Raw genomic sequence first — 144,179 nt, forward strand, 5'->3', positions numbered from 1 at the left:
GCCTCAAGGATCACATGACTAGAAGTCCCTAACCTAGTGGCAAGCACACTGGGGTGGCTGGTGGTGCCATAGGTGCCCTATGGAAGACCAGCAAGTTCTCATAAGGGTTAGCTGTGGGCAGTTCCATTGTATATTGTGAAAATCTCTATTCCTAAGTGGACATTGTTATTTTGGGGAGATCAGAAAAGCTGAATAAATGCACACTCCTTAGCACACAGTACTCATCATGATCTCTCCCCTATGGATCATGTGCCCATCTCTCCCGAACTACTCACTGCTCCTGAAGTCTCGTCTATGCCGCCCTGCTTTTGCATGTGCTGTATATTCTACCAGATTACCCTTTTCAAACTGCTTTGAGGATGTTTCAAAACTCAGAGATAAATCAGCTAATCCTTCCTGTAGCCTGGGTTAGACAACCTTCATCTAGCAGGTACCTACCTCAGTCACAGGACTTACTCTGCTGGATTGTAATAATATCGTTCCTTGTCTTGTTTTCACCCTTGACTGTAAGCTTCTTGAAGAGCAGGTACTGAATGTTTAGGTGCCTGGTTCCTAGCATAGTATCTAGTATAAGGGAACACCTGGAATTTGAGGCAGGAGGCAGCAGTAGCATCTGTATATTGGAAAGGCATAGAATTCATGCCCAGGTGAGAGATGAGAGGTTTTGGTAACTGATTTTACCTGTTTCACCCATTTGCTAAAGAGCAATGTCAAGAGGAATCAGAAATGCTTCCAGTACTCCTCAGTTGCTGGAAGATCTTGGATTAGTCATGCTTTCTGCAAAAGATTAGCTATCTTCTCACTGGAACCAAACTAAACCATTTAGTGAGAAGCATCTGGCTTAGTGGTTAAGACTTAGGTTTTGCAGGAAGTGAGAGAGGAGTTGGAATCCTGGCTTTTCCACTTAGTAGCTGTGGCCCTCAAGTGAGCCAGCTTTGCTGATCTTCCATTACATCTGCTTTCAAGTGGAGAAGCTAATCTACACATCGTTTTAGAATTACACGAGGTTGTACACTTGTTAAACACATAACACAGTACTTACATTGTTATAACTGCTCAAAAATTAGTAGCCATTTTAACTTTTTGACATTGCTATAGGCCGAATATTTGTATCCCCCTAAAATTATGTTGAAATCTAATCCCCAATGTGATGGTAGTTAGAGGTGGAACCACTGGCAAAAAGTTAGGTGGTGAGGGCGGTGCCCTCATTAAGGAATTAATGTCCTCATGAAAGAGGGCTCAGAGAGCTTTCTTGTCCCTTCTGCCAAGTGAGGACACAGAAAGAATATGGCTGTCTATGAACCAGGAAGCAGGCCCTCACCAAACACTGAATTTGCTGGTACCTTGATCCTGAACTTCCCAGCCTCCAGAACGATAAGAAATAACATTTCTATTGTTTATAAGCCACCCAGTCTGTGGCATTCTGTTATAACAGCCTATAATAAAAACACATATGAAATACAGACTCCCTGGAGATCGCTAAAATTATATATTTCTTCAAAAAGATTACTGAATATTTATCACCTGTCATAATAAACACAAGAAATACAGACAGAATTATCCAGGCACCATTCTCAACAGAAGATACCAATATCCTTTTGGCTTTTTCTGTTTCTCAGCTTTTGTCCTTTTGAGAGACAGAACCACAAACAAGCCCCTCTCCTCCTGTGTGTTGGGGTGAGCTTGGGTCCTGGAAGGTGAAAGGCCAGCCCAGAGCTCATCAAGCAACTTTGGTCTCTCAGAGCCAGAGCTGCTGACGATGTAATACAATCTGGCTGCAGAGAATGTGACTAAACGAAACCCCATCTGCTGCGAGGTTTCCCTGGGTTCCCAGGAGGGACCTGAGCAGGATATGAGGCGGCGGTGGTGGTGAGGTGAGGAGTCTGCAAGGAAATGGTGCGATCCCCCACGTGTAATGTGTCTCACCACAGGCCAGCGTGGGTCTCCCCCAGCATGACATCATCTTGGAGCTCACCCGGGCTCCGGTCTGCTGGCTGCTATAAACCAGGGTTTCTCAATCTCAGCACTATTGACAATTTTCAGCTGCATAATTCTTTGTTGAGAAGTGTGGAGGGAACTGCCGTGTGCATTGTAGGAGGTACACAGCATCCCTGACCTCCATTCACTAGTTGTCAATAGCATCTCCACCCAGCCTAGTTGTGACACCCCAAAATGTCTCCAGTCATTTCCAAACAATGGGGAACAAAACGGCCCCAGTTGAGAACCACTGTCACAGAAAAAGTGGAACAAATCAGACTCCCTTTCTATTAAAAGCAAGGGGAAAAAATCCAGAAAAAATAGAATACAGTAAGTTTCCAACTCCTTAAGTAGTTTTAGAAATGAATTAAAAGTTGAGCAGCTAGCTTTGATGGTTCAGGTGAGAGGCTTCAAATAAAGAGGAAAACCTAGAAGTAATAATAAGTACCATCGACTTAGTGCTTTCTGTGTCCTAGGCATGGTGCTAAGCACTTTAACTCACTGACCCCTCGAAAGAGCACTGAAGGTAGGTGTGTGATCTCCGTTTCATATGTAAGGACTCTGAGGCTCAGGGGTGTGAAAGTCTTGCCTAGAAGCATATAGCTAGTAAGGACTGAGCTGGGATTTGAACACAGCTCTGCATGATTTTAAAGAAACTCAGAGCCATTTGGTTCTCTTAGTTCATTACTTTGGAGTCTGTATCCAACACCATAAAAATTTCAAAGTCTATGCTTTAAACCAGGGAGTATTTAATAGGAACTTCAGCCTAGACAGAAGGTAGGTGGATTTGAGTGGGAGAATCAGACTTTCCATGTCCTTACTTAAACAAGACTAATCCGCATTTATAAATCAACATGAGATAGTATATAATTAACCCCTATATGGGTGGTAGATGTTAAAGGAATGTAAAGTAAATAATAGGCTGAATAGAAAGAATGCATTTTAACAAGCATGCTTCTAATAAATTAGTGAAACTGTCACTGAATGGGGTGGCTCATATCTCATGAGGCTCCCTTATGAGGACTTGGAGTGAAGTACATGGGCTTGGCATTGGACAATTCTGGCTTCTAATCCCAGCTCCAAAACTTACCAGCTGGGTGGCTCTTGGCAAAACACTTTACAACTGAAAGCCTCAGTAAACTCCTTAGCAAAATACAGATAAAAATACTTACTTTTCAGGATTGATGGGATTAACTAAATCCAGGAAGTGGAAACTAATGTAGAGTGTCTCACAGGCAATTGACTTTTCTTTCATCACTCTTTGGAATTACATGTTTGTTTGTCTATTTGTGTGTTTAATGGTTGCCTCCTTTATTCTCTGCCTCTCCAGAATCTCCCATAGTGCCTGGCATGTAGTAAGTACTTACTTAAAATATGCTCAATGCATAGGAAACATTAGTGCACTTTCTTTTTAGTTCCTTCCATGACAATGAGTTTTCAGACATTAAAAATACTCAAGCAATGGAAATACAAGATTCTCTATCCCTTTGTGTCCCAATCTTAGCCTCTTATGGTGACTTGTACCACAGCACTTATGACATTGTTTTGCAATGACTGTTTCTTCGGTTATAAACTCCTTCAGGGCTGGGTGGATGAACTTTCAATTCTTATGACATGGTCCCATTACTTGCACCCAAGGTGTAATACATGTTTGAATCTAATAAGTATTCGTAAAATAAAGATATTGATGCCTTAGGGGGCATCAGTCCACTGAATGGGAGCTCCAACAAAATTACGGTTCCAGGCTTTGGCAACTCTACTGCCAATTCTGCTCATACAACATCTAATGACCAAGAACAAAAGGTTGGGGCTGTTATTTTTATTGTTCCAGGAAAATGTAGATAATTAATAACTCTGTATTGAATTTAATTGGCTTCTTTTGCAAGGAAAATTGTGAGCCAGATTTTCCATATCCAAGCTAGCACCTCAAAGGTGATTAGATTCAGCGATTAATTCTTATAACAAATATTTATAGAGTGCTTACTATGAGCCAGCCACTGTTCAAGGTACCAGTTAAATCTTGGATATTTTAAGTCTTGGGGAATGATTTTGACATTGAGCATTCTTCTCAGTTACCCAAAGGAAACCAGCTGTTTCTATTGGATTGCTTGAGACAGACAGCAATAAGGGGCTCAGAGGTCTTGGATACAAATTCTTAAGCCTCTGGTCTCAGTATCCTGGTCCTTGGAGAAGGGAACATCTAATACACAAAGGAAACAGTTAATAAGCCAAGCCGTATATACTTCCTAACTAGAGGTTAGCATCCAAAACAGAATGCTTAGGCATTGGAAAGTTTATCATACCCATGGGTCTCATCTCCCCATCATGCAACTTTCATAAAAAACAGGGAAAGCTATTACTTCAACTGCAATTGTTGTCTTTTGAAAGAAAGAAAAAAAAAACCATTTTCCGTGACTGGCCAGAAGCTGGGAGATATATATATATATATCTCCCCATAGTGGGTACATTACAATACTTGAGGGTAAGATATATCTCATTTCTTTATTTCTTTCAACCATGCCACACTCCTCTGAGTTCTCATACAAGTGACTGTTAGAAAATTCAGTGTCAGCTGTGTTGAGTGTTGCTTCTCTTGTCCACTGGTTTATTCAAAAATCTAGAGGTCTTACATGGCCTAGAACATTTAGGAACCAGTTGCATGCCCCTTTCCTCTCTGGCCATAGCAGATATCCTCAGTTTTGGGGTCTGTACCCTTAGAAGTGAGTAGTTCTGCTTCTTCCATCTCCTACTATGATATTAGGATCCTGGAGACTCACTCGGGACACAGCCTCTCTGAATGCACTCCGTGGCATGACCAGTTCAAGTCTTCTCACTTCCTAAGACACTGCATTAGAAGAGAGTGTTTATCCCACTCATGAAACCTATGTCTCTCACACACTATCCCACTGCATGTCTATTGGGTTAGTTCTGCCCAAGGTCATAAATGTTAAAGTGATTCTAGGGTCCAAATTCAGGTCTTTTCAATCTCTATGTTGGACATTTGTCACGATTCTACATCCTACATCTTCACTAGATCAGCATTATTCCAACAGCACTATTGACATTTTGGGACAAAGAATTATTTGTTGTGGGAGACCATCCTCTGCATTGCAGACTTTTAGCAGAATCTCTGGCCTCTGCCCACTTGATGCCAGTAGCAAACCTCCAAATTCTGACAGCCAAAATGCCTGCAGATATTACCAAATATCCCCTAGAGAGCAAACCATCCCTGGTTGAGAAACATTGCCCTAGAAGGTAAGCCCAAGAGGAAAGTGACTGCATCTGTTGTGTTTGTAGCTATATTGCCAACAGTAATTAGCACAGGACCTGTGTATCCCATCAATCTAAGTGCAATGAAGAAATGGTTGGAAGAATTAGTCAACAAAATAAATAGAAATAAATATTACCATGCCCTTTCCTTGCTTCCTCCTCTTTTTCTTTATTTCAACAAGGAAAGTAAAGCAGTAAAACATTGATATGGTTTGACTGTGTCCCCACCCAAATCTCATCTCAAATTGTAGCTCCCATAATTCCCATGTGTCATGGGAGAGACTGGTGGGAGGTAATTGAACCATGGGGGTGGGTCTTCCCCATGCTGTTCTCGTGGTAGTGAATAAGTCTCATGAGACCTGATGGTTTTAAAAAGAGGAGTTCCCAGGCCAGGCGCGGTGGCTCATGCCTGTAATCTCAGCACTTTGGGAGGCCGAGGCGGACAGATCACAAGGTCAGGTGATGGAGACCATCCTGCCTAACACGGTGAAATACTGTCTCTACTAAAAATACAAAAAATTAGCCGGGCGTGGTGGCATGTGCCTGTAGTCCCAGCTACTTGGGAGGCTGAGGCAGGAGAATCACTTGAACCTGGGAGACGGAGGTTACAGTGAGCCGAGATCACGCCACTGCACTCCAACCTGGGCGACAGAGCAAGACTCTGTCTCAAAACAAAACAAACAAACAAAAAAAAGTGGTAGGGGAGTTCTCCTGCACATGCTTTCTCTTGTCTGCCACCATGTAAGATAAGACTACTTTGCTCCTCCTTTGCCTCCCACCATGATTGTGAGGCCTCCCCAGTGTGAAACTGTGAGTCAATTAAACCTCTTTCCTTTATAAATGATCCAGTCTCTGGTATGTCTTTATTAGCAGCATGAGAATGGATTAATATAAACATCCTCTGCAGGAAAACATAGTGAAGAGGATCCTGTGCAAGATGAAAAGAGTTTTGGGTCCTACTCCCATATCCAACACCAGCTATTTATTATTGATCAAGTAACTTCCTCTTGCCCATGCCTTCATTTGGGACTAATAATAGTATCTATGCATATAAATGTTATGAAGATTAAATGAAATTAATGTATGCAAAGTTCTAAAAATGGTATCCAGCACATAATAAATGCTCAATAAAAATTAACAATCACTATTTACAGAAGATCCCCTGTGTCATAGAAGTGATAGAGTAAAACTCCATTCCCTTCCAAGGGGCTCATTAGAAAGCAACTATCCATTCACACGTTTGCCCAGGTGTAGTCTCAAGAACACTATGCCTTTTACCCCTGCTATCTGGTTGTCTCCATGGCTCTCTAAGGGCCTAAACCTGAACTCTGATATGCAATATCAGCTTGTGACGTCTCTTCTATTGGGGGTCTTCCTGCTCTACCCAGGTTCTACACATGGTGTTGATATCCACACAGTACAGTATCCACAAATGGGAGAAAAAAATCATCTGCCAACCATGGCTGTCAGAACTGCAAGTACGGGTCTACCTCACTGTCCTTCACAAATACCCTGCCCCACACCAACTTGGCCTGTCTTTCCATTGCAAGAGTGACAGTGGGCAAAACCTTTTTAAATTTAGCCAAGGTCTAGTTTGGAATTTATCTTTGTCACAGATTTGGTGATAGGGCTTATACTGCATTAGGTTTAATCATATTAAAGTATCATTTTTATAGGTCAAATATGGTTGAACACGAGCAATTTCATATGAATTACTTCTTAGATTAACTGAGCAAACAACATTGCAGCTTGCTAAAAGCCAAAGTACTTCCACTTCCTTCAAAAGCAACCACTTGTGACTGATTTCCGCTCATTAAGCCAGACTCTCAGAAGATCTCTCCTTGGCATACTTGACTAGTTTGAAGGAGCCACTGGCAGAATATACTTCAAAGTCAGCTTCCCTGGATTGGTCTTCCACAATGCAGCTGTCTCACTGATTCATCCTGGCCCCCGCCCACTACTGTCCATGGGGATTATCAAGGCTTCACCATAATTTCCTTATAAAGTATTTCCACGAGAGAAATCTATCATCTGCCTCAAATGATGAGTCATCTATCTATATTCACTCAAGAGCACTCCTCATATACCATTCATCTGCAAGTTGAGTCCAATGTGGGCCTGGGCAGGTGTTCCAAAGAATTTAGAAAGTCTTTTTGAAGTTCCCCTACAGAGGCTGCTTTCTGATACAGTGTCTGAAAAACTTGCCTGACATCTCACTAAGGGGCTCCTTTGGCCCCCTGATGCCACAGCCACATCGATAAGAGCACCACGTGCATCCAAAACCGGAGAAAAGCGGGAGAGAAAGAAGGGACATCGTACTGCTGATGGAAGCTCAGAGGGAGTAGAGAGCCTGGTGTGTGTTCACCTACTCCTCTCAGTCCCCTTTATATGTCCTTTCTAAGCAAAGAAGCCCAATCCATGTAAAGGATTTTTAAGCAATAAATTCCTTTGGTTTTGGCTGGTCTTACACTAATCTAGGCAAGCATTTTCCTCCACATGGAACGTAGTTTCACAGATGAGCAGACCTGGGTTTTAGCTCAGAGTGGGCAAGACACAACTGCTTTGGGCCCCATTTTCTTATCTCTAAGTTGAGCAGGATTGTCTCATAGCTCTTTTCACACTTGTCAAAGTGTGCTCTGGGTGAATCCTCTGAATTATGGTTGAGCAGTGACCCAGATAAGCCTGCCACTTGCTGGGTTCAGACTGACCTGGGAATGATAGGAATGTCGTGTATAAGTCTAGATTTACTCCTCACTGTGGGCTAAACCACTCAACACTGCAAAGTTCCCATGTCAACAGGCCACTTCAAAACTATCAGGCTAATGATGGAGGTTGCAACTCCCTCCAACTTCCCTTTCCTTCTCTGTCTTTCAGCCTACAGCTAAAATGTCATGTTAAAGGAGCTGTGCCAAAAAAAAAAAAAAAAAAAACAACTACTTGAAAATCTAGTGATGTGCATTTACATCATAGAACTACATCTCTAAGGAAAAGCATTCCAGTTTCAAGGTAAGTTAATGCCATTTCTCCCAGAAAAATAATCTCTTGGACGAATACTAACCATTACCATTTTTAAAAATTCATTAATTTTTGTTGGTACATAGTAGGTGTATATATTTACAGGGTACATGAGAGGTTTTGTTTAATAATCATGTCATGTAAAATGCGGTATCCATCACCTCAAGCATTTATGCTTTGTGTTACAAATAATCCAATTATACTCTTTTAGTTATTTTTAAATGTACATTTAAGTTATTATTGACTATAGTCACCCTGTTGTGCTATCAAATACTAGATCTTATTCACTCTTTTTAATTATTTTTTCTTCCTATTAACCATGCTCACCCCCTATTCCCCCTCCCACTACCCTTCCCAGACTCTGGTAACCATCCTTATGCTCGCTATCTCCATGCGTTCAAGTTAAACATTACTGTTTTTAAGGCCCTGTTATGCACAAGGCAAAGATACTTTCCCATTTATTTCTTGTATTAGTTTTATATTGCTACTCTAACAAATTACCACAAACTTAACGACTTAATAAAACAGAAATGTATTCTCTTAAAATTATGGAGACCAGAGGCCTGAAGTGAGTTTTAGTAAGCTAAAATCCAGTTGTCAACAGACCTGGCCTTTCTGGGGGCTCCAGGGGATAATCCATTCTTTGCCTCTTTCAGTTTCTGGTGTCTGCTGGCATTCCTTGGCTTGAGGCCACACCACTCCAGTCTCTGTTCCCTGGTCACACTGCCTTCTCCTCCTCTGTAGTCAAATCTCTCTCTGCCTTCCTCTTATAAGGACATTTTTAAGTATATGCAAAATAAACTCCCCACCTCAAGATCCTTAACTTAGTCACAGCTCCAAAGTCCCTTTTGCCATACATGATAATATTCACAGATTCCATGGATTCGAACACACATCTTGGGAATCCTTATTCAGTTTCCCATGACCCTTCCTTTATCCCTGTGAAGTAAGTATTCTCCTCTTTTACAGACTCAGATACAAGATGGGGTCACGTAAGTGAAGGAAATTGAAAAAGGTCAAACACCAATAAATGGCAGAGCTAAGATTGATCCCATCTGTCTAGTGTCAGATCATGAGTTTCTTCTTTATACCACTATACCCCATCAAACTGATAAAATAATACTCTTTATAGATGGTTCTGCAATGGAAACCTGAAGAGCCCAGTAGCCCAGTAATTTTCATGTGTGGACCTTCTGTGAGACCACATACCAGCTGTGTGACTTTCAGCAAGTCTCTTGATCTCTCCTCACCTCAGTTTTCTCACTTGTAATAGGGGAATGGTCTGGTGTGAGGACTGAGATAATGCCAACGCCTTGTCATGTTATTAGCAAATACAAGTGGGTGTATTTGTTACCACCCCTACCATTGGAAGGCTATGGGGCAAGGAAGTAGTCAAGGTTAGGACTTCCCAGTATGTGCTCACTAAAATAAGGAGGGTCAATTTACTCTCCGCCTTAGGAAGGGCAAGGGACAAAGGGCCAGCCCAGAGTACTTTCTAAGGAGGAGAGGGACACAAATACCTATGTGATGCCAGTCCATCAATCTCTAGACCCTGCCGAGGGAGCTTCTGGCTCTGAGGCCAGTGAAACCACCCAGCTGACTCTGAATCAGGGAAATTTTTCCACCTGAGAAACAGAATGTACAAGGCTTGAAAGACAATTAAAAATAATAATACCTTCTATTGACTGGATGGGCAAATGTCATTCTACTTTTCAAAGGAAGTTCAAACTATTTCTCTCTCAGAGCAATACTAAACATCCTTTCAGGAAAATACTCATTTCAATGAACTCTCTCTCTCTCTCTCTCTCTCTCTCTCTCTCTCTCTCTCTCTCTGTGTGTGTGTGTGTGTGTGTGTGTGTGTGTGTTGCATGTGTGTAGCAAGATGGAGGGGAAATTTATGAAGAACATTAGAGCACACAGGGTGACTAGTACAGTTCAGTTAACCTGAAAATCTTATGTCCCATGATGAAAAGAGCTGTATATTTTTATTTGCATGTACCTTTGTTTTATTAACCCTTCTTATTTTAGTGAGCACATTTATGAAGCATACCTCTGACATTATCTTTTCCATCATTTTACAGATGAGAAAGTAAAGGCTCAGAGTAGAATAAGTGACTTATCTACAATAGCCAAAGGCCACCATTTTGAGATTACTTACAATGTGGCAAGCAACAGCATAAACTTTTGACTAAGTATTGTTCTTTTAATCCTGACGCTAGCTCCAAGGAGTACCCGTTTTACAGATGGAGAACCTATAAGAAAAGTGTTAAGTAATTTACCCAAGGCCCTACTCCTTTTTGAAGCTACTATTGGTTCAATTAAGGTTTGAAACCAAGTCCATGCTAGGTAATCCCAAAACTCCAAGATTAGCACAAATAGGGACAAAGCAAAATAACCAAAATCTTGCCTCATCAGATCTTTATGCACAAGCTCCAAATCACTCAATCTGGTTCACGAATCGAAGAATGTAATCTTTGCCTTTGGGCAATTGTTACATTAAATACATAAGAAAGCACTGACAATAATAGAAAATTGGGAGCTGGAGTCCTCTTGGTGGGTTTGAATCCTCTTGCTACTATTTATTACCCATGCACCTTAGTCGTTTCTCTAACCTCTCCATGTCTCACACCCCCCATCTGCAAAACGGGTACAATGATAGGACTAACCCAATAGGCTCATTGTAAAGATTAAATAATTTAATACATCCAAACTGCTTCAACAGTGCCTAGATCACAGGAAATACTCAATCAGCGTTAGCCACTGTTATTCTTTGTGGTCCACAAAATAAATCTTAAGAAACCTAAGAGAGAAGGAAAAGAAGCAAATTATACTTCCTCACAAGTATCCAACCCAGCTGTGGAAAATCAAAGAAAGAAATTCAATTTGCATTGATTTCAAAGCTATATATTCCCTCTGTGACCTGTATTAAGCCCAAGATGGTTTGACCCATTTGTATTCATCACCACAGCCTGAGCTCAGACCGGCAAACATGATCAAAACTGCCTCCCCATCCCTCTGTTGGAAATATACAACTCCAGATCTTCTAATTTAGCTTGGGCAATGCTAGTTTTTTAAATTCTCCCTCTTTCCCTTCAACCTCCAAAGAGGCAGTCTTTAGAATGTTTTAACAAGACAGCATCAGGTGGCTTCAACTCCCCTCTTCCTGCTGCTAGTCCCTGTAAAGCCCAGAAGCCTTTCAGATAGAAGTGGGGTTTCCATGCTTTCATAAGCACAATACAGCTATGGAGAGATTGAGCTATCTTTTGGGATTTGGTGGTTGTGGGGCGGGGAAGGGAACCACATCATTTAGCATCAAAAAACTCTACATAGGGCATCCCAGTTTGCTAAGCACTTTGCTTATACCCTCTTTCTTGGTCTTCATACCAATTTTGAAAGGTACTCAAGGTACAGATTTTTATCTCAGTTTTATAAAACAGGAAACCAGATGGATCCCAAGAAGAAGAGGAGCTTAAGAGAGGGGACGTGCTTTTCTCAAGGTAATTCACATTGAAAGCAGTTGGGCCAAATAGAACACAAAACTGTGTGGTAATATCATATATTTTCCACTATGCAGCCAATTAGTTGATCAGTCAATCATTTCAAGGGAACATTAATAGACCTCCAAGTGTTTTGGGTCTGTACAGGCGAAAAGCACAGTCCTTGCCCTCAAGGAGTCCTCACAGACCAGCTGGGCAAATGAATGAGTAAATCGATGATCACAGTTAAGGTTTCTAATCATTTCATAAAAGTCACTTCAAGAATGTTTTTATTGCTTACCTCCAAAATCTGCGACAGGTCATATGCTATTCTAAAAACTATGATATGCAGGAACAATATTCAAAATAATTAACAAATAATATGGCATAGGCAGCAGCCATCAACAGATGCTGGCAACAAACAGAACTGCTGACAAACAGACGGAAAGGCACAGTGCCTATCCTCAGGTGTCCGTGATCTAGCAGGGTAAACAGGCAATGGAAATAAAATGTGCAATATGCCAAAAGTTAAAAAAATGGTGGTGTGGATGAGCATGAAGGAGAGACCCTTCTCTCTGGATGTGAAGGTCATTAAAAACTTTATTAGAAGAGTATGAAGGAACTCTTGAAAAAAAAAATAATAAGGAATTTGTCATGGCAATAAGGCAGTGTTCTTCCTAGGGAAGTGAATGTGCAAAGGCTTGGAGACTTCTAAATTATTTCTTTAAAGATTTTACTTGAGAGTTTTGAGTTTCTATAATCCCTGGGAATTCCCCACTTGGTAACCAGGACCCCGGGGGTCAGCAGGGAAAGGGATTTTCCCAAAGTCACACAGCGAATTGATGCAGCATCAAGACTTGGACACTTAACCAACGCTCTCCACTCTGCTCTGCTGACCAGGCATGGCTTCTTGGTTGATGGTGCAACTAAATTGCCATAGTCCATCCATCAGGGACACTCTCATATGTCTTGCCACACACTCCATGTGGTGTTTGACCTTGATTTTGTCCTTTGTTTTCTAAGGAAAAGTGAGAACAGATGAAAAGAAGACCACTCAACCATGATCTGTAAGCAAGTTGGGAAACCTTGACTCTAACGAAATGCATTTAATTAAATGACTGGCCCACTGTGTGGGATCAGAGATCCATCCTGGCTTTGGAAAAGATTTCTGGTGATTATGGAGTTACATGAGACTTTTGGACCGGCGTTAGCACACCAGATGAGATGAATCCTGAGAAGAGGAGGAGGAGGTTGGGAACAGTGAAGGAGTACGTAATCAGAGTAGGAAGCAGGGGATTCCATGGGGAAGGGGACACTCAGCTTCCTCAGCACTAGTCCTGGCCAAAATTCCACTCATTGGCTGTTCTGTCTGGAAGAAAAAGTATTACATTTAACAGACCTTTAAGGAAATGAGAATGATCTCACCTGAGGCAAACCCCGACATTCCTCTGGCCTCCAAACCACAGCCTCCACCAACAAGTCCTGAATGAAAATTGCAAACAAGCAACAATGAAATCAGTCTTTGGCAGGAAGCTCTGTGCAGAGGTGGTGTTTACACGCATTCATTCTACCCTCTCAAGTGGAAAAAAAGTGCTTATGCTTCTGAGAAGGATGCAACCATGAGGGATCAGATGCCAAGAGGTATGGCCTCTGCCAAACAGGAGGATAAATGGTTCTTCATTTCCATACACTTCCTCTGCTGTAATGTCTAGTGTGGCTTGGTTACTCAGTTCTGACTGTGACAGTTTTCTTCCTGGAAAGCAGGCATAGTGGCTTCAGACAAGTCATTTTTCCTCTCAGTGCCCCATTTTCTGATCTGTGCGATGGAAGCATTGTACACAATAATCCAGGTTCTATGGTTGTAAAAGGAAGAATTTAATTATAAAGCACAACATGTCAAACATTTATTTGTTCCTCCATTACTTCATTCATTCTATAAACATTTACTGAGCTTCTCTGATACCCAAGGCTCTATGCCAGGTACAGAAAAAGCAAGTGTGATCACCAACCTCAGGAAGCCTAGAGTCTAGAAGGAAAATCTAGACATGCACATGTTTAATTATACCACGTTGATGCAATGGATGTCCTAATGGAGTTATAAATGCCATAGTGCATAGAAGCATTTCTTCCTAGATGGATTTCTTCTACTTAGGAAGCTCCATAGTGAAGTCAGATCAGAAATGGATGATAAATAGATGTGAGGACATGGAGGTGAGGAGCCTAGGGCATCATCCTAGCATGAAAAAAGGTTGGGGGTATTGTAGAGTACATGGTGCATATGGACCCATCTACCAGAAACAGACGCTGTGAACAGTACAGGGATGGAAAACACGTCCTTGTCTGGGCCCTCCTTACTCAAATGCCAAAAAGCTATATAGCTTAAGATGCCACATACCTTTTGGAGAAAATACCTTTTACAAGTAGCCTCTCCTAAAAATGCATAAATCATCTCTTCTCTATGTTATCAGAATATACTTATATGATAGCTGTTAACTTAATCCACAATAGTATTCCTGTTTGTCACCTCCACTAGCCTTTTCCTGCTTTGAGGGACAGCCTGGTCATATTTGGCTTTAGTTTCCCTGTGATTGGCCATGCCACTTGTGGTAGACACTAATCAATAATTGTAGAATCTTAAGAGAACTGGGGAGAGGAGTTCGAGTTTGAGACATTCCCCAAAAAAGCCATATCTATCATCTAGTTTTCTAGCATGCGCTCTTGTCTTATTTAAAAACTCACATAGAATTATAAATATATTGATTATATGTTATATACAAATATAGTTTATATACCATAGGAAATATATTGTACACTATTCTAATATTTTACTCCCTAACCCAAGAGATTAACTCAGTAGCCTTAGGAAAGCCAGGAGGCATGGAACCACTCACTGCTGGTTGAGACACAGCTTCATGCTACTGAAATATCCTTTGGCTAAAGCACAGAATGTAAAACTTCCCAAACAACCAACATTTGAATCAGCCAAAATGGATCAAAAGTTCAAATGAGCAGTTTTATGACATGACTATTTATGGGCTTTCTGGCTCTCTGGGAGGGGTCACTTTAGCAGAGAATCCTAAAGTACTACAGCCAAAGCACCGTAGGATGACCTAATCATGTCTTTTTTTTTTTTCAGAGAAACTGAGGCCCACAGCAACAATAATAACTGTGGGGATGATATCATTTAATATTGAAAATAAGTGAATAATTGACACCTCCATTATTAGTAGCTATTTTTTAAAAAATCAAAGGTCTCTCCTAATTAGCTTTACGGAGCAAAGAAATGTATTTTCCATATTCAAATATGGCTGTGATTTCTACACAAATCGTGTTAACAATCTAATACAGCATAAAACATTGCTTAAATATCCTCATACCCTATTCCTAAATAGTAACGTGTAATAGAACTCTGGAGCCCAGTGTTGTAATAGAAACACTTCCCAGGTGTATTTCCTTGGTGAAGTTTCATTGCTTCTCTAAACCTCAGTTTTCTTCTGTGAAAAAGAGACACTTGTGCCTATCCTACTTACTGGCTGCAAGGATATGATAAAAATCGTGAACAAAAATAGTGTTCATAAAGTACCCTGCACAGCACCTTATTAAAGACTTAATAAGGGAGGGCTCAATGGTAGTTGCATTTTGAATTACATTCGATGTTTCATTTTCCTCCACGGTCACAAACTACAATGCTCTGTGACAGGCTCAGAAGTCTCTAGGCGCAGATGAAGTGCTACTTCTCCACTCCCTTAAATGCCCCTGTATGCCCTGCGGATACTCAGCGCATGCTAACCACCAAATGAACGAATGACTCAGAGCTTGGAGGAAATCCACGGCAGGCTGGAAAGCAAAGGCGCAGCTTATGGCTCAAGGATTAGGTTGTTACCTTTTTAAATTATTGCTTTTCTTTAAAGAAAAGGCTGTGGGGGACGCCTTTCAGCACTAAGAGAAAACCTCAGAAACCGTTCCCCCTGGAGACCCAAGCTGAGAAGACCACACCAGGCACAGGGCATGAACAATGTCAAAAAGCTACTGCCCTGTAGGACACTGGGGCTAGAACAAAGATGCCTCCCAGCAGCTGGGCAAGGCTGGCTGCCACATAAGAAAAGCAGGGCTGATATGAGCCTCCCGCACGGTCCCCACCTGCTGAGACCTAATCCTGGGCTATCTCTCCGCTGGCCCAGAGAAACCTGAAACGCCCCAGGCTTTTGAAGGGCTTTATCTCCTCTTTCCAGGAACTGGGCTCAGTCCCTGTACTCACTCCGAGTTGCCACTGAGCAGCTGCTGCCCAGAGCCTAGGCGAGCCCTGGTCCCATTTCCAGCTTGACCAAGTACAGGAGGGGAGCCAGGGCTGCGGATCCTGCTCCCTCTTGCTCCCCGGGGCATCCGTCTCACAATTAGAAAACCCGTGTGGGGAGCAAAGCAAAAATCACATTTCACTAACAACTACTCGGGTCGGGGGCGGGGAGGCGGGAGGGGAAGCGGGAATTCCTACTTTCTCCATAAATTGTATGCAAATGGGTTCCTTCCCTGGCCGAGAGCCAGGAGTGAGTGCGTCTTTCATGAGCTAACCCTGTTCCGCTGGGAGGGCTGTTCCTTTAATTCGCCAACTGAAAAAGTGGGAAAGGATGTCTGGAGGCGAGGCGTCCCATTACAGAGGAAGGAGCTCGCTATATAAGCCAGCCAAAGTTGGCTGCACCGGCCACAGCCTGCCTACTGTCACCCGCCTCTCCCGCGCGCAGACACACGCCCCCGCCTCCGTGGGCACAAAGGCGGCGCGGCTGGGGGACTCGGGACCGCGCACGTGGGAACCGCCGCTGCTTCCCACTCCAGGTACTTCTTCCAAGGATCTAGGTCTCTCCCCCATCAGAGAGGTAAGTCTGTTTTTCCCTCATCACTAGAGATCCTTATGATGTACGGATTGCATTCCTGGTACCAAATAAGTTGTGGTTTTATATTATAATTATAAAACGTTTGGGTGGTTTTTTTTTTTGTTTGTTTTTTTCCACTGCTGGAAAAAAAAAAATGAGTGTGTATTGGTTGTGATCAGATGCACCTTGACTGTTCTGGTTTTGTAATTTTGTTTGTTTTAACTTTATGAATAGTCAGACTTGGAAGGAACTTTTCGTAAAGTTGTTATCTTCAGCTGTTCTGCAGAGGAAAAGTAAGAATTTTCTCTTAAACTTCCCCCCTACTTCTAGCCTGACTGATTCACCTGTATGTATATTTCATCTTGAGGGTTAGGGAAGTAGAGTTTTAAGGTAGAGTTTGCTCATAGCCTGCCCCTGGGATGGGTTAGAAGGACTTTGATAGAGGAGTGCAGGGAGAATACAAAAGTTTACATCTAAACAGACCTTACATAAAGTTTACAAACAGTTTTGTACCCATTCCCTCATTTGGTCCTCAAAATATTCACCCTGGAGAGGAGAGTTGGGGGACAGAAGAGAGGAGGTGGCTCCTGGGCCAGATGAGTAACTGACAGGCAGCTAGAAAGTGGTGGAGAGCAGCTTTATTGGGGTGCCTAGAGCCAGCAGCATCCCACATGTCTCTAGAATCACCTTCTCCTCCTCACTTCTCATCACAGAAAGATCTGAGCAACAACTTCCCCCAGGTATGGGAACCCTACTGCCCCTGGTGTACTTTGGAAAGAATGCAGGGTTTCTTCTCACCCATCAGTGTTGTAAGAGGAATAAGAGCTTATGTTTGAAGCCAGAGGTGTTTGGTATTCTCCCCACCACCATGCATACGACCCTGAGAAAGATACATTGCCTCCTTAGTCCTCAGTTTTCCCATCTCTAAAATGGGGACAATAGCGTCTGCTGTCGTTTTGAGGAGAAAATGAGGTATAGAAAGATCAGCAGTGACTGCTCAATAACTGGAAGTTTGGATAATCATTGTCATTGCCAAAAACTGCCATCACTCTGGAAGTTAAAAGAGGCACTTAGCCAGTGTTGGATCGTTTCTTGTGTATTGTTCCTCAGCCCACTCCCAACCCCCACTTTTTATCTCACAGTGTCTCACCAGGCTGGCAGGTCTGAGACTTGGCTATATTTTACAAGCAGGAGGTTGTGTTGGCACAGGTTGGAGAAAAGGTAGCAGCCCGGGGCTGGGTGTTAATGTCAAATACTGATTCCAGAATGTCAGGAGGTTATGAGTTTAGGCATCTGCAGATTCTAAAGCTGACAGCTATGAAGTACGATGCTGTTGGAAACTCTTTGGAAAGCTTTCTGTCTGGAGGGAGAGCAGGACAGGGAGCCCCACTTGAAGAATGAATGCCTCTTTTTCATGTTTTTGTAGACTTTTTTCCCCATTTTTACAGAGCTTTCCCATATGTGCTTTAGAAAGGAAAACTACTACCCACCCCAGCCAGGCAAGCCCGATTCAGGACTGAAGATTTATTCAGTCCTAGATAACCCAGTGAAGAGTTTCTGGCATTGTGCACATACAAGCCATTTGCAGGATATGTAAGTTAGCGTGCTTTGGCCCTTGCATTTCATGAAGGTGACTGCTTCGGGGGGAAAAAAAGGTGCACAATATGAGTATTCTCTGGTTTGCTCAAACAGAGTAAATTGGACAAGGATTGAAAGGGATGTTGCCAAGCTCTACAGTCATTAAATATTTTTTCCTCTATGCTTTGTTTTAAAAACCTAGTTTCTCTATTTTATCTCCCACTAACCTCCTCCTTCCCCACTCTAAGAAGTTACTAACCTTTCAGCCATCAGCTTTGTCATTCATATAATGGAGATGACAAACTATGTCTCACAGGGCTCTTGCAACATTCAAATGACGTAATATATGGCAAACTCTTGGCATAGTACCTGCCACATATTAAGGGTTCAATAAATGGAAACTTTTCTCTGTTTATCATTTTGCAAGGAGTTGTCCAAGATTAATGTTCTAATATCATGATTTTTAAACTTATTTTTAAAGATGGAAATATTCATTACATGAATTTATGGCAAAACCCCAGTATATGACAGGTAAATGCAGGGCTGCTTTGGTTGAAGTGAGGTCACAGGGTCTAAAACTTATACCTTTGCTCTTAGCCTCTGTGACATTGCCACAGAATGTCCAATGACAAAAAAACACAGTTACAAATCATGAAACCAGGCTGCGTGCATTCTGGTTGCCCTTCTACCCTTCAACAAGGATTTTTGCACCTCTGAATCACCATCTGTAACAGAAGTAAAAGCAAGTCCACAAATAGTGCAATAGACAGGAAAATATATGAGAAATTTAAAAGGTTTAACAGTCTATTTTAATTAATTCTAATGACAATGATAGCCAAAATATACGATGAGCCTACTTTCTAAACTGTAGCCCTTAGTGGGATCATGCACAGCATGTCTCTGAGGTGTGGACTGTATCTGTTGGACAAAGAGATGGCTTCAAGAACAGGGAGACTGAATAAATTTACTAAGGTCCCAGAACTTGAAGTGATAGAACCAGGTTTCACACCCAGGTCCCCGTGATCACCAAGTCAGAGGTACATTCTGCCATGTTCCTTCTGAATGCTTCTCTGCTTCTTGCCTGCCTTTAGAAGGAAAACACTTCCTTTCTGACTAAATATGCCCCTCCAGGCAGACTGTGGCCACCCATAAATACAGCAGTAGCGTGATCATATAACCAGAATGGAATTTGGAAAGAGAATTCAAGATGACAGGATGAAAAACATATCCCCCTTAATCCTACCCTTTCTAATGCTTATAATAAATTAAGAGCACATATTCTCTTCTTTCTCTGTAGATTTCTATAGACACCTAGCTGTGCTTTCTTACAAGAAAAAACATCCACTGGACCAAAGTGCAACCCTCTTCATGCTGAAGCCACTTCAGTTTGAAATGTAAAAAGTCTAGGTTGCAAACGTTTAGTTGGTTCAAAATAGACGTCCTTTTGTGATGGTAAAACATGCAAACACAAAGTTGATAGTGAGGGCTATGTGTGGCATATGTAATAGGAGGGTTTGCCAATAGTTTTTCATTTAATTCTCACTCTAACACTACAAATTATAAATTACTAGCTCAATTTTATGGCTAAAGAAATCAACACTCAAGGAAGTTAGGTGACTCATCTGAGGTCTTTCTGTAATTGAGGGGCAGAGCTGGCTTTGACCCAAGCTTTCTAACTAATACCCTACTGTTCTTTCTGCTGTGCTACATTGCCTTCTGAAGTCAGGCTGTGCTGACCAAGTTTAGAACCTTTAATGGTGTCTTTCAGTGAATGATCAAGATCGTGGAGAAGACCCCAGCTGTCATTGGTGCCTATTGATTTTACAGAATAGCCCTGCATGTATCATTTTTCATGGTTCTCAGCAAAGGTCAGCTCTCAGTGGTGCAACTCTCTGCCTGGAAACAGGAAAGTTCAAATTTCAGCCCCTGGAAGAGAGAAGAATGAAACTAGAGGTAGCAGTCAGGTCACTCCTGCTGATTTTTCATCTCAGAAAAGTAGGCACACAGGTGAGCCAAACATCTGGTTTTAAAAGGGCTGATTGGTAGGTAAAGTGAAATCGGCCTTGGGGCCACAAATCCCAGGACAATTTGGAAATGGTTGTAGGCTCCAAGCCACAAATTGAGCTACAAATTCAGGGGAAGCCTGGGAGAGGAAGATTATGATTCAAATACTTCTCACTCTGAGAAGATTGTAGGGAATCCCCTTGAATCTTATCCTGGTCCAGTCTGAACACCTTCAACATGTGGGAAACATTAGATGAAGGCTCCTTTCCAAGAGGAAAACCCCCCTCAAAGTGTGATGTAACCAGCCACCTACAAACCCCAGGCCATAATTCTATTCAATGTAAAAGACAGAGATGGTGAACTTACCTACCTTCGGGGGCTATACATGCTTTGTGACTTCTCTGTAAAGGAGAAAAGTCTGTGTACCAACCTGATTCTAATCCTAGTGGCCAGACTTTTTTCAGTTATGCCCCTAAGCCTAAACTCCATTCCCTCCACCTTGTCTCACATTTCCAGCTTCTCCTCCACTTTAGAAACAACTCTATCACCATCATTACTCTCTTTGACCCTTCACCATAGAATAAAAGCAAAATGTCCAAGTCAAAAGCAGATCATGAATGGAAAATCCCTTCCATGTGCATTTTCAGTCTATCTGTGAATGGAGATTTTAACAATATATATTTCATGCCATGTTGTCTCAGAATTTTGAAATTTCCTGAAGTTCATAAGTCCTTCATGATATAGCCATGGCAACTAAAATAGCTTTGTTTGGTCCTTTAACCTTCCCCAAATACCCTACACCAAGAGCCAGAGATATATCATGAGCTCTGAACATAGATAGCTTTGTTTCAGAATTAACCATTGTTCACCTCTAACCCTAAAGCTGGCTACTGCTAACTTCGACAAGAATGTGTCTGAAATGTTGTCCTAGGAGAGTCCTAGGGGATAATCATAATAGCTAATATTTACTGAGAACTCTACAGGCATCATGCCATTTAGTCAACCATAGCTTCTAGTAAGTCTTAACACCCACCCCATTCAAATATGCACAATGTGAGGCTGAAAACGTTTAAGTAGCTTACCCAATACCATGCAGGAAGTACTTGGTGGAGTCAAAAATCAAACCCGGTTCCCAGTCCTGAGAGGGTGGTTATAACCATTTCAGTAAGGAAGTCATGCTCAGCACCCTAATTCTATTCATCTTCTGATGAGAGAGGACTAGACACAGCAAAGCTAAGAAAGAGACAAAAGCTTGTCTTTTGGGTCCTTGTGTTCTTTGACAGACTGGTTAATTTTGCTATCTCCAGCTTGCTCCTTCAGGCTTCACCTCTTGAAAAAACTGTAATTAAATGATTAGCATGTGACCCATAAATGTAATATATTTTCTCTACTAGACTTTATGCTGCATGAGAGCAAAGCCCGATCCACATCACATCCCCGCAACCAGCCCGAGACCTGAAGCACAGACACACATAAGCAAGTGCTGCCCAAGGAAAGCCATGAATGCCCTGCAGGCTGCCTGGAATCCCCCTGCTCCAGGTTCCCACTGAACTCTACCCGTCCCCCACTGTGTGTGTCATAATTACCCCTATGATTGCCTTCCCTGCCACACTGGACTGTACACCACTAAGGTCAAGAACGTTAGGGAGGCAGGAGCTTTGTCTGCTGGAGTTCATTTTCCCCAAAAAAAAGGCCAACCATGGGCAGATGCACCATTACCACAGTCCCCAAAGGAGATACCCAGGATTGTGGAATGGTCTTGTGAAGGTCGATGCACAGATATTGCAGAGGAGTGCTTTAACTTCTAGGTAGGTTACTATTTTCTTAAATCTCCTTAGGGAACATAGAATTTTCAAACTGTAAGGGCTCACGGGCAGCCTCTAAGCCAGAATCTTTCAGACTGGATTTTAAAAAGAACCTCAGAGGAGATTTGGGGGCTGCTGTGAAGAGACAGGGAGGTCAAGCAGGGGATTCTCCTCAACTTATATCAATGAAAGCCCCTCCACTTATCTGTTTTGTACACTGAGCCTCCTCATGAAATTTCATTTGATGAAAGGGTTCTGTGGGGAAAAAATAGAATGTTTTTGTAAATTGCTGCCCTAAGTTAGCACACCTCATTTTAAAGAGGGTGAAACTGAGACATAGAGAAGGGAAAGATCTTTCTAAGATCTTCCGCCAGTTGGCAACAGGGTCAGTGTGGAATCCCAGGTCTTCTGACTCTTGCTCTTGGAAGCCAGGGACAATATTAAAAGTTTCAGAATTAAGACATTCTTTTAGAAAAGAAAAATGAACAGAGTCTTATTTTCTCAACAGCCTTAACTCATATGGACTGAGCCAAGGATGACTAGTATCTCTGTATCTATTAATGCATACCAAATTACTTTAAATCAACACTCATTTATTATCTCATGGTTTTTAGAGGTCTAAGCACAGCTTAGCTGGATTGTCTGCCTCATGATCTCTCATGAGGTTATTGTCTGTGTTGGACAGGGTTGATGTCCCATCTAAAGGCTGAACTGGGGGATGATTAGCTTCCAAGCTTGTTGATGTGGTTGTTGGCTGGACTCCATTTCTTGAGAGATATTGAACTGAGGGCCTTAGTTCCTTGATGGCTGTTGGTCCAAGGCCACCCTCAGTTCCTTGCCACATGGCCTTCTCCAACAAGGCTATTTACATTAACAAAGCCAATGAGAAAGAGAGTTGCCAGGCATGGTGGCTCACACCTATTGTTAATCCTAGCACTTTGGAAGGCCGAGGCAGGTGGATCACTTGAGGTCAGGAGTTTGAGACCAGCCTGGCCAATAAGGTGAAACCCTGTCTCTACTAAAAATACAAAAAAATTAGCCTGGCATAGTGGTGGGCACCTGTAATCCCAGCTACTCGGGAGGCTGAAGCAGGAGAATCGCTTGAACTTGGGAGTCGTAAGTTGCAGTGAGCCGAGATCAAGCCATTGCACTCCAGCCTGGATAACAAGAGTGAGATTACATCTCAAAAAAAAAAAAAAAGAGAGAGAGAGAGAGAGAGAGAATCTATAAGCAAGAGGCACATCACAATCCTGTGTAATCTAATCATGGAAGGGATATTCCATCACCTTAGTCATATTCTGTGTGTTAGAGGAAAGTCGCTGGGCCATCCCACACTCAAGGGGAGGTAATTGCACATGTATGAAAATGCCATGAGGCAGTATCAATGGGGTCACCTTAGAGTCTGCCTGCCACAGCCTCCAACACTCCAGTGTCACCAATTTCTGGCAACTTCTTATCAATGACAAGTTCACTCAACCCATCTGTACTCTCCCTGATGAGTAATAAAAAATTATGGCAGCCACTAAAGTGGACTAGTTTCTGTTTAGCATCCTCCCATGTATATAGTGGAGTCAAGTGTTTTGATTAGCTGTCTTAACTCATTGGGTAGCCATAATTTCTCCTGAATTTCACCCCAGGGAGGGGTCTTTCAAGGTAATGATTCCAAATTTATTTTATTCTAATAATTTTATTTATTAGTCAATGTGACCAAAACTAAAACTCGTCCATTGTCCCCCTTCTCAATCTATTCCTCTCAGCAGATATAATAATAAATAGTAACATCTTCGATTAATTCTTTTTTCCTTACTATCCCCACATACAAAATATTGTAGTCTCTACTGCCTTGACAAGCAAATCTGTTCACTGCCTCCCCACTTTCTCCATCATCATCCCCTGCCCCACCTCCATTACCCCTGTAGTTCAGGTCTTGGCACCTCACAGATGGGCCACTGCAACAGCTTTCCCACTGGCCCCCAGCAACCCAGCCCTCCCCTTCTTCAACCTGAGACATAGAGGTTAACATTCCTAGGCCTCAAGATTCCAAATGCTTCTCCTCTGCCTGCAAAAAACAAACAAACAAACAAACAAACAACAACAACAACAAAAAAAACAGATATTCTGACATTCAAGATTCTCCATGATCTTGCTTCTGGTCTCTAAACAGATCCTGTACTTCAGCTGTAATTCATACTCTTCACATCAACCCTTTTATTCCTTTTATGTCCTTATAAATGCCATTCCCTCATGTCTAGATATCCTTTTTTATGTTTTTCACCTATTCATATTTTTCTCTCAAAATTCAGTTCAGGCACCACTTCTTCCAGGTAAATTAGATGCCCCTTTACTGTCATCTCATTCTACCTATGTTTCTTTTTTTAAATCTGTCATCTCCTTTATCATCCTGGAATGGACTGTCTGCCCCTCTTGACAGTATAGTTCTTAAAAGAAAAAATTGTATCTGGTTTATCTGAAACCTAGCACAACCAGAATAAAGTTAATCTTTAGCAATTAATAGGAGTCTTTGCTGTGTCCCAGATTTGGACATCCTCTTCCTTAGCAGTTTGCTCAGAAAGCCCAGAACTTGAAGTTGTTTTCACGCTTCACCCACTGGCTTGCAAATGTGCAGTGTGGTGACACAACATGTGACAGGAGGAAACCATCCCAGCCCTAGGACAGGAAACTGTCTCAGAACACAGACCTCAAGGAATGTGTTTGCTTTCAGAGGTGGCCTTCAGGATAAAACACAAATTGCTTTGGATTTGGAAAAACCAGTACCAAGGACAGAGGAGTCCTGTCTGGGGATTTTAGGCTGAGTCACAAGAGATAGCTGAAAATCTGCAGGTTAAAACAAAGATCAGTCAACAACTAATAGGAAGAAAGAACAGGCTCAAGGGAGGGATGGAGACAAAGAGCTGTCTATCTTGGACATGGAGAAGCTCACATCCCATGAGAAGAAATGAATAATGGTTAAGAGTATGACTTTGGCATCAGAATCCTCTGGGTCCGAGAGGTATTTGCTTGCTATGTGATCTTGGCCAAGTTATTTAGCTTCTTTAAGCTAATTTTTTCTTATCCATATTAAAAGCAAAGTAGTAGCACCTAGTTTAAAAGTTTATTGTGATGATTAAATGATGTAGTTCATGAGCATTGCTTAACACAGAAACTGGCATTCAATATAAATGTTTTGTTGTCATTGTTTTGTTACTTGTTGATCAAATAGTTCTTGATGATAAGATCCCACTAGAGAAGCAGTTCCCAAAAGTGTGTCATGTGGAAAAGCATTCTCATGGAAATCACCCAAAAAAGGATTTTGTGGCCAAATGAGTTTGGGGAACACTTGATACCCTTCTGTTCTTGGAAATGCACAGCTCATGTGTCCATTCAATGCATAATTTTAGGGCTGGTGATACAATAGAAACTAATACAGTCAAGATCCCTTTATTCATGGTGTTTACATTATGGTGGGGTATCTTAGTTTGTACAAGTTGTTACAACAAAATACCATAAACTGAGTGACTTACAAACAACAGAAATTACTTTCTGGGCACCTTCTATGTCCTCACATGGCGGAAGACATAAGACAGCTCTCTGGGGTCTCTTTTATAAGGGCACAAATTCTATTTATGAAGGCTCTGCCTTCATGATCTAAGTACCTCCCAAAGACTCTGCCAACTAATATTATCACACTGGTGATTACGTTCCGATGTGTGGATTTTGAGGGAACACAAACATTCAGACCATAGCAGGGGGAAGGCAGACAATAAAAAGGAATCACATAAATTTATAGCACAATTTCAGGTAGTGATATTTGCTGAGAAGAAAGACAAAACAAGGTAAGGGGATAAACAATGACTGGTGGGGAGAGGGGTGCTCTTTTAGATGAGGTGAGAGGTGAATGTGCCATTGTGCAGACATCTGAATGAAAGGAGAGAAGGAGCTCTGTAGGCAATGACTAGGAGTTTGAATTTTATTCTGAGTGTGGTTAGAAGCCAATGGATGGTTCAGGGAAGTAGAGTGCATCATCTGAGAAATCTTGCTGTAATTAATCTATTCAACTTTCATTAGCCCAGTATCTCCAAACATACCTGACCATAGGACGTCTACCTAAAAACATCTTGCAGCGTAGTCTGGGAAATTCTTCACTGGAGTACAGGGCTTCGTAGATTTTAAAGAGACTGCAAATTTGCTCTTTTTCATCTAGATCTGCAGTAAAAATCCAAACATACTGCTTGGGACATGATAGGTATGCCCAGGAAGGAAAACCTAGCTCTAGAGGTAAAGACAAGCAGGATGTCATCCTAATTAGCAGCTCTTTTTGGCCAAGACAATCGATGAGCGCAGCCAGGCCTCAGCAGATTCTGGAAGCCCATTTGATGCCAACGGAAACTTGCCAATATCTACCCAAGGCTAATAAGTGTTTGCAAACAGTACACCTTGGCTTAAGTATTCTCCAAAAAGGAAGTGCATAAAACTTGAGATCCAGCAGAGGTTCTGGGAGAAAAACAAAGGTCAAATATTTTGGTGCTTACATGTGCACAGCCACCAAAGAGCTGCTGAAGGTCTGGGAAATGGAAAGTCAAGGTATCCACTTGAATGCTGATCTCTTTCTTTATGGAACAGTAAAAATTTAAGTTTTTACCTTATCTGAACTGAAGAAAATTCCTTTAGGAGTCAGCCCAGTGTAGCTCAATGTAGTTGAAAGCACACATTTTAGAGCCACAAATAAATCAGGATTCAAAAGCTAGCTCTGCCTCTCAAGCCAGTCATGGAAACTCCCTGAGTCTCAAATTAATTTTCAAATAAACATAATAATACCTAACTCACCAGGTTGTCATGACAAATGACAAGATAAATGATAGCATGAATAAAAAGCATTTAGTATAAGATTTGTCATAAAAATGTATATAATAGCCACTCAAAAAAATGTTAGTTTCCTTACTGTTTAATTCAATCTGTATTTAGTTTCATAATAGAAGCTGTCATTTATTGAATAACTACTATATTCCAGCAGAGGTTAGCAAACCACAGGGTGGCAGCCTATTTTTGTAAATGAAGTTTTATTGGAACACTGCTATGCTCATTTGTTTATGTATTATCTATAGCTGCTGCCTCTACGATAGCAGAGTCGAATAGTTGTGACTGAAATCATCTAACTGCAAAGCTCAATGTATTTTCTATCTGTTCACTTAAGGAAAAGTTTACTGACCCCTTCCAGTCAACCTACTAAATTTTTATACTTACTTTCCAGTCACCTTAACCTAACAAGGTGGATATTATCATACCTATGCATATAAAGAGATTGAAGCAGAAAAAAAAATCAACTAGTAAGTTCCCCTCCAAAAACATAATGTTAAACTCTATACCTAAAAGAAGTTCAGAATAATGATTAAAAGTTATTCGTTTGTATGATTCATCTTCATTTGCCTCTGCCTTCCTCTGACTTGTATTTCTTTCTGACTAAATTTCTTGAATTTCCTGCCATATGCTGAATTAAATGATCCTATTTAGAAGGAATTTTCCCTCCTTTCCTTACTTATACAAATAGGTTGTTTGTTCATAGAAGTCCATGCTTTCAAAACTGAAAGTGGTAATTTCCAGTCCCTCTGAAATGCTCTCCTGCCTTGACTGATTTCTTGGAAACCACGCTTTTTTTAGATAGTACATAGTGTGAAGCCCAGTTTTCCAGAAATGATAGATTTTTAGCTCCCCCATCTGCTACTTCTCACTGTATCTTCCTCTCACTTATTAACCTTCTCTCCAGGTCAGACTCAAGGAGAGCAGGCTTTTCTCCAGGGGCTTTAAAGATTTGCCTAAGACATAGATGTTATAGTCCGCCTGGCCTATGCTGTCCCCTCAAGTTCACGACTATAAATAAAATAGTTATGTGAATCCCAATTCCCAAACACCATCCTACCTTGTTCCATTTTGCAAATCCAACAACTCTATTCATATTAATTATGTTGAGTTTCTCTCTGATAGATAGTAGATAAATATTAATTCTTTAACTTGAACAATGAATCTTACTTCAAAGGTAACTTGATATAGCAGAAAGAGCATAGACTTTGAATTATAAGACTGTTCTTAATTCTGATTCAAATAAATGCTGACTGGGCCACTTACATAACCTTCTTAAGCCGTCGGTTCTCTTACCAGTAAAATACAAACAATGCTCCCTAATTCCCACAGTTGGTAACATGATTAAACAGCATTTGTAAAGTGCCAGGCACAGTATAAATATTGACTTACTTGCCTCATAGTTTAAATTGCTCAAGATTCTCTAACACAGGACTTCACATTTTATCCCAGACAGGTCATAGGTATATCGCTGCTTCCTTCTAATACAGGAGGAAATGAAAGGAGAAAGGGTCTAGGATTTGTTCTCTATCAGTTCTTCCCCTATCGTGTGCCATCAAACCTAATCCTAATCCTGTGACTCACTTCAAACAGAATAATCAAGTAGATTTGGGAAACACTCTATAAACTGTCCCCTTCTTGGAGATTTCCAACCTGCATGAACCTATTAAACATCCTGGAAAATCCTGAAGTAAAGAAAGTTGTGTAATTTGTTTGGCTTAAAATCATATATGGTTTAAAATAACATTTTCCAAACATGTTTAATTACGAAATCTTTTTCCCTCACATTAGTACCTATCAACATGTTGTAGATTACACTTCAGAAAATGCTGTTTAGAGTTACACAGCTAAGTTAAAGCCAAGTCAAGGAGGTTAGACATATCTCTATTTTTCAGGTTCTTCTGCAGTTTTTCCTGTCCTGCCTGTAGATCATAAAGATGTTTCATTGCCAGTAGCTTCTCTGGACCCCGACCTTAGTTATGCAAACCATCCTTTAACATAATTAAAACAAGTGAATCAGTTCACCTGATTTAAATTTCTGTTCCCCCTTTCGAGCTATGTGATCTTGAGCTGTGTGAGCCTCAGTCTTCTCATCTATAAACTGTGAAAAATAAAGACAACTACCTCAGAGGTCTTGGGGAGGATTCACTGAGATAATCCGCAGAAGACACAAGAAGCAGTGTCTGGCACAGATGGCATATGCAATCAATGTTCGTTATTATTGTAGCATTTAGATGGTCCCATTTTGGAAAAGTGAAAATAGACAATGAAAGTATGTTTGCTTTGCCTGGAGTAACACAAATTTATTACTGGAGTAGTCTTAGTTTTCCCTGAGAGTCTGGTTTCCTGCTTCCAGTCCTAGAGACATATTTTTGTTTCACGAGTCATATTCTATCAAAATGTATCAGACTTTATTGAACTTGATTTAAACAGGATTTTGTAATTGTCAGTGGCTCCATCTGGCTCCTTCTGATGCAAACCCCACTCAAGCAGGATTCCATTCATTTGAATATTAGCACATTGGATCGGAAAAGATTTCCAAAGCTGTCTGTTTTGCTATGCCAAATATTTGGTGTACGCATCAACACCCCCCACTCCTGTCCCCATGGTTGATATTGCTAATCCATCACAGCACCTTTTCCCGAAAGCCTAGTCATAGCCACAGAATCTTTCTCAAAGCAGTTCCAGGTAGTTATGTCAGCTCTTTGAGTTGAAACGTAATTGATCCCAAACCAATTCCACTTCTTAACCAGTGCCTGAACCACCTCTACGCTATTACTCTTTTATTTTTTAATATGCCCAATGTCATGGAGCTCCTTCATAAAGGGAAACACGAAGGAAAAGGAAAGAAAAGGAGAAGATATACTAACATTTGGGTAACGTTTATTATTAATATGTCAGGCACTTACAGCTTTGTTGTCCCATTCACTGTCTCAAACATCCCTGGAGAGATTTTATAGTTGAATAAGCCACAATTCAGAAGGTATAGAACGTTGTCCAAGGCTCCCCAGCAGATAAGTAGAATTTGATCTCAAGTCTTCCTAACTCTAAAGGCAATGCTCCTGTCTCTCCCATTGCAATGCCTTCTTAAAATTTTTCAGGGTCTTTCAGGACTGTATTTCTGACATTGGGTGGCTGATAACAGTTTCACAAAGGCCACCATATCACAGAGCCCTATTCAGAAGTTCTCTTACTTAGGGTTGTGTTAGTCTGTCTGTACTTTGTCGTAATCAGTTCTTCCTAGATAAATCTCTTCCATTTCTTAACCTTGGCTCAAGACTTTGAGAACTGCTTTCCAATGCTTGTGAAAGAGTCAACTAGATTTCTTAAAATTCTGGATGAAGACCAAAATAGAAGAGGTCATTGTTCCATTGGGAAATGAATTCAAATCTATTTCTGAAACAATTTTCCAGAATTTTACAGGAATCTATATTGTTGCCACTTGGTCAGAATCACTTTTTATTTTCTTTTCTGTCTAGGCAAGAAATAGAAGAGAGAAAGCAAGTGCTCTGCAGTTTTATTTCAAAAATTGAAACCAGACCACACCAGGGCAGATTGTGGTCTGAATGTATCAATGGATCTAGTCATATTTCATCTGAGCATTTCTTAGGTATACTAAACCACAAATATGAATCTCATTATTGTGTCTGGATGGAAATATTTTATGGATTAAGATTTGTGGATTTAATTTGGTTGGTAATGGAACTTCTGTTCAAGGGGCAGGATGGAGGAAGTCGTGAGGCACCACCAATGCTTAAGCCAAACTATGGAAAGAAACAGTATTTAGAGGGTTTTGTATTTAATGTTGGCCATTTGACTTGGGTCTAAAGTGAAATTCAAAATAAAGTTCGACAAAAATATTGTGAAATTAGCAATGGACCACAGATCACTAGAACCAAAGGGATGTTAGAATTGGGAACTATACACGGTTGCTCATTTTACATGAGAAACTGAGGCCTCAAGAGTGGATGTGACTTGCCCAAGGTCACACAATGACCCTGTTGGTCAGACCTGCTTGGCAGAAGTGGAGCTCAGAGCTTCTCCTCCAGATCTTCAATTTATTGCACTTCCTGTTATATGGCCTCATAAAAGGCCAAGTATCTGGGAACTTAAAAAAAAGTAATGAAGGTAAAAATTTTAAATGAGGAAGGGAGACCTAGATTTAACAACAGTACAACAAAATGACAAATACTGCAATGAAATTGAAAGTGCTACTAACTAATAACCCAGGATGCTTTCTTCACACCAAAACCAAATTTTCATGCTGAGTGCATCTTAGGCCTGGCCAAACTTTATGACCAAGTTTATTTGGTCATAAAGAAATCTTGTTTCAAAGTAGAAAGCACTGAGCTCTTAAAAGCCCTTGGGTTGATGTCTAGAATCTCATGGGAAGGAGCTAGGTCTGTCTTTGTCACTTTTGTACCCTCTGCACTTAGTGTAGTGTCTGGAACATAGTAAGTACTCACTGAATAACTGAATGAACAAAAACAAACTAATTCAGAACTGAGACTGTGATAAATTCCTTGATACATCTTACCAAGAAATACATTCAGCTTCATTTTATTTAATATAAATATATTGTGCATTTACTATGTTCTAGATAAAATGTTTTGTGTTGGGCATTCAGAGATGAATGTCTCAGATATATCCCTGCCCTCATAGAGCTTATAGTCTACATACAATCTAACTGCATGCAGAATAACTGTATGCAAACCAACTGTTTATAGACTAATACAAATATAAGCTAGAATTAGCTAATTTCCTAAGAGATGGAATTATGCACGCGTAATAAAGCCATTCCAAATCTTTTTTTAAATGATAAATGAAATAATATCATATCAATTCCCCAGACAATTCAGAAGAGAGAAAGATAAATTTAGGCCAAAGTTACCTGATAAAACTTTCAATAGTAGATTTTTTTAAGCAGCATCTTGAAGGACTGACAGATTTATTCTCGCAGAGATGGCAAAAAGGCTTCTAGAAGCCTTCAAGGCATCTGGAACCCTCGCTCAATGATCACTGAGAAATGGCAGCATCCCAAAGGTATCTGTTAGCTTGCTTCATCTCCATAGCAGTCACAGGCTGTCTAGCATCTTAATGGTCTACTTCTCGGGGATTGATTGTATACTGCTTTGAGCCAGGTGTTGGGAAGCTATATAGTCAGAGGTTGGGGCTGGTCTTGACTCACAGCTCCTTTGCTTGGCCCTCCAGCACAAAAGGCTGTATAAAATCATGGTTCAGAGCCCTGACTTTGGACTCAGATGGGCTTTGGTTCAAATCCTGACTCCATAACTTAATAATGTCTGAACCTGCACAAACCATGTAAAGACTCTATGCCTCAGTTTTATCAGCTGCAGAATGAGGGTGCAAATACTATCTCATAATTTTATGTGAATTTGAAATTGGAAATTTAAAATGCTAACTAAGCACAGGCTCTGGCAAAATCAACACTTAATAAATTATAGTTAATGATATCTGTATTACTTATGATGGTGATGATAACGATGTCAACTTCCTGATTATTATTATTATTATGTTAACTTCTTAATGATCTTCCAAGGCCTCTTCAACCAATATTTGGTGATTGTAAGTCTTTGCTTTTCTAGGAAGCCCTCCATGAACTTCCCAGTGCAAACTGACACACAATTATCTCATTCAGGCTGGCATTAATACCAGACCTTGCTTGTATATGATCTTCTAATTTCTGAGATCTCTAGGAACAAAAAATAACTGCTTACTTGGCCTATTTTTCAAAGTACCCAGCACATTGGGAGGTCCATAGTAAGTGAATAGCAATTCGCTCTTGAAAGAATGTTAACATTTATACTCTTGCTATTGGCTTGGGAGTGTTCACCATGTTCTCAACCTGCAGTGGCACTTAAGAATATCACAAATACTAAATCAGCTATACATGAAGTTAAAATCAATTGCAGCTGGGTGCAGTGGCTCATGCCTGTAACCCTAGCATTTGGGGAGGCAGAGGCGGGCAGATCACCTGAGGTCAGGAGTTCGAGACCAGCCTGGTCAACATGATGAAACTCCGACTCTACTAAAAATACAAAAAGTTAGCTGGGCATGGTGGTGGGCACCTGTAATCCCAGCTACTCAGGAGGCTGAGACAAGAGAATCGCTTGAACCTGGGAGGTGGAAGTTGCAATGAGCCGAGATCGTACCACTGCACTCCAGCCCGAGCAACAGAGTGAGACTTCATCTCAAAAAATAAATAACTAAATAAATAGCATTTTGTGACTCTTTGGGAGGAAATTATGAGCTTTGTGATTATACGGAACACATTTATCTTCTTCAGTGTCGTATTGTTCATACTTACCTCAGGGCTTGGCACGTATGTACTGAAAAAGTAGATAGTTGGATGAAAGGATGGATAGAGAGACAGAAAAGCAAAAACCTCAACAGGGCCAAGAAGTCTAGAAATACTTTAACACAAATGCACTCCAGGATCCCACCACCTATATTTCTCTCTGGAGATCATTACAATAACCTCAGACTAAGAATTACTGAATGACTTTCGTATGCACTTTTTTTAAGTTTTTTTCTGCCAGCTTTATTGAGGTATAATTGACAAATTAAAATTTTATACATTTAAAGTATACAATGTGGTGATTTAATATATGTATACATTGTGATATGATTACCAGATTCAAGCTAATTAATACATCCATCCCTTTACATAGTTACCTCTGTGTGTCAATGATAAAGACACTTAAGATCTACTACTATCTTAGCAAATTTGAAGTATACAATATGTTATTATTAACTGTAGTCACCATGTCATACATATACACTCCTTTTTGAAGGCCTCCCGGTGGTCTAGAGGAAAAGATCAATCTCAGTTGAACTCCTTGACCCAAAGGCAAAATCTCTGGATTTTAATATCAGCTTTAATAGTTAATTAGTAAAAGTCACCACTGATTACCTACTGACTCTCTGTGGGTGTTTCAATTCAGTTATTCTCTTAAATAACTAGGTAGTATGGCAAATAAGTTTCATGTGATATACCTACCTCTATTTATATACTACTTAATTGGCTGCCTGAAGTGATGATTCAGAATGATTCTTAAGTAGGGTTCCTCAGAAGTGTGTTGTTATTGATTAGCTGTGCCTGCCCCATGCACTAGAATGAAGTGTTTTGTGCCACAGACTTGCCATGCCTGTACCAGTGCTTCTAAGTCCTGTACAGTTGCTTCTAAGTCCTGCTCAAGCATGATTTTGATTCTATAATTTGATGTCTGTCTGTGTCTTTGGAAAGTACTGAGAAGCTGGGCCAAATATTTCCCGTTAGGAACACAGTCTTGAAAGACTAAACCACAGGCAGTCTATTCTGTAGAAAGCCCTGGCTCAGCAGCATGGACAGCCATCCCAAAGGCAGCACTGCCCCTGAGAAACCTTGGCCAGGGTCCTGACCTCCCAGAAAAGAGCCCCACCCCAGGCTAATTCGTTTGCTTTTCTTGCTACTGAGTTAAAAGAGGTAGGATAGGAGGAAACCCAGGGTTGTAGCCACAGCCTCCTCACTTTCCTAAAAATTTTAGAGTGTCTCTGCTACTTGACAAATTGAAACACTAAGATGTACACATTTCCATGGAAAAAGCAACAGCAGGAAAGAGAGGGCTTCCCAGATTTGTCTTATATATCTTATCCTTCAGAGACTAGCCTTCTGTTAGAAATGCCGTCTCCAAGCAAAAGACAGAATAATCATATAATACCAAAACACACCAGTTGCTAAGGTCTCCCTCTTTTTAAGTGTTAGCTACTGAATGTTTTGCCTGTATTATCTCATTTTTCTCACTTTCAGTTGAAAGAACTTTATTGTGCAGTTGATATTAGTGTTCCCATTTTACAGATGTGAAAATTAAGGCCCAGACAGGCAATGTTACACAACCAAGACAGCTACTGGATGGAACCCTGTGGATTTTGCTACTACCCAACCATTTCTGACCTAAAACAGTGGTGATTCCCACTTGGACACAGGAGGGGGAACATCACACACCGGGGCGTGTTGTGGGGAGGGGGGAAGGGGAAGGGATAGCATTGGGAGATATACCTAATGTAGTTGGCGAGTTGATGGGTGCAGCACCCCTGCATGGCACGTGTATACATATGTAACAAGGCTGCACGTTGTGCACATGTACCCTAGAACTTAAAGTATAATAAAAAAAAGAAAGAAAAGAGTGGTGATTCCATGTGTTTCAAATTAATAGCAAGTGGCAGAGTAAGGATCTAGCAGTGTTTGACTGATGCGAGAGCAGATATCCTCAAACATTGCACAGATGTTTCTTTGATATTTGTCAATGTTAGTATTTATCATTCTTCACAACAGGTATCTGTTTACATGTCTGCTTTCTATACCAAACTGTGAGCTCATTAAGGGCAAGACCATCATTGGCTTCTGAAACACCCCCCCACCACTAGGCTATCCCATAGCCTGTTCTTACATTTGTTCAACACATCTCTGTTGAATGCAAGAATAAATCATTTAAAAAATAATTCTCAGTCCTCTCGGATAATCGCTGGCTCCCCCAACATCTTAACCGGGCATCAGTTAAGCCACTGTTCTGCCTAAATGGATAACCACTTCTCAGTTCTGGAATTCTTCAAACACCTAGGGTTAGGAGGGTCTTTACTTTGGCAGTTAGAGTTTTCTCAGTTCTCTTATGACACAGGTTGTGCTGGACTCACTCAACTATGGAGATCAGATGTCCTCAGGGAAAAAAAAAATCCACACTTAAGGCTGTTTCCTGGCTCCTCTCTCTTCCTGACACATTCCAAAAAGGAATTTATGGATGTTGGGAAGGACAAAGGGTGAGGAATTTCTAGGACATTTAAGAACGCCCATGTAAGCAACTCTACGCTTGACAGGCCATGCACAATAAAACCCTTTTGCCTGTAAGTGAGAAGAAAAATTTGGTATAAGCTGCCTCATGGGTTGCCAAAATGATGTGGAAACAAATTCATCTGCATTTCTAAACGACAGGAATTCTCCTTGTCCTCCCAAACCTAGAATATTTCATGTACGTGCTGAAGTCAACAAGATAAATATATTCCATGAGGTAATAAAAATGAAGTCATAGGCAACTAATTCTGAAACATGATTCTAGCCAGTTGGAAGTTTTATCTTTATCTAAAAATGAAATTGTTTATTCTCCAGCTGTGATCAGGGAAAAATTCAGATTGTTGATTTCTTCATCTAGCAATGGTCTTTGTCCTGCAGTGAGGTGCCCAAAAATAACTGTTAGTCTATTCCCTGCTGCTTCCAAAAGGTTAGCTACCAAACAGCTCTACTAGTAAAAGAGAAAAAAAGAAGGATTTGACAGCAAGCCAATAGGCATCTTAATGTGTAAAATTATGTGCTAAAAAGCCATTAAGATGGGCATGACACTGGCCTTGGTTTCTCAACCTTATAAATAAATTGTTATCTCACAGTAACGCTCTGAATAAAAGTCTGTAATGCCAAAATCCGAAGAAATGATTCAACACTGATAACATTTAATACCAAGGCAACTGAAATAAGATTAAAGCTTAACATTTAACCCCTCTCTTACCCCACACTCCCCCCAAAAGCTTTCAGGACCATTGTTTTCATCTTCTTATTTTTTGTAGGGCGCTTGGGCCATAAATGTACTAGGTATTTGGATAATGGGGGACTAAATATTAAAGCCTATATTCTACCCAGCCTTCTCAACAGATGACTAACTGTAAGCAGTTAGGCACCTAGCCTTACAGAGGTGCCACACAGCTTACTGAGTTAAGTACCAGCTTTTCATGTTGATCTTTTATATCCTTCCTAATATGGCTTCTGCCAACACCATGTAGTCTCTGCCTCTCCACTTTCCTAGGCATTATTTCATACCCTAGTAGAATGAGACCTCTCCATATTCCCTGCATACTACACCACCTTAGCATGTGTCTGGCACCCACAAGGATAAGCCACTATTATTACAGCCATCTTCTTAATTCTCCTCACCACCCATGCATTCCAACTTCTTTGCCTTTTCTCATGGTGTTTCTTTTTTCTAGGATGCTGTAGGCTTCTGTTTGAACCCACCTACTGGAGTTATATCCAACCATTTTTCAGAATCTTGCCCGTCTTTCTAGTACATCTCAAATGCCACTTTTTTGAGATGTCTTTCTTGGGACCCTCAATGGGTATGAGTTGGCCAGTCTCTTTTGTTACTTGTTATAGTCATGAATGTATCTCCCTGATTCCCCCATCCCTTCTGAAGACAAGGTTTTCTTTCTGATCTATTCTGTATTTGATCAGTGTTGTCATTACTGTTGCTGTTATCATTAGCTGTCACATATTAAGCACACCTTAATGTGTGCCAGACACTGTGCCAGTAGCTGAACATGTGTCTTCTCATTTCATCCCACTCTCCTGCAACACTATGAGATAGGCATATGTATCCCCGGGGAGAGGAGGCAGGGAAAGTGAGGTTCAGAGAGGAAAGGGATTGGCCATAGGGAGCAGCTGCTAAAGTGATAGAACTGTATCTGAACACAGGTTTATTTTACTCCAAAGACCAGACTCTTTCCCCGATACCCAGCTGCTTCATTAACAGAAATGTTTAGATGGCTGAAGGGTATGGACTGAGTGCTCTCAAAACTGGAGCACAGCAGTGCAGGGACAGCAGAGGAACGGGAGTCATAAGTTGTCTTTGACAAGTTCCTCCAGCTTCTAAGGAGAGGCTGAAGCAGACAGAAAGAGACATCAGACTTGGCCAGAGTGGTTCCTGGAGCAATTTGGTTTTAGTTTGACGTGGGGAGAAGATTCTCACGGGACTCTAAGGTGTGCAGAGGGAGGCAGAAAACTATATTTCTTAACTCAAGGACAAGGTTGGGGGAAAGGATGCTGATCTGACACAGGGTAGTTATCTTTTCAGATCTGCAAAGAACAATAGCCTTGAGGATTGTTTCTCACTTGTACCAGGATATGTTCAAACATGTAAGGTATGGAAACTACAATGCACATACATGCTTGCTATAGTTAATTGAGTTGGTTGCTAAAAAGAAGCCATTTTTTCTCTCTAATCCCCAGGCACTTGTATCTGAGGTACTCACCCATTTTCATTAGTCAAGAAACTTAACAACATTGAAACTTTCTTGTAGATTCTTCTCGACCTCTTTAAGTCTCAGTCTCCTCATTTTGTACCATGGGCTTAGTAAAAACAAGCAATCCTCTAAACCAGTGCTGCTCAATAAAACTTCTTTGGATGACAGAGATGTTCTTCATCTGCACTGTCTCATATTGTGACCACAAGCCCCATGGGCTCTTAGGTGCTTGAAATGTGAGTGATCACCTGAGGAATGAGATTTTTAATTGCATTTAATTTTAATTAATTTTAATAATCACAGGCGGCATATTGGACAGAGCAGCTCAAGACCAATGAATTCAAAGTGTTTTACCTCTTTTTAAATTTTCTATCTCATGGGGAAGTTTTTATTGTGGATTTTTTTCACCAGATTAATTAGTTTGTGAGACATTGACAGGGATGGAGATACATAGAAAATCTCACAAAAACAATTTCATAATTCACAGGTATTTATTTGACTCTAAAAATTAATTTTGGTAAAGAAAGAAAGACACATGTGTCTTCTTTTGCATTAGATACATAAGCTGAGGCAGAGCAAAGGCAGCACAACACGCTTAGCTTGGAAATAGCTTTGTCCTGGGTATGTGACTCCAAAAATCTGTATTTTGCACCAATGCAAAGGCTATGTCTCTTCCTGATGCCCTTCTTTGCAATCATTGACTTACCAGATCCTTAAATATCACCATGAAAGATATACACACACTTACATATATAACATAATATGTAATATATTATCTATATTATATTATCTTTCATTGTTTTATAATATTTAATATGTTACATCACATATTATAATAATATATAATATAATTGGAACAACTATAATATTATATATGGTGAGATATATATATATATATATATATATATATATATATATATCAGGGCATGCATATTTTCTGGGATCATTGAGAGAGGAAAAGTTCTCACTTTGCTGCAGAACTCTTGTCTTTTCTTAAAAACAGACATATGCCAAAGTAGGGCTTTCAAAGTTTAGGAGAAAGAAAATCCTAGAAAAAAAACACATTCATTAAAGTCCATATTTTTCGTTACAAATGTTTCCCTTTATTAAGCTCTTACTGCTACCGAAGACTGTGTGCCATTTCTTTTACACACATTATCTTATGCACTATGAGGACTCCCTTAACACATTTATTGATGACAAGACTCTAGCTTATGGTCACAGATGATATCTTGCACAAGGAACAGGAAGTGATCAAACAGTAATTCAAACCTAAGACAATTTGCCTATAAAACTTGTGCCCTTCAACACCATTCTATTTACATTCTGGTGCTTTGGAACCTGCTACATTCCCAAAGAAGCCCTTTCTATTGGGTGCCAATTCCAACTAGAAAAGCCTTTCTCCTGTTGTGCTGAAATTTGTCTTCTCATAACCAACCCTCCCTCCCTGCCCCATCCCCAGCATGTAAACACACACACACACACAGGCACTTGTTCTGTCCTTAAGGGCTACAAGAGGCAAGCCAGTGCCTGCTTTGCCAGGATTTATACATAGTAACCCTGACTCACTCAACCTTGGTTCTCTCAACTACAAAATACACATGCCCAGGTCTGTAGTCCTTCCTCCTACAAGATATTTTCCAGACCTTTTACTGCTGATCGATTTTCTATAAAGATTAGAATCTGTTTGTGTTTTCTAAAGAGTCTCTGTAGAATAAGTTGCTCATTCTGAAATTAAAAAAGTCCTACTATCAGAACACGATTCTTCATGTCTAACCTAAATACCTCCAACTGCAATCTCAAGTAATTTTCCCTGGGTTCATCCACAAAGGAGACTTAAAACAGCCAGTTGTCTGCATGAGAATATTTCACATTCTTAAAGGTCATTATTTGCTCCCTATTTTTTCCCTCTCTCATATAAATATTTCTAGTTCTAGTAAATTTATCTCCTCGCCCACCAGTGATTTCTGCAGCTCTTCTTTGATCTACATCCAAGTTGCTGCTGAGTTTAGGACTGTATTCAACTAGGAGGTCAAGCTCAGGCTTAAGTAAAAGGAGGCTATTGGCATGGACTCTTGTTAGGTTTTGTTCCCAGGGGTGCAACAAAATAGGATCTACTGTTTAATGAGTGCCTACTACGGGCTTGACACCATGCTGGGTACTTTATGTACAGGTCTCTAATCCTTAATTTTCTCTGGAAAGGTTTTGACTCCTGTGTTATAAATGAGGTCATGGTTTAGAGAGGATAAGTAGCTTGCCAAAGTTACAGGGCTGATGAGTGACATTTGAACCCAGGTGTGTCTAATTCCAAAGCCTAATCATTTTCTACAATACTGAAAATATAATGGATTTTTCCCAAAGTACAAAAACACCCGCCTTCCCTCAGACCACCATGAGCCAATAGGAAATACACAATGTTCAAGAATAACATACTCTTTCCCCCAACGATGCAACATTTGGTGGTACCGGTGCACATCTCTTAAACACACAGTGAGAAATCCTCACACTACTCACACTCTGGTCATTATTACTCTAAACTCATTGCCTTGGAGTCTCAATCAGCAACTATAATGGCTTTTTAGATGGAAATTTAAGTCATTTAGCAACACACACAAAAGTGTCAGGGAGAAGTCCAAAAACATTTCAAGCTTGGCCCGTGGCCCTTTCTAAAAAAAAAAAAAACAAACCTAAGAATTGATGGGAAAGGAGTAGGAAAGTAGAACTTTGTGAAGGTGAAGAGAGTTAGAGCAGCTATTCTAGTAGACTGTGCAACCAATAAATATTTGTCCAGTAAACACGTAAGATGGCCAAATTGGTTTGAAAGGAGAGAACATGCCAAGTCTCCTTTTTTATAATAATCTTCATTCAGTGGCCTTACCTACATTACAGACCCACATATTGTTAGTTAAGGAGCTAATTTCAATGAGAAAGCATGCTCAAAAGAAGGTTGGGTGTTTTTTGTTTCTTTGTTTTTTGGGTTTTTTTTTTTTATTTTTGTTTGTTTTGTTTTTTGGGGGGGGGTTTTGTTTGTTTGTTTGTTTGTTTTTGGTCTAACTAGGAGAAGATGCCCTAAATATATATTACAGGAATGGTTGGTAAAGTGTCAATAAGAATATAATTAGAATGTGGTGGGTATGTGGATAGGACCTTCTTGGTTAAATGCACTATGCTTTCTCAGTCTTTAGGCCCCTGATCAGTCATATAGAAATGTTTCCCAGTTCAATTTTCTTTGCCGCAATTCCTCTCTAAGTTTTGCAAAGGCTTTCTGTCATGAAGAAGGAGATGGTCAGTTGGGATCATGTTGATGCATTCTATCATTAGGATAAAATCTTTCCAGAAAAACGTTAGAAACCTTCTTATAGGCTGAGCAATCCAAGCACCACCACTAATTAACATAAACAACTAACTTACAATGTGCAAATATAAGAACATCATGGGCATAGGGAAGTGTCAATTTCTAAATGACATGTTAAAAAACAAATATTAGCCGGGCACGGTGGCTCATGACTGTAATCCTAGCAATGTGGGAGGTCAAAGCAGGTGGATTACCTGAACTCAGGAGTTTGGGACGAGCCTGGGGAACACGGAGAAACACTATCTCTACTAAAAAAAAAAAAAAAATACAAAAAATTAGCTGGGCATGGCAGCATGCACCTGTAATCCCAGCTACTTGGGAGGCTAAGGCAGGAGGATCGCTTGAACCTGGGGGATGGAGGTTACAGTGAGCCGAGATCACGTCCTTGCACCCCAGCCTGGACAACAGAGCAAGACTCCTTCTCAGAAAATAAATAAGTAAATAAATAAATAAATAAATAAATAAATAGCTCTTCAATTATCATTTGAACTTTACTCAGGTGCATTCCCTAATTAAAGAAAACCATGAATGACTTCATATCATGTGTAGATCACTTTCACATGCCTCCATGGCATTGTTTTAGTGAATATTATAACTGCCATTTCTTCCTGTCTTTATTTAGTTTCTCAACTGCCTCTGACAAGTCCCCTTTTCTCCGCTGCCTGATTGCCCCTACCGGTGAATAGCTCTGAGACAGATGAATAAGATAACTTGGCAAAGTGAGAACTGCTTCATGGTAGCATATTCTCCTCCATATTCTGTTCCCATCTAATTCTTCTCACTATTTAAGTCTCAGTTTAAATTTTACTCTCCCTTTCCCATAAGCTATGCCCCACCTTTCTCTTGACCATTCCTTTTTATTTTCAAACCCCATAGGCAGTTATACACTATACCACAAAACAAATCCTATACATTCTTTCTTGCTTTGCTCCTTAAGTACTGAATGGATTATTCCATTTTCTTCTTAATTCTATTGTTAACTGCCCTGATGGTATATATACACTTGGTCTTATATTTATTTCTCCCACCCTCAGACCTCTGTAAAAATGCTCTAAGTACTTGTTGATTGGAGAAGACATCAGAGGCTCTTGGACATCCTTTCTGAGCTGTGAATTTCAGTTTAGACAACTGGTTCAGGAATATTCTGTCAGGCTCTTCTAAAAACTGGACTTTTGAAGGTTTTGGAAATAAATCAGGGAGCAGGGAAACTGAGGTGCAGAGGAGTAGACTGAATGCTATGCTGACAGTCACATAACTAGTAAGAAACTCGACTGGAATTAAAACTCAGTTTGCCTCCTAGAGTCATCCTTTATATTAACCTCTACCTCTCATGACAGAAGAGAACCAGCAGATGGTGTGAAAATCAGTTTTGAAGATCAATAATAAGAGGCAAGAGTTACTGAACATCTACCGGGACTAGGGCCTTTATAACACTGTAATAATTCATTCAGAGGACTTTGTAAATACTGAAGGAATTGCTGAATACACAAATAACTTCTACATCATTCTTTTAACCCTGTCATTAGCAATTATGATCTTCACTATACAGAAAGTGAAATAAGGCAAAGAAAAGTTACATAACTTATCCAAGGGACCAGAGCTACAGCCAAGATACTAACCTGTGTCTATTTCATTTCAATATTTTACCTTTTTCTCTCTATTTTTCTGTCTCCTTAAATTTCCAGAAGTTGAATGGCGAGTGAAATCATTCCTTCAAGTGACAAAGTTCTTCTAGAGACCATTTTATGTTTTTACAAGGGTATGTAATGAAAGATTATCAGGAGAGCTTCAAATACAGGGATATAAAATCAAAATTCACTTGGAATTACAGATATTCAATATATTCAATAGTAGATACTCATAATTTTTTTCTTCATCTTTCCTTCTAGAAAATAATTCTTTCGAGAAGATCAGGGACAACGGATTTGAAGTCTACTTTGTGCTTCTAAATTCCCAATTCTGCTGAGAGTGAGACACCCCAGAACCGTAGAACCCCAGCAGCACCCAGCCAAACCCACCTCCACCATGGGGGCCATGACTCGGCTGTCGGCAGGTGTCCTTCTTGCTTTGCTTGCCCTCCTTACCGAAGGTGGGGTCCTCAAGAAAGTCATCCGGCACAAGCGACAGAGTGGGGTGAACATCACCCTGCCAGAGGAGAACCAGCCAGTGGTGTTTAACCACGTCTACAACATCAAGCTGCCAGTGGGATCCCAGTGTTCAGTGGATCTGGAGTCAGCCAGTGGGGAGAAAGACCTGGCCCCACCTTCAGAGCCCAGCGAAAGCTTCCAGGAGCACACAGTGGATGGGGAAAACCAGATTGTGTTCACGCATCGCATCAACATCCCCCGCCGGGCCTGTGGCTGTGCGGCAGCGCCTGATGTTAAGGAGCTGCTGAGCAGACTGGAGGAGCTGGAGAACCTGGTGTCTTCCCTGAGGGAGCAATGTGCTGCAGGAGCAGGCTGCTGTCTCCAGTCTGCCATAGGTATGAGCTGGCGACCGGCCCAGTCCCACACTGTGCAAATACGGAGAAATGAAGAGCATAGCAGCATCCATCACTTGCTTCCAAAGTGGGCTCACTAGAAAACTAGCTTCCCAGAGTGTTCATTACAAAGAGATTTTATGTTCAAATAAATGTGGAGACTGCAGCCATCTCTCTCCTGCTTGGAGGAGTCATGGCGACAACTGCTTCTCAGAGGAATTTTCAGGCTTCTGATAAACCCTGCTTTGAAAAACCCTATTTCACCTTAATTACAAGTTTCTAAAACGTATTTGACCATGAAATCTACCCACTTTCTACCCCAAAACCTATGAGTATGCCATGAAATTTCTCCCCAGAGAGCACTCTCTGATAGGTATTGGTGTGGCCCCATCACCTCATTGTACAAATAGAGAAACTGAGGCCTGGAAGGAGGATGGGATTCCTGAAGGTCCTCCAATAAGGAGTTAAGTTCCTCACATTTCAGTATTCTTACAAATGCACAGTGCTGCCTGTGATAGTGCTGAGTCTATAAGAATTAGAAAAAAAGTTCCAATTTAATAGCAATTATAATGATTACAATCATATAAGCTACCTCTGTGTAACAGGCACTGTTGTATTATCTCATTTAATCCTCCCAACAGCCCTTTAATAAGGTTAGATAAGGGGAAGATAAGTCCTCTTCTGCAGATCAAAGAAATGAGACTCAAAGGGATTAACCCACTGGCACAAGATGACCCACTGGCACAAGATGACACAAAGAGCAATAAGAGATAGGGGCTTTGACCGAGTGCAGTGGCTCACACCTGTAATCCCAGCACTTTGGGAGGCTGAGGTGGGCGGATAACCTGAGGTCAGGAGTTCAAGACCAGCCTGGCCTACATGGTGAAACCCCATCTCTACTAAAAATACAAAATTAGTCGGCTGTGGTGGTACATGCCTGTAATTCCAGCTACTCAGGAGGCTGAGGCAGAAGAATCACTTGAAACCAAGAGGCAGAAGTTGCAGTGAGCTGAGATCATGCCATTGCACTCTAGCTTAGGTGACAAGAGCGAAACACCATCCAAAAAAAAGAGAGAGAGAGAGGGAGAGAGACAGAGAGAGAGATAGGGACTTTGCATGTGCCTGTGTGTCTCCAGAGCTCATACTCTCCCATGGATGCCCTGTTTCCACATGCATCTTATTTCAAGGAATTTTGCTGCTTTGGAATTATGTCTTTGTCTCCAATAACTAAAGTTGATAAAGCTATGAGTTTCAACAACTTCAAATCAGAGCTGAAAATCTGTGTCCGCCACTCAGAAAAAATGTTCTTCAACAATTATTTCAAGAGTAAACCTGGCTGGCCACAGTGGCTCACGCCTGTGATCCCAGCACTTTGGGAGGCCGAGGGGGGCGGATCACCTGAGGTCAGGAGTTCAAGACTAGCCTGGCCACGGTGAAACCCTGTCTCTACTAAAAGTACAAAAATTAGCCGGGCATGGTGGTGCACGCCTGTAATCCCAGCTACTCGGGAGGCTGCGGCAGGAGAATCGCTTAAACCCATTTGAAAACATTTTCTTTAGGCATAAGTTAGTTTATCTTCCACTTCTGCCAACTCCCTGGAAAAATGCAGATGAGAATACACAGCAGGAGTCATGCTAACTAGTCAGTTAAAACGATTATTTAGAGCAGTGCTCTCTAATGAAAATATGAGTCATACATGTAATCTTAAATTTTCTAGCAGTCATGTGAAAGGAGAAAGAAACAGGTAAACATAATTTTAATCATCTCTTATTTAATTCAATGTAGCCAAAATATCAGTTTTTCAGCCTGAAATCAATATACAAATTATTAATGGATATTTTTCAGTCTATTATTTCATACTATTTGGAATCTGATGTGTATTTTACATCTCAATTTAGACTAGCCACGTTTCAATGCCTAATAACCACGTGTGGCCAAGGGCCACCATACTAGACAGTACAGACTTAGACTCTCACATTACAAATCAGTTTTAAAAAAATTCTTACTTCCTGCCGTCAAGAAGGAGATAAAATATATTAATACAAGCTGTTTCTAGGTACGGAGAATATAGAGTGAATATATTCCAGTGCAGATTATTTAGAAGTGGGTTTTGTTTCTTCTCCTTAAGCTCCATGGAGATCAGACCAGTGACTTCTGCAAACTGAGCTAAGGCAATATTTAGGCCTCAAGGAGCTCGAGTAATGTCAACCTTGACCCCACATTCTCCAGGTTGACCTCCACTTAGCCTTCAGGATAGAAATAAATAAAAGATAAAGGCACGATACTTTTCTGGTGACAGAGCCAAACTGAAAGGTGTCCTTATAGAATTAGAAAGCCATTGGCTACCTCATTTTAGTTGTGGAAAGTTAGAATGTTTTGGTTATATAAACCCACATACCAACTTGAGCCAACCTTCCACCAAAAACTTTGGAAAAGAAAACAGAAAAAAATAACAAGGACACAAGAGTGAGCTCTTAAGGGGTTCACTTAACTCGGATATTCCTCAGGGAAGTGGGCTATTGGCCCAACTTCATCTATAAGAAAACTAAGCTCCAGATAGTCTAAATCCCTTGCCAAATCTGGCATAGATATTGAATCAAAAAGTTAGAATTACATTCAGCTCAACAACTATTTCTTGGGAATCTTTTATGTGCCCGGCCTTGACCACACACTAAAGAAATAGTAACATAGTGGCCAGGCATGGTGGCTCACGCCTGTAATCCCAGCACTTTGGGAGGCCAAGGCGGGCAGATAACAAGGTCAGGAGATCGAGACCAGCCTGGCTAACACGGTGAAACACCGTCTCTACTAAAAACACAAAAAAATTGGCCCGGCGTGGTGATGGCCTCCTGTAGTCCCAGTTACTCAGGAGGCTGAGGCAGGAGAATGGCATGAACCAGGGAGGCAGAGCTTGCAGTGAGCAGAGATGGTGCCACTGCACTCCAGCCTGGGTGACAGAGCGAGACTCCGTCTCAAAAAAAAAAAAAAAAAAAATATATATATATATATAGTAACACAGCCCAGCCTAATGTATGACTCATAATCATCATAGAAATAGTAAGACTTCTTGAAAATGTGACAAAAACTATGAATACACTCCCCAGGGGTGGAAATACACACACACACTCACACACACACACCCCTATGCATAATCACACACTGTTTTGGCATACAAGCCTATAATTTTGGGGAGTTCAGGTTATGAATTCCTACCTGGTATAACTGGATGTGAGTCTCATCTGATTTCACACACTACAATAAATGGTTCTCAAGCCAGATGGAGCCTGAGGATGCAACCATCCTTCAGCTGAATTTGAATCTGGGTGCCCTGGGTAGATGCCGAGAAATGTGGCTGCTTAAGCCTGGCTGAGAACTTCTGTTTCTTTTGTTGCAGGCCGTGTGGACACCAGGCCCTTCTGCAGCGGTCGGGGCAACTTCAGCACTGAAGGATGTGGCTGTGTCTGCGAACCTGGCTGGAAAGGCCCCAACTGCTCTGAGCCCGAATGTCCAGGCAACTGTAACCTTCGAGGCCAGTGCATTGATGGGCAGTGCATCTGTGACGAGGGCATCACGGGCGAGGACTGCAGCCAGCTTGCTTGCCCTGGCGACTGCAATGACCAGGGCAAGTGCGTGAATGGAGTCTGCATCTGTTTCGAAGGCTACGCCGGGGCTGACTGCAGCCAGGAAATCTGCCCGGTGCCCTGCAGTGAGGAGCACGGCACGTGTGTAGATGGCTTGTGTGTTTGCCACGATGGCTTTGCAGGCGATGACTGCAACAAGCCTCTGTGTCTCAACAATTGCTACAACCGTGGGCGATGCGTGGAGAATGAGTGCGTGTGTGATGAGGGTTTCACGGGTGAAGACTGCAGTGAGCTCATCTGCCCCAATGACTGCTTCGACCGGGGCCGCTGCATCAATGGCACCTGCTACTGCGAAGAAGGCTTCACAGGTGAAGACTGCGGGAAACTCACCTGCCCGCATGCCTGCCATGGCCAGGGCCGGTGCGAGGAGGGGCAGTGCGTATGCGATGAGGGCTTTGCCGGTGTGGATTGCAGCGAGAAGAGGTGTCCTGCTGACTGTCACAATCGTGGCCGCTGTGTAGACGGGCAGTGTGAGTGTGATGATGGTTTCACGGGAGCTGACTGTGGGGAGCTCAAGTGTCCCAATGGCTGCAGTGGCCATGGCCGCTGTGTCAATGGGCAGTGTGTGTGTGATGAGGGCTATACTGGGGAAGACTGCAGCCAGCTACGGTGCCCCAATGACTGTCACAGTCGGGGCCGCTGTGTCCAGGGCAAATGTGTATGTGAGCAAGGATTCAAGGGCTATGACTGCAGTGACATGAGCTGCCCCAATGACTGTCACCAGCACGGCCGCTGTGTGAATGGCATGTGTGTTTGTGATGACGGCTACACAGGTGAAGACTGCCGGGATCGCCAGTGCCCCCGGGACTGCAGCAACAGGGGCCGCTGTGTGGACGGACAGTGCGTCTGTGAGGACGGCTTCACCGGCCCTGACTGCGCAGAACTCTCCTGTCCAAATGACTGCCATGGCCGGGGTCGCTGTGTGAATGGGCAGTGCGTGTGCCATGAAGGATTCATGGGCAAAGATTGCAAGGAGCAAAGATGTCCCAGTGACTGTCATGGCCAGGGCCGCTGCATGGACGGCCAATGCATCTGCCACGAGGGCTTCACAGGCCTGGACTGTGGCCAGCGCTCCTGCCCCAGTGACTGCAGCAACTTAGGACAATGCGTCTCAGGCCGCTGCATCTGCAACGAGGGCTACGCCGGAGAAGACTGCTCAGAGGGTGAGTCCCAGGGTGCAGACCAGCGTGATGGCTGTGATGGAGTGGACTCCTAGTATGGGTTGGAAAACTATGTTTATATTTATAAACATACATACACACTGATTCTTTGCACATATTAATATACCCATTTAGACACACACCCATAATGACTCTTTAAGGGGGCCCTGTCATTCAGTTGTTACAAGGTGACCTATTTAAGGGCTGAAGGGCTCAGAGAGGTTATATAATTGTCCCAGGGACACATAGCTGACACATCACAGAGCTGCTATTTGAGTGTACCTAACTCATCTACATAGAGTTTAACATGTAGTGTTCAAGATGAGGTAGATAAAGGGATAACCTCTCTTGCTAAATATCAACTTTATTTCCTACTCTCCACTGACATCAAACCAACAGTAAAAAAGTCTCTCTATTTGGATGGACGTAAAAATTCAGCCAAATTGAATATGCAGTGAGATTACATAAAAACAACTGTTTCAAATGCATACTCGGCTAAAGACTAAATGCCTATTATCTGCAAGATTGACCTGTCTTTTAATTGTCTTTTGTAACTGGTTTTGTTTTTTTGTTTGTTGCGTTTTTTTAATCCTAAAGACTGTAAGCTCCTATCCTTAAAAGGGCACTATTTCTGGCAGTTAGTAAGGGTCCTGGTATATAGTAAGTGCTGAGGAAACCCTGGTTAAATGAAAACACAGGAGAGAAATATAATGTTCATGTTTAATGAGTGTCTTCTTTGTGCTTCTCTCATCCTCCCATATTATAATTGTCATAATGGAGAATCTTTGCCTTTACTAAAGTTATTGGAATCTAGACATAAATAAATGGCTTTGTGTTCAGTGCGGCCCAAGCAGGGGAGCCTGGTTGGAAAGAACACCAGGCTGGCAGGGAGGAGATATAAGTTCTAAACTTGATGAGGTAAGCAAGCTTGGTCAAGTCATTCTGCCTTACCTCTGTAAAATAAGGAATTAGACCAGATGAACCCAAAATACCCTTCCAGTGCTAGGGACATGTAACTCGAAGTTCAGAGCAGGGAGTCAGGCTCAGACTGCACTTTCCCATGCCAACAGCCTACATCTGAACTAAGACTCAGGGAGCAGAGAAAGTTGGAGAGGCCAAAACACCAAAGGGACTCCAGCCTGAAGGAAATGGACTAAGGAACAGCCACCACAGGTCTTAAGATGGATCACAGCAGGGGGTCCTTGATACTGTCTGCATTTTAGAGGCAATGGAAGATCTTCAGACCTCTGTGGCTGACAGTGGAAGAGACAGGTCAAGAGAAACAAACCTAGAGAGATTTTATAGGGCATATTGTTGACACCAGATGTCCTTTCTTATTCCTGCCAGTGTCTCCTCCCAAAGACCTCATCGTGACAGAAGTGACGGAAGAGACGGTCAACCTGGCCTGGGACAATGAGATGCGGGTCACGGAGTACCTTGTTGTGTACACGCCCACCCACGAGGGCGGCCTGGAAATGCAGTTCCGTGTGCCTGGGGACCAGACGTCTACCATCATCCGGGAGCTGGAGCCTGGTGTGGAGTACTTTATCCGTGTATTTGCCATCCTGGAGAACAAGAAGAGCATTCCTGTCAGTGCCAGGGTGGCCACGTGTGAGTGAGCATAACTCTTTAGGGTAGCCTCACCTGGCCTCAGCCCACCCAGTATATAACCCTCCCTTGCCACGGCCCCCTACAATCCTATAGTTGTTGTTTATAGTTATACCAAATAAGAGCCTAGAATTAAGTCCATAGAATCATTTCTTAAAGAAATCCCTCGTTTTCCATGGAATCTTTCTCCTTGCTCTCCTGTATACTTCCTGCCAGAGAAAATCATTACAAGTAACATTTAGGAAGTGTTTACTGTGTATCAGACTTTGTTGTAAGCAGTCTACATACTAGCACAAGAATGGTCATTTGGCCGGGCAGGCGTGGTGGCTCATGCCTGTAATCCTAGCACTTTGGGAGGCCAAAGCAAGTGGATCACCTGAGGTCACAAGTTCAAGACCAGCCTGGCCAACATGGTGAAACCCCATATCTACTAAAAATACAAAAATTAGCCAGGCGTGTTGGTGCATGCCTGTAATCCCAGCTACTCGGGAGACTGAGGTGGAGAATAACTTGAAACCAGGAGGCAGAAGTTGCAGTGAGCTGAGATCATGCCACTGCACTCCAGCCTGGGCGACAGAATGAGACTTTGTCTCAAGAAAAAAAAAAAAAAAAGAGTCCTCATTATATGAGTTAGTATATGTATGAAATAGGATCTATTGTTAACTCCATTTTACAGATGAGGAAACTGAGACTGCATGGTTAAGCATCTTATCCCAAATCATGCGGTTAACAAGGAGTAGAGGCAAAACTTTAACCCTGGCAGTCCTGGCAGGTTTATGTTCTTAACCACTCTATTACTTTTCAGTGGAGCTCACTGACTATTTTTTTTTAGTGGAAACATTCTGGTTTATGAGTTTAGCATCAGTATAATTATCTTCATATCTGAAAAGCAAGCTCTGGCTAGAAATCGACCCTTTCTTGCTTAATAATAACATTGGCTGCCATTTATTCAACTTGCTCTGTGTGCCACGAACCAGGCCCAGCAGTCTACACACTGGAGTGGAGTATATCACTCACTCCTCAATGCATTCCCAAGAAGTAGACATATTTACCTTCTTTTTCCAGGTGAAGAAACTCAGACTTAGAGCATTGTGTGCAATTTGCTCAAGTTCACATTAATAGTAGAGCTTAGATTCTAACCCCAAGTCTGTCTGATTCCAAAGCCTGCGTTCATTTTAGATTTAACCATATGAAATTGCCAAAATTAATCATGCCGTTTATCCTAATAATAATTTTTATACAACCTCATAGTAGACCTCATCCCAGAAGAAGCTTTAAAAGGACACCTGCTCTGGTTGTCAGCCCCTGACTGTTGCAGACATCCAGTCTGGTTTAGTGGAATCGTGGCTGTGTTGCCCAACCACACACCTGCCCTATCCTTATGTTCTATTTGTGTTGTTACTTACAGACTTGCCTGCACCTGAAGGCCTGAAATTCAAGTCCATCAAGGAGACATCTGTGGAAGTGGAGTGGGATCCTCTAGATATCGCTTTTGAAACCTGGGAGATCATCTTCCGGAATATGGTAAGGAGTACAAAAGAGCAGATCCATTTGATCTCAAGAATTTGAAAGATGACCAAAGGGTTCTGAAGACTTCTGTATCAACTCATTTTCCTTAGTTTTTCGTGGAGGACAAGGCTCTAATTAGCATGTTTTGTGTTTGCATCTATATTTTAAGGGATGTTGGTTTTCCACTGATTTTAGTAAGTCAGTAAGTTTAGCACTTAGGGCTGATACCCTAGACAAAGAGAAGTTGTCACCTCAAGGTTCCAATTGTCCTCATCACCTTGGGAATCTCTACTCAGATGCAAAGAAGAGAAGAAATGGTCTCTCCCTCAAACTACAGTACATCTCAGATTTAAGCAACCCTTCTCTCCAGACCCAAATGTACATGTGAGGGAGGGAACTTGTTCTCTGAATTTAAGCCCAGGCTCTGCCACCAACTAGCTGTGTGACTTTGCAACAATCACCCTGCTTCTCTGATGCTGGCCTCAGTCTACCAAAGGAGGGATTGAGCTTGTGCCTTCAGAATTCCTTTGGCTCTCACATTCTGTCATTTGACTTGCATGACAAAGGGGTAAATGTTTACAAGAGGGAGAAACAAACTAGAGAAATGTCTTTATCATCTCTGTATCCTCTGTAGCTCACATACTGATCTGATGCATAGTAAGTGCCTAATGAATAGATGAAAGAATAAAAGAGGAATGAATGAATGCAGAGTGAATGAGTCACATAAATTAAGAGACTGACACCTCCCCTAAGTCTTACTAAGCTGCCTCTATCTCTCAGAATAAAGAAGATGAGGGAGAGATCACCAAAAGCCTGAGGAGGCCAGAGACCTCTTACCGGCAAACTGGCCTGGCTCCTGGGCAAGAGTATGAGATATCTCTGCACATAGTGAAAAACAATACCCGGGGCCCTGGCCTGAAGAGGGTGACCACCACACGTGAGTATCACCTTTAATACTTATAGAATGATAAGGCTGATTGTACCTCATAGCGCCTCCTGGTTGAGAAAGTGCCTTCTCATATAGCATCTGTATCATTTAACTTTTTCTACATTTTTAAAAGTCCAGATACAGTGGTTTAAAATAACAATTCTTCGCATGTTGGTGATTTGGGTTTGGGCTCAGCTGAGCAGTTTATCTGTTCTTGGCTGCACTCCTCATATATCTGTGTGCTTTAGGGGTGGATTGGCCTAGGATGACCTTAGCCAAGATGGTGTCTTTTTGTTTCGCAGGATCTCTCATTCTCCAGGATGCTGGTCCTGTTCACACAGTTATTGAACTGGTTCAAAATTGGCATTATATCACTTCTATCAAAGCACATCCCATGGCCAGTTTATATTTAAGGAATAGAGAAACAGATCCATTTCTTGATGAAAGGAATTTCAAAATCGCCTTTCAAAGGGGCGTGACTACCTGAAGATAATTAAGCCCATTGCTAACAATCTACCATATCGCTAGTTTAATATTAGCACCCAGTTCTAGGACAGAGGAAGGGAAAATATTAATGTTAAGGCTTAAAGAAGCTCAATGACTTTAACATCATATAGGTAACACTATCAGGGGCATAACTTTAAGCCAGGGTAAGTTTTATAACTTTAACCCCATTTCCACTAACATTGACTAGGCTCTGGTTTATGCAGAATGTTGATTCCATCTCTTCAATGGGAACCTAAATAAAATTTCATTCAGTACTAATGATGTCAGAACTTCTTGGGAGTAGAATAGGATTTAGCAGTACTAGATCATTTGGTGAGAAAAAGACCTGAATTTGGAGTTGCTCCAACAGGAAGCGACTTTTTTTTTCTTTTTTTTCTGTCACCCAGGCTGGGGTGCAGTGGTGCAATCTCAGCTCACTGCAACCTCTGCCTCCTGGATTCAAGTGGTTCTTCTGTCTTAGTCTCCCAGTTAGCTGGGATTACAGGCTCCCGCCACCACACCTGGCTAATTTTTTTGTATTTTAGTAGAGAGGGGGTTTCAGCATGTTGGCCAGGCTGGTTTCCAACCCCTGACCTCAAGTGATCCACCCACCTCAGCCTCTTAAAGTGCTAGGATTACAGATGTGAGCCACCGTGCCAGGCCGCAATGTTTTAAAAAGAAAAACGTACATAATTTTGCACTTCCATATAGGAAAACCTCTTTATTTTCTTCAAGATAACATATACGCCAACTCTTTAAGTAATTGACTCTTCTTGGCAGGGGTTGTTGGAAAAATTAAATCAGTTGCTAATGACAAGAAAGAACATCTTGCGTTTAAATATTTGCACATTTTGCCTAGCTCAGAGCCAATTCAAAGAATTTTCTCTTCCATAAGCAAGTGTTTTCCATCATCCTGACAACATCTCTCTGTGGTAGGTAGAAAAGCAGGTACCAACAGGAAAAAAAAAATCATTAGATCACCAGAAAGACAAAGAAAAGACAAAGCAAATGCTTAGTTGCTATGGAGGAGGTACACTGACAATACAAAAGACTTTTTTTTTCACTGCTCTTTTCTTTTTTATCTAAATTTGGGAATTGTCTGCTTTATTTCTTCTTATTTTAGAACAAACATTCCAACATTTGAAGTTGCATAATCATATAAATTTCAACATAGGGGGACAGATATTTACCTGTTTATTTTGTATTTTTAGTACAGACAGGATTTCACCATGTTGGCCAGGCTGGTTTTGAACTCCTGACCTCAAGTGATCCACCCACCTCGGCCTCCTAAGGTGCTGGGATTACAGGCGTGAGCCACTGTGGCCGGCCGCAATTTACCACATATACCTGAAACCTTTGAACCTTTAACCTTTTTTCCAGATTTAAAGGGCCTTAAATTTCCAGTTCAAAACACATTTGGCTCCTTCTGTCTGGCATCTATATCAAGGTGGTATTATATTTACTTTTGAGGTCGATATTTTTGAAAGGTGTTGTCATGTAAAGGGGGAAAAGGAGGGGCTTTGGATTCAATGAGTTCTGAGTTTGAATTTCATCTTTACCATTCACCATCACCTTGGAAAAATCTATTTGTTTAAGCTCCAGATCCAACAGCTGAAAAATGGGTTTACAGTATCCTCCTTGTGAGGTTGTCATAAGACTCAAGACATAAATAACAAAGCACCATGTTTGCACCTGATAAGTACAGAGCATTGTTAGTTTCTGCTATTCAAGGGCCCCAAATCTAGGGGGACATCAGTGTCCTTGACCGAATCTCCACTTCTTTAATGTAAGGGGACTAAGGAAGGCAGTAGGTACGGTTTGAGTGCTTGCTAGCACCTATAATGACATAGAGCAGGCAGCTTCTGTCCATTTTTGTGGCATCATTTTCGTTGTGCATTTTATATCATCTGTGAGCTGAGACTGATGTATCAACACCTAGACTTCAAAAACAGACTCTGCAGTTTTCTCACAATCAGCTGTGAATTATTCTTCCTTTTCATTCGCCATATAAAGCCAATTTCCTGTCACTTGTTATTGTTTACTGAACAAATGCTGAAAACACAAACATGAAGAAGAAGGAGACGACGACGACGAGGAAGGAGGAGGGGAAGGAGAGGGAGAGGGGAAGGGGAAGGGGAAGGAGAAGGAGAAGGAGAGGGAGGGGAAGGAGAAGCAGAAGGGGAAGAAGAAGGGTAAAAAGAAGAAGAAGAGGAGGAAGAAGAGGAAGAAGAAGAGGAGGAAGAAGAGGAAGAAGAAGAGGAGGTGAAGGAGGAGGAAGAGGAAGAGGAAGGAGAAGGAGAGGAAGAGGAAGAAGAAGAAGAAAAAAGGAGAAGGAGAAGGAGAAGGAGGAGGAGAAGAAAAGAAGAAGAAGAAGATTCACTGAATACCCAGAATGTGCCTGTCTCTATACTGGGAATTTAAAAAGACTCACTCTCTGAATGAATGAATAACCCCACCTAAATTGACTCAAACTGTACAGAAATCTGTTATGAAACAATGAGACAGATGTGATATTAGAATGCTCTTTAAGGACAGTAGCAGCCACAGGGAGGGAATACATGTTTACCTTACTGAAGCGGGGTTTAAGAAAGGCTTCTCATTAGGAGACAACATTTAAGTGGGATTTTGAAGGATGCATAGGAGATTTTTACAGGGAAGTGTGATCTTAGAAAGAAGAGAGAACAGCATGTACAGAGACCAGGTGGTGCCCAATAGCATAATGTGCTTCCAGAGCTCTGAGCATCTGTCAGAGTACAACAGATAGTGGGTGGGGCAGAAAAGGTCAAGAAGAGCATGCAAAGATAGGCACGGCTTGAAATAGCAATGACTTTCTTGCGTGAATTCCTTTTCATCAAAAATAACTTTTCATACACTGTCAAGACAGTCCACTGCCTCACTTTTCTGCTTTGTAATTCTGTTGGAAAAGTTTTCAACCATCCAGGAAGTTTTGCCTAATTAAAAATTTAAAGAGACCAAGTTCATTTTTGCAAATAAAGTATCCCCAAAGCATGTTTCCTCAACTTATGAGAACAGTAATAATAGCAATAATGATAATAACAAAAGAACAACCTTTTTTTTTTTTTCGTTTTCATGTGACTCCGTGGGCCAGGCTTTGTGCTAGATGCTTTGCAAGCTTTATCTCTGTTAAGATTTGAAAAACAAAAAACAAAAACAAAAAACACTAGAGGTAACTGCTATTATCCCTACTTATAGTTTATCAAACCAAAAACTGAGGTTCAGAAAGGTAAAATAAAGTCAAGCCGTTAGTATCTATCTAAGCATTCACCCACAGATCTGGAGAATTACAAAGTCCTCTCTGCTCAGCCTCAGGCACTGGCCCTAACCTCTGAAACCTCTCTGTCCTATGCCCATCATAGGCTTGGATGCCCCTAGCCAGATGGAGGTGAAAGATGTCACAGACACCACTGCTTTGATCACCTGGTTCAAGCCCCTGGCTGAGATCGACGGCATTGAGCTGACCTACGGCATCAAAGACGTGCCAGGCGACCGTACCACCATCGATCTCACAGAGGACGAGAATCAGTACTCCATCGGGAACCTGAAGCCCGACACTGAGTACGAGGTGTCCCTCATCTCCCGCAGAGGCGACATGTCAAGCAACCCAGCCAAAGAGACCTTCACAACAGGTAAAAGGCCTCCGCCTGTTAACAGATACAGTAAAGGAAAGATTGAAAGATTTCCATCCCACTCCATGTTGGGGTATCTTCCAGGCTCATTTTACAGTTAAAAAAAAAGGAGTATTTCTACTCATGTAAATTTTAAAATATTGTAGCAATTTATTAATTAATTTTTCAAAAAAAAATTCCAAATAACCTTCCAAAGCACTTTTGGGGCTGGGGGGCCTATATAGAAGATGCTGGTCAGATATTCTCAGACAAAAGTTCTGATTAAAATAAAGTTCAAATAAATATTTTTAAAGTAAAATACAGTATATGGAAAACATATATGACAAATGAGCCTCCTAACACCTTAGCCTATGGCATTATTTTAAAAGTTCGAAAGTGTCAATTTTTCATTCAGTAAATATTTTTTCGGAGCTCAGTAAGTACTTTGTGAATTATTAGAAATATGATGAGGAGGCTGGGTGCGGTGGCTCATGCCTGTAATCCCAGCACTCTGGCAGGCTGATGCAGGCAGATCACGAGGTCAAGAGATCAAGACCATCCTGGTCAACATGGCAAAACCCTGTCTCTACTAAAAATACAAAAATTGGGGTCGGGTGCAGTGGCTCACACCTGTAATCCCAGCACTCTGGGAGGCCGAGGCGGGCGGATCATGAGATCAGGAGATTGAGACCATACTGGCTAACACAGTGAAATCCCATCTCCACTAAAAATAAAAAAAATAAAAAATTGCCAGGCATGGTGGTGGGTGCCTGTAGTCCCAGCTACAGGCTGAGAGAGGAGAATGGCATGAACCCGGGAGGCAGAGCTTGCAGTGAGCCGAGACCGCGCCACTGCACTCCAACCTGGGTGACAGAGCGAGACTCCGTCTCAAAAATAAAAACAAAAATAAAAATAAATAAATTTTAAAAAATAACCAGGCATGGTGGCGTGCTCCTGTAATCCCAGCTACTCAGGAGGCTGAGGCAGGAGAATCACTTGAACCCGGGAAGCAGGGGTTGCAGTGAGCCGAGATCATGCCACTACACTCCAGCCTGGTGACAGAGGGAGACTCTGTCTCAAAAAAATAAAGAAAGAAAGAAATATGATGAGAAAATGCAAAAGACCAGCTTTTACACGCATGAACTTATTTTTAAGTCTTTGCATTGTTCTTTAACCACAAAGTCTGAGAAAAACACAAATGACTAAAGTGTCGCACTCATCTATAATAGGGAAAGGTGCCAAATCTGTAGCACTTGTTTAGATTTGCACATCAACTATGGGGACAGATGAATGTGCTGAGATTTTGTAATTTATCTCCAGTTCCAGGCACATTTCATATGTCAGCTTGGGCTATCAAAGACTCTTGCTCTCTTGTGACTGATATGTTCAATGCAAATGTTCCTTCTTCTCTCAAACAGGCCTCGATGCTCCCAGGAACCTTCGACGTGTTTCCCAGACAGATAACAGCATCACCCTGGAATGGAGGAATGGCAAAGCAGCTATTGACAGTTACAGAATTAAGTATGCTCCCATCTCTGGAGGGGACCACGCCGAGGTTGATGTTCCAAAGAGCCAACAAGCCACAACCAAAACCACACTCACAGGTGAGCTCTGCATCTCTGCAAGCCTGAGCCAGCCAGCCCTAGAGGGCCCTTAAAGGATGGGCACCTGCTCCCATGTGTCCCCATTTGCAATCCTCAGAAATAAGTCCAATTTCCAGAAATACTGCTTACTTGGATTGCAGCGAGTTCTTTTGTAAAACATTCTGAACATTGGTCGTCGCCTCCAGAGACCAACTCAAAGCCATTTTTATCATCCTCTGAAAGTCTTTCTGATTTCAGGATGAATCTCAACTTGCACATTCTCTCCTTAGGTCTGAGGCCGGGGACTGAATATGGGATTGGAGTTTCTGCTGTGAAGGAAGACAAGGAGAGCAATCCAGCGACCATCAACGCAGCCACAGGTGAGGCACACCTGGGATTCCCATCCCACTGAGCAGGTGCTGGGCAGATGAGACAGGGCCCATGTGGCCAAAACCTATTCAAAGAGAAAAAGTAGAAGCCCGGAGGAGAAAGGGCCCTGTAGTATCACCTAGCCCCAATGTCAAAATTCAAAAGGAACATAAGTGTGGTCCATCTGTGTGATGCCAACATCATCCCCTGTACGGAAAGGGAGACTGGGGATTTTTGTTGTTGTTGTTGTTGTTGTTGTTGCTGCTGTTGTTATTGTTGTTGTTTTTGAGATGGAGTCTCACTCTGTCACCAAGCTGGAGTGCAGAGGCATGATCTCAGCTCACTGCAACCTCCACCTCCTGGGTTCAAGAGATTCTCCTGCCTCAGCCTACCAAGTAGCTGAGACTACAGGTGTGCGCCACCATGCCCAGCTAATTTTTGTATTTTTAGTAGAGACTGGGTTTCGCCGTGTTGGCCAGGATGGTCTCAATCTCTTGACCACATGATCTGCCCGCCTCGGCCTCCCAAAGTGCTGGGATTGGATTCGTGAGCCACTATGCCTAGCCGGGATTTTTTAAAAGAAAAATTGGAACCAGGCTTTATAAGAAATTCACGAACATTTTTAAGTTGGTAATCAATTGCATCTTTTAAATAAACCATTGTCTAGTCCAAACACATCTGTGGGGTTTTCTCTGAGAAAACACCTAACTTTTATACCCCTGTCAAGCAGATTATAAGTAACGGGATTGTAGTTTAAGTCCAGGCTCTGCACTTACCTGTCATATCCTGTAGCCACAGCCTGCAGGTGAAGATGCTGAAGGGTTACCTGATTTGAGGTCATTGATTCTTCCCTCAAGATTTTTTTTCCATTTTTCTAATAAGTATGCACTGCAAAAAGAAAACTCCTCCTCTGCCTCTCCCCCAGCCCCCAGCCCCCAGCCCCCAGCCCCCAGCTTACCTCCCCGCAGACACTATGAGGAAGAGGGAGGCTGGTGTGTAAAGAGGAGATGGAGCATCGTTGAGCTTCTACATTATGCAGGATGCAAGGCTGGGCATTTACATGACAATTCTTTTTCTTTTAATCTTTTGATTTTGAGATAATTGCAGATTCATATGCAATTTTGAGAAATTATACAGAGAGATTCCCTGTGCCCATCACCCAGGTTCCCCCAAGGGTAGCATCTTGCATAAATGTAGACGAATATAACAACTGAGAAATTGACATTGGTGTAATCTGTCAACTCTATATTTCACCAGTTTTGCATACACTCATTCATGTGTGTGTATATACTTAGTTCTATGCAATTTTATCGCACATGTAGATTTGTGAATGCACCACTAGATTCAAGATACAGAACAGTCTTACTACAAGAATCCCATGTGCTACCCTTTGCAGCCACAGCCACCTCCCTCCCTTTGCCCCTCTGCCTAACCCTGGGCATTCATTTATCTGTTCTTCATCTCTATGATTTTGCCATTTCAAGAATGCTGCATAAATGGGATCCTACACATATTAATCCATTTGTGTTACTGTAACAAGAATATCTTAGACCAAGTAACTTATAAACAGAAGGAATTTATTTCTCACAGTTCTGAAGGCTGCAGAGTCCAAGATCAAGATGCCAGCAGATTTGGTGTCTGATGAGGGCCTGCTTTCTGGCTGACAGCGGGCCATCTTTCTACTGTTCCCTCACAGGACAGAAGGGGCAAGGTCTCCTTTATAAGGGCACTACTCCCATTCATGAGGCCTCCCAAAAGTCCCTAGATCCAAATACCTTCACTCTGGGGATTAGGTTTCAACATAAGAACTTTAGGGAGGCACAGACATTCAGTGCATAGCGATACAGCATGTAACCTTTTGAAACTGGCTTTTTTTCCTTCAGCATAATTCTCTCGAGATTCATCTAAATTGCTTCTTTTATCAATAGTTGGTTCCTTTTAACCGCTTTAAATTTGACTAGCATTTCACGGAATGGATATTCCATGACATTTTTAATCTTCTCAGACTCCAATGGAGTCATGTGGATAATGTATAATTAGACCTATTTTACAAAAGTAAAAAGAGAGACCCAGAGAGATGACTCTCCTGTGGTCCCTCAGCTCCTCTGTGGCAAACCTAGGATTCCAGCCCAGAGGCAGTTGACTTTCAACCCCAGAAGCAGCCCTGCCTTGCAGCCTGAAGAGCATTCATCTCTCTGTTCTCCTCCCAGAGTTGGACACACCCAAGGACCTTCGGGTTTCTGAAACTACAGAGACCAGCCTGACCCTGTTCTGGAAGACCCCGTTGGCCAAGTTTGACCGCTACCGCCTCAATTACAGCCTCCCCACAGGCCAGTGGGTGGGAGTGCAGCTTCCAAGAAACACCACTTCCTATGTCTTGAGAGGCCTGGAACCGGGACAGGAGTACAATGTCCTCCTGACAGCCGAGAAAGGCAGGCACAAAAGCAAGCCCGCACGCGTGAAGGCATCCACTGGTGAGTCTGCCCTGAGCTTCCTCCAAACTCTAGGTTGATTCTGAGGTTAGCAGATCTGCTCAGTCAGGGTGTCCTTACATGAGAAAGCCAAATGCAAAAGCAAGCCACTTTGTCCATCCCTGAAGTCCCTAAACACCACTTTGAAAGCACTGCTTATTCGTCTTTCCTGCCTCCTGTCAATTGATACAGCAAAGTTCCCCCACTGGGAAATAGGGGTTTTAAAATAAAATATTTCTTCCTAGGAGAACTTAAAACCTCAGGGTTTGTGTTTCAATTTACCTATGATTTTTGTTTTCTTTTTTTAACTGTGTGTGCATCATAAAATCTTTTAAGTTGTTTCTTGTTTATTTCCTCCTTTTAGCCTAACAATTAACTTACCTTTCATTTTACTTCATTTAAAGATGGCCAAGATGTTGGTAATAATATTTTTTTGGTTATTTTACACAAACTGTTTTTATTCCAGGTCTTTTGCTTTCTGCCAAGGTTACCCCTGAAGAGTGGCACATGGCCATTTGAGACTTCCACGGTGCCCTCTCATTTTCTCTTTTCTCTTAGTCATTAAGACATTAACCTAGTTTGTCTATGATGACAGCTGAATCCTGACATTGTGGCCCATGCAACCTGTGTCCATTCTGGCCCATGCAACCTGTTCGCTGAACCTGCTGCCATGCTTACTTGGTGGCTAAACTGAAGAGACAACCAGGATTTTAAAATATTTCCTCCTTTATGAAAAATAAGCCTATTCAATTTTGGCCACCAAATATTCAAAAAGTATAGGTGGAAAATGTTACTTCTCCAGGGTTTGGCAAGTAACAGTCTTTACTTCCAATTTAATTAGTAAGCATGTTTTGAGTACCTACTGCATACATTGTACAGTACTGATATTTGAGGAAAAGTAGTTCCCAAAGTCAGCATTGTTATGTGGACTAATTTGTGCCTGCTCATAGTGCTTGGGGAAGACTAGATACTCAGAATGCTAGACAGAACTCAAGAAAAAGAGTGATCCAAGGAAATCAGGAGAGCTGACAAAGGTGTTACGGCAAGAGATGTTATTCCAGTTGAAGCTTGATATGCAAGAAAAGGGTTAGAAGCATGGATATATTTGGAAATGGCTTGAAGAGTCTTTCTCACAGTATCTTCAGTCTCAAATCACAGTCACTTACACAAGATAGAAGTTGGTTTTCTTTCTTATAAAATGAATCTGGAGCTGGGAGGTACAGGGATAACAGTAGTTTCAAATTGTCAGGCACCAAGGCTGCTTCTGTCTTTCTTTTCCACCATTTTTAGTCCTTGGCTTCCATTCTCAGAGTCATCTCAGTGTCACAACATGGCTGCTGTAGTACATCCATTACATCTGTGTTCTAGGCAGCAAAAGGGAGGGAGAACCAAAACTCCCAAAGAGGAGCACCTTCTAGGTGAGTCTTTCTGGAAATTCCACCAATCACTTCTCCTCATAGTTCATTGCCACTCTTAGATGTAAGGGAGACAGGGAAAGGTAGTCTTCTGTCTGAACATGTTGCTTCCATATAAAATTGAGGTTATTTGTAAGAGAGAAATTTGGCAGACAATGAGCAGTCCCTGCCAGAGTCTGAAATGAGTTTACATGGTCAATTCTGTTGACTCTGCATTGACTGCTTCCCACCCAACTATAAGATTATTATCAAGGATGCTCTGAAAGAGTAATTTAATCAAAAATAAGGGGGGGGGGGATAGAATCAAGAAAAAATAAATCTATAGTAGAGATTTAATTTCAGCTTTATAAACATGAGCTTGTTATAAAGTGTCAAGGGGCAACAAATGAATCAGAAATACACAAAAGATGAAATCCCTCTCTTTCTTTCTCTCTTTCTCTCTCTTTCTTCCCTCTTCCCTCCCTCCTCCTCTTCTTCCTCCTCCTCCTTCCTCTGCCCATCTGTCTTAGCTTTCCCTTAAGTTTGATAAATGCTGTATCTAAAAGAGATTCCTATTGCCCCTCAGTCATTCCACCTTCTGGTGATGGCCACATTGCCTCCTTCCTCCAGTGAGAAAGCCCCACACCTCCACAGTCACTGAAGAGGTTTTATCTCCCTAAGATCCTGGGGTATGGGGCTTCTCCACTAGAGAAAGGAGGTAATGTGGCTATAACCAGGAGATTTACTAGCTAGAATTATTCTGTGTCTGAATGAGAGCCCAATATTGGTATTCCAAAGCCTTAGCAGTTGCATTTCCCCACCATGCCTCCTTAATGCCATTTCAAAGATATCATGTTTCATATTTAAAGACATTCTTCAGTGTGGGAAAAATGTGCAAAGTTCTTTTTATTGGTTCTTCTCCACTGTCCACAGAATATTTCCCCCATCCCTTTTTCCACAGAAAAAAAAAATATATGTTTCATTTAAGGTGAAGCAAACATTTCTTTCCCTCTCTTGAATTCTAACTTGTAAAGTCAATAAAATATATCACCATGCTCTGTGCTAAGTTATGGGGTTAATAGGGCAAAGAAAATGGGTATCTAATTCCAAGGAACTCACTGTGTAGCAAACAGACAATGAGACAACATTCTGCTCACTATGATCGAGGGTACAGAGGGTGCAGCCAGTGCGCAGGAGACACTGGATCTAACTTCAGAGAATCAGCAAAGGCTTACAGTGGGAAGATGCTTTTGGACAGACAGGGCAAACATATAAAGGGCAAACATAGATGTGTTAAACTGAATAGGTAAAGAAGTAGAAGCCCAGGCACCTGGCCTTGGTAAGCATATAGGAAGAAAGAAAACAGGAAAAGTGAGAGCTCTTGGGTGAAGGAACCACGTGGCTATAAGTCCTGAAATGTTGCAGAGTTTTAGGTTCAACCCTCAGAAGCAAGAACCTTCCAGCTCTGTATCACTGGATTCTTATCAACAGAAGCCTGCAAGGCGCCACTCAATGTCTGTGGGGCTTACAGAAAAAAATGGAGAATCAGTGGCCCTGAGGAATTTTTCCCAGGGAATTCCAGGGTTTTAGTGATGGATTGGGCCATAATGTAAGCCTTTTTCTTGATGTGGCACCATACTAAAAGTCTGCACAACCTGGCCACCTATTGCACCTCTCACCCAAAGACCCAGCCATGGGTTACAGGGCCCTACAGAATCTGGCATGGCCAGCCCATCCTCTGACCTCAGTCCTGCTACTCATGCCCTTGCTCACTTCACCGTGGCCTCTTCAGCCTTTGCACTGTTTCTTAAGCTTGCTGAGCCTGCTCCCCTCCTCGGGCCTTAGCGTGTGCTGCTCCCACTGCTTAGATATCACTCTTCTCCCAGCATTTCATAGAGCAGCTCAGGTGTGACCCAGAACAGAGGTCTTCTCTGACCACCAGCCTAAAAAGGCACTCCCATCCTGATCTACCCCTTCAAGCTGCTCTAGAGTTCCTTGTGACACTTACCTGCCTTGATATTATACAAGTAGTGGTTTACTATAATACCTATGGCCTGCCTCCCCATCAGTGAGCAGAATGTAAGGACCAACTCCGTTATCCACTGCTGCATCCCATCCCAGTGCCCTGAAGGCAGACAAGTTTGTGGTATGAGCTTCATGAGTGTTTGGGGACCCTGGCTACCCCCGAGTCAACATTTCCATGGAATCTTCTGATTCTTCCTTTCCACTTCTGCATTAACACCCCAATTCTTTCCTTAAGGAGTAGGGGAAGGGAAGGGAAATCATTCCCTTGGAAAGTCTTCAGTTCAGCTTAATCTGGATAGGAGGGAGGGAAGGAAGGAAGGAAAGAAGGAAGGAAAGAAGGAAGGAAGGAAGGAAGGAAGGAAGGAAGGAAGGAAGGAAGGAAGGAAGGAAGGAAGGAAGGAAGGAAGGAAGGAAGGCAAAAGGAGGAAAGAAGGGAGGCAGGGAATAAAGAAAGGTACTTGGTCTGTTGGCATTTAAAAAAAATGAGCATGTACCAGGCATCCTTCCCTCTCCACCTCTCCCATTCCTTCCCTTCTCTTTCCCTCTCCTCCACGCTATTCTCCTCCTCTCTCCTTCCTCCCTTCTCCTCTCTTCTCTCTCTTCTCCTCTCCTTCCTCCCTTTTCCTCTCTTCTCTCTCCTCTCCTCTCTCTCCCTTTTCTCTCTGCTTTTGTACTTTCATAAACCCAACTAAACCCTGCTTAAGGTCAAAGCCATGAATTTGCTGCATGCCGTAAGAGACAGGAGGCAGGGTTGATAGGTAGAAAGCCAGCAAAGCATCTTTTCATGGCAACATAAGCCTTGACAGTGACACCCCAGTAGCTCTCAGGAATTTTGGAAGAAGAGAGGTGGAATTTTGTTTTTAGCCACAGCTACCAGTAATAGAGAACATTCTGCTCTGATTTGCTATTTTGGTTTTCTCACAGACCAAACTGAAATTTATTCAAATATTTATTCATCCAACAAATATTTATTTCATACCTACTGTGGGTCAGGTGATGCCGGTGTATAGAACAGAAAGAAACAGCTCCTCTCAAGAAATGGTGCACATTGCTATAAGAGAGAGAACCAAAACCAAAATTATAATGCTGGAGCTTATCTGTTTTAGAGGGATTTGTGGGAGGCTGCAGGAGCATAGAGACAGGAGCATCGCAGACCTAAGCAAAATGAATGAAGAGCATTGGAGTAGGCTTTTTGGAAGAAGTGATGTTTGGTTGAGTTCTGAAAAAGAAAAGGGGTTGGGCAAGTGGAGAAAGAGTAACGACATTTCCAGCAGGGGGAATAGCATCCAAAAAGCTGAAAGGCATGAGAAACTTTACCTCAGTGAATTGCAAGCTATACAGTCCTACTACATGATAGAGTGGGAAAACAGTAGGGTAGGAGGCTAGAGGCATCATCAGGGGCACCTGCAAAGGGGCAGTTACAAAGAAATCACTGAATGTTTTAAGGCAGCCAAGGCTTCTCATTTCAATTGTCTTATCTCTGTGAGATGAGAGTAAAGCCACTGAATATATCCTTTGGGGTTGTCAGGCTTGGACATGACCATGCCTCTGCTGTGGGAGAATCAGTCTTTCTCCCGTAAGTGGTCACTGAAATGGGTTCCTCATCAAGCCAGCACTTGGTCATCACTATCTAGAAGATGGTAACAATCTACAGATTTTAAGTTGGCACTGTCAGAAATTCCTCCAGACCAGCTGCTCAACCCACCAGGACTACAGCAGTGGGGTTTCAAAATTCTGATTTCCCAAGCCCACTGACATTGTCTAGAGGGTAGATTCCAGTGCACAGCTGTAAGAAAAAGACAACAGCCTTTTCATAAAGAAATGCCAAGAAATTCAGTGTGGAATCTATAATGGAAACACTTGGCTTCTAGGGCAGTAACTTCACAGTATGTCATTTGTGGTTGAAATGTGGAGCCAGCATTTATGTGAAGCCTCTTGGTCCTCACCTTAACTATTCTCTACTGTATTTTTTATTCATAATATTCCCCCTTCTTTCATAATTCTGACCCCTCTCTCTTTAATTTAGGCACTGATTTTATTTGTGGAAGTTTGGCCACATACTGCCTCTCTGAGTTATAAACCAATGCTCTTTCTTGATTTGCCTACCAAAAAAAAAAGGTAGAGAAATAGCCAAAAGTGTTAGCAGAAGTACCAACACCATCACTATTACTATTTACTGAACAACATGACGTTATATAAAAAAATCACTCTATTGACTATATGAACAGATAAAACAGGATGTGGAGACCATTAGATGAAAGTATCAGTGGCATATTAAAAATCTGATTCAAAGAGATAAGATGATTCTCATCAGGAAGAGACATTTTCCAACGTGCATCTTTTCTCTCCATCCATCTCTTGCCACAGCTTAATGGGCAATCCACAATCACATTACCCCACCCCCCGTAAGGTAACTTTCCCAATATTTCTTGCAAGGGGGCATTTAAAATTTCTTTCATAGCAAAAAAAATATGTTTTATGTAACAATTAGAGATAAGGATTAAAAGACAGACACCCGCAGAAGAAAGAAAGTAACTTAATTCACATGAAGGGGTATGCTGTCAATGACAGATTAGTTCCTGACAAGTGGACAGCAGAGGAACAAAAACAGGAAAGTGGGATAAGAAGGAGAGCTAAGAAGACATAGGACTGATTTAATTTTCACTTAGCTGTGTTTTGTCCTATACCTCTTTCTGCATCAGAACTGCTGGAGTATTTGAGAAGGACATGCTCTTGAGTGTATTTGTGTTTAAATCCCAAGGTCAAGGGTACAATCACTATATCAGGGCACTGTTTCTGGCCTCACAAGGCCCAGCAGGATTAAATTACTATATCAGATACTGTTTCTGGCCTCACAATGCCCAGCAGGATTAAAGGTAGTTGACACCTCCTTTCTTTTCCTAAATCTAGATACATCACTTGCAGTTTGGGGTCCTTCCTTTCTCATAAAGACCATGTTTAGGTGGTTAAGAACTGCTTTGGAGCCTCGGGGGTAAGCTTCAGGACATGAGTCGGGGTTAAAGAGGAGTCTGTAGACTGTCATTCAAGATCAACCATTGCAAACATTTTCTGTAAAGGGCCAGGTGGTAAATATTTTAGACTTTACAGGCCAGGCAGTTTACATCACAATTATTCAACTGCACATTTCGTAACACAAAAGCAGCCATCAACAATGTAAGTGAACAATCATGGCTATGCTCCAATAAAACTTTATCTGTGACACCAGAACTGGAATTTTATATGACTTGCATGCACCGTCAAATAATATTCTTCTTTGGATTTATTTCCCGACCATGTAAAAAAGTTAAAAAAACTGTTGTTAGCTTGCTGACTACCAAAATAGCAGGCCAGACGTGGGCCTTGGGTAACAGTTTGTGGACCTCTGTTCTCGATCAAACAAAATTTGAAGAAGTGTATGCTCTGACAATGTGAAACAAGTAGGAAGAATGTTCCCCAGAACTTGGAAACGTCTGAGTTAAATCAATTCTAGAAAAGAAATATTTTCTCCTCTGAAAGGATATCCTCAATCAAATTCCAAGCTAAGATTTTCAAGTTAGTAGCCGGCTCTAATGGACACATAAGACTCATTTGAAATTAGCAGCAATGTGAAGTATAAATAGAAAAAAACAATTTGTTCTTTTAAATGATTTAAAGGCAGTTTCTACTCTCTAGTTTATAGGATCCATTCCCAGAGAAATACTTTCCTTCCTAAACTATGCAAAGTCCACTTAAGCTCAGCCCTGGGCAAGTTATCTCCCTTAAGTCAGGTTGAGACCAGTGAGTTTTTATGGAATTTTGTGCATTAAGGAGATGAATGAAGAGGGTGCGTTCAGTTTTACTTGCGCTTCATAAGATCTGCTTCTGCCAGGACCTCTTTCTTTTTTCTAATAAGGAACAGTTTTTCAAAGCGTCATCACTTTCCTCAGCTCAGGCTTAGTAATACTGTGTCAATGTGTCTCTGATCTTTACTAATATGATCTATGTAAATGATTTGAACCCTAGAAACTGATGAAATCCCAATATAAACTATAAAGCAGACCTCCCATAGGATATTGAGGCAGCACAAAAAAGAAGAGGATTCTTTTTTTTTTTTTTTGAGATGGAGTCTCAGTCTGTCACCCAGGCTAGAGTGCAGTGACTCAATCTTGGCTCACTGCAATCTCAACCTCCCGGGCTCAAGCGATTCTCCTAACTCAGCCTCCCAAGTAGCCGGGATTACAGGCTCATGCCACCACACCCAGCTAATTTTTGTATTTTTAGCAGAGATGGGGTTTCGCCATGTTATCCAGGCTGGTCTTGAACTCCCGACCTCAGGTGATCTGCCCACCTTGGCCTCTCAAAAAAGAAGGGAATCTAAGAGGAGCCAATTGTCTCAAAATACAGAAGGTTGGACAGCTCAAATCAAGACCCCCAGAATAACTGAGGGCCACCCCCTTATGATGCAAGACATGTTCCGAAATGAAAACTGAAGCTCAGAGCATTGCTAACAAAAACGTATAGTTTTCTAAATCTGCAGGACACTGATCAATAGGAAAATACCATTTCCAAGAGAAAAACCCAAATATGCGTAAGGCAAAATAAATTTTTTTTTTTTTTTTTTTTTTTTTTTGGAGACAGAGTCTCACTTTATCCCCCAGACTGGAGTGCAAGGCGCTCACTGCAAACTCTGCCTTATGGGTTCAAGCGATTCTCCTGCCTCAACCTCCTGAGTAGCTGGGATTACAGGCTCCCACCACCACGCCTGGCTAATTTTTGTATTTTTCGTAGAGACAGTGTTTCACCATGTTGGCCAGGCTGGTCTCGAACTCCTGACCTCACATGATCCGCCCACCTCGGCCTCTCAAAGTGCTGGGATTACAGGCGTAAGCCACTGTGGCTGGCCGCAATAGAAATATTACATTGTTGTCCTGCTGTGTTTTAATAGGGACAGCACCAGTAGGGGATGCAGTGAACAAAGTATGGCACTCGGACTGCAATGGCCTGTAGATGTGGCACTGGGCTTGCCATTCCCAGGTTCTCAGAAGCAAAACTTTCTGAGGAATACTTTAACTGACCCCATCTCTGTCATTATTCAGAACAAGCCCCTGAACTGGAAAACCTCACCGTGACTGAGGTTGGCTGGGATGGCCTCAGACTCAACTGGACCGCAGCTGACCAGGCCTATGAGCACTTTGTCATTCAAGTGCAAGAGGCCAACAAGGTGGAGGCAGCTCAGAACCTCACCGTGCCTGGCAGCCTCCGGGCTGTGGACATCCCGGGCCTCAAGGCTGCCACGCCTTATACAGTCTCCATCTATGGGGTGATCCAGGGCTATAGAACACCAGTGCTCTCTGCTGAGGCCTCCACAGGTATCTCTTTCCTTTCTATTTATAGCTTCTGTTTTTCCCAGCAGGAAACTGCCCGTGAATAATCAGACACGACTAGCTTTGGAATGGACTTGTTCTGCCACTAGTTATGTCTATGGGGTCTAACTGTGACACCAGGCCATTATACTACAGAACCCCAAGGCAACTTTTAATGCTTCACTCCACATGAATGACACCCTTGGGAGTTGTACAGAGCTCAACCTGAGGGACTAAACACACAGCTCCCATGGAGAGGGTCTTTAGCTCCATAAACAGCCTCCCTCCTGTTAAAGGATGTTCAGGCTCTGTATATGAAAGGGAAAGAAAATCACAAAATTCTCTCATCTACTGAGGGTTAAGGCAATTCTTTAAGATTTAAAAAACAAACAAAATGTTTTCCAACACTTCCCTCTCTTTGCTCCATTTCTAAAATTTAAAGAGTTGCATGATGCATGTTTATCTAAAGAAAATCACATTTTTTCAGTAATATTATTATTCAGCTTATTCTTGCATTAAAGATTCCCTGGATCTTGTTGTGTGATTTGATGACTAAACTAGTTCTTTGTCCTTCTCCAGGGGAAACTCCCAATTTGGGAGAGGTCATGGTGGCCGAGGTGGGCTGGGATGCCCTCAAACTCAACTGGACTGTTCCTGAAGGGGCCTATGAGTACTTTTTCATTCAGGTGCAGGAGGCTGACACAGTAGAGGCAGCCCAGAACCACACGGTCCCAGGAGGACTGAGGTCCACGGACCTGCCTGGGCTCAAAGCAGCCACTCGTTATACCATCACCATCCGCGGGGTCACTCAGGACTTCAGCACAACCCCCCTCTCTGTTGAAGTCTTGACAGGTATTCTAGATGAATTCACTAATTCACTTCCTCCCCTTTGTCTCCACTCAGGAGGAATCAAAGCACTTTCTTGCTTTAAACTGGGATCAGCTCCTACCACCTTGGGGAAATACCAGTGAATCATCTCTGCTTCTTCCTAAATGTCACATCCCTTATTTGGCTAAGTCCTAGTTGTAGCCCAGTTCTATCGAAAATTCCACCTACTCTTCTTTTAAAAAAGTGAGAGGTGACTTTTCTTTCAAAGTAAGTTTCAGTCACAATATCTAAAAAGTTGGAAAGCCCAACCTGTAAATGAAGAAAAAATAGCTCTGAGCTCATGAGCTCATTTTAAGAACACCAAAGGACTCCCCATAGCCCTATTTGTATGTCAAGAATAGAAATTGTGAACAATTCCTAAAACTACTTTTCATTCCCAAAAGCTGAATAGAAAAACCCTGGCTTTAGTGCCAACAATTTGAGTGTGCTCAACACCTGCTGTAAATCATGTGTCTATAATCAACACTAACCAGACAACTCATCCCAACCTTAGCCAAAATGCCATCTCACCTGAATCTCAGAGTGCAATTGCCTTTTTAAGTAACTCAGCAACTCTGTGTCCTTATGCAGAGGAGGTTCCAGATATGGGAAACCTCACAGTGACCGAGGTTAGCTGGGATGCTCTCAGACTGAACTGGACCACGCCAGATGGAACCTATGACCAGTTTACCATTCAGGTCCAGGAGGCTGACCAGGTGGAAGAGGCTCACAATCTCACCGTTCCTGGCAGCCTGCGCTCCGTGGAAATCCCAGGCCTCAGGGCTGGCACTCCTTATACAATCACCCTGCATGGCGAGGTCAGGGGCCACAGCACTCGACCCCTTGCTTTAGAGGTCATCACAGGTATATGACCCTCCTCCCAGACTGGAGATGTGATAGGAGCCAGCATGTCATTGAAATAGAGAAAATTCCCCTGTGAGGCAGAATCCTACCTCAGTGTTGTTGACAGACAGAATGAATCTCTAACTCAGGAAGGTCTGTGTTGGAATTCTACCTCACTGACTAAATATTCTTGGAAATATATGTATGTATCTATATAGATACACATACATACACACCCACAAATATATACTTATATATATAGTGTGTGTATATATATACTTATATATATAGTGTGTGTGTATATATATATACTTATATGTCTAGTATATATATAATTTTTTTTTGAGTCAGGGTCTCATTCTTTTGCCCAGGCTAGAATGCAGTGGTGTGACCATGGCTCACCATAGCCTCAAACTCCTAGACTCAAGTGATTCTCCTGCCTCAGCCTGCACAGTAGCTGGGACCACAGGTGTGAGTCCCCACACTCAGCTGAGTTTTTTGTATTTTTTGTAGAAATGGAGTTTCACCGTGTTGCCCAGGCTGGTCTCGAACTCCTGGGCTCAAGCAGTCTTCTCACTTTGGCCTCCCAATGTGCTGGGATTACAGGCATGAGCTAGCGTACCCTGCCTCTATTCTCGGGTATATTTCTTGACATCCCTGAGCCTCCTTTTTGTATCTTTAAATCAGCAATGACCCCTACTTCAGGAAACTGTCATGAGCAATAAATAAGCTAATGAATGTCAGTGCTTAGCAAAGTGCCCATCATGTAGTAAATATTGAATATCAAATAGCTAAATTTATCATATAGCAACAGAGTCATGATTTTTAAAATAGCACAAACATTAGGGCTGTGGCACAAAAATAAGATCAGAACTTTCTAGAAAAACCTTATCACTAGCCTCAGAGCCACCAACTAACACCCAACTGATAGGCAGATCTCTACATAATAACCTTTAGAAATGATGCAGTTAGCTTCTGCTAAAACTATCTAAGACTCTCTCCTCAACAGATACAAAAAGTAGGGACATTTCCAAGAAAGGACAGCCACCTTTGACTTCAATGCTTTTCATTCAATTTGGGAAGTAAAAACAATTCCTCTCAATTTTCCACCAAAAATGTGCTGCTTGCTGGGTGCGGTGGCTCGTGCCTGTAATCCCAGCACTTTGGAAGGCTGAGATGGGTGGATCACGAGGTCAGGAGATTGAGACCATCCTGGCTAACATGGTGAAACCCCGTCTCTACTAAAAATATAAAAACTTAGCCGGGCATGGTGGCGGGCGCCTGTAGTCCCAGCTGCTTGGGAGGTTGAGGCAGGAGAATGGCATGAACCCTGGAGGCGGAGGTTGCAGTGAGCCGAGATCGTGCCACCGCACTGTAGCCTGGGTGACAGAGCAAGACTCCATCTCAAAAAAAAAAAAAAAAAAGGAAAAAAAATATGCTGCTCCATCTGTTATAGAAAACTGTGCTGTACATGAGGTATCTAGAAATAGCTTCAAAAAGGGCTATGGGAAAAAGGGCCAACGTTTTGGTAATATGGTTTCTGTGCTGACCCCTAAGCCCATGCCCCACTCTACATATGCTGCCTTTTGATAATGCAACCCAAATCACCCAATTCAAAAAAATTGTTTTCCTTGCTCTTATATAACAAATTAAACTTGGTGGTTGCTAGAAACTACACAAAATTCCAAAAATAAGGGGGCCAGGTTGTATTCCTGTGTTTCCTGGAATATCTTCAGATCAAATAAGAGCAAAAAGGGCCTTTGAGTCAGGTGTGTCCTGTGTGCAAGATGCTCATGATCTTCCTCTGTAGTCTGCAAACTTTTGTTTTTAGCAGTACAACTCCTTTTGCAAATGAAATCTTCCAAGGAACCCTACTATTTGACAGATACGTGAACAGCTGTTCTTGGTGAGCCTGGAAGTAAGAGGGAGATACCACCACCCATGTTCTCAACACAGTTCTTCTAGAAAAGCCCCAGATCTATGTGGATCACAGTTTGAAAATAACCCTTCTTAAAAGGAAGAGGTTGCTCAGACTCTCACAGTGCATTGAATCCTTGGACACCCAAGAACAAGTACCTATATCTTTCACCTTTTTTTGGTTGAAATGCCTGCAGATATTCTCCTCCCTAACTTCTAACCTGTGGCCACTTCAGCCTTCAAAACAGTGGCTGAGAGATTGCATTTAACCCTCAGAAGCATCCCACAAAGCAATGGGATTTTCCATATCCTAAATCCAAACTTCCTAAATCACCAATAACAACTATGTTAAATTTCCTTTCTACATTTGTAGAAGTACTAATAGTGAGTTCTGTTCTGCACCATTTACTGCGAAAAACATCCTCTCTTTTAATTAAAAGTAGGCACACTCATTTCACACAAACAGCTTTGCTCCGTGATACAGCCATTCTTCATTTAGACATAAAGTACAAGCAGTAAAAGGTGGAAGAAGAAACAAGCTGGGAACCCAGGACACAACTTTTGATCCCTGAAAGCTGATAAAAGACCAAAGAAAAAACATCATACTTGTTCACACCTCAGATAGCATACACTTTATCAACCCAGGCAGGCAGTCAGTGGCTAGTGATGAGATTATCTTTCTAATTACAAATAATGAAATAAAGCAGACATTTCTCCCCGACATGAGTAAGAAATTCCAAGGGAAAACACTCAAACAATAATTTATTTATTAAGCTGGCCACTCGCCATGTATCAGGTATGATACTAAGAAGTTGATAAATATTACCATTTAATCATCACACAATCCCATGAAACAGTACCATCAGCTCCATTTAAAGGTAAAGAGAGGGTGGTTCAGAGAGAAGCTGAGTGATATGCCCAAGATTACGCAGCCAGCAAACACTAGTGTTGGGATTCCAATCAAGGACCACCTGCCTCCAAAGTCTGAACTTATAGCTATTCCCATATCTCTTACCCTAACCCACAATCCTACTTTTCCATGTGAACTTAAGCTGCTGGTAATACACGCTCCCTGTGGGTTGTGCATTGGTGCAGATGTCTTTGCCATCTCGAGGATAAACCATGCAGATATTCCCCTTTCTGGCCATTTTCAACACCTGAAAACTACTGTGGCCAGAGAACCACAGTTCAAATTGCAAATGCTTAGAGACCAAGAATTTAAAAAAAAAAAAAAAATTATCTTTCCCCTTTCTCTCTTTCCTAGAGTCAGGCTGTGGGATGTTTGGTTTCCTAATTTTTGGTTTACAGAACTGACAAATACCTTTCTATCCTTCTTCAGAGGAGCTCCCACAGCTGGGAGATTTAGCCGTGTCTGAGGTTGGCTGGGATGGCCTCAGACTCAACTGGACCGCAGCTGACCAGGCCTATGAGCACTTTGTCATTCAGGTGCAGGAGGTCAACAAAGTGGAGGCAGCCCAGAACCTCACGGTGCCTGGCAGCCTCCGGGCTGTGGACATCCCGGGCCTCAAGGCTGCCACGCCTTATACAGTCTCCATCTATGGGGTGATCCGGGGCTATAGAACACCAGTACTCTCTGCTGAGGCTTCCACAGGTACTTCCTCTCCCTGTCAATGCTTTCTCCCCAAGGTTCTTTGCTTCCTCTCCAAGAGATCATGCGCGGAGTCAGCATCTCGCCATAACTGAATCCTTTCCATGTGCCTTTCAGTGGCCGGCTGTGCATGCTCAGAGACCTCCCTGTGGGCTATGCCTTTGTCCTCATGCCTTTGCCATGTGGATGGCGAATGATACAGGTGTTGCCGTTTCTGATCTCCAGCCCCTCAGCCTTTCATACTTTACCTGACTGATTCTACATCTTTTTTGAATGATGAATTTTTGTTTCAGGAATCAGCCTGATGGTTTTAATTCACTTATCCAGTGCTTGGATATAACTAAAAGCCTCCCTCCCTATATATGAGTTCTGGTGGAACACAGATTATTTACTTTAGAGAGTCTTTTACTAGTTGGAAACGGTGCTTTTCTATCTCTAAATCCCTCAAGGATATGGGTACTGTGGTTCTTGCATTTAAGAAATGTTTCTTTAAAACGTAGCCAGTATAATAAGAGAACTGAATTACCCTCCTCCGGGCAATTCTCTCAGATACTGAGTCATTGTTAGAACATCAAATTAGCAAATAGCTAGACCAGAAGGAAAAAAAAGAAATTACACAATTATGACTGGAGACTGTACCAAAGAGAAAGCCATTCATTAGCACAAGTACACACACCAGCTTTTGGAACAAGGAATGTCCTGGGCTATGAATGTCAAAGAACTGATACCCTTTTTGCTGTTTTAATCAAGAGTTTCTCTCTGGAGTGTTGGCCTTTGGATGGCAAACTCCCAGCCCCAGACCCAGGAGGGTGCGTTATAGTTTACTCGTCACTCTACCCCTGTTACAAGGCTTCAGTGTTTCCCGGGAGCCTGCTAAAGTCAGCAGTCTTCCCCCAACACAGTTTTCCATTGCTCATCTTTATTATGTGACACCATGGGTTTGAAGTTCAGTAGAGACTATTGCTTCATTTTGCATATGACTGCCCCCCTTTTAAAATAATTATTAATGCATACCTGTACGTCCCAGTTGAATCTAGCAAGAGCATAGCTCTGCATTTTAACCTCAGTCATTTCACTAATTTTCACTGAGATAAAGAAATATAAAGCACAGGCAACCACTGCCAGGACAGTGACCCTGAAATGCCTAGAATTTGCAGCCGAGGCTACTCTGAAGGCACCCGGGCCTCCTTTTTCTGAGACCCATAAACCATCCCTTCCCAGAAGGCAAAGTAATCACCCACCACTTCTGATCTTTTCTGCAGATCTTGTGGCTTGGGTGTCCTCGGCATTTTTATGTGTGTGTGTTTTTCTTCTTAACAATAGCAACATTCTTGCCACTGATGAATTGGCCTATGCGCAGGAAGGTCCATCATCCCATCTGAACTGTATCTCAACAAATCTATTAGAAGGATCTCAGAGACCAGGAGCCTTCTTTCTTGCTAAAGAGACAGTACTAGCTTTTCAAACCCTGCTCCTACCTGCCCTCTGCATGTTTTATTCTTATGGCTGGGGAAAGCACTGGCAGGACCATCTTCAAACAAAATGTTATTTCTTCGCTGAAAGGGATGGCCTAAACTGCCTTGCCTTGGCTTAGCCCTCTTGGTTGGCAATGCAATACTAGCCTTTTTGGCCTGCATAGCAGCAGTTAAGAGAGGACAAGTTATTTTAACAGAATAGGAGAATGGTTGGCTGGTCCTTGTCTAAAGCATGAAAAAAAATACCAAGAATTACACTGAGAAATTGGTAATTCCCATTAAGTCGCAAAATCAGAAGCCTCAAGTTACCACCTTGGGAGCGTAATGGCATCAGAATTATTTAGCTCTCATTTGAATAGATGGGAGCTCCTTCAAAGCAAAGAATGTTTGTGGGGGGCATCGAGTAATCTTGGTTTCCTTAATGCAATTCAAGAGACTGGAAGCTGTCAGGACTCATATCTTTTGACCAGTGGCCAGCAACCCTGAGGGAGGGCTCCCAGAGGCATATGTGACTAAGATGCAACAGTTCCTGATAAGATCATTCAGCACATCTTCTTGGCCAGGGCCTGATTATATGTGGCAACTGCATGTAGAGAAATCTAATTGCCATACCTTCCTTTCTCTAATTTTTCTTTTAACAAAACTGCTTTTTCTCTCTCTTTGGCACTAATTGGTAACATTGCTTCCTTCCATCATAGCCGTGAACTATCAGATCTCTCTACCCAGCAATGATTCCATTAACAACCTCAATCTTAAAACACAGCCACATAATTAACCCAAATTTATTTGTTTCTTCTCCCCTACCCCTTCCTTTTTCAGCCAAAGAACCTGAAATCGGAAACTTAAATGTTTCTGACATAACTCCCGAGAGCTTCAGTCTCTCCTGGACAGCTACCGATGGGATCTTCGAGACCTTTACCATTGAAATTATTGATTCTAATAGGTTGCTGGAGATTGTGGAATATAATATCTCTGGTGCTGAACGAACTGCCCATATCTCAGGGCTACCCCCTAGTACTGATTTTATTGTCTACCTCTCTGGACTTGCTCCCAGCATCCGGACCAAAACCATCAGTGCCACAGCCACAACAGGTATATGTGCATTCTCCCATTTCTAACACAGTTTTTCCACAGTCTTCTTTGCAGGGTGAAGCCTCTCCTTCTCCTCGCCCATAGATGTACAAGCCACGGGGCACTAACTCTTCCATGGTGCTAGGCTGAAGTGCTGTTTAATATAACTCTTTTCCAACAGCAGCCCAAATAATGGATTGCCATAAAGCCATGTGCCTGATTTATTGCTGACCAGGATGTTTACAGCATAAAATGTAGTTCAGTCTAGTTTGCCGTATGGAATCTAGAGAAAAGAATTCTAACCTCTGATAACTAAAAAGCTATATAATAAGAGCTGTTCTTGACTTTGAAAGATGTCTACCTCAGTCGAAGAGGTCTTATAAATTTTCTTTCGTATTATCTTAGTGTCTTTGTCTTCCTAGTCTCTTGGACCTCGCAATACCCAAATATACCAGTGATTTAATAATCATGTTGATGGTGTTCAGTATTTTTTTCCAATTGGGAAAGTAAAGAGAAACAGCAAAGATTGCTTATCAGATGAGTGCAGGAGGCAGCCATGCCATTCAGATCACCCCAGTTCCAACACCACCTCTAGAAGACCAGACCATGATGTCTTGCCCTCAGAATAGTGAATGATAAATGGCAAAAATAAAAGTAGAATAGTTGTGTTCAAACAAGGGACTTAGTTTAAAAAACAAAAGAATGAACTGCTCTCACTTTAAATTTGTGGTGTCTGTGAGATGTGCACTAAGTCAGATGCTCTTTGCCATGCAGTAAAAGAGAACCCTATGTGAATTTAGAAAGGGGAACCCCATACATTCAAAATAGCATTCTTAGCACAATTTAGACAGTGCCCTTTGTTGGGAGGTAAATGAAGAAATCACAAACTAGAAAAAAAAAAGAAGAAACAATATGTACAGAACAAACACAGGATAATTTTTCCTTATAGTTTACAAAAAGGGGACTCATAGTCTGGGAAATCCAAGAAAAGGATTGACATTGTAGCATCAAAACTGCCTGTCATTTAGGTCTCACCCATGGTTGAGAGAGCGTCTGTCCTCATTCTACATGAGGCTACAAATTATCATCAGGGTGGTCCACAGATAAGGCAGAGAGTCAACATTATCCAGTTCCTATCTCAGCCAGGTTCAAGTATAAAAAATCTTAGAGGAGAAAATTAGACAAACATATATGTTTGTTTCTCATGGCTCAAACTGATTTTCAACAAGGGACAAATTATTTTACCATTAACAAAGGGTAAAGTCTAAAAGTTTATGGATTTAGTCTTAAGTGTTTTGATTTTGACTTTATAATGGTGTTTTAAATTGACACACTTTCTTTTTTTTTTTTTCTTGCTTTAGTAGCCGAACCACTTCTTAGCCACCTCACTGTCTCAAACATGACCTGGGGCAGTGTGTCCATCTCGTGGGAAGCTCAGGAGTCTGCCTTTGATAGCTTTCTTATAGAAGTTAGTAATTCCGATCACCCCCAGGAGACCATAGTGCTCTCTGTGCCTGGGGTGTCTCGCAGCTCTGTCATCACCAACCTCAAAGCTTCTTCTAATTACACTGCCCACCTTCATGGGCTGATTGGTGGGCAGCATGCTCAGACCCTGATGGTCCAAGCAACCACAGGTATTTCCTATTATGGCTTCTTCACTCTTCATTGAATTTCCTCTGAATAGCATTCCAAAAATCACCCGCTACCCACTTTTCATCCTCCTAGTTGCTCCCAATCCTTCTCAAATTTGATAGAGCCATCCAAATCAAAGGTTTAAGGCTTTAAAATAACTCTCATCCCAAATTAAAGAATTTCAGTGTCAAACCTCTTTTTCCTAAATATCCATTCACATCTGGAGTTGTTCTGTTTGTTTGTATAAAGTTAACCTGACTTGCTTTGGTTGAATTTCTAAACCATCCTTTCATCTGATCTTGAATAATCTTTTTCAATCCCACCCATTATCATCTGCTTGTGGTCTTTCTAATCAAAGTTTGCCTATGTCATGTTCAAAGAGGTATGTGCATGCCATTTCTGGTGCCTTGGTCAGAAAGATCTACACTCTCTTTCTCTCTAGCAGGATTTTAAAAAATAAGAGTGCCTTGAGCATGCTGAGAATAGACTCTGAATCACAACCCAAGAACTGCATGAGAGGACCCAGTGGTCTTATCTTGCTCTCAAGATTTTTGTCTGAAGACTACTCTTTTTTGACATGTACTTTGTCAAGCATGTTTTGCCACCCACTGATAGCTGTCACAAAGTCTCAGGCTCTTCTTTCAAGCCATCATCTTGTCTAAATCTTGGTGCATGTGATGAATATTCAGAGCATTAAATTTTGAAAATGTTTCTTTTTCCTGGAAGCAGCTAGCATGGCAATGAATCATTTCAGAAAGTTAAAAGTGGTGGGAGAAAAATGCCCCTCGTTTTGCGTGGAACACTGACCATACCCTAATTACCACTATCTTTCTCTGTTTTTTCTTGCATCTCATTTCTCAGCTTGGTTGCACCCGTTGAGAGACAGCTGAGGTAAAGCTGACCTCAAGAACCAGAGTCTTATTCTGCATGGTGAATCTGTTGGCATTGACAGTCTGTCTGGTAGCATGAGAAGAATTCCAGCATGCATCCTTAATTTGGGAGATGGTTTCTACAGCAAAATATAGGGAAATAACAGAGTTCCACTTGGAAGATTTTAGTCTTTTGTGTGGTTGAGGGAATTTGTCAAAGCTATAGCTGAAAATGATTGCATTGTTACCTTCTGAAACTAATTGATAAGGAGGAAATCCCATGTCAATGCTAATGGCTATATTCTGCTTCTGAACCAAATCCTTTTTGTTCTTAGAGATTTTATGACATCGAGTTATGCTGTACAATTGTGCAGTTAAAGTTTATCCAAATGAGCCCCTTCTTTCCTCCAAATTTTGGAGCTGAAGCAAAATAACTCCCAAGTCCTTGGAAGAAATATTGTGCCGTTTCCCAACCCTAAATCCTGATCTTAATATCTGAATCCTCCGGTACTGTTGCCTCTCTCTAAAATACAATCTGGGCCACACTTACTTTAAAATTAGTTGTATTTGATAAATGAACATTTAGGAAGCCAGCCCCATGAACATCTAGCCATATAGGCCCCTTAGCATTAAATGAGTTGCTCTCAAAAATGAATGTCTAGACTTTAACAGAAAAGAGATATCTAACCTCAGAGAAACCATCTATCTGTCCAAATTATCCAATAAGTGAGTTTCCTGAACAGAAAATTCAATGCCTAACTTCAAGTTTTTCTTTCATCTTTGCATTCACCAGGAATTTTTAATGGAAGCCATCTTCACCTTTACAGTATTAAATGGTGAAATATAGATTTCCTACAGTGCATATTAAGTACTGTAAAAATTTATCTTGTATGGATATTAGCCTTTAATTTGTGCAACCAATAGATACTAAAAAAGAATACTGAATAAGGAAACTCAAAGAAGCATTTTCTAAAACATGTTCAATGGAATACCAGCTCCTTGAGATGTTCAAAGAATATTCCTCAGTTAGGGTATGCATTGATCAATAAGTTTATAAAATATGGGCTAAACAAAATTAAATAGGTTTATTGACAGAACCAGCCTGTCAGAGCCTTCAAAATGCAAACTCACCTTGTGAATCTCTATGGTAAGACATAATATTCAGTGTTTGCCATGCATACTTAATCATAAAGCTGTCTTTTCTTGGAACATCTTACAGGGCTTGTGTCCCCATTACAAACTTTAGAAAATGTAGCCTTAATACCCTTCACATTATTCCAATCTACCACCCTAATGGCTTGTCTACTCTTCCTCATACATGACTAGCAAATGGTAGTGTCTATGCTTTAAAAGAACACAGATCTAAAAAATAAAATAAAAATAAAAATAAGAAAAGAACACAAATCTATGCCTGCAGAGAAAGCAATATATTTTCTATCATCATATTCAATGCAGGTGTAGACACAGCCTAACATACTGTCTCTTCTGCATGTATTTGGAGATATTGATGCTTTCATGTTCTATGGCTACATTCTGGAAAAATCCACTGCTTCCTCTAATAATGTCTCTCTCTTTCTCTCTGCCTGTGTTCCTTCTTTAGAACCAGAGCTACAGTTGGGCACGCTAATCCTTAGCAATATTACTCCAAACAGCTTCAACATGTCGTGGACCACTCAAGCTGGGCTTTTTGCAAAGATTGTTATCAATGTGAGTGACACTCACTCACTGCATGAGTCCCAGCAATTCACAGTCTCAGGAGATGCAAAGCAAGCTCACGTCACAGGCTTGGTGGAGAACACTGGCTATGACGTCAGTGTGGCAGGGACCACCTGGGCTGGGGATCCCACCAGACCCCTCACTGCCTTTGTCATTACAGGTACTCAATCAGAGGTTCTCACTTGTCTAACACAGAGAGAAAAGGAGATAAGTCATCTTAAAGGAAAATTCAACAAAAATACAATCTTCACTCCAAATGTATACTCTTTTATTTTTAATTGACAAATAGTAATTGTATATATTTATGAAGAATAGTGTGTTGTTTTGATATACATATACATTGTGGATTGGTTAAATCAACCTAATTAATATATCAATCACCTCACCTACTTATTTATTTATTTATTGTGCTGTGAGAACATTTAAAATCTACTCTTTTAGGAATTTTGAAGTGTTCAATGCGTTATTATTAACTATGGCCAGTCACCATGCTGTGCAGTAGATCACTAAAACTTATTCCTTCTGTCTAACTGAACTTTGCACTTATTGACCAACATCTCCCCTTTCTTCATCTCCCCAACCCCAGTCACTGGTAACCACCATTCTTCTCTGTGCTTCTATATGTTCAGTTTTCTTAGATTACACATATGAGATCATGCAGTATTTGTCTTTCTGTGCCTGGATTATTTCACTCTGTATAGTGTCCTCCGGGTTCATCCATGTTGTTGAAAATGACAGAATTTTCCTCTTTTTTTAAGGTTATAAAGTATTCCATTATATACACACACACACACACACACACACGGAATGTATATATGTATATATAAATGTGATATATCTATATTACACATTTTCTTTATCCTTTCATCCATTGACAGACACAGGTTACATTACTCATGAGAGCCAAGATAATATATGTAAACTTCTAAGTAAAGAGAAAGCAGATACTATTATAAAGGAGAGGACTTTCACAGCTGCTCTTAGGAAGTGGAGACAACGTTCTCAAGAGTTGTATAAAGCTTTTAGGGTTTTTTGTGCCCAGTTTTATTGTCTGTTTTATCCATAGTTTAGAGATTCTGCCTAAAAAGTGACTCCTAAATTAGTAAAGGCCTGAGATTGAAATTCTGTTCATAAATCATGCTAGGTAAGGCAGTTCATATATGTGCCTCAAAAGTATAATCATCTTTTTCTTTAGAAAATAATTATTCTTAAAATTGACAATACAATAGATTGATTAAGGTTCAACTTCAGATGACAGATAAATTTCAAGTTTAATTAAGCCCTACCCATTCATTCAACTTGACTTCTTGAACATTTGCCAGTGTTCAATTTGGCAAATGCTTCCAAATGGTGGCAGCACAAACTTCAGTGGCAAAGTCTGCACATGGTGTCAGTTTACTAAGTCTCTAGCCCAAAAAGCCTCAGAAAATATTTAGAAGTCTCTTCCTTTTTCATTAGTGATAATTTTCAGAAGATGGACTTTGCTGTCTGATTTTCACATTAAACTAGGTCTCTCCCAGGGTCTAAATTGTCATAACTAAGACATGTTAATTACTACAATTAAATATTTAATTAGAGGCAGCATGGTGTCCTGGAAGAGTCAGGATTTTGAGATCAAGCTTGCATGGTTTCTAAACCTCTCCCACAGTTTTTTAGCTACATAACTTTAGGAAGTTCTTAACTTGTTTGAACCCTAATTTCCTTATGCATGGAGAGAGGACACCACAGGTATTTCTGGGAGCCTTGTCTCAGAGATTAAATAGAGTTGATGAAATTTAACTGCCTAGCATCCAGTAGGAATTTTACAGATGCTAGGTTCTTTCTGCTGTCTCCCAACATAATTAGGAAAGCGGCTTTCTTTAAAATAACCAATAAGCCTAGATAGAACAATAGACCTATGCAATCATGAACTCCCTCTCCTTTTTAAGAGAATATTGGATGCGTTTTAATGTAAGATTAAAAAGTGATTATTTTTTCCTATCCAGTTACCTAATGTGAATTAAATCATTCAGATAAGTCTTCAAATGCAGAACATGGTAATTTCTTAAGGGACTGAGACAAGGAGGTATGAGATGAGATTCTCACTGCTCAGGAGAGGAGAAATGGTCACAGATCCCATCAGGCCATTGCTTGTAGCTGCTTGCAGGACCTCCCACATAACAGAAGAAAGGGAAGCTGAGAGAGCCAGTCTTGGGAATCCTAGATCCCGTTACAGCATTGCCTCAGCTAATCCATGATGTGAAAAGATTGTGTTTTAAAAGAAGCATATTAAAAAAGAAAAAAACAAAACAGGAGGGACTCTTAAATAACAAGCCCTCGATTGACTAATTATCCTGAATGCCCTCACTTTCATTGGAATTCACTGCTTTGTTGGTGTGGAGGTGCAAAGAGGCCAACTATCAAAGGAAGACGCCACTTATCTAAACAAAATCCAGGAACAGAATTTGAGACCCTTGTTTCTCAGACCAAGATTGTTTTCTCAGTATAAGATATTTCATCTTCGCTTTTGATAGAATTATGATTCTTGGGAAATTTTTACATGGAAAAAATGCCTCAGAATAAACACCAAGTGTTTCAAAATAAGTACAGGAAGTCCAAGCCACGACAAAATTTAAATCTCTATTTATAAGATGAAGGTATTAATTCCCTTATTCATTCAGTCACCAAACACTTCTTTTTTAAACATTTTTCTTTATGTGTCATGGATCAGACCCTAGGCATTAGTGAATTAATGCAAGAGCTTTGAAAGTTTCCATTTAGCTGCAATGGAAAAGAAGTCTCTAAACTAGATGCAGCTAATTTGAAATTCTTGTCTCCTTTTTTTCTTCTGATTAAAAAATAAAATGCATTTACCAGTACTGTTGGAAAAAAACACACACACACACACCTAGAAAAGAGACGCTGGACCTTCTCCACTAATCCTCCTTTTCCCTTAGGATTGCCATCACTGATTGGGGTTGACTTTGGGTATGGAAAGAACACAGAACTTGGAGTCAGAAGACCTGGTTGGATCTCAGCTTAGGCACCTAGTAGATGTATGACCTAGGTTAAGTCATTAACCTCTCTGGTTTTTTAAGATGTGATAGAGGTTGGAAGGCAGGTAACAATATCTACCCTACTGTATCATTTTGAAGATTAACTAGGATAATGATGTGAAGCTTTGTCAGTTGGAAAGTATCAGTGGAAACTTAGCCAACACGAGCTCACTCCTTTTGGATATCCCAATGTGTGAATAGGCCATTTAGCACGTGAGAAATCAGAATGCCTGGGACATACATGTTTGGTGAATGAATGAATGAAGGAAAGATGATGGCAGAACTTACTAAGACCCAGATGTGTTCTTGTTTTCTAACTTTATCCAGGAAAATAAACAGCAAAAGATTTAGCAAATCTTATAATTTCTTAGTGGGTTATAACCATGAGCTATTAATTTTGACACATAAGAAAAAACTTACCTCCTCCCTTTATTTCAGCTTGTGAGGATATGTCACTAATTGACTTCATTAATTTGATTCAAAGTGTGCACTAGAAGTGGGATAGAAACACAAGAAGTATACCAGAAATAAATTATACTTGGAAAAAAAAAAAACCTGAAAGCAGTGGGAAGTAGACAAAGGGATCCAAACTCAACACAATGCATCCTATTTGCATAGAGAACTACATGGCTTTTGGAGTCAGACCCGACTAAAAACTTTGCTCTATCTCTTCTTACAAGCTTATAACTTTAGCCAAGTCAATCGACTTCTTTGAAACTTAGTTCGCTCACATGTAAAATGAGAATAATACCTACCTCATAGGCTATTAAGAGAATTGCACAAGATAACCCTATCTGGCACCCAATAAGTTCTTGCTGAATTTTAATTTGCTGAGCATATAACACAAATTGAATGATGGACTTGGATATCTATTGATGTTCTTGGAAACGTGTGCTATCCTGACAGAGTCAGTGCTGCTAACCTGAGTTATTTTCACTCCTCCCTTCTTTCAGAGGCCCTGCCCCTTCTGGAAAACCTAACCATTTCCGACATTAATCCCTACGGGTTCACAGTTTCCTGGATGGCATCGGAGAATGCCTTTGACAGCTTTCTAGTAACGGTGGTGGATTCTGGGAAGCTGCTGGACCCCCAGGAATTTACACTTTCAGGAACCCAGAGGAAGCTGGAGCTTAGAGGCCTCATAACTGGCATTGGCTATGAGGTTATGGTCTCTGGCTTCACCCAAGGGCACCAAACCAAGCCCTTGAGGGCTGAGATTGTTACAGGTATTTCAAATCAAGTGAGCCGTTCGTTCCTCTTCCTGGTCCCCTTCTGTGTAATCTGTCTGCCAGATCGCCATGACTTTAACATCTTTGTTCACATTGCCTACTTAATCCATAAATGTGGTCTACTGTTTCACCTTCTCCCCATACTCCCTCTTGTCATATGTACCTAATGAACACGCCCCACTCCCACCCTAGAAATGAGAAGGTCGAAATATTTCTGCTTTGTATTCAAAATCCTTTAGACCTTGTCTTGTCCATAGCTCTTGTGTGCTTACCTCATATCATCTTCCCTTGTGATCAACCTGGCTGGTCCCCAGCTACATTTCAGCCTTCTCAAAAGAAATATACCAATGAGTATATTTCCAAAACGTGTTTAAAACCTTTGCCATCTCAAAGTCTCAACCACGATCTTAACAAACTTACCTAGTGGGCTCACCATTGGAAAACCAAATGTGAACTTATTTTATTGGTAATCACTAATATCAGAGAGACTCTGCAACACAGACTAAATCCATAATTTTCTCAAGACTAATGATTCCTACAGAAATTAACAACTGTAACAGTCAAACATCTGTGTTTCCCAAAGTCTTTCTAGAGATTACTAGCTCCATAGAATGTTCAAAGGTCCTACTCGGTGAGGAAATTCCACGTTCAAATAAGTCTGGAAAGATTGAGTTAAACAAAGTTAAAGAGGATCTTTAACCGCAAGGCTTTTCAGAACACCCTAACGTGCATTATCTCCAAGAAGTACTTATCCAGGCAGTATTTTCCAAACTTAATTGACAAAGGACACTTTTTAAGGAAGAGGATCAAACAGGAATAGTTCGCTCTGAGCACACTTTGGGAAACTCAGCTCTACATCTACATTGACATTGAGTTTTGTCTAGTTAAGGCAATACAAGATGAAACCCTAGGTCCACAATATGTAGCACAAAAGTTTCCAACTTCAGTTCTACCATCTGAACATTTATCTAATAGTTAATAAAATAACAAGAAAGAATGCCAAAAAAAAAAAAAAAAAAGTCAAGGGTAGGTGCCTTCTTTAATGAAACAGCACTACGAACAAAGCAAAAAGACCAAAACATTTTAAAAGCCATTTTGGGCAGCCTCAAGGGGAATGTAATCAGCAGTATCATCATGAGCAGCTCTACAGATCATTAATGCTGGTTTATTTGTCTTTTCAAAAAGAAAAGAAAAGGGTCTTGCAGGGGATGGGCACTCAGCCACTGGAAGACAGAGAGCAAATGTAAACAAGTTACTGGCTTTGAACTTATTTAATAATATGTGGGAGGGGCCGATACTGAGTCCAGATGTGGATTTACAGAATTGCTTTTAGACAAAACTCACATATGCAAACATACTTGATTTGTATTGAATGTGTCTACTCCATCATTCCCCTCTCCTGACTCTACTGGACTTGTTAATGTTGAATGATTTTATTTTTGGTATCTCAGGACACTTCTATCTCTGAAAGCCGGGGCATCACTTCCTATTGATACCCCCACTGGACAGAAGATTGTACGGACTGGTAAATGATGTTGTCTTTCCTCCTTCTCCCACCATTTTCTCTCCCTCTAGAAGCCGAACCAGAAGTTGACAACCTTCTGGTTTCAGATGCCACCCCAGACGGTTTCCGTCTGTCCTGGACAGCTGATGAAGGGGTCTTCGACAATTTTGTTCTCAAAATCAGAGATACCAAAAAGCAGTCTGAGCCACTGGAAATAACCCTACTTGCCCCCGAACGTACCAGGGACATAACAGGTCTCAGAGAGGCTACTGAATACGAAATTGAACTGTATGGAATAAGCAAAGGAAAGCGATCCCAGCCAGTCAGTGCTATAGCAACAACAGGTACTGTAAATAAACAAGAGAAAACAGAGAAAAGTCATGACTCAGGGGTCTTCTTCTCACAGGGCTCAGTAATCACAGGAGCTTTGGATGCAGGCAGGCTGGTGCTCTGATCCTGGCTCTTTCAATTATAGACTGTGTTACCTTGGACAATTTGGCTAAGTCCTTATGCAAAAAAAAGTATGATACCATTTACTTAATAGGGTTGTGAGGATTAAATGAGATAATTTGTGTAAAGCCCATAGTGGAGGGCCTGGCACATGGCAAGGCTCAGCAAATGAGAGCTATTCACGTTATCATTAATGCATCATCATCATTACAATTATCGTCTTTTTTTTATGTTCCAAAGATTCTTCCTTCTATCTATTATCTCATCATATTTTATCCAGAGATACACCTCCTTGTTCTTTGGCCAAACATTTGAGCTACACCAAGCAGGGAGATAATGGAGAAGCGGCACCTCTACCTAAAAAGATTAACATTTATAAAATGCTACATGTGAATAATCAGTACAGTGATCAGCAAGGATAAAGGAGAGAGCTGGCAAGATTAACATGCTACTGTTTATGAAGCTCTCTAACTTTGATACTCATAACAACTCTGAAAGGCACCTAGAGTGTCCTTGGAGTTTAATCACTTTTTTCCAGAAAAAAAAAAAAAAAGATGGTTAATAATATGACTCTTAGGCCCAGTATGATGGCTCACACTTGTAATCCCAGTATTTTAGGAGGCTGAGACAGGGGGAGGATCACTTGAGTCCAGGAATTTGAGACCAGCCTAAGCAACATAGTAAGATCCTGCCCGTACAAAAAAAAAAAAAAACAATTAAAAAATTAAAAAATTAGCCAGATGTGGTGCCTCATACCAGCTACTTTGGAGACTGAGGCAGGAAGATCTCTTGAGCCCAGGAGATCAAGGCTGTAGTGAGCCGTGTTCATGCCACTGCACTCCCACCTGGATGACAGAGCAAGACCCTGTCTCAACTAATAGTAATAATAACAGTAGTAATAATATGACTCTTTATAATAATAATACTAAGATGAACATGACTTTTTAAAGAGAAAAGGAAAGACCTCCAACAAGTAGAGTAAATTATTTCATGAAATTGAGGGAGATGCAGAGACATAGCATTTGCTGGAGACAGCTGCTTCAAAGGGAACCAGGGGACAGAACCACAAAATCACCAGGAGAGATAAAAGGGACCTGAGAGGTGATGTAGCTCAACCTCTTCTGATTGTGCATGAAGACTCTGAGGACCAGAATGATGAGATTATTTTTCTATGGTCATAGAGCTAGATTTGGAGTAAAACCCAATGACCAGTTTATTCTAATACTATTAAAAATGAGCAGTCTGGATGAGAGAAAACCAATGCCTATAGCTGCTTGCCATCTCTGCCAGGTATAGGCATGACATTTGCCAAAACCTCTCCTTTTTGTCTAAAGATAGATATTCTATATTGTCAGGTTTTCAAGACGTAACAAGTGGCAACAAACCACCCATGTAAAAATAATAATCAGTATTTATAGACTTGGAGAAAATGCTAGAATCCAGGCAGCAACCTAGTAAGAGGGAAAAATCCTGTTTCTTATTAACAGGGACACTCTATCCTGGGATGCAGGTCTCAGTATCCTCCTCCCTGTGGCTGCCCATAAAACGACTCCAGATCAGAGACAGAGCCTTGATTTTGATCTTGGTTTGTAAACAGTACTCTTCAAAGTTTACTTCTGATCATTGATTTGTTTTGCTGATCTTTTTTTTCTAGAAGCCCTGCAGTTCTAAAGCAAAAAAGAGAATGAATAATCATGAATTAAAATTTTTTTTAAGAACAACAACAAAAAAGGCAAGGCAGACCCTGCTCTTTTGGAAAGCCCTCTCTTTCATTTTCTTCTCTAGAGCCTTGTAGTTTACAGCCAAAGACAGGCGCCCACGTGTGTGTGCAATTGTGTGTGTGTGTGTGTGTGTCTCTACATGCCTGTGCTCCAGGACCAGAAGACAGGAAAGGGGGCTCTTGAGCACAGAAGATGCCTAATTTCTATCTTCACCTCATCAAGTTTATAAATTTCCCCTTTTGTGTGTGTGTGTGTGTGTTTTTTTTTTATCCTTTCTCCTCTCCTTTCTTCCTCCCTCATACCATTGTAAACTCTTCTCTGTAATGTCCTATCCCTGTTCCTCCTGAGAAGGCCCTGCTGTAGCTCTTCCTGTCACTCACAAGGTACCTCTCCACAGCAGAAGCTGCCAGCCCTGGGTGCCCAGGGCAGTAGAAAGGGCAGTGAAAGACAGTGCTACCTGTTGGTTAAGCCAACAACCGTGGGGCAGTGTCCTTGGAATTTAATCATGGCTCTACCTCAATTCCCTCATCTGGAAAATAGAATTTAACTCAAAGGTCAGCCACGAGATTTAAATAAGATCATGAATATCAAGTATTTAGCAGAATTTCTTTACCCACAGTAACCATGTTAGCTATTAATGTGTTTGGCCATAAGATACACTTACTAAAATGTACCTACACCAAGGAGATTTTCAGTCGGAGCAAAAGTGTGAGTATGCCAGGTTGGCAGAGGGAGGTCCTCAATGCCTGAGTTTATACACCTCACTGGTTTTTTGTTTTTTCCCAGTAGCCTCATCTCGATCTTTCGTAGGGGACACCTTAAAGTCTATTATGGCCCATGGAGGAAAGAGGGACATGGGAAAGAATATAAAGAGAGGGCAATCATATTTACTGAATTCTCACTGCATGCCAGATGCTGTGCTGGGCGTTTCACATTTGTTATCTCCGCTAATCCTCAAAACATCCCTGTGGGTGGGTACCACTTTTCCCTCTGGACAGATGGAGCAACTGAGGTTCACAGAAGTGAAGGGACCTGCCCCGGGTCACGCAGCCTCTCAGTGGTATTTGGACAATTAAGATCTTTCAGGCTCCAGAGACCCATGTGGTTTCTGAAACTTTCCATGGACAGGGCAAAAACCCAGGCAGCCACAGAGTCTGGGGGTGGCTACCAGGCCACAGAAGAAAGCTGTAGGAGGAGATGTCTTGGATGAGAGAAAAATACAGAAAGGGGAAGAAAAAAAAAACCCTTTCTGAATTTCTGTGGGTTTCAGCATGTAATAATCCCTGTGGGTTGGAGAGGGGAAAAGATGAGGAAGTGAGCTCCCCAGAGCCTGAAAATTGTTTCCTGAATTCTCTGGGTAGGCATGGTCAGCTGAAGAGGGCAAAAATCGAAGCCAAAAAATACACAGAGAAAAGCCAAAGGGAACTGGGTTTTGAGGGGAGGTATTTGGGGAGGCAGAAGCTTGCCCTGGGCATGGCTCTCCTCACAGGTAGACCCAGTGTCCACTGGGTATTTGCTTTGGTGATGGGCCTGAGGTTGTTCTCCTGGCTTTGGACCTCCTTCCAGTCCTAGGAATGGGTTTGTCCGGGTCAGTGTCTGTGTGAACATTATTTCCAGGATTCCAGGCTGTGCTTGGCTCTGCTGCCTACTCCTGGGACCCAGAAAGATCGCATCACAAGAATGTTCATGGAAACTTTGGTTTGGTCCTCTGTAAAATGGCTACAATCACATCTTCTCGGGGGTTTCTATGTGAGGATTAAGCCTTATAAATTGCAAAGAACTGTACAGTTGTCAAGTCTTAGTATTATTTAATAAAAGGAACTAGAAAGCAAAGATTTAAGAAAATGTTAAAAATCAAAAATGAAAGGGGGACATATTCCAATCTGGGAAACCATTCTCCCTCAATTCCTTGGAAGTCAGCTATGGTGCTATCACTCTCCTTGAATTAAACCAAATTACTCTTCTACAACCCTGGGTCCTATAACTGAAATGAAACAACAATTGGTCCTAGCAAGTCACAACTTAACCACAGATCACCACATTCTCCATCCTAAGGGCTTGGCTCAGACATGAATTCTAAGCACTGAGTTTTCCTAAATAAGGAATTCAAGAAGAACCATTGATGAACAAGATAGTTAACTGTTTCTGGGTTTCTCTTTTGTTTTCTTCTTCACAGCCATGGGCTCTCCAAAGGAAGTCATTTTCTCGGACATCACTGAAAATTCGGCTACTGTCAGCTGGAGGGCACCCACTGCCCAGGTGGAGAGCTTCCGGATTACCTATGTGCCCATTACAGGAGGTAGGAGACTCAGAAAGTGGAGAGAGAGGAGGAGTGTTGTGGGTTTGGATGGATCCATGAAAGAGACCCTGATAATTTTCATCACCCCAATATCATGATCGAAGAAAATGAATTCTTTATTTGTGAGACCATCTGGAGAGAAGAGATCTCATTTATAAAGTGCTATGAGATTCTTAGAAGAAACTATCTTGTGAAGGGTCATTTGAACAAGACCTTTTTTAGTCTTGAAATTATAAAATTCCATGAGAAATACATCTCTAGTATTGTTTGCACACAATGACAAAAGACTCTAAATATATTGACATTTCTCTCCCTGAGCACACTCATCTGAAAAGCTAGTCTTGGATGTATGTGAATTTTTCCTTTAGGTACCAAATCTGTCTGTCTCAGTAAATGATGGCAAGTTGTGCCTTAGAAAATTTGTGAATTCTAATTCAAAGCACATGGGCTATAATAGAGACCACAGGGAGGAGGCCCAGTCAAATCTGCCTAAAGACACTCTGGCAGGTAGTAAGTTACCTGTTGCTGGAAGTGTATAAAGAGAGGATGGTTGATAACCTCTTCACAGGAATGCTGTTTCATCTCTATGGGAAGTCTGACCAGCTGATGTGCAAGCTCTTCACTAGCCCCCAAACTCTAAGAAATACAATTTCTGTGTTTATTAATAAAAACTGCAGCACAAACTTGACTATGATCAACTTTCTTTTCTGAAGTAGAATTTCCTCCAGTAAGGGAGTCTGTATAATCCTAAGCCAAGATAATGGGTGAAATAGATCTGATAAATGTTACATAGTAAGCTTCCCATATTCTTTGTGGGGAAAAATAATAAAATAAAATTTGCACAACGTGCCAGCTCTCTACTGAATGGAAACTTGCCATTTTTAGTACGTTGTGACTTCACATTTTTTTTCCCACCTCCTGGCTTTGTTTTTGGCATCTGCACCAATGGAAAAAGCATGAGGTTCATTATTCCTCATCTTGCTTTTACTGTGTTCCAGGTACACCCTCCATGGTAACTGTGGATGGAACCAAGACTCAGACCAGGCTGGTGAAACTCGTACCTGGGGTGGAGTACCTTGTCAACATCATTGCCATGAAGGGCTTTGAGGAAAGTGAACCTGTCTCAGGGTCGTTCACCACAGGTGAGTTGGTGGGGTTGTGTGTATGTGTGTGTGTGTGTTACTGTTTTTCAGAGGTCACTTGTGCATCCTACGTCATTTCTCACCTTCAACCTTGTAGCTCATCACTCAGCAGCTGGAAAAAAAGGGGGGGTTTGTTTATGAGATACTAGTGGAAAGTGAACTGGATTTGGAATGCCAGATTCCTCTCTTCTGGCCCATCCCAGCCTCTGGTGAGCTGGGTAAACTTAACCTTGTTGGGCCTCCATTTCCTGGACTATTGTGAAAGAAAAAGTCCAAGTTTGGGCGTCATACTTACCTGAATTAATATCCAAATTCTACCAACTACATGAGCTATCAGTCTATTTTACTAGGGTCCACTTTCCTCCTCTATAAAACAGACACAATTCTGCTTCCCTCACAGGGTATGGTAAGGATCACATGAAGCTGTATTTGTAAAGCATCTGTAAATGCAATTGTTCACATTAGCCCACCACCTCCTTCCCCTCTCCGCCTATTACCTGGAACCCTTGTGAGGGTCCTTCAAAGCAGGTGCTTCACATGAGCATGTGATGGTGACAGCCACAAAGTAGCTCCTGTCTATTTGGTGGCTCCTGCATTCCAGGCACTGTTACTAAACCCTTCACATTTAATCCCCACAGCTATTATCATCCCCATTTTACAGAGGAGACAACTGAGACTTGGGGGAAATGAAATACCTTGGCCAAGCCTACATAATTAGTAAAGGCTGGAACCAAATTTGAACATAGGTCGGTCTGACTCTAAACTCTCTGTCCTTCTAGAATAAAGAGTTCCTTTCCTAGGATAACCTGATTTGTACAGTACACTGTAAAGAGGGGAAAATAATGAATTGCATTGAAGGAGAATGAAGTGGAAAATTTCTCTTCAGACAGCCATGTCTCTAAACAATTTATCCTTTGATATATGAGCAATTATCCAGTCCAACTCATTAAGGGATACAAAGAATGGGCCTCATAGGAAATTTTAAAAATATCCTCATAGCCTAAAAGAGTTGACAACACACAATTAAAACATCCCATCTGAACCCAGAGTCCCGTCCACCCTGCCTCACAGGCCCTTATTTCCCCAAAGAAATCTTTCATCAATGGATTCTCCACGGCAACAGAGGCAAAAGCTGGACGTAGTTCCTCCCAATGCCCCATTGTCATCACCAGTTAAAGGAGATTCTATCCATGCACAGTGAAGCAGGAAGGAACTCAGAGTGGACAATGTGGGCTCCCCAATTGCCCTGCCACATCCTGGCTCCGGCCAGTCATTTCATCCCTCGAGGCTCAGGTGCCTCTCTGTGAAATGAGCTGAGGATAGCTTCCCTCCACCCCCGCCAGGGCTGCTGGCATGGGCATAATTCAGTAGTAAGTGCAAAAGCAAGAGGAAATGGTCAGATTCAGGTTGGCTTCTGAGAAAGTGATGTTGGGTAGTAGGAGAGATCAGTTAAAAGAGACCAGGGATAAATACCCTTTGAATATCCATCCTTTCTCAGCACAAGTCATTTGAAAACCATACTTAAGACTTCAAATACCTTTAATAGAGATCTTAATAACAACTCAATTATTGAGAGCTTTCCCTGGTACATTTTACACACCACACATTGCTTAGCTAGTCTTTATTAACTAAACAGTCACCCTTTGGCAACTAAAGAAAGTGAAGTTGGAGAAGGGAAATGAATTTTCCCAAGGCACAGAGGCACCAGGCAGAGAAGCCGTGGTAGAACCCGGGACCACTGGCCTCCAGAGCCTGGCTTTATGTTCTCTGCAAGCCATCTAATGAGAAATACCACTCAAAGCTCAGAAAAGGCTCGGGGCCAGGCGTGGTGGCTCACACCATCTCAGCACTTTGGGAGTCCAAGGCAGGTGGATCACCTGAGGTCAGGTGTTTGAGACCATCCTAGCCAACATGGTGAAACCCATCTCTCCTGAAAATACAAAAGTTAGCTCAGCTTGGTAGCGCACACCTGTAATCTCAGCTAGTTGGTAGGCTGATGCAGGAGAACTGCTTGAACCTGAGAGGCAGAGGTTGCAGTGAGTGGAGATTACACCACTGCACTCCAGCCTGGGAGACAGAGTGAGACTGTGTAAAAAAAAAAAAAAAAAAGGAAAGAAGGAAGGAAGGGAAGGGAAGAAAAAGGCACAGGCAGTCTTAACTATGCAAGTCCCCTCTGTTTGTGTAAGTTCTTTCCCTGAGGAAAGTAATATAAACTATAACAATTCTTGTCATGTGTTCAGCCCTGTTCAGTTTACATAGCTTCTTTCCACCAATAATATAATGGAAAAATCAAAACAACACGGAGCATGAAGCCAGCCAGAATTACTATCCGTATTTTACACATGAGGACATAGAGGCCCAAAGTAACTGAGCCAGCAAGGGAGGGAGTCATTACTCAAAGCCAGGTCAGCCTGGCTGCAGGCTCAGGTCTCTGAACCATTCCATGCAGCTGACACTGTCCTAACATCAGGACTCCATAAGCAGTGTGGACAGCTGAGCAGCTGGGGTCTGATGTCCCAACCAATGACTTCCTTCCTGTCCACCATCTTTCTTTGCAGCTCTGGATGGCCCATCTGGCCTGGTGACAGCCAATATCACTGACTCGGAAGCCTTGGCCAGGTGGCAGCCGGCCATTGCCACTGTGGACAGTTATGTCATCTCCTACACAGGGGAGAAAGGTAAGGTTTTGTCTAAGTCTCTCCTCACTCTAAGGAGGAGTGTCTTTCCTGCTGTAAACTCTTCCCGTTCACTCTTCTCCCTGCCACACTTGGTACAGGATGATAAAAATGCATGGGTAGGTTGAAAAGTCCAGTAATGTTCTTGTGGCTCCCAACTGAAACCTCAAGGGAGTCTGGTAGGCCATTTAAAATAAAAATAAAAATACATCTCCAGCCTGTACATGTTTTCCTGGGCCATTCCTCCTCTCCTGTTAGTCTCTCTGCCCACCAGTGTGAGACACCCCATTTAGGAAGCAGCTGTCATCTTTTACAAAGAAGAAAACCAGAATCTAAAATCTTAACCAGACCACTTCAGGCCATACTGAGGAGTCTCAACTTTTCAGAGATCACAAAAGTAGCTAGTTTTAGCAGATTCTATTAAAAAGTCTGAAATTTTAGGCCAGGTACAGTGGCTTACATCTGTAATTCAGCACTTTGGGAGGCCGAGGCAGGTGGATCACTTGAGGCCAGGAGTTTGAGACCAGCCTGGCCACTATGGTGAAACCCCGTTTCTTCTAAAAATAAAAAAATTAGCTGGGTGTGGTGGTGCATGCCTGTAGTCCCAGCTACTCGGCAGGCTGAGGCAAGAGAGCTGCTTGAACCTGGGAGGCGGAGGCTGCAGTGAGCTGAGATCGCACTACCGCACTCCAGCCTGGGCAACAGAGGGAGGCTCTGTCTCACAAAAAAAAAAAAAAATCAGAAATGTTTTCTTGTTTGGCAACCACCAGTGCTAATTTACCCAGTTGGCAGATTAAACACTTGTTTTGAGCACCAGCAAACTACAGCCGCCAGAAAGTAAAATCAAATGTAAGTAAGAGACAGGAGAAAGAGAGAGTCCTTTTCAGTGAACCCGTCCATCATTTTGTAATGATCTACTCTAGAAAGAATTGTATAATTTTAATTTCCAGGTATAGGTCAGTTTCATATTTTATGGTTTGGTATTGTTTTGCTCTCAGTGACAATATGAGCAGCCACCAGCATCTGTGCCTGGAGCTCTGAAAATTTTAATTCAGTTCTGGTAACCAACTAAGAGAGGTCTTTTTGAGGACAGAGCACGGGTGGGGATGGGTAACTGACAGGGAGGAAGGATGCTGGGTTTATTCTTTTTACTCTTTAATTCTTAAATAGTCCCTGTGAGCAAACTCTTCTGAGTCAGGAAAGATGGTGTTATACCCAAAATGAATCAGGTATAGTTCATGGGAACCATGGAGATTGCAGATTCAGGGCAAACAAGGGGCTTGGTTCAGAAGAGGGGGGGTGTTCACAAATCATGAGGTAAGGTGACCAACTTGTCCCCACACCTAGGAAACCCCTCATTCCCTGGCAAACCAGGATGGTTGGTCACCTGTGAATAGGAAATAAACACATGCCCCTGGGCACAGCGATCGGTATTGCTTTCCACCATTGGACATGACCCAGCAGGCCCGAGACATAGTGGTCAGGCTCTGTTGCAGCTACCGCTGTCCAATTTTTTTTCTTTTTTTGAGATGGAGTCTCGCTCTGTCACCCAGGCTGTAACTCAGTGACGTGATCTCGGCTCACTGCAACCTCCACCTCCTGGGTTCATGCCATTCTCCTGCCTCAGCCTCCCGAGTAGCTGGGACTACAGGTGCCTGCCAACACGCCCGGCTAATTTTTTGTATTTTTAGTAGAGATGGGGTTTCACCATGTTAGCCAGGATGGTCTCCATCTCCTGACCTCATGATCCGCCTGCCTTGGCCTCCCAAAGTGCTGGGATTACAGGCATGAACCATCATGCCCAGCCTGCTGTCCAATTTTTGTGGCCCCTCAGTCTAATGACTTGATAACATTTAGTAAATTATAAAAAGGCATGTGAAAAAGTGACAAAGAGAGGAGAGCATGCACCAGGACAAATTAAGCTTGGGCAGCACAAGGCTTGGGAATGTCCCTCCGACCGTCCTCTACCTTGGTCTCAGTGGCAAAGTGATTCCAGCCAGTACCATGTGGGAAAAAAATCTCCTGACCCCCAGTTCCCCTTCCTTCTGATTTGGGGCCTGGAAAAATTAAGTCTCCATATGATAAATCCTTTACACATGAGGTGAGTGCTCAAGAGAGAGAAAGAGAGTGTGAGTCATTTCAGAAATCAGACCCGCTTTTCCGCAGGGTCACTGAAAGTTTTGATGTTCGAAGGAGGTGTGTATGTGGTTTTCCAAGCCCACTCATGGCTCAGACAGTGAGAGGTGACTGCCTTGGTATGTGTATTTCATGTTTAGTGCCAGAAATTACACGCACGGTGTCCGGGAACACAGTGGAGTATGCTCTGACCGACCTCGAGCCTGCCACGGAATACACACTGAGAATCTTTGCAGAGAAAGGGCCCCAGAAGAGCTCAACCGTCACTGCCAAGTTCACAACAGGTACAAAGACACTGAGAGCTGGAAGCTCTCCCTTCTGAGATGCCCACCCACAGCCTGCATCTTAAACGGGAACTGCTAGCCAGTTCTTTCTTAAGTCAGGGCCTTGCAATGTGATTACATCAGCATCACTTAAATTCACCAGTGCCCACTCAGTCAAGGCCTGAAGAAACACACCATTTCCTTTTGAACTGAAATGACCTTGGTTTCCCCACGGGCAAGGAAAAGATTTTAAGAGGAGGGCTTTGTAAGTGGAAAAACAGTTCCCACTGGCCCTAAACCTAGTATTTAATGATCCATGTTCCAGGCAGGAAAATATTTTTGAAGAGGCAGATTTTTTTAGGCAGTTTTTCCTAGATGTTTGTTAGGTTTCTATACATTGAGAGCTTTTTACAAACTATAGCAAACAGGGAAACAGAGGAACCATCCTGTCTGTCGGGGTATTGATATTAGCATTCATCTGTCCTCTTATTTAGAAACAAGGGGCTTGATAATGATGTTCACAGCTGTATATTTCTCTCTAAATCCAACCAAGGCCAGCTAGAAACATCCAGCCCTTAGGACGAGATAAAGCATAGAGAATTCATCTTTGGAGGTCATCTGGCTCAACCACCTTATTTATACAAAGAGGAGGTTCTTGCCAAAGGTCACATAGTTCAGTAGTAGGGAAAGGACTTGAACCCGGTCTTCTTGATACCTAGCCCGAATTTCTGCCCTACATTTGCTGACCTTATCCGATATTAATTGTCCTATCTTCTCCAGACCTCGATTCTCCAAGAGACTTGACTGCTACTGAGGTTCAGTCAGAAACTGCCCTCCTTACCTGGCGACCCCCCCGGGCATCAGTCACCGGTTACCTGCTGGTCTATGAATCAGTGGATGGCACAGTCAAGGTATTTTAAGTATACAACAACTCCTCAATGCTAGTTGAAGCATTTTCATGATCTTTAAAGTACAGAAGAATTACCTGATGCTGTTTTTCTACCCCAGTGCATCTGGGGAGCTGGAAAAAAAAAAACAACAAAAATCAGTAGAGACTGGACGGCATGCCAGACCTTCTGAATCATACTCTCCAGTCTCTTTCATTTTAACCAGACTCCAGTTCTGATAGCCAGCCAAGATCAAGAACCACTGCTTACAAGACTTGAGGACATTTTAGGAGCTGGAATCTTGATCCTTTAATATTTTGTTGAACAAAGGCCAAAAGGTTCTTCTGCATGTTTTCCATATGTATTATCTTGCAGATGGTATCTTTATCTTATGTATTGTAATATGTTTCACCATTTCTTTTTATATCAACTATTAATACTGTTTTTATCCAGTGTTTATATTATTTATATTCTCTATCCAAGAATTTTCTTTCTTTTACCTTTTAATTTGAAATAACTTTAGATCTTCAGACAAGTGAAGGAGATTTCCTAAACTTTGCCTTCCAAACTTGTTATTGAATTTTTTATTTTGGTTATCTTACTTTATATTTCCAATATCTTTTGCTTATTCTCCACACATTGATGTTTTTCTGGCATTTTGTTTGTGCTTCATATATCATCATCTCTTTATCTCTAAGAATATTTTGCTGGTATTTTATTTTATATCCTGCACAGTGTTTGTTCCAAGTTCCTTTGCTTTGCTGCTGTTGTTAGGTTTGGTTTGGTTTGGGTGTCTGTCTTTCACGTTGGAGACATCCACCCAACGTCTGTTGATCATGGTCTGTCTTTTTGTATTTGAACTAGGAATGAAAGAGCTAACTGGGAGTTCCATCTGCACAGGCAGGGCTTGTAAACTTTGTGGCTCCCTGCAGAATGGTTGGGCAAGTACCCAACAGTTTTCTTGGGGAACCCCCAAATAACAGTGTCATAAAGCCTGGGCTTTCACTGTGTACAAACTTTCATCTCACTATGTTTCCAGTGTAGCACCTCAGCCTCCTTGAAGGCTGAGCCTAGTGGATTTGAATCTGGAGCTTCCTCTCTGTCTCATCCTCTCCAGAGAGTAAACCTCAGCCTACCATCTGAATGGGAAAGGGCAGTCATTTAGACTGTTGGAGGGAATGGGGAGATCTCAGAGTCTATTTGTTACAAAAAATCAAACAAACCAAACTTTTGTTCAACCACACTCCACATTGGCCTTTAAAGACATCTCTGCTTTTGTACACATTCCTTTCCTAAACTTGCTGGACTCTGTGACTTGCACCAAGCAGCCTCTGACTAGCTCTGCCCATGCTCCTTAGTTAACCTCAGCCTTCTTCATTCATTCCCCTTCATGGTCTCTCTACCACTCATTTTCTATCTACCAAGATTCTGTTGCCACGGCACACCTGGTGCTGTCTCCTTTCCCATTCCCCTCATCTTTGTGGATTTATACCTCACATTCTCCTGCTCTCTTTTTAGTGGGTTTCAGAAGCAAGTAGAGATGAGTGGCTATATCCAATCTGTCATATTTAACAAGAACTGGACACATTGCTAATTACTATCATGCCCCTTTCTGGAGTTGATATAACAATGAACTATCTCACTGTGTGAGCTAAAGCAAGTCCTTTATCTTCTCTGGGTGTCAGTGTTCCCATCTGTAAAATGAATGTCTTGAACTTACCCATCTTTGAGGTCTTCTCCTGGTCAGGCATTCTAGGATTCTGTGTTTACCTGAATCATGAATCTCGTTTTGATCTAGAGTACCCTAATTGCCTAGAAAATGGCTTTGCACAGAAGCCTAGAGAGCTGACAGGTAATTGCATTCCTAAGTAATGCAATGAGTCCAGCTTTATCCCTGACAGTTGATCTTTCCCCCAGGGAGTAGAACTGGGGGGCCGCACAAAGGCCTCTGGGTATTAAACAAGCACTCATCCCAGTTTACTTTTCTGCAGGTCCATTCACCAGCTTTATATGTCTTAGAAAAAAAAAAAAATCAACCTGGTATAGGAGAAAAGAGTCCTGGACAGGGTGTTAGGAAACCAGGATGGAAGAGCATCCTCTGCCTCTAACAATTTATGGAATGAGAGCAAGTCTTTTAGCTTCTCTGAAGCTCAATTCTCCCATTGAAAAAAACAGGATAAGGTACCTTACCAGTTCCCAGGATATAGGAGAACCTTCCGGGGCATCTGCACTGATTCATAACTGCCCAAACTCAGCTGACTGTTTGCAGATTGTAGAGAACAGCGTTGTGTTTGGTTTACTAGGAGTGTAGGTTGAATTCCAATCCCAGACACTAAGGTCATTTGCTGAAAAGAATTGGAAGCTAGCAAGAGGATGTGGAAAGAGGACCTCCTGTAAACTGAAACCAATCACCTCCTCTGTACGGCAGCCCAGAGACCAGCCACAGACTATAAGTGTAGTTAGAGTTGGTCAACATCTGTCTCTCATGGATATCCCTGTTCTAGAAGAGAGACACGTGGGGTCAGCTTAAGTTTTCATCATACCACGCCTATGGGGCTATTCTAATCATCTCCTAACACAAGAGATCCCCAAACTGACTGCACATTCGAATCACTTGGGAAGTTTCTTAAATATAGTCAGGCCCAACTTCTGGCTCTGACGATTCAGTCAGTCTGAGATGAGGCCCAGGCATCATATTGTTTTAAAGCTTCTCAGAGTGATAAAGAACTATATTTAGCGACCACTGACCTAACTGACCTCAAAGTCCCTTACCCTGTGTGATTCATCTTGCCACCAGATTAAGCTTCTTAAAGCACAGCTTGGTTTATGTCATTGGCATGTCCAAACATCTTTCAAGACTCCCCATTCCTTATAATAATAAACTTCAAGTTCCAAAGCTTAGCATTTATACCTTATGGGGATCCTCACTCCCTTTAATGATAAACTTTAAGTTTCAAAGCTTGTCATTTAAAGGCCCTTCATAATCTAGTAACATTTTCCACTCTTCTAACACCTGAAGTAAGTATGGTTGAGGTCACTTATTGCCTCCTTATATTATTTCATTTTATGTTTTAAATCTGCTTTATTCAAAGTTTACTGATTTAAATATTAATCTCATCCGAAAAAAAGAAAAAAACACCTTCACAGAAACATAGAATAATATTTGACCAAATATCTGGGCCGCATGGCTAGCCAATTTAACATATAAAATTAACCATTACAATCCCATTCTCCCAACGTAGTTTGGCAGGGCCTTGGGCAGGTGGTAGCCTCAGCCCTGGAGTCTACGGCAGTGCTCTCATGCTTACCAGATGCAGTCCCTCCCTCCTCATTTATTTTAACTTGCTCTGCACCTTCTGGCCCAAGGACCTTTGCTTGTGCTGCACTCTCCCCATCTCTGATATCTCAGCAGTGCACATGGAGCCTGGCACAGAGTGGGTACTCAATGAATTCTTGTCAAGTAAATAAGTGAATGGATGGGTAAATGAACTTATAAACAGAATGACTTGTTATCTATACCCTGAGAATTTCTGTGACCAAAAGCCATTATATTCTTTCTTCTGCTCTTAGGAAGTCATTGTGGGTCCAGACACCACCTCCTACAGCCTGGTAGACCTAAGCCCATCCTCCCACTACACCGCCAAGATCCAGGCACTCAATGGGCCCCTAAGGAGCAATATGATCCAGACCATCTTCACCACAAGTAAGGAGGCCCTGGGTGCAACCCAGCCTTGAGATCTAACTTTGACTGAATCAACCCTCGACCTCCCCTTTGACTTCTACCTTAAAATTTTCAAACAAACTTCTGAAAAGAATTGATTCACTGTTACTAATTGGAAGCCTGATGAAAGCAACTATGGGAGGGTAATGAGCATCCTGGTGAAAGGAAAGGAGGGAGCCCATCTGGATTCAATCCCCATTTCTATCACTTGCTAGGTGTGCCTTAAGAACGCTACTTCCATCCTATAATCTTTACCTTCTTCATTTATACAGGGCGATTAATAATAATCCCTCTGTCACCTTGCAAGGGTTTGTGAGGTGTTGCATTTGAACTCCTAGCCCAGCATGTGGCCCATATAATTGTGTGGTCCTTTTATTGTCAGAGTCCAACATGAGCTCAAAGTCTCTTTCTTTCTCCTTCATCATACCAGTGTTTACAAAGCCCATCCACATTCGAAATCACAAATGGTCTTCCCACCAAGCTGGTATAGTGGGCCCTATGCTCAAAGTCCTAGTAGGGAAGCAGAGGCTTTCAGAGACGAAATGACCTGTTCAAGACTATCTTGTGAGTTACAGTCAGAGTTGGGCTCAGATATTCCATGCCCAGGGAGCCTCCCCCTGCACCTGCCACAAAGTATCTTCTGCAGATAGCAAACCTGCAAGTTGTTCCTTTCATAAGTCCGAGTAGCATCCATTCCCAAGGATCAGAGGAGCTGGTCTTTGGAAGCCCTGCCTTTTACAATTCATGTAACAGTCACTCTGCACACTCTTTGTGTGCAGAATGCAGAAGGTGCTTCCTCTTTGCCAGATCTTATGCCAGATGCTATGACTGTATCCTAAAGATGCTCTTATACTAGGGTTGTGAAATAAATAAGAAAACAGCTCATGATACAACTTCAGATGAATGTCCTCAGATCAGAAAAAAGAACTGCTATGAGCATCAGCTCTAAGACATCTACTAGGCATAGTTCCAAAATTGTCCATTTCTACGAGATTTTAATTGTTTGCATCACATAAGTGCACTTGGAAATTCCCCAGGCATTCTAGTCCATAGAGTTAAGCTGAGAATTAAGCTCCAGCTCAGTCGTCCTGCTCTGACAGCATCACCATTTCTCCTTATTCCACAGTTGGACTCCTGTACCCCTTCCCCAAGGACTGCTCCCAAGCAATGCTGAATGGAGACACGACCTCTGGCCTCTACACCATTTATCTGAATGGTGATAAGGCCCAGGCGCTGGAAGTCTTCTGTGACATGACCTCTGATGGGGGTGGATGGATTGTGAGTACCACCAGGGACTGCAGAGCCCTCAGGCCTAGGGGAGGAGGGAGAGGGCAAAGCAGGGGAGGAGAAGAGAGTGATCTCCTCCTGGTGCACTCTGATACCCACACGTGTGAGGCCTTGCGAGATAGTGCCTGTCACACAGAGGCACTCAGGAATTCTCTCTTAAACAAAAGAATGGGAAACACACTGGCTACTTTTTGAAATGGGGAGATGAGTTTCTTGAAGTTTATCTCATCAGATCCTCATCAAATAACTCTGTGATGTATAAATGACAGTTGATCATTGAACCCATTGCTTACATTAATTAGCACTGACTAAGCATTTATTATCTACCAGGCACTGTGCTAAGAGTTCTAGATGAATTATTCCAATCCCATTACCATAGGAGCTGGGTAGTATATTTTTGAATTAATAAACTTTATTTTTTTAGAACAGTTTTAGGTTCATGGCACAATTAAGTGAACAGAAAGTTTTCATATACACCCCACACCCACCCACGCAACCTCCTCATTATTAATATCCTGCACCAGAGTGGTACATTTTTTACAATCAATGAACCTACTTTGACACATCATTATCACCCAAAACTGGGTGGTATTTTTAATCCCTGTTTTTCGGGTGACAACACCAAGGATTAGAGAGGGGGAGGTGACCACCCAAAGTCACATGGCAATTTAGGGATGGACTGAGCAGAGCCTGATGCTCTCTCCACAGTGCCACATTCCTTCCTGTCAGAACGATGCCCTCTTTCCTGCAATAGCTTAAGTACACCCAGATTCATTGATATGTTTATAGGTGTTCCTGAGACGCAAAAACGGACATGAGAACTTCTACCAAAACTGGAAGGCCTATGCTGCTGGATTTGGGGACCGCAGAGAAGAATTCTGGCTTGGTAATGCAGCTCTGCATGTTTGTATCTAAAATGCCCATTTCTGCCCTCCTTGTCATTTTTCCTAACCCCCAGGGACCTATGGGAGAGAAAAAGATGAGGAAGAAGCACTAGTTCTGGTAGCAGACACAGAATATCAAATTCTTAATGACAAAGACTATTATTTAAATGCTCTGAATCATTAAAATGTAAACCAAAAATTATCTGAGACAGATCTCAATCAGTTTAGAGGTTTACTTAGCCAACGTTAAAGGCATGCCCAGAAAAGAAGAACACAAAGCTACAGGAACAACCTGTGGTCCGTGCCTTTTTTTTTTTTTTTCCCAGAGGTAGTATTGAGAACTTTAGTATTTAAAGGGGAAAAGCCACAGGAACAACCTGTGGTCCATGCCTTTTTTTTTTTCTTTGAAAGATGATAATGAGAGCTTTAGTATTTAAAGGGGAAAAGTGGGCTGGAGGGGAAAGAGGGAGGGTATGGTCACATTACTGAAACCACATGTTGCAAGATTTAAAAAAAAAAAAGCAGAATGATTTAAAAAAGCAGAATGACAAAAAAGAGAATGGTCAATTATGTATTCATCTCACACTCAATAAATCGGCACTTTACATAAGATAAAGTGAAGACCTGTGGAGATATCTGGCCTTTTATCTGTAGCATCTGCTTAGGGACAAAAGGAGAGGCAGTTTCTTGCATGACTCAGCTTTCAGTTTATTTTTTTCCTTTTGCCAGAGTTAAATTGGGGTCCCAAGATTTTATTTTCCTTTCACATAAAAATAAAAATCTGATTAAGGAAGAGCCAAAACTTACGTGTTAGCCTTAACACGTAATATCATTGACCGTTTCCCTCCTGTGCCCCAGGTTGTGCTCCAGGTGCTAAGATGGATTTCTTAGAGCCATAACCTTTAACCCCCAGAGCACCCCTACAAAGTACTCAATTGCCACCTGGTGGGCAAGGTGTCAGGTGTCAGAAGTGGTTGACTAGCAGGTTGGAAAGATGAATTTACCAACAACAGTATAGGTTTGAAAAAGGAAAGTTTATTAGAAAGAAAGAATGCTGCAAAAAGACTTAGAGCTCTGCAGTGGATTTTTCCTTAGGGGTATTTGTGGACCTTAAGGCAGGAGCTTAAGTGTAATTTGGACCTTATTAGCCATGTAGAACATGATAAATGATTACATTAGTGGACATTTTGGTGACTTAATGTCAGCAAGGGTTGCAAAATGAGTTTCGATATACATGTATTCCAGAGATGTATAGAAATTCTAGTTATCTATACATTTTAAGGAAATAAACCTGGAACCAGATGCTTCCTTGAGATATAGGGAAGCCTAATTACCTCTAAATTCCTCAGTTAAGGAGTTTTTGTCTCCGAGGCCTACTTGATGGTCACCAGGTGATTTTTGCTCTCCTCACCACCTCCCATGGATGAAATCACAGCCTCAAAAAGGCTGAGTGGTTTGCCCATAGGAGTCTAACCAATGAACAGCTGAGCTGAAATTTGGCATCTCCCAAGTCAACACTATAATCCTATCACCCATCCATTCATCCATGCAACCCACACTTTCCAACCACCTAACTGCAGAGAACATTGTTCTATGCACCACTGCCTAGGTCAGAAAATGTTTATCATACTGTAATAAACATTTATCCATATTATTCATTGCCCTTCATTTGTAAGGCACTTTATTTAATTTTATTTTTTTATTTGTTTGTTTGTTTGTTTAGACAGAGTCTCACTCTGTCACTGAGGCTGGAGTGCAGTGGTGTGATCTCAGCTCACTGCAACCTCTGCCTCCTGGGTTCAAGCAATTCACCTGCCTCAGCCTCCCAAGTAGCTGAGATTACAGGCACCCTCCCCCTGCCCTCCTAATTTTTGTATTTTCGGTAGAGACGGGGTTTCACCATGTTGGACAGGCTGGTCTCAAACTCCTGGCCTCAGGTGATCCACCCACCTCAGCTACCCAAAGTTCGGGGATTACAGGTGTGAGCCACTGCGCCTGGCCTGTAAGGCACTTTAGAGTTTAAAAAGTACTTTCACCACCTTATCTCCTTGGATCATCACTAATGCACTGGAAGGTTGGAAGTGGGGCAAAAATGTCAACCCAATTTTACCTGAGACTTAGAAATATCACATATTTGGCCTAGTATTACTCCAGCAAGCATAAGACTGAGCTTCCAGCCCAGGCCTGTATGATATGCACCCCCCCCCCCTTTTTTTTTTTTTTTTTCTGAGATAAAGCCTTGCTCCGTCACCCAGGCTGGAGTGCAGTGGCACAATCTTGGCTCACTGCAACCTCTGCCTCTCAGGTTCAAGTGATTCTCCTGCCTCTGCCCCTCAAGTAGCTGGGACTACAGGCACCCACCACCACACCCAGCTAATTTTTGTATTTTTAGTAAAGACAGGGTTTTGCCATGTTGGCCAGGCTGATAATGAACTCCTGGTCTCAAGTGATTCCCACCACCCCCACCCCACCCCCTCCCACCCCACCTCTGCCTCACGGAGTGCTGAGATTACAGGCATGAGCCACCAGGCCCGGTTGGCCCCCTTTTAAGTGTACCCAGCTGCTGCTTTTACAGAGTGAAATAGAAATGAGGGCCTCCGTCACCTGTGCTTCTTAGCCACCCTTGCCTGTCATCCGCAGGGCTGGACAACCTGAACAAAATCACAGCCCAAGGGCAGTACGAGCTCCGGGTGGACCTGCGGGACCATGGGGAGACAGCCTTTGCTGTCTATGACAAGTTCAGCGTGGGAGATGCCAAGACTCGCTACAAGCTGAAGGTGGAGGGGTACAGCGGGACAGCAGGTACAGTAGTGGCTGCACTTAGAGCCTACAGAGTCATGGAGACCTTGGCATTTACAACTTATTTCTCAAACTTTCATTCCTTCCTCATTAATCCAGCCATTTATTAAATCAACAAATATTTGAATACCTACTGAGTGCCAATCCAGAAACATTGCAATTCAAAAGTGTTGGGTAGATATTCGGATCCTGAAACGTTCAGTAGGTTGGGAATCAGGAAAATCAGGATTGATTTCTAATGACCATCTTTCAAAAAAAGTGTGTCTTCCTTACCCAGTTTTAGATATCAGTTGTAAACTGATAAAAAAAAAAAAAAAAAATCCCCCAAAGGCCTTAATATTCATCCAATCCAGCACTTCTCAATTTACTCTGGGCATATGGACCCACTGGCGATCTTGTGAATGTCCAGATGCTGACACAGGTTGTCTGGGATACGACTGAGATTCTGCATCTTCTCCAAGTTCCCTGATGATGCCGATGTAGCTGGTGTTGCTGGTCTGTGGACCACACTTTGAGTAGCAAACCACCCACTCCATCACCTAACTGCTTGAATCTCTTCCAAGACATTCCTGCCATGTGATCATCTAGTCTCAGCCTGCATCCTCATGAATAGAAGGTCACTGCCTCTCAAGTGGCCCCTTCGTTCCTTGTCTGGCTCATAACCTTCATTCCGGTTTTGAAGATTTCTTGGACTTGAAGTGGTTTTGTGTGGTTTCCTGGCTCCACATAAGAGGAGAAATAAATAAGGAAACAACATGTATTAAGGCCTACTAGGTACCATTCTCTTTTGTAGACATTCCACCTGCATTCATCTCATTTATTCCTCATAAATCCATTTTATGAAGATGTTATTTTTATACAGAAGAGGAAAGAAGTTCAGAAGAGCTCAGTGATTTGCCCAAGGTAAAACAGCCTGTAGAACGTGGATGCAAGCCCAGCTGCAGAAAACTGCATCCGACGGTGTTCTTGGTGACAAAGAAGGGTCAGGACTGAGAGTGTGGACCACCCTCATGCAACCCATGCCCACTTTCGGTGGCTTTCTGTTATGTTTGTGAGAGCAGAAGAGACACATGCTTGGCACGTTTCCAACCTCCCTGAGCCCTGAAAGAAAACAACCATAAAGTGAAAAGGTTGCCAGATAAAAGTTTGCCAAAAGCCAGGCTGAGCGGAAGGAGGCACAAAGCTCTTTTGAGATGGCAATTTAGTGATAATAAAGAGAGACACCCAGGGGCAAACACTGCTTTAGTTCTTGAATCCTTCAAAGAATGTTGGCATTTTATTACCTGGAAATAAATACCTCTTTGGTTGAGATAGCTTCAGGCAAGAAGAATAATGTTATAGGGCAAGAAAATTCGTTAAGCAGCAGGAATGTGACCTCTGTTCCTCTTTGTACTTCCATTGAGGAATGAGCCATAATATTTCCCTTTACTGAGATAACGTTTGTAAGGCTGCATTTTCTTGCATGATTTGGCTGCACCCACGCCCTCTGCAGGAGAGCATCCTGTTTCATTAATATCTACGTGCTGTCCTCATGCTCTGGGTAGCATCATCATTTAAAAAGGTATCTGGGTCCCTTCAACAACTTGCTCCAAATTATCACAGTAGAATGCCTCAGAGTCTTGAAATGTTTGTGCACAACAAAACATTTGGATTGCTGGATTGGGAGTGAGGAGACCCACAAAGCAATGGCACTGAAATGCTTCAGAAATTCAATATATTAAATTACAAATTAGATTTCCAAATAGTACTACATGTAAATGGGCTTCTTGTCTAAGAATCACGGAACATTGGTCTGATAAACACTTTAAAAAGTAACTATGTGATACAGAGGTAATTTAGGGACATCTAATGTCTGCAGGGCTTAATTATGACTAATAAATATTTGTCTGTGGGAGAAAAGCATACCATTATTAAATGCATACTTCTCACCTTACTCTCTGAAATCTTTTATGTAAAGGGAATGCAGAAAAGTCATAAAAATAACAACAATCAAAGTAAGTATTTGTATGCCATGCCACCTGTTTAGCATACGCCTTTGTATCCATTGTCACAATGGCACTGCTCAGTATATAGAATCAAAGTGCTAGTTTCATTGTGTAGATGAGAAAACTGAGGTTCAACAAGAGGCTTGACTTGTGCAAGGTCACAGCCAAAAAGTGAAAAGGTGGGACTCTCCAAAGCCAGCTACAGCCCTCTTCCCACCACATGAAGCTGCTTCTGTTGGAAATAAATAGGGGGGATGACACTCATGTCCCATTCAGTTCCACATTCAATGCTGACTCTGCATTCAATGTTTAAGGCCAGTCCCACCCCCAGAATCTTTCAATTGTCACCTCTGGTTCTGCCCTTTACAGTCCAGGAGGGAAATTTCAGCTGGGATTTCTCAGGTACATATTTTCTGTCTCTCCCAGGTGACTCCATGGCCTACCACAACGGCAGGTCCTTCTCCACCTTTGACAAGGACACGGATTCAGCCATCACCAACTGTGCTCTGTCCTACAAGGGGGCTTTCTGGTACAGGAACTGTCACCGTGTCAACCTGATGGGGAGATATGGGGACAATAACCACAGTCAGGTGAGTGGACCATGAGGGCCCAGAGCAGGCCAGGCTTGGGAAGCAGGAGGGGGCCAATGGAAGTACAATTTAACCCCCTATCCTAGCAGAGACTAGGAGGCAGGAACCCTACTTACATGACAACATGTTTTTCCCAAGACAATGAGCACTCTCAAGGACACTGCAGGCCAGGTAAAATAGAAACAGCACAGGCTAACCCTTGGTGATCCCAAGGACAAACACCGGTCAAATGGATTCCAAAAACAGAACGCTTTGCTCAGACAAAATCTCTGTCTGAACCCCAAAAGTAAAGCAGATAAAAGTGGAGGCCATTTAGACGAAGCAGGGTTGATGACACAGAACCCCTGGCCTGGGGCACCTTTGGAATCCCAAGAATACCTTGAAATGAAGTCCACAGACTTTAAATCTCCACCTTTTGTGAAGAAACCAAGGCCCAGAAAAAGCTGATTTTTCTGAGGTCACAGAGTGAAGTTGGCAGCAGAGCCAGCTCTCCCCACTTCCAGCCCCTGGCATTTTCCCTGCACCACACACACCTCTAGCATTTGTTCTGTAACCATAGAAACAGATTTTTTTCGATCCGCTTTAGAAACAGGCGAACGGATCAAATTCAGTAATCTCCCTTACTCTGAGCCCTGCGTACACTGGCACATTCCTGAAAAGTATAAAGCTGCTTGGGACTAACCACTTAATCATAACCAAACTCCTGCCCAGGTCCCTCTACAGAACTTAGTCACCATCCCAGGGAGGAGGGATGGGTCTTCCCTCAAGGCCACACCACACTGATCCCTGGACCGCAAGGATTCTTATGAGGTCTGCTCACTGGAATCCCGGGGACTTTATAAAAATGCAAAGAGCCAAATTCTACTTTATGATAACCTCAGGGATTCTGGTTCAATGATCTCAGGCAAGACACAGCATCTCATTTTTTTTTTTTTTTTTTTTTTTTGCCTATTTGCATTTTTGTTGTTGTGCTTTTGCAGCGGGAATAGGGGGTTGATATACTCCACAAGTGATTCCTGACATACAGCAGATGTTGGGACGTATTGCTTTTCAATATTAGTAACTTTGATACATGTGTTTATGCTCTAGTTAACTGCTGACAAATGACACCTGCGACCTTAAGTGTAGACCTTACCTTACATAATTTCTGGCACTTTTCAAAGCACTCTTACCTTCTGTACCTCAAGTGCTTATCACTTTTACCCTGTGCAGGAATTAGGATGTGGTTTTTCATGCCTGTGTTACAGAGCAGGTAAGAGTCACAGGACATTTCTTGACAGCAGTCCTGTGTTGTTTCCATCTTATTATGTTACTTCATCAATATTTCCATTCTGAGCACTATTTTATCATCTTTATTGCCTTGTCTCAAAATACTTGTATAATACTAAGTTCTTCTGGGAAAAAACAAAAACAAAAACAGCAAGCTACATGTCAGAAAGCAAGCCTCTCTTTCCATCCTTCCATTCAATTATGGAAGAAGAAAGAGATGACATGGAAAGGAGCCACAGGAGCAGAGCCCCAGCTCCGGCTCTGCTCCCGCTGCTGTGTGGCCTCTGTGAAGTCACTCTCCCTCTCTGGCTTTAGTGCCTGCCACAGTACAAGAAGGTGTGGCTTCCATCCCTGAACTGTCAGAGGAAAGAACCGGGGCAAAGGCAGGCAGTGTGTGCACCAAGCTGTTGGACTACCATACTCACTGTAACTGAGTGATTACAAGCGGATTTGCCCATGAGATGAATGAGTCATTCTTTTTTTATTATTTATTTATTTATTTTTATTTATTTATTTATTTTTGACACGGAGTCTCGCTCTGTTGCCCAGGCTGGAGTGCAGTGGCGCGATCTCGGCTCACTGCAAGCTCTGCCTCCCAGGTTCACACCATTCTCCTATGTCAGCCTCCCAAGTAGCTGGGACTACAGGCACCCACCACCACACAGGGCTAATTTTTTGTATTTTTAGTAGAGATGGGGTTTCACTGTGTTAGCCAGGATTGTCTCTATCTCCTGACCTCGTGATCCGACCGCCTCGGCCTCCCAAAGTGCTGGGATTACAGGCGTGAGCCACCACGCCTGGCCGAATGAGCCATTCTTAAACCTCACATCCCTGTAAGACTCAGAAACTACCCATGTCAGTGAATGCCAAACAATTAGAAGCAAATAAAGTGTCTCTATTTTTCTCCCATCTCACTAGCCATTAACTTCCCCACAGTGGGGCAAGGCGCCATGTGGGGTTTCATGGGTGGACTCTACCATCTGCAGACTTCGCTAAAGAGTCAAACTTGGAACCTGGATGCCAAGACGCAAATACAGTTTTTTCTTGTAGAAAGCCTTGGCCAAAATTTCAAGGATATTTCCCCCTATTTAAGACTAGGGAAGTAATACTTACCAAGTACCTATGATGTGCCCAGGTCTGTGATAGCTCCTTTACAAACTCATTTAATCTTCGTCTCATCTTTCAAGGCCAGCATTGTCAGATCTTAGGAAAGAAAGAAAAAAAACAAAACAAAACATAGTAAAACCGAGGCTCAGAAAATATTGAGAACTTGTTTAATACTATTTACCTCTCAAGTAAGAGCACTAACATTTAACCCTGTACGTCAAGTTGTAAAACTGTGTTTTGTTGATGTTCTTTCTGCTATTCCATACCAAACCCCCATTAAAATACTCCATAGGAATCTTGTGAATTACAGACACACACATACACCCTGTATATAGCTATTCAATTCTAGAACTTCTGATCATGATCTGAATTCCTTCAGAACCTATTCTGAAGGATGGCAGGTTTCATCAGCTACCATTTTGCTTCAAGAGGGAAAACCAAAGCTCCATGCAAACTCAGGCAACTCGACTCAGGTGAAAACTTGGGTCAGATTCAGCCAGTTCCTTTGAAAGTTTTCACAACCCAGACCAACAGAGAGATAGGCAAGAGGCAGCTGTGATATACCAAATGGTCAAATTGAAGCGGAACTCATTTAGTTTGACTAAATAGCAATCATCAGTGAATACCTTGCCTAACAGTAACCAACCTGGAGGCCTTCTTGTTTGTTTGTTTATTTATTTATTTATTTATTTATTTATTTTTTACAGGGCGTTAACTGGTTCCACTGGAAGGGCCATGAACACTCAATCCAGTTTGCTGAGATGAAACTGAGACCAAGCAACTTCAGAAATCTTGAAGGCAGGCGCAAACGGGCATAAATTCCAGGGACCACTGGGTGAGAGAGGAATAAGGCCCAGAGCGAGGAAAGGATTTTACCAAAGCATCAATACAACCAGCCCAACCATCGGTCCACACCTGGACATTTGGTGAGAGTCAAAGCTGACCATGGATCCCTGGGGCCAACGGCGACAGCACGGGCCTCGCCTCCTCTGTGATTTCTTTCTTTGCACCAAAGACATCAGTCTCCAACATATTTCTGTTTTGTTGTTTGATTCAGCAAAAATCTTCCAGTGACAACATCGCAATAGTTTTTTACTTCTCTTGGGTGGCTCTGGGAATGGGAGAGGGGTAGGATGTACAGGGGTAGTTTGTTTTAGAACCAGCCATATTTTACATGAAGCTATATAATTAATTGTCATTATTTTTGTTAGCAAAGATTAAATGTGTCATTGGAAGCTGTCCCTTTTTTTACATTTCATACAACAGAAACCAGAAAAGCAATACTGTTTTCATTTTAAGGATATGATTAATATTATTAATATAATAATGGTGGTGATGAAAACTAAGGGTTTTTCAAGAGATCTTTCTTTCCAAAACATTTCTGGACAGTACCTGATTGTATTTTTTTTTTTTTTAATAAAAGCACAAGTACTTTTGAGTTTGTTATTTTGCTTTTAATTTGTTGAGTCTGAATTTCACCAAAGCCAATCATTTGAACAAAGCGGGGAATGTTAGGATAGGAAAGGTAATTAGAGTTGGTGGTCAAGCAGGAGGGGTGGAAAGGAGACTAAAGACTGGAAGGGAGGAAAGCACTTTTATAGACAAAATTGAACACGCTTGTGAAAAGCTTACAGGCCAGGCATGGTGGCTCATGCCTGTAATCCCAACACTTTGGGAGGCCGAAGTGGGAGATAGCTTGACCCCAGGAGTTTGAGACCAGCCTGAGCAACATAGTGAGACCTTGTCTCTACAAAATAGTAATAATAATAATTAAATTAGCCAAGTGTGGTAGTGCACACCTGTAGTCCCAGCTACTCAGGAGGCTGAGGTAGGAAAATCGCTGGAGCCCAGGAGTTCGAGGTTACAGTGAGTTATGATCGCACCACTGCACTCCAGCCTGGGCAACAGAGGGAAACCCTGTCTCTAAAAAAAAAAAAAAAAAAGAAAAAAAAAAAAAGCTTACAACTTGAGATTCAGCATCTTACTCAGTATTTCTAACACTAATAGATTATGGTTTAAAAGATGCTTTTATACTCATTTTCTAATGCAACCTCCTAGAAATTCTATGATATAGTTGAGGTAAGGATTGTTACCACACATGGACTAAGACCCCCAGAGGCAGACTACCTGAGTTCAATTCTTGGCTCCACCATTCCCAAGTTCCCTAACCTCTCTATGCCTCAGTTTCTCTTCTGTAAAGTGGGGATACTCACACTTCTTATTTCAGAACATGTTTGTGAAGAATCAATTATGTTATCCATTTGAGGCCCTTAGAATGGTGCCTGGAGTATATTAAGTGCTAGTACGTGTTAGCTATCACCATTATCACTTTACATGAGATGAACTGTGATTCATAGAAACTCAATGACTTGATAGTGGTTACTACTCAATAAATAATAGAATTTGGATTTAAACCCAGGTCTTCTGGCTCCAATGTTCCTGCTCTCTCCCAGTCCCTTAAATCTCTCCTTCTTTGGAGAAATGTGTGCTGTGGCAAGAGAGTGAAGGTTGCAGAATGGGATATGGGGGGAAGTTCAACTGCATGCTTCCTCAGGCTTCTACAATCCTGAACTCTTAGAACTAGGAAGAATGTCTGTTAGGAATATTGCCTTCTCCCCTACATTGCAGTCCCCAAAAAGGGAGCAAGCCCATATTCCCCCAACCTCAGACTGAACACATCTAGTGATGGGGAACCCATTGTCGGGATGGCAGGTGTGTTAGTCCTCAGCAAATATAGTGAGTCAGAACTGCTCAACACATAGCATTTCTCTTTTGAAACAAGGGTATATGGGGGGAGAGTAATTCCCAGTTTACTCTCTTAGGGATTTTCAGAAAATTGACTTATTTAATAAAATAAGTCAAGTTTGGGCTGATAGGCCTCATTCAAATGGAATGTGATGGCTCTGGAGCAAGGATCAGAGGAATTTATGGCTTCAGCCATATCCTTTGTTGCTGAGTTTATCTTGCTTTAATAAATGCTGTCATGTTATATACACAATGTGCTGTTCCAGATCATAAGAACTGTTGAATGCAGTTCAGCCATAGCAACGCTCTCCTGGCTGTGTAAATCCAAACAAACGGGCTCCCTGTAGCAACCAGGCCTCTAATTGGAGGCATACCTCTCCACTGGCTGCTGACTTGTAAGTCTCTAAACCCAAGCCCTATCCCCTCTACAGAACTGTGGATGTACCTAAGCTTGAAGGTATTCCCCACAAGCCACACAAGAATCACATTCGGATTGGTGAAGAAGCCACATCAAACAGGAGTCAGTAATAACCCAAATGGGGACAGGGCAGGCAACAGGGTCTGAGGCCATGGCATTCAAAGACCACAGTCTCTACTGTAAGCTAATCATTTCTCAAACGTGTCCTTCAACCTCTGGCTCTGTGGCTTGGCTCAGGAAACCTCCTCCATCTTGAAAGTTCTCTTAAAATTCCACTTCACCCTCAAGGCTGGGCCTTACCCCTGCCCCCACGAAACAGTCTAAATACCTCTATTAGGAAGTAATTTCCAGGGTGTTCGACCTTCCCTTTGTTCCTTCTCTCATCTGCTCCCCTTCTCCCTGCTCTGTGCACTTCCAGACCACCCTATTTGGATTGCATCCATGATTCCCAGCTTCCAGGTGGATGTCAAAATGGGAGGAGCCAGCAGGACATTGAAGGGAGGAGGCCAGGAGTGGGGGTGGGTCAGGACACTTGTTGCCCAGCTCCGTCTATACAGCATCACAGTGGGCTGTCAGCATCTATATAAGAGAGCCATAGCCACTGTCAACTGGCTGTCTCCATGCAACTCTCTCTTCAGGTTTAGAAAACTGCTCTCTCACTTGCTCCCTCTAGCCTAGGAGTGGTCACGGCACCCTAGCTGCTGCTAGACTTGCGGACATGTGCTAGCCTCTGAGGCTCTACTCCACCCTGCCCACACCTTTTGGAAAAGCCCCTCTCCTTTAACTCTCCTCAGGGACCCCGGCAGGCGCTCCCATCCCTGGAAGCACTGAGTGCCACTATTAGAGCTGCCTGCTGGCCTTATCCATTACGATTTCTACTTCCTGCCTCTCTTCCTATAGTAATTATTGGTCATTTAATAGCTTCCCAGCATCCAAACACCTTTCCAGTTTTAGGAGATTTGAGAACCTTACCTCCCAGCAAGGAAGCCATAGAGGAAAATACCCTTTTCCTCCTCTCCTTGATAGCCAGGGCATGGGCACGTAACTTGGGCTTTGCTAATTGGATGCCCACAGAGGGACTTCTAACCTTTAGCAAGGAATGCAAAACAAACAGTGTAGGAGACTGGCTCCCCCATAGAATCTAGCAATGGGGCCATCTATCCGTGAGATCTGTGGCCCAGCACCAGGCAGGGTACAGCCATGTCTCTCTCTAATGGTGACAGCTATTTCCAGCAGTGACAAAGGCAGACTGGTTGATGATTCCTGCTACCTGGCTTCCTTTGGTTCCTGATAATTTTCTGTGCCTGCTTCTTCAAACTTTCTGTCAATTTTATGAGCATCCTGATAGCCTTCCAGAAAATTCCTTTTCTGCTTAGGTAGTCCTAGATTATTTCAGGTGCTTGAAGCCAGATACCTTGGCTGACACTTTCCTCCCTAGACCATAAGCCCATGACATTTACTGACCCTCTTGTAGTCCCAGCACTGTGTTTGACACTTTAAATATCCAAAGTCTTCTAAACATCACAGTCACCTGTGAGACCAATCAAACTATTCCACGTCATGTAGAAAACTAGGCCTCAGAGGGGTCAGGTGGCTTCTCGCAGCCACGCCACTGGCGTCAGACCAAGATTCACAGCCAGGCTGCCTGATTCCAAAATCCAAGTTCTTTTCAGTGAAGATATCGTATTCATTTCAAACAAGCCACACTATATGGAAAACAGTACTTTATTCATTTCACAAATGCTTGTGGAGCACCTCCCGTGTGGATTTGTCAGTGAAAAAAAGACGAAGAGGTCCCTGCGGTCACAGCATTTATATTCTAACAAAAAACAATTAACGATGAATGTAATAAATGCTCAAATTAAATGGTTTATTCAAGGGTAACAAGCACTGTGGGACAAAAGGAAAAAGGGGACCAGGGCAAGGGGACAGGGTTGCAGTATTAAAGTAGGGTGGTCACACAGGGTGGGCCTGTGAGAAACCCTAAGGAGGCACAGAAGATGTGCTCAATGAATATTTGTTGCATTGAATTCGTGCTCATTTCTTTCCTTCTGAGGAAGCAGCAGTCCAGAGGAGGTTGGGGATTGCCCCAAGCACCACAGCAACCGGGCAGGAGATTCTGATGAAAACCCAGGCTACATACTCCTCTGCAGTGTGGCATGACTGTCTGTTTTCCAGAAGGAGACACACCTTGCAGATTCTTCCTCACTGAGCCTCCTATGACCTGTATGCTCTCAAAACTGCTGGTTACACAGCCCATTCCTTCCCCATTCTCATCTTGCCCCACCCCAGCTGGTCTTCCCACCACGCCTTGCCTAAGCCTGGAAAATCCGAGAGCTCCTTGTGGGCTGTGCTCATCGGTCCCCTTCTCCTAAGATTCTCAGTTCTCTCTTCACTAAAAAATCAGTGTTGAGCACCTCCCCGCTTATGCTCAGCACTATGTGAGCAAAACAACCACATTACTTGCCTCCGTGCAGCCTCTGTGCCCCAGAGAGCTCAGTGACAAACACATGATCAGACAAGCAAATGTGTGATTACAAACCGAGGGCTGTGCTTTGGAAGCAAATGTAAAAAGCTATGAAGACGTCTAAAGGGGATCTGATGAGGAAGACTCTCTGAGGAAAAGGCATTTGAACCCAGATCCAAAGAGCTAGTAGGAGTTAACCAGGTGAAGGAAGTGGGAGAGGCAGAAGGCAGAAGGCAAGTATCTCTACAGTCCTGTGGCTGTCATGCTGTGCACAGAGAAAGCCAGAGGCCTAGGTGCAAAAGATGCATCGTGGAAGATGAGGTTTCAGGAGTCAGTAGGAACCCAGCCATGCAGATCTTCCTGGTCCAGAATAAAAATTTTGCTCTTTTTCTCCAATACAATGGAAAGCTACCGAGAAGTTTTCAGGAGGAGAGCATTGTGATCACGTCTGTTTTTTTAAGTCACCTTTTTTGTTGCATTTGGATTTTGGCTGGGAGGTGCAAAGTGGGAAGAGACCTGTGGGGAGGCTACTGTGGGAATCCAGGTGAAAGGTGACGGAACTTGGCTAAGTGTGGTGTCGTAGACAGAGCTATGGTTCTGAGAGATATTTAGAAAGTAAAACTCATGGGACTTACAACCCCAGAGAGCTCTCTATGTCCCCACCCTTGTTCCTGAGCAGCCCTCAACTCCTATGGTTAATTTTTCCTGGATGTGGGTGTCAGTTTTAATTGAGGCGGGCTAGTTAGGGATATGGGAAACTGGAGTCAGGGGCCCATTAACTCCTGGAGCTGTAGTTTAGGGTGGGGAAGGAATCAGGAAGCCTCCTTCGAGGTGACTGCAGCTAGAAATGAAGAACGGTGGTAAGGCCAAGGGGAGGCTTGTGGCTGGACACAAGGGATGAAGGCATGGGGAGCAGAGGTGAGGGTGGAGGTAGGCCCTTGCCTTGAAGGCTTGGGGTCCTGGAGCCCAGCTGAGAGTTGCCAAGAGTTTTCAGCCCCAGATGGCATCACCAAAATTGCTCCTTAGAAAGCCTGCTTCATCAGTAGAAATGCATCTGCCCCCGGCCACCTGTGCCCCCCGGCCTCCGTGGGGTACCAGGGGTGCCCCGCATGTGCCTGCTGCCCAGGTTTGGGCTGGCAGGACATATTAGCAACCAGCAGAGGGCTCACTCCCCTCATCCTCTTTCCTCCCTAGGGAGCTCCCAAAGGAATGACAATCTCTGGAAAGTAAGTAGAAAAAGGCTTTCTTGAGAGTTGTTTCAATCCCACCAGGATGTAACATAGATTTCAATATTTTACAGGAAAATAAAAGCACACACATGCAGTCAAAATAAGCAGCTCCGGCTGGGTGCGGTGGCTCACGCCTGTAATCCCAACACTTTGGGAGGCCAGGGCGGATCATTTGAGGTCAGGAGTTGGAGACCAGCCTGGCCAACATGGTGAAAGCCCATCTCTACTAAAAATACAAAAATTAGCCGGGCATGGTGGTGCATGCCTGTAATCCCAGCTACTTGAGAGGGTGAGGCAGGAGAATCGCTTGAACCCAAGAGGCAGAGGATGCAGTGAGCCGAGGTTGTACCACTGCACTCCAACCTGAGAAACAGAGCGAGACTCAGTCAAAAAAAAAAAGCTCCCACATTTGCCCGCACATTTGCAACTACAGGTTAAGAAATTGTTTCTCAGAGTAGTGAAATGACTTCCCCCAAGTTCACTCAGCCTCCAAGTGTCAAAGTTGGGTTCTCCGACTCCTTAAGTCACAATGCCTTGAGGAACATCCATCTGCACATTTATTCTTTTCCCCACTCTTCCATTTAGGACACTCAGAGCACCTTCCATTTACTGGTTCCTTCATAACACTTTACAGTTTGCAAAGCCAATGTGATTATAACAATTTATTTACAGTCACCATCTTTGTAGGGAGAGCTGAGCTCAAATCCCATGTTTTCCAGTTACGGAATCATCTTGGTCTAATTGATTAATTCTTCTGAGCATCCGTCAAAATGATCATGAAGAGTACCCACCCCGATAAGAATCTGTGATAGTTTAAAAGAGAAAACGGACAGCATCTTGTCTTGAGAAAATGCTGTCAACACAGATTTCCCTAAAAATTGAAAGACAAACTAAACATTTGGGTAAAAAAATCCTCAAGTCAACCAGCAGATGGCAGCCTCCACCCGGCTTCGGGAGGGCACTAACTGGGCACTCCTGGTAGATGTGTTGAAGTGGATGGGGCAGATGACTACTGGACTTCTTCGGCTCATAGACACCTTTAGGTAAACAACTTTGCCATCATGCTAATTCTTCTCTCCATAAGAGGCTAGAACCCTTCCCAGAAGTGGGAAGGAACTTGGCAGGCCTCCTCTTATGTTCTTGACTCCCCATCCGCTACACAAAAATGAGCACCCCCACCCCACCGCCTCACTGATCACCTCTTGCAGATGTACACTGGGGTGGGGGCACAGGAACATGAGACACAGGGAGTTTCTGGCCTTTCTAAAGTTTCAGTCCCACCAGGATGTAACGTAGATTTCAATATTTTACAGGAAAATAAAACCACACACATGCAGTCAAAGTAAGCAACTCTGGCTGGGTGCGGTGGCTCACGCCTATAATCCCAGCACTGTTCTAAAGTTCTAAAGTTGGCCTGTTCTAAAGTTCAAGGACTACCAGCCTTTGTCTAACATGTTTAAGGCCTCCATCGTATCCATGCCCCGTCACTCATTAACCTGATTTGCCAGGCCCTCATTGTTGGTTGTGAAGGCCCAGCATGCACATTTTTTGTTGTTCTGTGCTTGTCCCTTTGGCTTGTTTCTGGCCCCTTAACAAGAAGACTTTGATCCTCCCTCCCTGCCACTTAACTCACTAGCACATCTAAAAATGTGCACTTGCTCCTGTTGCTATTGCTTCTGTGTTCCTTTTCATCTCTGAAGTCTGGTTTAGGTGGTGATCCTTGTGGATTATTCTAAGCAGCTTGTGCAACATTGAGAATAAAGTCAAGGGCCTTATGTCCCTAGCACTTGCCTCCTAGAGCCAGTCTATGCCCCCAAAGAGCTGTAGAGTGATCCTGTAGGAACGCTGAGCTGTGATCTACCACTCCGCTGCTGACCCCCTCCAATGCCGGCCTTATGGCTCAGAGGAAAGTGGCCTGAGACATCACAGTAGCCTCCAAGGCCTATAGTCCCTGACCTCAACCCCTCTCTCATGATACTCTAGGCACACTGCCTCCCTGCTGTTTCAAACCCAGCAAGCACACTCCCACAGCAAACCCTTCTCCTGGAATACTCTTTCCTCTAACACATGCATGGCTCACTCTCTCATTTCTTTCAGGCATCTCCAACGTCATCTCCTCAGTGAGACCATCCTCATCATCCTACATAAACACGCACACATCACACCTATACGTGTAAAATCACACTCACATATGCACACACACACAACCCTCCCCATTCCCAGTACTCACAGGGCATTTTCCACCTGACACACTACTGGCTTACCTATTTATGTGCATGCTTTCTAGGAGTCAAGCTCCATGAGAGCTGGCACTTTGTGTGTTTCGCCTCTGTCGTGTCCCCAGCACCCAGAACAGAGCCTGTTCTATTATTTCTTAATCATTACGTGTTGACTGAATATATGACCTAAGAGGAGAGTGCGGCCTTCTGTAGCCTCACTTATTGTCTATTCAATTTGTTGAGTGCCAACTATATTCCCAGATCATCATTTTAAAGCTGAAACAAACTCAGAAAGGAAGTGATTTTCCTGAAGCCACCAGGTAATCATTGTAGATTCGAATTCAGTTCCCACTCACCCACACCATGAACTCAACAGATAGGAGCCTAAGAATGTAATTTAAAGAAACAGCAAAGGAATTGTTCTACCAAGAACTGACAGAGGCAGCCTCTGCTAAGGAAGGACAAGTTAATGGGCAGAGATTGTTTGACAACTGAGAGATCCAGTAGGATATTTAGAGAAAAAATACCATAAATATCAGTCTTTTCAAAAACAGAACCTGTTATATTTCCAACCAGAATAACTTCTCCAGGGACTTCATATGTGGCCTCTTGGGGAGCATTCTTCCAATTTAGGACAGAGGTCCCTACCAGCCCGCTACACCGAGAATCACCATTTCTCATGGATCAGTGGAAAAGGGGGCAAAGTTAATTGACCTTTCAAGGCTTTGATTTACCATCTTTAACTAAAATAGATTACTCAGATGATGGGGAGAGAGAGCAAGGGGGAATTCCCCAGGTATGGTAGGAGCGTAGCTACACTGGATTCACTTGATTATGTTCTCAAGAGCTTCTCCAATAAAGGCCTCTGTTTCCCAGTGTAAAATGAAGCTTTGATTATCGCCAGAGGCATCAGCTTTTCATGTATTTTTCTACCAGGGCCTTCTGAGCAGCCAGCAAAGAACAAGGCAGAGCAGATCTTCTGGGTATGAAAGTGGTTTGGGAAAGAGACACAGTAGACCCAGCTCAGCAGGCGCTGAGGACCACTCTCCACCTGGACACCTTCCGGGTGATCATCAGAGTCAGATGTGAAAAATGTGTCTCCACCAAAAAGCCACATTCAAAGGTATCAAAGAGGCTTCAACTCAGTGCTCATCTTTCTTTTGTAAGTGTTGGTTAGCTTCCAGAGCAGGCTGCAGTGTTCAGCACTCCATCTCCAATGCTGTATCCCCAGTACATAGCACTTGAACATAGTAGTTGCACAAATAAGATCTCTTTATTAAGAAATAAATGTACAGTAACTGCCTGGAAGTTATTGGAAAGGATTCGGGGATCACAACCAGGCCTACCAGGAAAGAAGTTTCCACTCAATTAATATATGTGTCTTACTAATATATTTGTCATCCTAGAATGGAGCATATTTAGACCACCAGGATAGTGAGAAACCAGAAAGTCCACCTCTTTAGAAAGAAAAATGGAATAATAAGTAGGGACATAATCTCTGTCCTAAAATCTCTGAACATCTGTCATGGAAAGGAGAAAACAGACATACTCTACTGTGTGACAGAGAAGAACTAGGATCTGATGGTGAAATCTATAAGGGAACAAACTGCATTCCAATAAGAAAAGAACTTTGGGCCGGGCGCGGTGGCTCATGCCTGTAATCCCAGCACTTTGGGATGCCAAGGCGGGTGGATCACAAGGTCAGGAGATTGAGACCATCCTGGCTAACATGATGAAACCCCGTCTCTACTAAAAATACAGAAAATTAGCCGGGCGTGTTGGCGGATGCCTATAGTCCCAGCTACTTGGGAGGCTGAAGCAGGAGAATGGCATGAACCCGGAAGGTGGAGATTGCAGTGAGCTGAGATTGCATCACTGCACTCCAGCCTGGGCGAAAAAGCAAGACTCCGTCTCAATAATAATAATAATAATAATAATAATAATGAAAAAAGAAAAGAACTCTGAATAACCAAAGCCACGCAAAGAACCAACAAGCTGTTATAGAAGTGATACTGGAAGATATTGGAACAACTCTAGGTCTTGGGGGTGGTTCAGACATTGAATAAAGTGGTATTGTAATGTTCCCTCCAGCCCTTAAGTGTGCTTACCTGTTGTTGAGTTAGTTGTTGCATGCAAGCTGTCAAAAACGTTTCTATTCCAGGTTTTCAGTCTCCAGCCTGAGTTTCAAATGCAACAAAAGGAAGGACAATCATGGAAGAGTCAAGACACCACAAAACACAGATGTTATTCTTAAGAATATGACTCCTGGGGGAGACAGAAAGGGGAATAAACACAGAAGTGTCAACTGTTCCTCTGCACAGGCAGAGTCCTTCCCTCAGGGAACATGCTGGGAAGGATCCATAATTGCAAGTTGACAAAATCCTAAACCTTCTAAAAATTCAGGGTTTAATTAGTTTCTCCAAAGCAAGTACCTTACTGGAAAAGAAATCTGCAGCCTTGGCCATGTTCTATTGCAGGAGAATCTCACTGCCTCTTTGGTCAGGATAATTTCTGCAAGAGATTGTTCCAGGCAAAATTTCACTTTTAGATGAGCCTGTCTAAACTTGACTTAGAGAGTTACAAGAGTCTTGCTCAAAGACTTCATCCCTGTAAAGGAGACCTTTAGTGTAAAAAGAGATATGATGTTATGATAGCATCCAGCCCCCAGCCTCAGTCACCACTGAATCCTTTTCTTTTTCCCCACATAATTCCCAAGGGCATTCAAATGAAATTTAAATGGCTGGATGTATATCATGTAATACACGTCTTCAAAACTAAGGCTTGAGATTGGGTTATACCCAAGACTTCTGGGCATGGAGTCAGGAAATTGCCTCTTTGACCAAATTGAGGGTGTGTTGGAGGCAGGAATCATTCCTTAGCCATTCTTTGTATCAGCAGTACCTGGCAAAGATGATAGCAATATGCAAAGTCAACAAATGAATTAATTGATGAGTGGTTTGAAGTCCTGGTTCTGCTATGAAAGTAGCCATGTGACTTTGGTCACGTTACACAATGTCTCTGAGATACAATTTTTTTCATATATAAATCAGAAATAAGAATAACTATTTCATATGACTGCAACAAATGCAGTGGTGTATATAAAGTGTCTCAGTCTGTGTCTGGCATATAATCGGTGCCCAGTAAATGGTATCTCCCTTGACTCTCTACAAACATCCTTCACACAACATAAATGATCAATAACCATTTGACTGGCTGCTCAATAAGTGGAACTAGTACGAATGCTCTCAGTTAATTTAGGAGGAAGAGCAGACAGATTAGGTCAAGTGCCTTGGGTCATGCAGTTGCTTTATGGAGGAGTTTGAGGACAGAGGGAAGGAAGCAAATGTAAGATTTAAGTATATCTCTGCTAAGTATGAGATAGCACTTTGCAGCCAACACTTGTATTTGTGTTTCATTTATACTACGATTTCTACTTTGGTTATTTGCATTCCATAAGGCAAAGTCCTTGATCTTCCAGAGGTTCACATCTTTAACAGCTATTCATAGTAAAACTAAACGAGGAGATACAATAAACTGTACTCAAAGTCATTTATACTTAAGGGAACCACATGGTAGATTCCTACAGTATCTGCCCCACCAAGCCCCCAAAGAATTTATTTCTGCAAATGAATGTATATTTGATGCTGTAATCAGGGAGTGAAATATGTGTCAACCAGCTCCTTAGCTGCAGGGAAAGTAAGGACAAACTCACTGGCCACTTATTCCAATCATCACATCTATGTCTATGGCATAATTTGTTCTAGTTTCTCCCACTGGTCTCTGTTCTCTTTTTCATCCCAATGATTGAAGTTTGCTTTCTCTTTAATCCATAAACCATTGCAAATCCTTCTGCAAAAAAATACTATAGAAGAATATTAAAAACATGAAATTGCTTACAGATTACCACTTTTCAAAAGATATGTGACTTCTTTTCCTAAGATTCACCATCTTTAAATGCATGATGATGCTAAAAGTAATAACGTCAAACACTTATCACAGTTCCTGACATATGCCAGCACTTTTGTAAGTGTTTCTCATGTAAAAACTCAATCCTCACGAAAATCCTATCAGGCAAGTAGTATTATTATCTCCATTATACAAAGAAGGAAACTGTGACACAGAGAGGTTAATTTTAAAACTACACCATTGAGGACATGCACCACTTAATACAATTAGGATTAAAATGGAGCGCTTTCATTTAGAACCCCATCATCTCGGAGCTGTGAAGATGGCTATGAACATAATCAATACACTGTTAATGGTGCAAAAAAGTCAGCCCACACAGTTCGGATACAAATGGTAATGATAATCCCATTTTCCTTCTACCATGGAAATTCCACCATCAGAAACTGCAGAACCTGACCGCAGCAAGGGAAAAAGCTGAGAAGAGAGGTCACTTCATGCTGCAATTCTGCTTGAAGGAGAAACAAACCTACAGGATGAAAGGACAAGCACCCAAATGTCTTCTCTGCCTGCAAGTCAGGCACATCATTCTGCAGGCTCCTCCTGAAGAATGGAGATTTTTTTTTTTTCTGCAGCATGGGGGAATTGAGACAGGGATTATGAGGTCACTGTAAAGGGAAACCTGCAGCCTCAGCTCCTGACCACAGTCTGGAGGGTGACTCACACTGTATTCAGACAAGCAGGTCTTGCTGAGCTGGCCTAATGGAGAAATGGCTCTCACCAGCAGCTTGGAAACTGTAGTCCACAGAAGGCATACACTGCTGTTCTCCAGTTCAGTGTCTCCTGAATCCCAGGGGCCACTGAAAGCTGCATACGAAGTGTCTGCCGAAGCCATTTTTCTTTGCAGCAACACTCAGAAGAACCTATTTCCCGGTCTGAGAGTCTCGTTGCCTTCAGAGTTTGGAAACAAACTGCAACCAGATGGACATATATCCTCACTGAGTTGTGTAAGGAAGTGGTCAGTTCTCCCACCCTTCCATGGCCACACTGAGGGAACAAAACCCCATACAGAGAAGTGCTGTTACATAGGCCTAAACCAGGACCAGAAGATGCATCTTTTCCATTCCCAAGAGAGCTTCCTATCAGCCCAACATTGTCTGCAAATAACACCAAGCTGTCTGGTCGCCTCCTGATTTGCTCCCCTCACCTCTTGACATCTTCTACTCTTAACATCTGATAATCAACTAAAGCTTTAGCACTCCTTTGGCACCTGCTAACTGGACTGGCATTGGCATCTTACACCTCTTTTTTCTTTTTCTTCTTTTTTTTTTGAGATAGAGTTTCGCTCTGTCACCCAGGCTGGAGTGCAATGGGGACATCTCTGCTCACTGCAACCTCCACCTGCTGGGTTGAAGGAATTATCCTGCCTCAGCCTCCTGAGTAGCTGGGATTACAGGTGCCTGCCACCACCTCAGGGTAATTTTTTTTTTAGTAGAGACGGGGTTTCACCATGTTGGCCAGGCTAGTCTTGAACTCCTGACCTCAGGTAATCCACCCAACTTGGCCTCCCAAAGTGCAAGGATTACAAACCTGAGCCACTGTACTCGGCACCTCTTTTTACATAATGACCCCAGTCCAAGTCTGGTGTATGTCTTGTTTAAACCTATCCCAAGACCTAGATACACTTGTGGGCTGATAGATTTTAAGCATCACTAGCTAGGCTGCTAGAAAAGGGTTGCAGGAAGGAAATTGCATGGGATGGAGTAACCACAGGTTGGCACCTACAAATAGTAGGTCAAGAAAGAACTCTCTGAAAAGGTAACATGAACCTAGACCTTCAATGTGGTCCGTGGCATAGTTAATGCACAAAGCCTGGGGAGGAAGCATCTTGCTAAGTAAAATGGCTTCTGCCAACACTTTTATGTGCATATCATCTCTGGTTTCAGAGCCGATGCAGTGGTCAGGTTCTCCTTCAAGCACGTGCCTCTAAGGCTCTCCACTTCTCTGCCTTAGGGCTTTCTCAAGAGTATGGGAAGCCCACTCAGATCTGAGCCAGAAATATTTTCAAAGTAGAACATCAGCTAGTGAGGGAGAAGACCAGTGGACGAATGTCCCAGGCTTCTACAGGACAATTCAGAGGGGGCCTCATGGGGATCCATGGTTGCACAGAGCAGGAACTAATTGAGCATATCACATATTGGCTTTTCCTCCATCCCTGTCTTACCCTCACTCCTGGTCCCTCGCCCCTATATCCTGGGGCACCTCCTAAGCCCTTGTCTCAGGCTCTGCCTTAGGCCTGATAAGCTGAGGCAGAAGCTCACTGTGGTTACACAGTGAGAACCAGGAGCTCCATAGGAGACCAAATCAGCGAGGTCTATGTGGGCCAAACAGTGAACAGCCTCAGTAAAAGCTTTACATTTCAATCCTCAGTACCCAGGTGGTCAAGGTGATGGAGCCCACCATGGGAATCCAGCAGACAGGGTTGGAGAGTGCTGTAGCGGGGCATAGGATCTGGCCTCACCAGGGCTATATAGTCTTTAGGTCTCAACTAAGATGACTAAGGCTTAGGGCAGGAATTGGGACTGGCAGGAAAGGGACACTGAGCCAGAAGGCTGCTCATAGAAACAGGGCCAACAGGGAAGCCACAAGATGCAGGTCTGACTCAACCATTATGCAAGAACCCAGAACTCATCTCTAGCACATTGGATATGGCATGAAAATAACCGCAACTTTCCTGAATGCTGCCTATTTACAGTCAGTCTGCTAAGCAGTTTTCATAATGAGCTCACTTAGACTTCAAAACTACCTTATAAGTTATTCTCCCCATTTATAGATGAAGAAATTGAGGCCACTAAACTCTAGAATGAAGGTTTAATCCAGAGTTACTGGATTCCAAATTCCATGCTCAAGACAACCAACTACCCTGCCAGGGTCTGATGGTGCTGCAGCAAGGTTCAAGGTTAGTGACTGGCCACCAAGATATAAGCTTGATGGCTGAAGGTGGGAAGGCCTGGGAAAGGTAGGAACTGACCCTCAGTGTCAAAGTGCACACACAACATGGGTCCACTGGCACCGCCTGAAAGGAGATATTTCCTTTGCCACAGACTAAGTCCTGACAGGACACAACACAACTATCTTCCCATTTACGAAGGAATGTTTCTCAAATTTGTCTTCTACTTTCAAAGCCATAAGGGAAAGGACACCAGGTAGGGGCGAGCAGGATGCTTGGCTACATGTCATGTAAAAAAGAAACCACAGCCATCCTTATATTTGCACAATATGCACCCATTTACAAAAACAATTCTAGCATCTGAACTCACAGCCATAGGGGTGGGCAGAGCAGGCTATATAATTCCCACTTCAGAGAGGAGCAACCTGAGGAGCAGAGATGTTGAGAGGCAGAACGGTGTGGTAGAAATACCAGTCACTGGACATGAAACCAGGAATGCCTGCTCTAGTCTAAGCTCTACCCCAGACTCGCCTGGACTCACCATGGGCTTCCTATACTTGCTAGTGCTGACTTTATGGACTGCGTGTTGGAGAGGGAAGAGTCCAAAGATGGAAAGAGCATTCCTGAACAGTTGCACAGAGCAGAGATCAAACACAACAGAAGCAATGAGCAAACAATACATTTTTATAGTGTTATGCCATTGAGCTTATGGAGCTGTTTGCAGTTAGCCTACCCTGACTAATATATTCCTTCTGCAGTCAAGCCTGCTTTCTCCTCTGACTTTAGTCCAGCAAATTTAGCATCCTTTGGAGATTCTATCCAGTGCTTTCTAAGTTTGATTTCACTGATAGAATGTTCCTTGGTTCCTGGACCCTGATCCTTGTTTAGTCTCTTCTCTATTACTCTGAATATCAGTAAGAAGGCAAACCCATACATTACCCAGCTCTCCTCCCTGGCGGAGGAGAGCCAGTTCCATCAGATAATCTAAAAGACTAATCACAGGGCACCAGATCCAGTCCCAGGAGACCCGGGGCTGACTCAACTTCTAATGCACTTTGTCTCCTTATCCATGTGTCATTCACTCCATCTCTAAAATGAAGAGGTTGACCTCACTCATACCAAAGCATCCTGCTAACATTTTAGGATTCTAACACATAGACTCAAAGCACAAGAGAGAAGGATGTGAGTTAATTAGTCAAAGCTGTGAGATAATTAATGAAGGTAATTTCCCCAGACTCTGAGGGGAAAAAAATTATATCGAAGGGGAGAGAATTGTTCAAGCTGATGTCATGTTTATGAAGGCAAAAGATCAGAATGTTTCCACGGCACATGTCCAGTGGTTTGAGAGGTAGCAAATGAGAATGGAGAGGCCGTAGGTGCTGGATTTGGGCAGGTCTGGGTTCAGTTCTCACCCTTACTCCTTACTGGCCGTGTCTCACTCTGTCACCTAGGCTGGAGTGCAGTGGCGTGATCTTGGCTCATTGCAACCTCCGCCTACCGGGTTCAAGTGATTCTCCTGAGTCAGCCTCCTGAGTAGCTGGAACTACAGGTGCACACCACCATGTCCACCTAATTGTTTTGTTGTTGTTGTTGTTGTTGTTGTTTTTGTTTGTTTGTGTGGTTTTTGTATTTTTAGTAGAAACGGGGTTTCACCATGTTGGCCAGGCTGGTCTTGACCTCCTGACCTCAAGTGAGCTATCTGCCTCAGTTTCCCAAATGTTTCACCTTTCTAAGCCTCAGTTTCCTCACTTGTAAAGTGGTACATCTCAGAAAGTTGTGGTCATTAAATGCAACCCTGTGAGTAATGCACATAGTAAGTTGCAGAAGGGAATTCCCTTTACTCTCATCATGCCAGGGTGAGGATGAAGCTGTTTTGTGAAATCAGAGAGGGATACAGGCACTTCATTTTTGCTTGTATTTATTCATTTATTTCAAAATCATATGTCAGACACTGGCAATACAGAGATGAATAAAGCATGGCCCCTGACCTCAAGGAACTCTAGGTGGACAGACAGGGACATACACAAATTATTGAGCTCCTAGTGTGATAACTACCTCATACAAGTATGAGAAAGCCAGGCTTTCCCATTCCAGAAGCATACCAAAGGTAGACACATACAGATGTTCATAGAAACATATACAGAGACGTCCACCGGAATTACAGCTATAAATTTTAAGCAATTGAAAAAAATCAAATGTCCATCAATAGGAGATCAAATAAAATGTAGCAGATGAATAACTAGAATCATTAACATGTAGTCTTTAAAGCTAAGATTAAGTGAAAAATGCAGTGACCAATGCAAATGCAGTTGGATGCCATTTAATTAAATTTTGAAACACACAAAATGTTTTGTATTTTTCATAGATGCATGCATGTGTGTGATTTGTGTGCATAAAACCATATATTTTTAATGAACTAGAATCCACGTCAAATTATGAACCTGGTTGTTTCTGGGAAAGGTAGAAGGAAAATGAGTCCAGGGATCATGGTCAAAAGAAACAGTATTTTCATCTGCAATGTTTTCCTGATGTTTTTTAACATCAGAGGAAAATATGATAAGGCTAGAAGGAAATACGATAAGATCTTAGCATTTGTTAATTTGGATAGTGGCAATATGTGTGAATGATCGTATTATGAGTGCTTTTCTGTATTTTTTATAAGTTTCTCAAAATAAAAGTTATGAAGTATAGCAGTGGGTCATACAAAGAAGTGATGAAAGTGTCCTTTATCTGTTAGCCTAAGTTGACTTTAAGGAAACCTCAGAAGGCCCTGGCTAGAGAACATGAGCGAGGCAGGTTAGCCAGTGGTGATGAAGGCTCTTGGGGACTGTCAGTTTACTACAATGACACTGTACAGGAGACAGCACAAAGAGTTCGGTTTGAAGTTACAAAGACCTGGTTTTCAAACTTCTGTATTTACCACTTAACAGTGCGACAAGTTCACAAATGTACCCACACTTCAACTCTGATATGTATTGCTTTGTCTAATGAATCTAAGCCTTCATTTCAGTTAGCAGATAAAAGTGTGGACTTTAAATTCTATATGGTTTAGCCAGGTGCGATGGCTCACACCTATAATCCCAGCAGTTTAGGAGTCCAAGTGGGAGGACTGCCCAAGCCCAGGAGTTTGAGAGCAGCCTGAGCAAGACCTCCTCTCTACTGAAAATAAAAAAATAAAAAATAGCTGGACTTGGTGGTGTGCATCTCCTTTCCCAGCTATTTGGGAGGCTGAGGTGGGAGGATCACTTGTAGTGAGCTGTGATAATGCCCTGCACTCCAGCCTAGGTGAAAGAGTGAGACCCTGTCTCAAAAATAAAAAGTAAAAAAAAAAAATGAATTCTATATAGTTTATTCTTAGTTTGAGCCAATAATTTTAAATAGTTCCTTTAAGAACTTTTTATTCTCTCTAAAAAAAAAATAATGAAGTCCAATCTATGGTTTTTCTTCCAGCCATCACCAACTCCTCTCCTTGGTGCCTTCTGTAGGTTGGAGCCCTGAGTCACAGAGCCTGTTGAATGCTGGTGTCAGAAGGAACATTGTTGAGCTAATTGCATCTGCCCTGCTAGTGTTTGCAACTGAACTCTTTAGCAGATGAAACTTAGAGTCTGCTGTCTCTTTTTGGGCAAAGTGTAGGTGCTCCCTGGCTACCTCAGCCACACTACTTCCAGACCTTTCTGGGGACTTTCCATGAATCCATTCAGCCTCAGGTCAGATGGTTTGTTGTCTGTGCAGCCTTTACTACAGAGCCACTTTGGCCCTGCTATGGTGAGACCCTCTAATGAGCATCATACCCCTAGAAGCTCTCAGCTGCTTCTAGGTCTTGTCCACGGCACACAGGAACCAAGAGCAGTTTGAGAAAGCTAAACTTGAGCCTTTCTTGGCGTGGCAGGCACTACACTGCCATGTTCTTTGGGGGAGCTGCCTGATATTACTGCAGCATCCTGTGAAGTGGCTTTGCCTGGCAGCTCCCCAAGCAGAGTAGAAGCAAGAACCACACTCTGTTCTGGATGCCTGTTTCATTTATCTTAAGCACTTTTCCTTTGTTGTTCAAATGCCCAGGCAGTTACAAACTAGAACACAGGATGGTTCCGTCCTCTCTTTCCTCCCACTCTGCCTTCTCCTTTCCGTAAAACCCTAGGCTGCTGTGATGGCTAATTTTATGTGTCAATGTAACTAGGCCACAGTACCTAGATATTCGGTCAAACGTGTCTGGATGTTGCTGTGAAGCTATTTTCTAGATAAGATTGATATTAAATCAGTAGATTTTGAGTAAAACAGATGACCCTCCATAATGTGGGTGATCCAATCAGTTGAAGGCCTTAGGAAAAACTTTGCCTTCTCTTGAGGAAGGAGGAATTCTGCCAGCAAATGGCCTCCAGACTTGAGGTACACCATCAACTCTTCTCTGGGTCTCTAGTGGGCCGAGATTTGGGATTTGCCAGCCTTCATAATCATGTGAGTCAGTTATTAAACACCTCCTGAACTCTCCCTCCCTTTCTCTCTCTCTCTCTCTCTCTCTCTCTGAATATTCTCTGAATATTCAATGTATTCTGTTTCCATTGTGTGTGTGTGTGTGTGTGTGTGTGTATATATATATATGTGTGTGTGTGTGTGTGTGTGTGTGTGTGTGTATATATCTCCCACTGGTTCTGTTTCTCTGGAGAACCCTGACTAATACCGCTTGAGCCAACCTCATGCTGAGCCTTAATGGTATACAGAGGTAAATGTTGAGGAGTCCTCTGGGCTTAGCATTTGATGTGATAAATGAAAGATAAATGAATTCAGCAAATTATTTTCTTCTCTATAAGAACCAGCTTGAGGCCAGGCGTGGTGGCTCACGCCTGTAATCCCAGCATTTTGGGAGGCCGAGGGGGAAGGATCACGAGGTCAGGAGATCGAGATCATACTGGCTAACATGGTGAAACCCCGTCTCTACTGAAAATACAAAAAAATTAACCAGGCATGGTGGAACGCACCTGTGGTCCCAGCTACTCAGGAGGCTGAGGCAGGAGAATGGCATGAACCCGGGAGGCAGACTTTGCAGTGAGCCAAGATCACACCACTGAACTCCAGCCTGGGCAACAGAATGAAACTCCGTCTCACAAAAAAAAAAAAAAAAAAAAAAAAAAAAAAAAAAAAAAAAAAAAAAAACCGTTTGCAAGGATATGGTTTTGCTAAGGAGGTCAATACCTGTTCTCTGGAATGATGAACTTGAAGGAGGTAGGAGGTTGCCAGGAAACTATGACTAAAAGAGAAAAATTCTAATTTATTATTACAATTTTTACCACCATTACATTATGTTATCTTGGACACATCTTTTCATCTCTGAGCGTCTATTTGTTTCACACAGTTGTGAGAATGTGCTTATAAAAGATGTGGCTTCCTCAAAGATCTAGAACCAGAAATACCGTTTGACCCAGCAATTCCATTACTGGGTATATACCCAAAGGAATACAAATCATCATATTACAAATTACATTCATGCGTATGTTCATTGCAGCACTACTCACAATAGAAAAGACATGGAATCAACACACATGCCCATCAACGATAGACTGGATAAAGAATATGTGACACATATACACCATGGAATACTATGCAGCCATAAAAAGCAATGAGATCATATCCTTTGCAGGGACATGGATGGAGCTGGAAGCCATTATCCTCAGCAAACTAACACAGAAACAGAAAACCAGACACCACATGTTCTCATTCATAAGTGGGAGCTGAACAATGAGAACACATGGGCACAGGGAGTGGAATAACACACACTGGAGCTTGTCGGGGGGTGGGGTGCAGGGAGGAAGAGCATTAGGAAAAATATCTAATGCATGCTGGGCTTAATACCTAGGTAATGGGTTGATAGGTGCAGCAAACCACCATGACACATGTTTACCTACGCAACAAACCTGCACGATCTGCACATTTACCCCATAACTAAAAATAAAAATTTTTTAAAAAGATATGGCATACTGCCTGATGCACAATTAGAGGTATAATTAGTCCTCAATTAGTCAGAGGTATAATTATAACCACTAGCATTAATGCTTATGTTTTTGATATTTTGCCATGTGCCAGTCACAATGCTAAGTTTAATTGGGATCATGGGTCTAGGGTCTAAGGTTTGGAAGGGGTGATGTGGTCAGAGTTCAGTGGCCACAGGTGAGGTCATATGGGGTGCATATGCATAACGATACAGTTTAGACGGCCAGACCTTGGCTGAGTTATAAGATCCAGGTAGGTGGTAAAGTAGGGATTAGCATGTAGTCAACTATGATGGGACAGGTGATTTGGGGTCATTGGAATCAGAGTTGAGAAATGGAGAGTAATGACTACTACTCCTTCCCACATCTCTTTTCTCGAATTATATGATTCTGCTAAACTTGCCTTCGATCCCAAAAGACATTTGTGCTGGCACCAGCTTTACCATCTGCCCTGCTGAGTAAGGAGCGAACGTTCAAGCAGCTTCACCCATGGAGTCCAAGGAGGATGGGAAATTCCCCTGGAAGCCCAAAGTGAACCGAGGCCAAACTCTGGGCTTTTTCTGAGCAAACATTTTGAGAGAAACCAAAGTGATGATGATATAGAACAACTGGGGCTGTCCCCTTGCACCGAAGCAAGACTGATGAAAACACAGGGATTAGTACAGATGATTCATTGCCAGTCCTTTCCCTGAGAGTGTTTGCTAGTGGCGACCCAATAAATACCGGATCTCCAAAAGCGCTGACAATTCGCAGACCGGGCTTGGGAGTTACAGAAATCACTTCCGAAATTGGTGGGAGGAAAAAGCGAGGTATGGAGACACGGGGGCGTATCCCTCTTCCAGAATTCATGTTCCTTCCTTTGGTAAGATACTTTCCTCCTCTTAAGTGTGGGTGACTCTAGAATCTAGATGAATGGTGCCTGAGATCCCAACCTTGCATCCCTCCTGCGTGGGTGGGAATTCATGTTCCTCTGTGAGTTCCGTCTCTGACACCGATGAGGAGGGGTGGGAAGCTGTGGAGGCAAGAGGGGTAGCTGCCTCACCTCTGATAATTAATAGTGAGGAAAAACTAAAGGTCTCTGGAGTGCTGCTTCAAACAGAACCTACAGTGAACAGAGCTTAAGGCAGTATTCTGTTCAGTATCTTGACTGTCATGGTGGATCCACAAATCTACATGTGTGATAAAATGTATAGAAGTAAACACAGAAAAAGAGAGACAGAGGAAAGAGAACGAGTTAAACAGGGGACATCTACATAAGACCAGTGGATTGCATCGATCTCAATATTCTGGTCTTAATTTCCTATTGTGCTATAGTTTGGCAAGATAGTACCATTGGGGGAAAAAGGGCAAGGAGTACACAGATTTTTTCTGTATTATTTCTATCTTTAAAAACAGTTTTACTGTTTTTTATTGATTCAAATACCATACAATTCACTCGTTCAAGGTCTCAATGCAATGGCTTTTAGTGTATTCACAGAGTTGTGTGTCTATCACCCCAATCAATTGTAGAGCATTTTCATTATCACAAAAAGAAACCCCTTACTCCTTAGCCATTACTTTCTGACCCCACCATTTCCCAAGCCCTAGGCCACTGCTAATCTACTTTCTGTCTCTGCAGATTTGCCTATTGTGTAAATTTCATACAAGAAGAGTCATGAAATATGTGGTCCTTTATAACTGACTTATTTTACTGAGCATTTATTGTACCATGTGTCAAAGTTTCATTTCTTTTTATTGCTAAATTATTATCCATTGTATTTGTTTATTCCTCATTCGACAGACATTTTTGGGTTTTTCCAATTTTTGGCTACTATGGATAATGCTACTATGAATATTCATGTACAGGTCTTTGAGTGGACATATGTTTTCAGTTGCCTGATGTATATACTTAGGAGTGAAATTGCCGAATCTATGGTAACTAACTCTACATTTAACCTTTTGACAAACTGTCAGACTGTTTTCCAAAACATCTGCATCATTTTACATACCCATTATTGGAATGAGGATTCCAATTTCTCCATATTCTCATCAACACTTGTTATTATTAGTCTTTTTTATTATAACCACCCAATTGGTGTGAAGTGGTATCTTATTGTGGTTTTAATTTGCATTTCTCTGATGGCTAATGAGGTTGAGCATGTTTTCATGTGCTTATTGGCCACTTGTGTATTTTCTTTGGAAGAATATCTATTCCAACTCGTTGCCCACCTTTTAATTAGGTTATTCATCTTTTCATTATTTCTTATAATTGCATGTGAATTTATAATTAACTCAATAAAAATTTCCATTTAAAAAAAAGGGTGTTGGGGGAAAATGGAAGGGAATTCAGAGGGAAAAAGTACAGTCATGCATCACACTCAACTCTGAAAAATCCATCATTCGGCAATTTCGTTATTGTACAAACATCATAGAGTGCACTCACACTAACCTAGATGATATAGCCTACTACAAACCTAGGCTATATGGTCTAGCCTTTTGCTCCTAGACTACAAACCCGTATAGCATGTTACTCAGCTGAATACTGTAGGTCATTGTAACATGATGGTAAGTACTTATGTATCTAAGCAAAGAAAAAGTACAGTAAAAATAAAGTACAAAAGATTTAAAAATGGTACACTTGTATAGGGCGCTTACCATGAATGGAGCTTGCAGGACTGGGAGTTGCTCTGTTGGTGAATGAGGGGTGAGTGAACATGAATGTCTAGCACATTACCGTACATGACTGCAGATTTTATGAATACTGTACACTTAGGCTATGCTAAATTTATGTTTTAAACTTTTTCTTTCTTCAGAAAGTTAACCTTAACTTACTATAACATTTTCACATTATAAACTTTGTAATTTTTTTAAAACTTTTTGAGTCTTTTGTAAAATGGTTAGTGTAAAACAAACACATTGTACAGTTGTACAAAAATAGTTTATTTATATCCTTATTCTATAAACTTTTTCTATTTTTTATTTTTTTACTTTTAAAACTTTTTGTTAAAAACTAAGATACAAATACGCACATTAGGTTAGGCCTACACAGGGTCAGGATGATTAATATCACTGTCTTCTGCCTCCACGCCTTGTCCTGCTAGAAGGTCTTCAGGGGCGATAACATACATGAAGCTGTCTCTCCTATGATAAAAATGCCTCATTCTGGAATACCTCCTGAAGGACCTACCTGAGGCTGTTTTACAGTTAACATTTTTTAAAAGAAGTAAGAGGAGTATACTCTAAAATAATGATAAAAACATTAGCAAATGTGTCCACCAGCACCACAGTTGTTTTTTATAATTACTGCATATCAAGTGTTACATATATACCGAATATTTTTATACAGCTGGCAGTGAAGTGGGTTTATTTACACCAGCATCACCATGAACACAAAAGTAATGCGTTCTGCTGCAAGGTTACAATGGCTAAGACATCACTAAGGAATAGAAATTTTTCAGCTCCGTTATGATCTTGTGGAACCATCATGTATGTGGCCCGTTGTTGACGGAAACATCATTAGGTGGTGCATGACTATATTTCACTGGAGAAGACAAACAGATGACAGCTCAGCACATGAAAAGATGCTCAACATCATTAGCCATTAGGGAAATGTAAATTCAAACCATTATGAGGTCTAGCGACACACCTATCAAAACAGCTAAAATAAAAAGTAGTGAAAGGAAACAAAGGTTGGTGAGGCTGCAGAGGAACTGGGTCACTCATGACTGCTGATGGAGGTGTAAAATAGTACGGCCATTCTGGAAACAGTCTGGAAGTTTCTCATAAAACAAAATGTGGACTGCCATACAACCCAGTAATTGTGCCCTTAGGCATTCATCCCAGAGAACTGAAAAGTTATATTCACACAAAAACCTGTGCATGATTGTTCACAGCAGCTTTATTCATAATAGCCAAAAACTAGAAACAAACCAGGAGTCCTTCAACAGGTTACTGGTTAAACAAACTGTGATTCATTCATACCAGGGAATAGCACTCAGCAAGAAAAAGGGGCAAACCTTGCATCAATCTCCAGAGAATTAAGCTGAGTGAGAAAAGGCCAAGTTCAAAAGGTTACATAATGTAGGATTCCATTTATGTAACACTTTTGAAATGACAAAATTATAGAAATGAAGAATAGATTCATTGTTGCCAGGAGTCAGGGTGGGAGAGGTTCAGGAGAGAGAGGCCAGGTGACAATAAAAGGGCAATATCAGATGACAGATCTATTAAAATGTTATGTATCTTGGTTGCATCAATACCCAGCACCCTGGTTATGCTATTGTACTATATTTGTTAGGATGTTACAACTGGGAGAAACTGGTAAAGCCAGTACTACACCAGCTCTCTCAGATCTGTCTGATATATTTCTTATAACAGCATGTGAATCTACAATTATCTCCAAATAAAAAGTTTAACTTTTAAAAAAGGAGTAGGCAATGCCTTCATAGCTCCACGTACAACTGTACCAATTAGTAACTGTGTGATTTGGGGCAAGTTAGTACTGTCAAATTTTACATCTGTGAAATGTGGATAATGCCTACTCACATAATCGTGGTGAGGATCAAATAAAAATATAAGTGAAAGAGCGTGTAACTGGCTGGGTACAGTGGCTCACGCCTGTAATTCCAGAGCTTTGGGAGGCCGACGCAGGTGGATTACTTGAGGCCAGGAGTTCAAGACCAGCCTGGCTAACATGGCAAAACCCTGTCTCTATTAAAAATACAAAAATTAGCCAGGCGTGGTGGCACATACCTGTAATCCCAGCTACTCAGGAGATTGTGGCACAAGAATCGCTTGAGCCCAGAAGTCAGAGGTTGCAGTGAGTGGAGATTGTGCCACTGTGCTCCAACCTGGGTGACAGAAGGAAGCTCTTGGAAAAAAAAAAAAAAAAAGGAAGAGACAATAACTAACAAAGAAATTACTACTACAACTGTTACCATTCTCTGTCCCAATCCTTTACTGCAGTCCACAGTGGAGAAACGTCCATTCATCATCATTTGACTTCCCCATTTGATAATGATGTAGCCACTGTGAGAAAGGCACCCGAACACAAACACACTAAGTCACACTTGAGTGGGAGTGATAAGAGGTTGCCAACATGGGAGGGTTCAGGTGCTTTGAAGGGCTCAGGATTAGAGGGAAACAGGCCAGGCTTTGAGCACTTGCCATCACCTCTCAGAGAGAAGGTGCAGGAGACAGGCCATGCTGGAATCAGGTCACAAGGCTTACAGACTTTGGTGCCTGGAAGTGGGCCTTCTGACCTGCCTGCCTGAGTTTAAATTTCCTCTTAACCTTGTGGTCTTGAGAAGGCCACTTCTCTCTGCCCCAGGTTTTTCTTGCCTGTTAAACAGAAATAACAATACCTCCCTTACATGGCTGAGGAGATGATCATCCCCATGACATAATGTCCTTTCTCAGACTGCAGACATTCCTCTGCCAGTGTCCTCCTTCCTGCCAAATTCAATTAAGGCCCACAATGTCATTTTTTATTTTTTATTAAGCCAATCTTTTTCTTTTTACTTAAATAACTTTTTTTGTCAAAGAAAACAGAAATAGATGTACATTTATTCACATTTTAACATCCCTGAAAACAGCATGCTTCTTACAGGCAATGGTATATGATGGTTTAATTAACAGAATAATTTTTCTTTCTTAATGGAATATGTAATAGTGATTTTTATAATCAGTGGCATTTTAGATTCTATTAAATATGAAGTGTCACTTCTTTAAATAGAAAATCAGCTTTGCTTATTAAAATAGAAGAAACCGTTTAAATAAATACATTTTGTTAAATTACATCTTAATTAGATTTCCAACATGATTAAATTTCAGCTAAAGTGTGCTGCCTGAAAATAAGTTAGCCTGAGGCCTGTTTCTGATCTACTAAAATAGAAAAGTTTAGGAAGCAAAGAGAGATAGTCATGACTTACCAATATGGAACTGATAGGATCTCCACAGGGCAAATACAATATATTTCCGTGTTACTAATAGCCACACTATGTAGCACATAAAACTATCTCTGTTGGTAGCAAATGGCTGCCTTTAAAGAACAGTGGGAGAAAGTTCATGCAGGACATACACAGAGCAGTTCTGCATCTCCGCTTCTGATCACTGGGTGCTGGAGGCAATGTATACACCATTCCCAGGAGAAGGAAAACGTGCAAGGTAGTGGCTGCACACTGAGAGATATTATGTACCAGTTAGAAATGTCAGATAAAAGTGTATCCATTGATGTGGATAGAGTCTTAAAATGTTAAGTGAAGGAATAAGAAACTGAATGAGATATACATCACACCATCATATATGTACATTAGGACATTATACATCCACCATAAACACTGCACATTTTTAAAAATATGTATATCCTTATTTACATGGGGTCGAAGGGGTGGGGATGGGGTCGAAGAGGGTAGGAAAGGTGATCAAGGGTATGGGGAAGAAAATAATATTAATAAAATAAAAATAAATCCAGAGATGTTACTTGTACCAATGATGATGCTGTGCCCTGACATAAAGTATGTGAGTAAACCAACTATCCATATGAAAAATATAAATACAAATGTAAAGTTCCTAACAACCACAGGAGTGTATAGTAGATACTCAGTGAATGCTAACTACATGCCTTTAAGAAAATATGCAGAGGCTGCCTGCAATGTCTTCAAGAATTCCAAGTAGTACTGCATTCTCAGTTACTGTCTCAAGATAGCCATCACATACCCCCTTGTCAGAACCCTGCACCAGTCCAATTCTCCTCGACCCCTACCCACACACACATTCCAGACTCGTATAGTTCAGGCTGACCTGCCACCAACAACCACCCCTCCTCCAACACCACGGGGCATCAGAAGCCAAGCTGACTCCCCTGAAACAGACTCATAGACCCCAATGAGTTGATCCAGGTGGAAGCTGCTTAGGGATTGAGTCACACCAACCCATTATACAGATGAGAAACTGAGGCTAGAGAGGGGGCAGAGACTTGATGGGATCTCACAGTGAGTTAAAGCCAATTCCATAACTAGGACTAGGTTGTTTTTCTTCCACACATGCATACATCCTCTCCCACTCCACGCAAGGTTTATAATGCCCCTTATTGGACCTACCAATAAAAGAAACCATTAGCAAAGCCATTGAAATAGAATTCCTATCCTCAATGGAGCAGATATTCATGTCTAGGCTGCTGCCCACCAGCTACGGAGGGAATGGGACGTAGGAAATTGCTGTCAGGGCAATGAGCACCCTAGCAGATGAGACAGAAGCGATAAAGCCAAGGGTGTCATTTTCTAATGCTCTTATCCTGAAGATGATCTGTTCCCTGGCAGATACAGGAAAGAAGGTCAGGCCTGTGGGCTGCCTAGCATCTTTGCCTCAGAAAAATGGTGGGTGGCAGATGTAACAAAAGCAGTGTCAGGGTCAGGGCAGGCATATGAGCCATCCTATTAGAATCATCTCATATTCCCAAAGTATATCCTTTTCACAGCTCATAAGAGACTTAGAAAAGCTAAGTAACTTGCCAACATTCACAAAGGCAGTAAGGGGTTGAAGAGGGATTTTAGCAGAGTGCATGTGTCTTTAAAGCCTTAGTCCCTGCCCTGTGTGGCTTCCTGAGACCACAAAAAGAAAATCAGAAGTGCCATGGAGCTTTAGAGAAGACAGAGCTAAGGTTTGAAAATGGGGAGATGGGCATGAATCCAGGAGAATTTCATGTACCTCCGTCATTCGACATAGGTCTTAAATGAAGGGTACGATTTCCCCAGGTGAGTTGGAGAAGAGGGTTTCAGGTAGACAGAGTGCATTGCAAAGGCGTCCGGCCAGGCAAGCACAGAGCGTGCTGGTGTGACCAGCAGGTTGGTTCTGTTAGAACCTGGGTCATGTGAAGTGGAACAGAAACCAAACGACATGAAAGGCGGCTCGCTGCATATGGAGGAAAGCAGGGGCCATCAGGCCAGCAGTTGTGCACACCACAGTGGGCACTGTAGACCATGGAAGGAGTTCAAGTGGAGGTGGACATGGCCAGGGAGGTTCGCTATCCTCCCCAGAGTTCCCTGTCAGCACCTGTGACTAAGGGGGTGGGGGTCAAGAACACAGGTTTTGAGCCAAACTTACTAAAGTTTGAATCGAAACCCTGCCATAAATTAGCCGTAATCTTGGGCAAGAGGTTTATCCTCTTCGGTAATGCTTTGAACTTGCCTGACACATAGTAAGACACAGTGTTTGGTATGGGTTAACAGTGGTGATGATGAAGATTATGATAACAGCAAAGGAAAAGGAGGGGGTAGAAAGAGGAGAATGAAAAGCAAAAGGCCGGGCACAGTGGCTCACACCTACGCCTGTAATTCCAGCACTTTGGGAGGCAGAGGTAGACCGATCACCTGAGGTCGGGAGTTCAAGACCAGCCTGACCAACATGGAGAAACCCCATCTCTATTAAAAATACAAAATTAGCTGGACATAGTGGCGCATTCCTGTAATCCCAGTTACTCAGGAGGCTGAGGCAGGAGAATCACTTGAACCTGGGAGGCGGAGGTCACGGTGAGCCAAGATCACGTCACTGCACTCCAGCCTGGGCAACAAGAGCAAAACTCTGTCTTTTTTTAAAAAAAAAAAAAAAGAGAGAGAGAGAGAAAATAAAAAAGAGACAGAGGAAGAAGAGGAGAGGAGAGGAGGAGGAAGAGAAGATGGAGGAGGAGAAGGAGGAGGAAGAGGAGGAAAAAAGCAGCAGCAGCATTTGTTGTAATATAGAGGGAGAGGTGGCTCCAGGAGTCAAAACCTCCTGAGGAATAAGGAGTCACTAACTCCGTCAGCTAGTAGGATTCTAAGAGAAGGTCTAGAGACATGGTCAGGAGCCCCTCCACAGCCAAGACACTCCTCTGCTTTTCTGTCCTATAATGGTGCCAGCACCCTGCTGGGCCTGCCAAAACCAACAACAATAAACATGTATTTAGAAACCACATGTGCTAATCACCATACTAGGTGCTAGAGACTTTAAAATGAATTAGACCCGGCCTCTGCTTTCAAGGATCTTATAGTCTAGTAGATGGGGGTGGGACGGGGGGACAGACTCAGAGGTGACCATGGAAAAGGGAAAAGCCAACCGACCTGAGCACCAGGTTAAGCTTTCAGTGAAGAACTGGGTGTTCAGGGTAAAGAAGCCACTTCTGACTGGAGGCATCTAGGAAGAGGGAGCAGAGGCTTTGGCTCCTTGGATCTGAGAGAAAGCTTAAAAAAAACAAAAAACAAAAAAAAATACCCAAGTCTGCATCTGAAAAGAACAAGAATCAAGCAGTTCCAGGGTTCTAAGTAGCAGAAAATGAATGCATAATTCTGACTATGCCTTGGAATGAATGTACTCCCACTGTTTTGCCACCTTTGTCTCTTCTGCTTAGGATTCAAAATCCTGAAGGTTCATTCTTTGGGTTC

At 42.2% G+C, this 144,179-nt stretch overlaps 1 protein-coding gene across 3 annotated transcripts; it reads left to right on the forward strand.

Moving 5' to 3' along the window:
* Positions 1-16,041: 16,041 nt before the first annotated feature.
* TNC (tenascin C) lies at positions 16,042-114,315 on the forward strand. 3 transcript variants are annotated; one of them, XM_025359136.1, is made up of 29 exons: positions 16,394-16,609; positions 19,482-19,585; positions 43,156-43,748; positions 47,140-48,549; positions 49,894-50,157; positions 51,563-51,678; positions 52,444-52,600; positions 56,455-56,724; positions 58,122-58,307; positions 58,577-58,666; positions 60,866-61,129; positions 69,621-69,893; positions 70,467-70,739; positions 71,346-71,618; positions 74,854-75,126; positions 77,418-77,690; positions 85,875-86,147; positions 87,726-87,998; positions 92,002-92,124; positions 93,123-93,266; positions 95,825-95,944; positions 98,218-98,361; positions 99,121-99,251; positions 102,798-102,930; positions 104,075-104,226; positions 105,025-105,121; positions 107,760-107,921; positions 110,330-110,493; positions 113,577-114,315. In XM_025359136.1, the coding sequence occupies exons 3-29, from the start codon at positions 43,292-43,294 to the stop codon at positions 113,685-113,687; spliced, it is 6,606 nt and encodes a 2,201-aa protein (XP_025214921.1). In that variant the 5' UTR covers positions 16,394-16,609; positions 19,482-19,585; positions 43,156-43,291; the 3' UTR covers positions 113,688-114,315. The 3 variants fall into 3 exon arrangements, with proteins under 3 accessions (XP_025214920.1, XP_025214921.1, XP_025214922.1); XM_025359135.1 differs by lacking the exon at positions 19,482-19,585 and having other exon boundaries at positions 16,042-16,609; XM_025359137.1 differs by lacking the exons at positions 16,394-16,609; positions 19,482-19,585; positions 77,418-77,690; positions 85,875-86,147; positions 87,726-87,998 and adding an exon at positions 21,799-21,996.
* The last annotated feature ends 29,864 nt before the right edge of the window (positions 114,316-144,179 follow it).

Source organism: Theropithecus gelada, chromosome 15 (genome assembly GCF_003255815.1).
Source record: "Theropithecus gelada isolate Dixy chromosome 15, Tgel_1.0, whole genome shotgun sequence".
Classification (NCBI taxonomy): Eukaryota; Metazoa; Chordata; class Mammalia; order Primates; family Cercopithecidae; genus Theropithecus; species Theropithecus gelada.

Excerpts from the sequence above, each read along its gene's own strand:
- TNC (XM_025359135.1), top strand. The coding sequence starts at position 43,292 with ATGGGGGCCATGACTCGGCTGTCGGCAGGTGTCCTTCTTGCTTTGCTT. Across the intron at positions 71,619-74,853 it reads TGCTTTAGAGGTCATCACAG|AGGAGCTCCCACAGCTGGGA; the intron begins GTATATGACCCT and ends ATCCTTCTTCAG. Across the intron at positions 98,362-99,120 it reads CACTGCCAAGTTCACAACAG|ACCTCGATTCTCCAAGAGAC; the intron begins GTACAAAGACAC and ends TATCTTCTCCAG.